The following is a 124516-nucleotide window of genomic DNA, read 5'->3' as shown; positions in this document are numbered from 1 at the left end:
CTGATCACCATCATCCACCTACTACATCATTTCACCTTTATCCAATGCAAGCATTGATTTTAAATGAAATTAATTAATTCATAATTTGTATTGCCGCATAAGTCGTACAAACATCCCAAACCCGTTTGAACTGTACCTCCAAGTTGGAAATATGATTTGCCTTATCACTTATCTTTAAACAACCAGTTGGATATAGCTAATTTTAGGCTTAGATAATCTAATATATATTAAGAGATAATATTATGATTAAAACCACAATATTATCCCTCAATAATAATTGAAAATCATCTCAACCACTTTATCATCCAACGGTCTAAAACTCTACTCATCCAATGGCCAGGATTGCTTAGGCCGATGATGTAAAATCGGATCCAAACATTGCCCCTTAGTTTCCTTGACCTTCAGCTCGTAAGCCGAATGTTCAAGGAAATTAATTTCTCCAACTGATCACGAGCACAACGGCATCGAAAAATATATTGAATTCAAATGACTACCGAAGCCTCCTCACCGAAGACACCCAGGGAAGTCTTGCTCAAGTTTTCACCTGGGGCGAAGAATTTCCAAATTATTAGGATGGCCTACTTTTTCAAGTTTATCGGTCGAGAAATCTGTCATTGACCTCGACATACAACCTTTGGTCATTGAACTGATGTCAAACTCATAACTCTTTTTTCGGCCGAAGTACAATTTCCTTGGACTTGAGAACTGGCCCAGAGCAAAACTATATGTGGTTGCCCATAATGCATGCACCCTTTATGACCGACTTTTAGTTCTAACTCCAAGCATGAATGCACTTATAGTAGAACGAATTTTCCTTGGTAGCCCAACAACACGAGGAACTTTGAATGCGGCTAATACATATAAGCTTTCGGCTAACATCACCGTCGGCTATGTGGCTGACATCACTGTCGACTCTATAGCCGAACACCATCAGCACAATAACCATGGCGAAGAAGTACCTTCAGACGCCCTTAGGCTTTCTTACCATCATTCGGGTACCATCATTTCTATACTAGGCTTGGCAAGCACTTCACCTAAAAGCTTTGTAATAACTCCAACTGTCGACTCCATCCTGTTGAAACATCAATCCTGGGGCATCAATCCTCGGCCATGACGAACGAATATCTTTTTTTTTCGACTTTTCTTTTTTTTCCAAGGAGATTACTTGAATGTGTGTGACAACTGAGTGGAAAAACTGAACCCCCATGGCCGAGCACCATTACCACGTCAATCCCATGACCGAGCACCATGGCCAAAAGGTTTAATGGCTGAATGACCTTTTTGTTTTGACAGGCATTATTTCGGCTTTTAATTCAAACAACTTAGTCGAATTAGATTTCTCTATATCGGTTTTATCACCACCAATAACCATGTTAATTGGCATAGTTTCGGCATCTAAAACCATGTCTCCAATTACCATATCAATTGATGTGGTTTTATGGTCTGAAGTCGTGTATTGGTCTTGTTCGTCATTGGAACACTCTTCTGACGAATCATTTTCTGAGTCAATTTTTGGCTCAGAAACTTGAACATTTTCTTCCAGGCCTACCACACTTTCAGTCTCGACCGAAAAAATAGGTGGCCTTTGTTCTTCAGCCAAATTAACAATTTTCTAAGGCCGATGTCTGATTATGGCCGGAGCAGAAAATTGCCCCTCTATCTTTTCAACCAACCATTCCTCAACTGGAATCGATTTGTAGTCGAAAACGTAAGGAAAATATTCTCCATCTAGCCATGCATTAAATCGAGCCCTATCTTCATTTACCCATTGCTCTTGCAAGGTAACATGAGTTTTTATTCTCAACATGTAAGCAAATGACTTTTGCATCTATCTATGGCCACGAAGAACATTTTCCACTTCCAAAGATCTTTTTCATTTCTCATTGTGTTTTTTCAATTCCTCTAGGTGCTCGTACAATCAGCTACGTTGAGCCAGATTGGAATCTTGATATATCATGTGAACTTCGTAGTTTTAGCAATGTGTCCCACTAGGCGTGCCAAAATGTTGACTCTAAAAATTACAAAACCTACGTGGCGCACAGGCCGAGTAACTAATAAGCTAACTACGTCTTTCGGTTGAATGCGGGGCTTGCCAACTCGTCGGACGAGCTCGGCCGATGAGTAAAATTTGTTGAAGTTGTGTTGAGCGCGTTGCTGACTTCTTTATCTTGCGATTGCGGCTGAGGAAGGAATAAATCTCGGCCTTTGGATTCTTGAGCCTGAAGACAAGGCTGCTAGTTCTACGAAGTTCAATATCAAATTCGGCTCTCAAGGTGCCGAATGTAGTAACCTCGTAACACCTCACTTCACCGAGAAGGCTAATGAGATGACCTCTGCCAATAAGGATTCGAAAATCCTTCTCGATCGAGACTTGGATAGATAACCAGTCAGCCTTGACGCAGTGCTGTTTATCCAAACTGAAGGTGCTTCGCGGTCGGCTGATTCTACGGCAACAGTGATGTTTATCCAAACTGAAGATGTTCGCCGGTTGCCTTCACATTGTTGTTTATCCAAACTGAAGGTGTGTTGGCGGAAAAAGAAAATAAAAAAAAAAATCTCAAGTTGTTTGAGAGGTTTGCGCAGGGCAATTGTATGTTGAATTGGAGATCCCTCAAATGTCCTCTGCCGTTTTGTATTTATAGGGACGTGCCTTAATGAACACGCTGTGAATTTGTTGCTGTGACTTAGGAGTATCCAATCAGAATAAATAATATTCCTATGAATATTATTCCAAAGGAGCAATACACTTTGATAACTGTCGTCCACCTATGATAACCATGCAATCAGATCAATTTACAAGCACATGGAACTCTTCCATAGCATTTTAAATAACCGTGCAATGTTTAGACCCATATTCACGTCCAAGTGCATGCATTTGGAATTACCATTCCAGATAATTTTCATTAAACTTCCACGTGGAGATCATAAAAAGCTCATTTTTTTCATGCCGTCTCATCCGTGCAAACCATTTGCAAATCAAATGTCACGATGTGATCCTGATCACCATCATCCACCTACTGCATCATTTCACCTTTATCCAATGCAAGCATTGATTTTAAATGAAATTAATTCATTCGTAATTTGTATTGTCGCATGAGTCGTACAAACATCCCAAACCCGTTTGAACTGTACCTCCAAGTTGGAAGTATGATTTGCCTCATCACTTATCTTTAAACAACCAGCTGGATATAGCTAATTTTAGGCTTAGATAATCTAATATATATTAAGAGATAATATTATGATTAAAACCACAATATTATCCCTCAATAATACTTGAAAATCATCTCAACCACTTTATCATCCAACGGTCTAAAACTCTACTCATCCAACGGCCACAATTGCTCAGGCCGATGATGTAAAATCACTCCATGGAAGTGGTGGCAAGTTGTAAGGATAGTATTGGAGATCTCTTGAGTCTTGGATTTATAGCTAAGGATATCCAAGATTTGATGTCTCATACGATTTTGTATATTCTGTATATTCCTCGTAGTTGTAATGGAATAGCTCATTTTTTAGCTAAGTCCAGTTTAATTAGTGATGACTCAAAAGTATGGTTTGAGGAAGCTCCAGATTTCCTTAGGGTTGTACTCATCCATGATTTGGCCCCTTGAGGGTTGTTTTTAATAAAGATATTGTATTACCTTAAAAAAAACAAAAACAAAAACAAAAATATCTTTATCAACTAAAATCGAATGAAAAGATCAAATTAATCCTGTCAACAAGCTAAAGAACAAAACCAAAATAAAAGTTATGGCAATATAGTAAATAAAACACAAAATAATTTTACTTTTTTTTTTCAAAGCCTCATAGGTAAGTAACCTATTAGTTGCTCCTATTTTCTCTTCCATTTTTTTTCAAATAAAATAAACTTTTAGACAAAATAATTATCCAAAAATAGTCGCTAAAGATACGAACAACTTCTTCAACGACAAAAAATTGTTTGAAGGTCGTCAAAAGTTTTAATGAATATTTTATATTTTTTCTTGTTATAAATTTTAATAAACACATGCATAACATGTATACAATTGTTAATATAGATAATGCAAAGTCAACCCTACCCTTAAGAAAGTTACAAACCCTAATCGTGAGACATTGCTCATGCAAGTCATCATCAAAGTTGGCCAATAATTGTAGTAGATGATATTGCCCCCACGACACAACACATCTCATCTCACGTGTGAGGTGACAATCCTATTAATATAGTGTTAGTGAGATGCACAAGGAAGTGTGATATTGCGTATAAACTGTGTCCTTTTTCAAGGGCCCTCCGGCCCCTCCCATTACGGTCGACTCCAACTATATGTGCTACTAGCGAGCCTCCATCGATTGGTCGCTGTAATATCCAGATTTGCACGAGCCACAGTGAAGCTCCACCACATCAAACAATCCCATATTTTTGCTGGTTCATAAAACCGATCTTTTGGAATTGGATCCAACAGCCAAGTTGGTACGATTCCATGCTCCTCCATGGTTCACTCTCAACTATATAGTTATATATTACAATGAGTATATATCTACACATACAGTGGCGAAATTGGGAAGGTCCCAGTGTTAAAGATTCAAGTTTTTTAGATAAAGGTTAAATGAGTAATAAAACCTCTAAAAGTTAAATGAGTAAAAACCTCCCGCCTTCTTTTGCTCATCCTGTAAACCATATAACTTATAATACTCCAAGTAAAGTTATCCATGGAAGAAGATAAAGGAAAATTAAATTGATGTCAAGAACACAGTCATCCATGATGGACACTCATACCTTTCATAGTTAGTGACCAATAGAAGTAGAAGACGGACGGTGGAAGAAAGGGAGGGGTTGCCCTTGAATTGGGTTGGGGAAAAAATGATTTTAGACCAAAAAAAGTGGCAATTACCACTACCAATACCATACCGCGGTGGATACTCATATCGAAAGTTTGGTATGGTAATGGTAATAGATTTTGTCAAACCAAAAATTCGATATGATAATTAGTATGAGGATTTTGGTACAGTAATCATACGAAATCCACCCCTACACAAAACAACAAACTGGCATTACTTTACAAAATTGTAAACAAAGTATCTGGTAGGAAAAGATACTTTTATATGTGATGTAAACGATAAAAATGTTGAATATTGAAAGAGAAAACGGTAGCTAGTTGGGCAAAGTTTATGTAGTGAAAGGGATTTAAACATGAAAAATATTGGAGTCGGAGGTCTGTTTCGTGACCTACGGGGAGCTCATGAAGTCATGTGGGACATTGGGAATTTTTTGACGCATCGTATATATCAAGTGCTTGCCCACACAATAATATTTAGATAACTATATGGTTAATTAAGAAGAATCCAAGTATGTCTAGTTTAACAACTGGTTTAGTTGCACGATATATAACGTGATGAATGTGAATTTTGAACTTGAGGTCCCAAATTTTCTTTCGTTTTCTTTTCTTTTCTATCAGCTCTGCGAAACCACAATCCCAAGCATCAAGATCATACATAGACAATATATATATGGAAAAGGCTAGGCAGATCATATTTTCGTACTACATTGATGTTCCATAAGTTGACGAGTGATGTATACATATTATGTTAATTAATCTATTTATTATTTTGAATGTTAGTTTTATGCATTACTTGTCTTTTGAGATCGTTTATTAAAATAGTATAAAAAATGAGATTTCCCTGACGTTAATCTATATATGTAAATGTACTGTACCAGCTTTAAAGTCACAAAAGGACCACGAGATCTTATCAAATCTTGGATTCATTTATTCATCTGTAAAGGGGACCAAAGAATTGATTTCGTTTAATTAAAAAGCTAAAGATCATAATTCCAACGAACGTTTTTTTTATTTCCTTCAACACATGAAACGATAATTGCACGCCTTTATATGTAAGTGTTTCTTTCTTCTTAGAGAAATGCTAAGGTGATATTCTCATTGTGAGACTTTTTATAAATTTTTTGCTACTTTTTAATTTAAAATCAATTTTCGTATAAATATTATAAAATATTATGTAAAAAAGAATAAAGTTGCAAAAAGCCCATAAACAATCATTCTTTTGAAAGAGTTTCGTTAGCATTTCTCTTCTTCTAATTGACAAAGGTTTTCATTTTCCTTTTATCCTAAGACATCATTTTCAAATCTGAAAATGATATTCACAAGTATAGTATTTCACTAACAATCAAGAGTGTTCAATCATGGACATGGATAGTGAGGGTGGACTAGTATTTCTATGGTCATAATTTGGACGGGATCATACTAAGAAGATAAAATTTTGTAAACAAAAAAATATGGAAGTTGATGATTTTTTTTTTTTTTTTTATCAAAGGAAGTTGATGATTAGATTATTACTTAAGTGTTAATTAACGTGTTTATTTTTTGTTGGTGACACAATATTTAGTTTGCAAATTTAGTCTACACATTTAATCTATGAATAATGCTAGAGAGACTCAATTTGAAGACTAAATTTTGAAGACTAAAGGATATGAAAGTTGATAATTGGTTTATTACTTAAGCGTTGATAAATTTGCTTATTTCTATTGGTGACACATCATTTAATTTGCAATTTTAGTTTTCAAATTTAATTTCCCTAACATTACTCTTTAATCTACTCCACATTACTCATTTGAATTTACACGAGCAAGTATTAATTGGAGGAAAAAACCATTCGTGCTAGGCAATCCTTGGTGAATTCTCATCCACTAATTCGGTGTGTGTCAGGTAGCGGAGGACACAAATTGGATTTTTTTGTGGTTAGTCAAGCAATACCAAACCAATAATGCAAGATTGATGAACTCCAATAATTGTCCAATTGTGACAAATTCTTCACAAACATTCAAAAGAAAAGAAAGCTAGCTTCACTCGTCAATTTCCCAATATGATTACGAATCTTAATTTGCTCAACTTTAGGAGCAAATGCCTCCGCAAGTTGGAAATAGTGTAGAACTTTTTGACGAGAAACGATATAATTTTTTCTTGTTAAGATATACTTTTTGATGAGAATGAATAGAACTTTGAACTTTAGTGATGCACGCTAAAAAGTTAAAACCTTACTAATTCCGAATACATTACTAATTTGTATGTATTTCGTAAGATAGGAAATATGTATGGTTGTTGAGTCTCATATATAAGTAGATTGTCCTCTCTATGTTATGTTAAAACTGAAGTATTCAACTTATGTTATGTTAAAACTAAAGTATTCAACTTCAAAGTTGCAAGTTACTCGCATTTAAAGAAAATGAGGATATATATGCAGTCGTTATGTCATCTATACAAGCCGTAGTTATCATTGGTACAATTGATATCGTGAAGTTCCCTTTGTCAAATGCGGTTTTGTGTTAGCAAGTACAATTAACAACGTAATATGATTGTTCGACTTAAAACATAAATAAAAGTAAATTAAAAATGACCGATGAGCCTATAGGTATATAGCTCGTTGCATATATAGTTCCATAGTATGTATCATCTAGAAAAATGTTGGTTTATAAGAGGTGTTTTACCACCCATTGATGATAGAATAATTTATCTCTTCATATAATTTTGATATGCATGAGGCGGAAACATAATTTTGATCCCCGAATCAAAATGTACACCAAAGTAGAGCTGATAGTTCCAAAAAGATGAAAGTGATTAATAACACAAGAAGATGAAAGTGTCCGGTTCCAAAGCTACTCATTTAAGAAGGGAAGGGGTGGAGGGTGAAACATAATCCTATTTAGATGCTTTTTGTAAGGATCTTTGAGGTCAATTTATTTTATTCATTAATTAGTTATTCGGTCAGTAAAATTTTTTATTTAAAATTAAACATAAATAATATTTTAAAAAATTTATTACATAACATACAATAAACGATTAAAGTAAATTGATTTTCAAGATCCTCATAATTACGGAGATCCTCATCCGTGGTGGGAGGATAAACTGGCATAGTGACAAGTGAGCTCAAAGTCAAACTAGGGTTATAGAGTGGTGAGCCACTAGACACGAGGCCTGCGGCCACACGTGTGGGGCGACTCGTTGAATATAAGGAATTCGGATGCCGGATCCTCTTTGTGAGTATATCAAGAATCCATTAATTATATTCATTTATCATACATTGTATAATTAAAAATTATTTTAAATTAAATAAAAACATGATTTAATAAAAATTAACCGTATAATATATGATAAACAGACACGATTCATAAATTTTCAAAATCCTCATCTAAAAGATCAGAAGAGATCCTATTGGGAATACAAGATCCCTCTGTGTCTGTGCTTTCGTGCAAGTGTGTACACTTTTCAACGTCTCTGCAAATAACTTGATCAGATCATCAGTCTGACTTGATACGAATTGGGTGTCTGTCAGAAATGCACGTGTGGGGTTCTAGTCTTTATAGTGACAAGCACCGACTCATACAAAGACGCATTCATGAGAGAGAGATGGAAGAGACTGGGATTTGAGAAAGCGCACTGGCGATATTTACGTACTTCCGGAACAAGGTTCACATGCACTCCCATGGCATTTGTCACCTCTCTCTCTCTCTCTCTCTCTCTCTGCGTTCGTTCTTGGCTTGTAGCTTCCAATTGATTCACAACTAGCTAGTTTGTTTGTGGCTTGTTTCACAAACTTAGTTACATTCAAACCTTGGTCTTTAACCTTCGATTCAGTACAAAATAGTTTTCTTTGTGCCTTCTTTGATCTAGTAAGTAGTACGTACTTTTGTATTGGATATAGAATCTCTCCCCCATTCATTATGATTAATTATTTTAGACTAAATTAGCTTTACGAGATTGACTAGTATAAACAACGTAGTATAAAAATAATAAAGCGTTTAGCGCATTGTCGATGTTGGATAATAAAAACAACACAATTGCTATCAAATGCCACGAACAACATTTTCAAAAGGTCACCATTATTCGAGCAACTTTCAAGCTCTGCAACTGTATCCAAAAGAAATCAAGCATTGCAACTACAAATTCATTAAATTCCCAACTCCTCATTCCCTCCACCAAATTGCACAAAGCCACCGTACTTGAGAAACTAATATCAAGTGATTAATCTTAACTGATAGCATGCACTTCAATTTCCACAAGATTTCCAACTCCCAATTTTTAAAAATGTTCATTTCGATAGTTGTTTATACCTTGAACTAAATTATGGTAAAAGCCAAAATAAAAGATCCTAATTTTCTATTTAAATTTGGATTGAGTAAGTAACTGAAAAAAAAAAACATATACATATATATATATATATATATATCTCATAACTATTTGACTGATTGGTTGGTTGGTGTCCCACTCTCCCACATCTGGATCGAGCACTAGTTTATATATATCTTAGCTACTATAACTTGTCTTGGCTACCTAGCCAGGAGTGGAAAAAAAGGGTATGGAATTATGCGAGTTGCACAGTAGGATTCTTTTTCTGTCTTGTCCATTTGCCAAATGGAGGAGAATAATTACAATTTACAAAAAGTTTTGTTGAAAAAAAAAAAAGAAAGAATAATAAAATAAAAAAGATGTTATATGTCAAAAACACGAAATAATACGTTATATGTATTAGAGCAATACTAGAGAGACTAAATTTGTAAACAAAATTTACAAATTAAATGATGTGTCAATAATAGATAATGAGCATGTTTATCGACGTTTAAGTAATAATCCAATAAACAATTGTCAAGTCATTTAGTTTACAAATTTTATCTGCAAATTTAGTCTTCTCTAGCATTACTCTATGTTATTATACAAGTGGAAGAAAGATTTTTTTTTTTTTTTTTCAAGTATCCCTACTCGTATAATGACATATGATGTATGTGCTAGTAGCCTGGACACATGAAAAATCTCTCCAACTTTGGGGTAATGGGGTTTACACAATTTTATTTATTTTTTATTTTTATCAAGGGGTATAATACAATTTTACGTAGTATACTTAGTTAGGGAAAAGGAAAAATTATTTGGACCAGTACAAAATTGCACAAACCTTTAAATTAAATAATTCAACAATGTTCATGGTTACCAAATCCATTGGAGTCAATTATCATTGGAGATTTTGACAAAAAAGAAAAAAAAATCTCATTGGAGATAATGGATCTTTAGAAAATCTCACCAAAAACCTCATTAAAATATTAATTACTGATCAACTTGATTTACATTGTCTGCCAATTTCCCTTTAAATCTTTAGGGTTTGGTTGCTTTGTCTCTAATCAAGTGGTATTACTGTTAATCCTAAACCCCCCCTCATAATTCAAAACCATGTCCTTTAATTCCTTGTCATTTGGTTCACTACTGCAGCATTTAAGACTTTCAACACCTCCCCCAATCATTTTATAATCCACTAATTTTATCTCGTAATTAAGATTATAATATTTCTACAATCTTTTTTTACTTGCAGGAAAAAGGTTGAAACAGCAAAATAAAACAGGATTAGGGTTAGGATTTATCCTTCGAATTCGAGATGCTTGCCATCTTGGCTGTTGCTTGAAAAATGGGGGACAAAGCTGCCTACTATATACTACTAGGAGTCTAGGACTTGCTGCTAGCATAGATTCATTATGATATATCTACTGTCGGCATTCCACTTTTGTTTACTTGCTATATATTTGAACTCCAATCATAAAAATATTTGGTTCTTGAGCTAAAAATTTGTTACTAACATTTGAAAAATATAAACAAATTTAGTTGATTTGTTAGCAACAATTCGAATTGTTAGAGATCGTTCGCCAAACAAATAAATAGAAGAAGGGACAAGTCACGACCTCAGTCGAAAGAAAGTCATTAAATAATGTGTTGCGACGTATATACGTTTTTTTATCTTACAATCATTTGATTGTATCTTCAACTTGTCATGATGATGATGAGCAGAGCCGAGTCCAGGAGTAGGCCACGGAGGTGACCGCCATGAGCCCCAAATCGATAGAGGGGCCTAAAAAAATTATCTTAGTTAGAGTTCTTACAAATACATATTAAGAAAACAAGGATTGTTACCATTAATGTAGTGGTAAAGTGTTACTAATTTGTGCCAAGCGGTTTTTTTTCTTTTCTTTGAAAATGGGACATGTTGGTGGTTTCGTTACGACAATACATTTTTTTCGGGGTCAAAAAGCTTACAAAGGCATTTCAGCCTTTATCTGGCCACCATCGTGTGACCTACCAATGTTAGGAATCAAACCCAAAACGTGTTGTGTGGAAGATGGACCTGAAATTCGCCCCCAACCACTGGACCACCTTGTGGTGGTTGTGTTGAGTGGTTTTGGGTTCAAGTTCTTGCGGAGTACTGGTTGATATTTTCTCCTTCTTCTTTTTTATTTTCAAATTTTACCTTATCGTCCAGCTCTATTCTTTCTTTTCTTTTCTCAGTCTGATGCCATTTCTTTTCAACTAAAAGTTTTTTTTCCTCAAACCATAGTAAATTAAATTGTGTGCAAAGTGTGAATTGGATTAATTGCTCTAAAGCTTTTTAGTGCTACTTCTTCTTCTTCTTCTTCTTTTTTTTTTTTTTATAATTTTTATGCCATAAATTAACATATAAAATATCCACGAGTTTATTTCTCAACCCCAAAACAAAACCTCTCAGCACATCTATACTATTTCTAGCAAATAATGGTGAAAATTTTACCAATAGGCTCTTTTTTTCTTCTATTGCATGATTGCGCACCAGATTTGTCAAAAAATAACCATATTCAGGTGTGAAGGTGAGATGGAACACAAAAAGAAAAGACAGATCGGAGATGGTTGCTGCATCACATTTGAATATTATGGAAATTATATATATATATATATATATATATATATATTATATATAGTACAACTATATATACATTAGGAAGGGGGAGTTCAGTTAAGTTATAAAAAATTTATATTGGTAATGGCCTAATTTAGTTTTTTCCCTAGGGCCTCTAATTAGCCAGGGCCGACCTGATTATGAGTGGTTAGTGAAAAAATGCAAAACCCTCCTATAAATTTTGCTACAATACAAAAAACAAAGTTATTAGATTGACAAACGTGCGCCCGTTAATCACTGCGACAAAGTTTCGATACAAACAAGTGTACGTTTAAAAATTGAAACAAGACCCCTACCAAGTAAAGCAACTAGCTAGTAAGTTGGTTTTGGGGTGGGAAATGACATTGAAGCTGATTAGTGTTGAGGATTATGCATGGAATGTAATCATATATTAATAATCATGATGAAAGCACTTGTAGTCCACTAGGGAAAGCATGCTGCATTTTGTTACTTGCGACCCTGTGACCATCACATTTCTCACTTTCTCACAACAAGTTTCCGACATCGACACGTGTCAAATCATGGAAATTCCGTGATTAATTTCTCCCACGATGTCTACTCTATTTTCTTTACAGCATATCCTATCTGTTTCATCTGACTAGTAAAGCTCATACTGTAGACAAAGATAATTGCTTGGAAAGTGGTTAGCTTTTTCATAATTTCATATAAACCCTAATCCCAAAATACTGACAATAGATTTGCCTCCATGGAACTTCCTGGTCTCGAAATTGTAAACTGCTGTGACGAATTCACCTGCTCTTCTCCTTTTAGTGAGGAGGAGAAAATACTGACCATGGATTTGTTTTGTTTTTCTTTGGGTGGTAACAATTTGTATTTGGGAGTATTTTCGTTTTGCCTAATTGGGTTGGGCCCTCTCTTTGAAAATGTTTCCATATCATGTCATCCTTCATTTCCCCGGGGCTAGAGACATATCCTCTAAGAAGATAAGGTCATCCGTACCCCCCAACGCGGACCCCGTCTGTTAGGTGCACCACGAACCCACTTTCATCAACCCAATAGGGGGGATCCACTTGGTTGTGTATGAGCGGACGGATGGTCACGTCCTCTAGCCAGACACAAGAATTTCTTCCGTACTACGGTGGCAGTAGGACGCAGGGTCAGATTTTTCCCCTTCCTATCCCCCTCCCACAGAATTGAATGTTCACAACGTCGATCAAACTGAAAAGTAATAAAATTTCCCGGCTTAACATACATCCCCGATTCCCCGGCAAACCCGCCCAGTGTATAGCCCGGCAAGAGTCGGGTTTGTTGGGCAGCATTGTCATCCCCTACACTCCATACATGACTTGGAAACTGAAACCAAGTCATTTCAGGAAAGTGAGCTGGAGAAGAGAATTGCTGATAGATAAGGAATCAGAAGATAAACTTGTAGAACGATTCATAACTTTTTCCACCTTCCAAATTAAAGACCTACCCATTCATCTCTAATTTAGTAAATAGAAGAACATAGATATCATATCACGCACGGCCAATGAACACGGTGTAAGCACGATATATACAACGATGATGTAACCTAGCAAGGCTACCTGGAAGATGCGAGGGCTCGGCATGCTTGATGCATCCCTCTCAAATAAACAAGCATATTTAACATAAGTTAAAGGTGTCATAGCACAAGTCCCGTCCCGTGGGAGGTGATATTATGGATCAACATGGAATGCCAGATCAGTCTTCATCTTCGTCGTCATCGTCATCTTCTTCATCATCTTCCTGCAATTTGAAAATTCCAGTTTAAGTTAGGATGAGCAGAGAAACCCCCGTAAAAGTAATCCTAATTAGTCAAGTATGAACAAGAAGAAATGGCACTAGGGAAAAATTGATTTATAATTTCTCGACTTGCCAGGGATTGGACGGTAATGCGAAATATAGGATGAACATTAGAAATCCAATTTTGGCAATACAGTAGTGTAGAGTATATAGTAGGACCGTATGAGCAATCAATGTTTCTCCCGATTAGAAGTAGGAGCAATTCATTTTGTTCAGATAAAAACTGTATCTAACAATCTAACTGACTCACAACAACATGAACTATGTTTTCACAACACAACTTGCAGTTGATTTTACGAGTCATTTTTATAAGCAAGCGCAGCTCATATGTTTGAACTTTCCGCTATTATAAGATCTTGATAACATGAGATGAAAGATCAGAATGCATGCAAGATATGAGAAATATCAGAATCGACAAAGCAAGCAATAGTACAGCGCACCTGCGCAAGGATTCATATATAGTTTTGAAGGTTACCTCAGCACTCTCTTCTTCTTCCACAATCTTTGCAATGGGTTTTGACCTTTCAGCAACTTCTTCCTCGTCATCCTCCGTGTCATCCTGATAGAAGACGTGACAGTCAGAAACTAAACATAGAGAAAGGATGAAGGGTTGGTTTCTATTAAAGTGCAAGTCCATTTATACCTCTTTGTTGTTGTAAGCTTTCATAAGTTTTTCATACTCCGTTTTCCTTTTTGCTGCTTTAGCTTCATATGGAGCTTTCTCCTACCAATCCCGGCCCAGTAAAAAAAATTAGACAATAAAAGCAAGGGACCAATCAATTGTGACCTGGACTGAATCTACAAAAGAGAATTGAGCTTACAGAAACTAAGAACTTATATATCCTTTCTGCACCGACTATTTTAATATTGTGCTATATTCCCAACTTGGTACACAATCGAAGATGAAAATTCACATTCGACTCTTCTGTCCTTTAAAGTCATCAGGCAGGCAACAACTACGAAGCCATTTACCCGAATGGCAATGGCTATGTCACATGACAAATTTCCAAAGTCATCAAATTGCTTTGTGTATAGCTACGTCCACTGAGAGCACTTTATATCATCCTCCATACATCCCAATACTGTTACTTTCAGAAGATACTATAGAGTACAGACTTACCGCAGGTGACATAGATTTCCACTTTTCTCCGCCAGCTTTCCCCACCTTCATTCAAAGCATCCAGTAATCTCATCAATATCCAACTGAAGATGAGATACCTACCAAACTTAAAAACCAACATTTCTACCAAATAAAACATAAACTATGGTAAGATGCTTACAGCTGACACAGCTTTCACATTCGGATGCTCTTTCTTGTAAACCGTCCTGAACTCTTCTCTACATTAAATGATTAAAAAATAACTTATTATAAGATTCATTAAAAAGTCTACGATGTTTCCCTTGCCATCTCATATAAAGAGAGTACTTACAGAAAAACAAAGAAAGCACTCGCTGGTCTCTTTGGTTTATTGGGGTCCTTCTTGCCCAATTTTGCATTCTTAGCAAGTTTTCGGCGACTCTTGTCAGCCTCAATTGCGGCCTTCCGTTTTCCGACCTTTCTGAATTGATGAAAAGTAAACATGATTTTACGTTTCAAGGAAAGCTATTTAAGACTCACATTTGACACTGCCTCACTAACTTTTAACCAAAAGTTTCACCCAAGAAAGTCGTTCATAGAGTTAATATCAATTAAAGAAATTTACATCTCCTCGACAGGCTTTAATACTTCTTTCTTGTCCTTCCTCACAGGTCCTTTGCCTTTGGAAGCCTTCATTCTCAACAGACTGCTTTCTGGAAACATACAATTAGATTAAAACATCTCTGGGAAGTCCAACAGAAAGAAAACAGATTTTGTAGTAACAACGGATGAAACCTGTGCACATGAGATTTTGGACGTAATAGTAGATGACATCCAGAAAAGTTGTCGTAGGCCCTACATTGGCCCATTTTAAAAAGGGAAATGATTTTCACAATCCATTTTCTCACCATACACACCCTTCTTTTGGCCATTGGATATGTGAAAATCATTTCCCTTGTAAGAAGCACGCAGCCCAAATTGGCCAAAAAGAAGTTCAAGCCCTAATTTAACACTCGGGTGAAAATTCAGTCTGCATAACGGGCATATTACCCTTAGAAAATATACTAATTATCAATAATAATCAGGGGGGTGCATTTTTGCTCACCACTCTAAACCTATTTATCACCGTTGAATAAGTTTAAATTTTTGAGATTTGTGTCTATCTACTACACAGATCTCAAAATTCAAACTCATTCAACGGTGATAAATAGGTTGATGAGCATCACCATCACTTGAGGGTGGTGAGCAAAAATATTCCCAATAACCAGGGAGCTGCTATTTGTCCTCGTAAAAAGTCATTAAGCACTCCAAGCTAATGTACAGAAAAATACAGAGGGAGGGAGTGCAAATGACATTTTTGAAGTGCTGAAAACACTTTCCCTCTAATCAAACTATTAATCTTTTCCTTAATTATGACTTTTCATCAAGTTATTAATCTCTTCCTTCTTCTTTTGAGGATGCTCTTCGAGTTATCAAAAGTTACGATACCATGCTATATTTACATTAAATCCAAACCCTAATAAAACCATTGCTAAATCTGTGAGCAGAGAAATAAAAAATAAGTCAAACCATTCAGTTTCAACTTTCCAGGAAATTTAAGCAAGTTATACTACTGACATAAGAGTAAAACTTTCTACTTTTTTTTTCTCAGCAGCCAAGCAGAACTATCAATACCAGATCAAAGAAATAAAACAACTAGAAGAAAAAATAGAACCATCACCAATCCAGATGGTTAAAATTGTCAACAGGCAAGTGAATTATGCAAACAAATGATCAGGATACTGAAAATACGAACAAAAGTGATAAAATTTATAAATTGATCTGAGAGAAAAGTAAAAACAGATGGAAGAATCGCATACCTCTTGGTTTTGCAGAAAAGGGAACGCAACAGGGGAAAGGAGAGAGAGAGAGAGAGAGAGAGAGTAAAGCAAGCTAAGTTAAGAAACCAAAAACCCAAAAAGTAGAGATATGTATGTGAGAAGTCATCAGGTCCATAATTTCTCGAGAGAGGGAGAGATATGCCAAGAAGATATGTCCGTGGAAAGTCTAGCAGCTGACACGCGTAAACTTTTTTGGAACCATTGATGCGGTTGACCATTTTTTTTTGCTGGCCTCTGGGCATGCTACATGTATATAGGAAAGGGATCATCTACAGATTTCTTTCATCAAATTCTATCAATCAACAAATTTAAATCCTTAAAATTTGATCAAACGATTAAAGTTATTATAATTTTTAAAGATGACCCCCTGTTTTAGCCATTAGATTAAATTTCAAGAGTTTGGATTTGTTGATTTGTAGGATTTGGTAGAAGATGTAAAGAGGATCCCCTTCCTTGTATACATACACAGAAGATACTCGATGGGTTTTGATCGGATGGCAGCAAAAGCAGTCAAAGTTTTATCTACCAAACATAGGGGAAATATAGTCAAGGTGTTGAGACTGTAATATTATGCTAAAAACATAAAGTGACATAAAGTTTATGAAAAATTTCATTTTTAAGAATCGTTTTAGCATTTTTTGTTATTCAACCTATTCAATGAAATTGGCTTTGATAGGGTACCAATTCGTCTCGTGTAAGTACAAACTCTAATACACATTTATGAGTGAGTTGAAAAGTTCACTTTGTAAGTCGATTGTCGTACACTACACACCAATAATCATACGATGGGAGTCAGTATGTTATGTTTAGTAGTTTTGGTTTTATGCAAAGTTTCACAAACAATTTTCCTTCTATATTATATGTATAAGATAAGATGAAATATCCGATTTTACCATCATGATTCATGAGTTATAGGCTTTTAGAATTTCTCTTTTATCTTTTATTTTTATACAACAATAATAAAAAAATACGAGAATCAAGCTTAAATCTCAATACATCGATAAATATTTTTAATCATTTCAACTACAGTACCTTACATATTTTATTTCCCTTCAAATTAGAAGAATGCATGGAAAGTTTTTAGCGTCTGCCATTGGACTTTCATGGCCTAAACTCGGGTTGGGACCTCAGGTATCGTTTGGTACGTGGGACAGGACGGAACAGAGTGGGACAAGGCGTTCCGTCCCATGTTTGGTGCGCCTAAAACGGGTGGAACGAGCTGTTCCACGGGACTAGTTTTGGGTGAATTTTCGTTCCACCTCACTTCCCTGGAACGACTCGTTCCACATCCGTGGAACACAAAATTATAACCTCTCAGTCTCCTTCTTCTTCCTCCTTGTTTCCATCCGAGGGCATCTTTGCTCCTGCTCCGTTCCGTTCCGTCCTGTCCCATTCCGTCCCATCCCATCCCGTTCCGTCCCGTCCCGTCTGCATACCAAACGATACCTCAATGAACTTTGGAATATTGGGGTGGGGATCATACATGGGTGTTTCCAACTTTCAAGGCCTTTGTTTACTGGGCTTTGGCTTCAGTTTAACTATTTGAGAAAGTGACAATTACAATGGATTTAAGAAGCACAATGCTCCCATATATTGAGAAAATATATTGCCATGGCGACAGTGTTCCGTGACGTTATTAATTTATGTAAATTGTAATATACGTGAATGACATAATTGATATGTTTTTAACTTAAACTTAATATTAGTAAAAGATTTGCGTGTTATAATGTGAGTAGATTGATAATTTTACGTGATAGTATGACAGTTACACTAAAAATCTTCCCCACTTATTGAGCTGCTATGAAGAGATCGTACTCTAACTAGCTATGTGAAGAAGGAATATCCCACACCTACATACATTACATAGTACACGCATACATACCCAAGAGATAAGGCTTTGCCAAAAGGTAAGGCCTAAAATTAAACATTCACATTTCACACACATCCTTCACAAACCCACTATTTTTACATTTATATAAGTCTCCACTTACAGTCCCACCCCCACCACCCCATTCTCCTCCATATTTAGACAATGGCCGCCATCACAGCCGCCGTTACCTCCCACTTCTTTGGATCCCAACTCTGAAACCAAGAGCCCAGTTTTGGACTCTTCCAAGCCCATCTTGGTGGCTTCGGAGGCTTGAGGTCATCTCCAACCGAAGGGTTCAGAGGGCCGAAAATAGCGCCAGAGGGCTCGTGGGTCCCACGGAATCTGAAATGGCCAAAGGCTAGTCAGCTAGCCGTTGTATTCATTTTTTTTTTTTTTTTAATTCTTAAAAATTCTAATTTTTTTGGTTTTTTGGGCCAGTTACCATTGTAGTTTTTAAATTTAAGTTGTTGTAGTTTTTAAGTTTAAATAATAAATTATGTTTGGCCCTATGACCATTTGGCCATCGGTTAGAGACGGTTTTTTGTGACAGGGCTAAAACGAGCCATTTGGCCCTCAGTTGGAGACAGAGGCATGGCCCTGTACTATTCATTAAAATATTAATATCTTAGAGGGCCAAAGGGCTAAAACGAGCCCTCTGGCCAGCCCTCGGTTAGAGATGGTCTCAGTTTCGGCAATAAGAAGTCACCACCACCTGCACGATTGGAAATTATATATTATAATATTTAATTTTTGTATGAATGAAAAATAAGAGTCATGTGTCATAGTTGAATTCAAATTCATGAGTTCTATCTGTTCGTTGGAACTTTAGACAACAATTATATTGTTTCAAAAATGGTGGCTTGAGTTCTATATAAACTCAAGCATCCCACCTGTCTAAGAGAATTAAAAATAGAGAAGAGTTTTCTCCAATGTCTTAGTAGAAATCCGAGTCATGTCTTAAGAGTACAAAATATATGAAGTTTGCCAGAGTCCGAAGATTGAAGTATTAGAATCTAGAGAGAGATTTAGTGAGAGAAAGATGTAGAGAGAGAAAGTAAAATAAGATTGTGTATTTCATATATTGAATAAGATTACACTTAGGTATATATATGTATACCAACATTTACATATAAGAGTAACCACCTATCTTAATGACTATGTAAGGTATAACCAACTCTTATAACAAACTCTAACAATACCACTCATTGTTAGTTTACAGTACTACCCTTAATATGAAGTGCTTTGATTTCGGATTATAGTTGAATCCTGGGAGATGGACATTTACCGAACTACAAGCATGAGTAGGGGTGAAATTTTGTCTTTAGGATATTGCATTTATGCAAGCCTCAATCTTTAAGTTTGTTAGTTTTTCTAACCTTCTCTCTAGTTATTTATATTAATCTCATACATAATTGATGTTGTAAATTTCTTTTTAATTATTATTCTTGGAATTATATTGTTATTTTTCATATTTTCTAATATTACTCCAACATGCGCCACCAAAGCAAAAGCAACAATAAGGCACAAGAAGCTGCTAGAGTGGCTTGATGGGTCGCTTCCCTGGGACCGCGGGTTCGACCCCTTTGGGTTGGGGAAGCCCGCCGAGTACTTGCAGTTTGATTACGACGGACTCGACCAGAACCTTGCCAAAAATGTGGCGGGTGACAGCATCGGGACAAGGACTGAAACCGCGGAGGTGAATCCGACGCCGCTTCAGCCGCACACGGAGGTTTTTGGGCTGCTTAGGTTCAGGGAGTGCGAGCTAATTCACGGGAGGTGGGCCATGCTGGGAGCGCTTGGTGCTCTTGCTATTGAGGGACTCACTGGTGTTGCATGGCAAAGACGCTGGAAAGGTCAATTAAGTTACATTGTATGTGTGTAACAGATAAAATAGTCTATTGTAATTTATATGACTTTTCCATCAACTATAGAGTCTAGATTTCAGTAATTCAAAATGTTGTTTTAAGAAAATAAAATTCGATATAAATGTATGGTTCTATTTGTAGTAAACACCAAGCAACAAGTAGTTAAACGAAAAAATATCGATATAATTAGAAGTGGGTTAGTGACAGAAGATGTGCATGTGGTCATTGAAGTTTTTCTTCTTATTTTTTTGGTGACATGAAAAAATATATATATTTTCATTTGTATTTATGACATATAGGCCGTATCTCGTATTTTGTAAGTATTTTATAAGGAGCTGAGTGTGTGTATCTGGCACGAGCTTTTTGGCCATCGTGCCTTCTTATAATCCATGCAAAAAAACATGATGGTCCTAACTCCTAAGGTAAGGTACTCCTTACTGACGATGAATATGATGATAGAGATGATGAAAATTATAGCTACGCCATACCAAATCCCAATTTTGTTATGTACATCTCACATTAATTTACTTAAACTTATTAAGCAGACACAAATCCTCTATATCTCACTGTCTGGAGTTAAAAGACTAGACAACAGTAGCTTCTAGGATGAAGCCAAGCCAATATGATAGTTGGGCGAAGGGAGCGAGACCAAGCTAAGCCACTAGTGGAGTGGTGAAGGAGGCCTACTATACATATACTGGATTAGTAACTGGTAAAAAAAAAAATTCAGTGAACTATTGAAGCTATTAGTGTGATTGATCAAACAAGTACCAAGGGCTTTCGATAGACTTCTTTCATTTCCGAATTTGCTTGCGAAAAGTCCTAGCATTAGTATGAGTTCATTGACCGCGTAAGGGCGATCCATCTTGATGACGAATTCCACGATAACGAAAAATAGAAATTATGAAACACTTAAATTAAATCCGACGATCTCTATTAACTCATTTCGCTGACTAATTTTACACAAACCAAGAACTCCGATTCTCACAAACCAAGGACCCGAATTTCCTGGTTCTTAGGCTTCAGATACTAAGGACCGGAGAGGATCCAAATTCCTATTAAGGCTCATATTATGAGAAAAGTTTGCCCTACAACTCGAGATTTATCTTCTTATATCGATAACACTCATCACGTGTGACTCGACATTACTGTTAACTTGGTCACTAATTTCTTTTGATGGACTCAATAGGTTGAGTTGATCGAGGGATCGTCCTACCTAGGTCTTCCACTCCCTTCTCCATCACCACATTGATATGGATAGAGGTATTGGTGATTGGCTACATTGAGTTCCAGAGAAATGCCGAGCTTGACCCGGAGAAGAGGCTGTACCCGGGTGGCAAGTTCTTTGACCCGTTGGGTTTGGCGCCGACCCGGATGAGTTTGAAAGGCTTCAACTGGCTGAGATCAAGCATGCCCGTCTTGCCATGGTCGTCTTCCTCCTTTTTGGAATCCAAGCTGCTGTCACAGGAAAGGGTCCTATCAGTTTTCTGCTTACGTTTAACAAATAAGATAATTAAATAAATCCCACTTCAACAGAAAGTCAAGCTTAATTTCATTCATTATCTTCCTCTCTAGTCATGCAAGACCTCAAGACTAAGACTGAGAGTACACTTATATTATATATGTTCGCTATATTTATGTGTATTGTGCTATGATTTTGTACACTTGTAAATCATAATGCTTTGATGTGTTAAATGTGTTTACAAATGTATAATTATGGAACAAAAACAGATAACTGGATCGTTATTTTTTACAAACAATCTTATGAATAATTTATCAATAGAAAAAAATGGAAGACGAAGAAAACGTCTTACATGTAGGTTGTAACCAACTTGGATCTTTGTATCAATGTTCGGATTTGAATTTTCCTTCCAACAATTTGGATTAGTTTAGAATACCTTTCAAATAAAAAAAAGAGTGACATGTGTGGTAAAACTTTGTAACATATGTGAAGCTATCTACGTAAAACTTTTTAACATGTGTGAAACTATCTACTTATTATCAAGTAACTTTTCAGTAAGATATTAGTGTCGCATTTTTACTCTAAAATAAGGGCCAAACAAATCGATGAGCATAGTTTGGACAATGTGTTCAAGAGTTGTGGACTTTTGTTAGGTCCAAGAACTAGTGGATTTATTTTAGAGGTATTCATCAATTTCCCCCCTAAACTTGTGATAATTGGCCAATTTCCCCCCTCAACTTTAATTTTGGCCAATTTCCCCTTTCAACTCTCATAATTAGTCAATTTTCCCCCTCAACTTTAATTTAGCCAATTTCCCCCCTCAACTCTTAAAATTAGTCAATTTGCACCCTACTGTTATTTATTTTTTTTTTTAATTTTCCATCTATTCTTTTCTTAATTTTCAATTTTTCTAATAACTTCCAACAAAGTACTAAAATTAACATAAACTCACCTGCATAATATGGGGTAAAATGTACAAAAACATATTACAATTAGTATGTGATATGGGTTGATTATAAGAAAAAGTTATGAATCGGGTTTAAAGCATGTAGAAGAAGAAATAATAACAAAAAGAAATAATAATCCTAAACTCATGGATCATGCCTATTTCAATAAAATGGGTTATTCTTAATAAGGAGTCGAAAATTATGAATAGACTAGCTATTTTTTCACTAAAGCTCGATTCTCCGCAATTTACTTGAACTTAGCTTTCACTTTTATAAAGAAAATTGTATTCACATACAAAAATTTACACATCAATCCTTTTCCTTATCAATTACGTATAGCCAAAAATCAAATAAAATTACTCCATACTGATTTATTATGACTAATAATACTATCTATGCTAAATTGTAAAATTCTAAATTTTAATCTATTTGTAATAGGATAGAGATATAGGAACATGATTAACATACATCTTATTTAGTTTCTTACACACACTTGTTTAATTATGATCAAATTAAAAAATTAACAGTAGGGTGCAAATTGACTAATTATAAGAGTTGAGGGGGGAAATTGGCTAAATTAAAGTTGAGGGGGGACATTGACTAATTATGAGAGTTGAGGGGGGAAATTGGCCAAAATTAAAGTTGAGGGGGGAAATTGGCGAATGGTCACAAGTTTAAGGGGGAAATTGATGAATACCTCTTTATTTTATGTTCAATGAAGTTGTGGAGTTGTAGGGAATTGGGATCCTCTCCAGATTTCTTTTTCGAAGCCCATTTTACTGCCTTTATTAGCTTATGTTATTGACCTACCTCACACAAATTAAAATTTTCGATGTCTCTATCTTACTTTTCAACGACTTGAATATCTAAATTCTTGGGCTCCAAACATAAAAATTCGGAAAGGATATGGGTTCAACTTCAAGGACTTATTTTAGCCTCCCTTGTATCACCTGAACTTCAATCATTGGCACAGTGTATTCACATATATGATATAAACAAAGCAATTTCAGTGGGCACTAGCTGCCTGAAACATCTTATCAGCACAGCGTATAATAAAATGTCCAATTAATGGGGTCGACTTTATTGTATTGAAACTTAAGCGTGTCTCACATCCTCACATCCCACCCACCCCCTCTAGATCTCCAATAATAGCAGATAAATTGAAGAAAAAGAAAAACAGTGCTATTCACACGTATTTTTTAACTTTCACATATTTTTTTCTTAATTTTTTATCATTGAATCAAATGAATTGAAAAAAAATAAAAAACATAAATGAACTGATAATGTGTGAAAGATAAAAAAGAGTGTGTGGAGAATACCATCCAAAAGGAAAAATGATAAAATGGTCGTCCAAGATTGATTCCATAACCTTTGGAATTTTGCAACCCTCACTCAACATATTCGCATCTTAACCCATCAACTTATTCTTTATTCCGACTAGCTAAATAAAACTACCCAAGATCTATTTTGATAAATATATCTTGAGTCAAATCTTTGGTAGGTAATAGGTATAGCGTACCAATTTGAAAATGTCGAGTTCTAGATGGCCTTTGAGAGCTTGCAAAACGTTTCTATCTAAGAAAGCTGGATGCACCTGGCCTTCATAATGTGTAAGTACATAGAAATTCAAATTTCATAAACAATAACCGTTCATATAAAAAATCGTAAAAAGTCAAAACTTTGCCATTAAAATTTAGCGCAACTTAGCAAAATTTAGTGAATAGTCTAACTTTATAGAATTTTATTTTTTAAAGGTTAGGATCAGATTGACTTTAAATTCTGTCCTAAAACGTTCCCAACAAAAACCATATGAAAATGGTGTATTCTCTTTTGCACTTAAACTCGAATTTTCCGTCTTTCTTTGGAAAGAAAACCATACATACTAGCTGCGTAGATTTAAATTTGAATAAGTATAGAACAGAGGTTTGCAAAAACAAACAATAACTATGAAAATATGAAAATATTTTTAAGATTAAACAAAAATAATTGAATATTTTGTGTTGTAAGGGGCAAAAACCGTAGATTTCACGTCTTGTCAGGTTCCACTTTAACATAAAAAGTGATTTAAATGTGGGAAGGTGAAATGTGATAGCTTCGGTTCTCCGTCCGCATTTCTTGCAAGAACAGAGACTTCACCAGGCAAAGGTAAAATATAATCATCCAGAAATTCTTTCTCTCTTTCTTTTCTTGCATCTGCCGTTTTCTTCCTCAATTGGGTTTCCTTTTTTCCATTTTTTTCTCTCTCAGTTGATTCATTTCTTGAAAAATCAATCTTGTTCTGGGTTTTCTTCGATATTAACGACGACCCATTTCCCTGAATCTTCATCTTGTTTTGGGATTTTGGCGGTTAGAGGATTTTTCTGGGCGTGCGGTGGAGGCATGGGGAGGCTGTTTGTGGTGAGTCTAGAGGGGAAGATCTACAGCTGCAAGCACTGCCGCACCCATCTTGCTCTTTGTGAGGACGTAGTTTCCAAGGTGGTTAATTTGATCTTTTACAATCTTTAATCCGTAGCAATTTATTCTCTATTTTTGTGATTTTCTGCTGAATTTTTCATCCGGGTTTTGATTAATTGGTTTTTTTTTTTTTTTTTTTAAATTTTAGTTTTTAAATTTTTTTTTAATCTTGTGAGATGATGTGCATGTTCTTTGACGGTGTGATTGGTCAACTGTATTACTTGGTCTGCTTTTGTGATTTTTGTTTATTTACTTTGGGAAGTTTTGTTTTTGTTGGACTTGAAATGTAAAGCAATATTTATCATCTATGTAAAGTAACTTGTAAGGAGGGTAAATTTTGGTGCTTGATGATATTATTAGCAGAAGATCTGATTAAGGATCTCGTAGTTTCTTAGGGTGTCGGTTGAAGTAGATGGATTGATGATAAGGGATGTTATTGAAGGCGTTTGGTTCAACATGATGCTTCATTTTATTTTTTCTCTTGCGGCCGGAAGTGCCGGAAGAACTTGGCTCTAGTTTTTAGTGAATAGGACAGCTAGAACCCAATTGAAGCCTTGTTCCTCTTTTCAACTGAGAGAGGACATGGTGGTGTATGCTTTCATAGTTTTCATTGTTCATTGCTTTCAAATGCGTCTTTACGTCCATGTACACAACTAGTTTTCGAAGCATTTGGCCGTGAATGAGTGGATCTGTATTGTCTCAAGTAATGTAATGTAAGAGAACATAGCGTTGTAATTAGAATGAACTGACAGATGGTTATAGTCTGTGCCGTCTTTAAAGTTTTGACGACAACGTATATAAAACGATGATGATTATTAGAATACATGTTGGTAATAGTTTGGTATAACTAAGACTTGTTCTGTTCTTCTTTGTTGTAATTGCCACTTATTTTCCCAATTCATTTGGCGTCAAGTAACTCTTGATTGGTAATTTCAAATTTGAATACAATCGCATTTTCTGACCACATGTTTTGCCTGTGTTTCGTTCAGTCTTTTTACTGCAGGCATGGGAAGGCTTATCTCTTCAGTAAGGTGTAAGTTTTTCTTAATATTTGGACACCTTTACCATGTCTGATATGGAAGTTACAGGCGAGATGTTGAAATAGCGAAAGAGTATTCTGTTTGTTTTTACTCGTGATCAAGAAACATTTATTGATTGCATGTGCGATTTATTGATCACATGATACTGTTCTATATCCGTTTCAATGAAAATCTGCTTTCTTTTCTTGTATTTATATACAACGAGAGGATTGCTGCCAATAGCTTCCAGCACTCAGTCTCTGAGTCTTATTTTTCATTTGTAGTCTGTTAAATTACGTCTTAACATAGCTGAAAGTATGGAAGTTGGGGGGATAATGCAGTCTGAAATAGGATAATAAGGGCTCGTTTGCAAGCTCATTCAACGAAATTTGTCATTGAGCAGTATATGCTTGCAATTAGTTGGTTTTTGATATATGATTCATGTCTCCAATCATATTACAGAGTGAACGTGTTTTCCGGAGAGTGTGAAGATAGAGCGATGATGACTGGACTGCACACAGTTGCTGACATTTTCTGCGTTGGGTGTGGATCGATAGTGGGGTGGAAATATGTAGGATCACTTGGCCATGATTAGAACTATCATGATTTATACATTTCTTTCTCTGCTGTTATTCGTTTTGATGGTTTCTTTCAGGAAACTGCCCACGAAAAGAGCCAGAAGTACAAGGAAGGAAAATCCGTACTTGAGCGGTCAGTAGACATGCGTAGAAAGAAAATTTAACATTCTAATCTAATCTAAGTTTTGTGAAAATAACGTTGTGAGTTTCATTCTTGAGCAGGGTTAAGGTGTCGGGTCCGGAAGGAAGAACTTATTGGGCCAGTCATGAAGCACAAGTCGGTAGCAGCGATGCAGACGAAGGTTGATCGGTTCCCCGTTCGTACCCAATTGTACATTCTTCAAATCTCATTGTTCTTCTTCCACTCATGTGAATTACTAAGCTCTTGATTCCTCAATTTAGGCAACTATCTGCACTTGCCTGCAATAACAAAATTGTAAAAACATTTGATTGTTTTCAAATTTGATCATGTTGTATGTAACCTCTCTTCAAATGCAATCTCTAGTTCAATTAAATTTGACAGAGGCTTTCTTAGTCAAGGGTATTCTCATTTGATCTGTTTCTCTCATCAAGTTAAGAGACAGATTTTCTCGTGTGATGAGTACGGGCTATATGAATCACGATTATGGTTGATTCTGTTTGATTTCCTAATTTGGGAATTTTCTCATCTTATTCTCTCAGATTTTTTTTTTTTTAGTTAATTGTACCAATACCGTGCACGTCAAGAAACAGTAGCAAAAATGAACTGACTCGAGCATCTTCATGCGCCGAAATTAATCCGTTCAATTTGGCCGGAAAAAAAACAGTTTTGCTGACGTTGAAATACGCTTTCAATCATACAAAGGGGCCCGCAAGTAATTAAGCACCGACCTTTTTCTTTTTCTTTTATTTATTTAAGTTTTGTTTATGGTAGGAAAATGGAAATTTCTGGGAAACAGCTACCAATAATTCCAAAAAAACAGCCACCAATGATTCGGTGAGTACTTGCCTCCTTAAAGAACAAGGAAGAGTTCTTGCTCAAAATTATTCATTGTTGTTTCATAGAATTTTGTGTTTATGATTAGATCGGTTCATATTATAAATTATTCTAGAAAAATCGCATTTTAAAAAAATAAATTAAAACTAAAATTGTTTAATCATCTAACTGTATAAAAACAGAAGAACAAATTTGATAAAAAAAAGTACTTACCATCTACGTAATTGGTAAAATAGATTGACTGAATGACCTTAGTTTTAATTCATTTTTTACAGAAATAACTTTATAGAGTAAATTATAATATGAACGATTCTAATCATAAACACAAAACTCAATGATTTGAACACGAAGAGATTTGAGTACGAGTTCACAGACATCCTCGAGTAGCAACTGTTCTAATTTAATAGCCAAGGTAATGGTGGCGATAAAATTAGTCTGATATTACGTAAAATATAAAATGGGTAAATCCAAGCTTAATTGTGCATTTGGGCAACTCTGATAAATTTACTTCATATAGATATGACTTGACATAAAAAAAAAACATGCAAACTGCAAGATGAATCCGGGGAAGGAGTCTGTCGGATATTGAACACAGGCGATTCGAACAGCAAACAAGCGTCCGAACCAAATTATTCGACATTGGCTCTCGGGTTTAGCCCCGGCTAAAATGACCAGGCGTCGTTGATTCAGGCAGAAAAGTCGGCTCCAACTGCAATGTATAAATCTTTCCCTTGTGATGAAATCCATATAAGAGTCGTGAGAACGGCCAAATTACTCGAGTGAATAAACCATTCGCTCAGCCAGCTCTTTGCCTACAACTCTCATATATCTATGCAGCTGTAGCTCCAAGTAACTCCGTTCTGAGGCGCCAAAAGCGAACATTATATCCTTCAAGAGAAACTAGTGTAGTAAGTAAATGAATGCACAATAAGGGGTTGGATTTTGGGCGGGGAGGTTTCAGTAGTTTTAAATTAGGTATCTGAAAATTCTATGAAGCTTGAGTATACATACCTTGAATCTCACACGAGATCCCTTCAACCCGATTAAAACGTTACCAACATCTCCATATTCTACATCAGCAGATAACAGATTTTGTTCGTTGTCTGAGCTTTCATATTCACAGTCAAACGCTCCTTCATCGTCGTACATAGGAAAATCATTAGTGTCTTCTTTCCCACTGTCATCATGTTGCACTTTCATGACTTCTTCAGAAACATGAGGTTGCAAGCTATCTTGTGGGATGGAAACATCAGATAGAACAGCATACTGCTTTTTATCAAGCAAAGGTTTGGCGATATCAAAAGGAACCCACCTGGTGGTGAAATCTCAGTTTGTCAGCCACCGAAATTTGAATATCAGGGCACTAGAAAATTTTCTCGATTAACATGAAAAGTAATGATTTCCATTCATTATGTAGAAAAAGTAGATAAATTGGTCTCATATGAAAACTTCAGTTTGCATGTGATATAATTATCAAGAGAAGGGAAACTTACTGGAAACCTAAAGGACAGATGTATAAAGGAACAATTTTCAACCTAATTAGTAAACTGAAACTGTTAACAGCTTTCCATGGTCAGCTGGTGCAAGCAAAGGGGAACTTACTGGTAACGTAAAGGACAGAGTAGCTCAGACGGGCAATATGCTGCTTTGTATCTCATCTTACTGCAAGAGTGAATGTAATAACCGAGATAATAATACTGAAGCGTGGAGCAATGGGCTTGATTTTCTTTGACCCAATTTATTTCTTGTAGTGCTGAATACTTTCCAGGTGATAGGAAGGCAAAATCTGGGTCCCAAAATAAGTATTTACTTGACAAACATCTAGGGAGGATATCTATAACACCGACTGCAACAAGCTTGCCATCAATCACATATTGCTGATGGAAAGAACCAAAGCCACAAGGTGGAACGGTACCATCACCTTTTGGAGGAACATAATTTAAGGGAGTATCAACCAGGAACCTCCTGTATGAGCTTTCTGTAACATGTTCAGGGGTATCATTATGCACCGCTATTTGATACCGTCTATACAAAGCGTACTCTTCTGAATCAAAACTGGACCTTTTCAGATGAATCTCAAGCCTCCGCCTCTTTACCGGATTATATTGAGAGATATTTTTCACACTGCACCCTTTACTTTCAGAACTGGTAGCAGATCCTTTAGCAACGCTAACAGTTTGAGCACTTTGATATGAGGAAGCTTGTTTTGTGGCAGAATAAAAATTTAAATGTCCATTGCAAGCCCTGACTAACAGACCAGATGTTTTTGCCAACTGATTCAAGGAACTCTCTAGCTTTTCAGCAATAAGTTTCGGAGATGGCCCCTTTTCATCTGTAATATTCGTCAACAATCTTCCCTGGTGGGCATCCTTCTCACCTGGTAACGACTTCCTTATAGTAGCCGCTATTTGGAATGCAATATTGCTCGAATATAAGAGATCTTCTGATTCTTCAACCAATAGCTTTCTTTTGGCTTGTAAAACCTTTTTAACAGAAGCTTTTGGAAATTGAATGTCAGGAAATTCCCCACTTTCAGAGCAACCACGAACAGAATTATCAACTTGATCTGATAAGAAATGCAAAATCTTTTCTTCCCCACCCTTCTCTTCATTGTTATTGGAACATGATTCTTTCGTGGCTGAGCTTGAAACTCCAAGATGTGTATGGCTGCATGTGTCCTTAGAAGCATTTGGATTCTCTAAAGACTCCCCTGGTTTCTTACATTCCAAGGTACCTTCTAAGAACCTAGGCATAGATTTTTTTCATTGATCAGGATAAAGTATAAATTGAATTAAACATATGTTTTGCTAGAACTTAATAGTGATACAGAAGAAATCATAGTAAAACTACACAACTGATAACTGAAGGTAATCGACATCAATTAGCCCATGACCCACTCAGAAACCCTGGAAAATTGCATAACAGTTGTCCGACATTAGAATTTTCTTTAGAGCAGATTTTGTGCCATAATAAATTTCCAACCTTGAAAGTGTCGTGATACATCATCTTTGGTGGGGTTCTATATTGTAAATGAACTGATGAACTATACTAAATGTGCCATAATAAATTTCCAACTTGAAAGTGTCATGATACATCATCTTTGGTGGGGTTCTATTTTGTAAATGAACTGATGAACTATACTAAATGTACCAAAAGAAAAGTAATTCTCAATCTACAGACAACAATACTGTAAACTTTGTTTTTTAGGGAGAGGTGGAGGAATAAAAGGCAACATAACTATACCTTTGCATTCGTCCAGACACCCGTATTTGCTCTTTAGAAGGAACAAAATCACCTACTCTCAGACGAATAGTATAAGCAGGGCAGCATGTTCTTTCCATCTCAGGTTTGTAAAGAAAACAACCAGATCGTCTCCAACCGCGGTCAAGAAGATCTGAAAAAAGACTCGTTTAAATACATACACAAAATGGAAATCAAGACACCATTGTAAGCAGTAAAATGGTATAACAAATTTGTCAAGAGAGTTCTTTATCATTTTTTTTCTGGGTCAAACGAGAACTGTTTTCTTATCGTGGTTACCGCTACAATAACATTAGTATTGTTCACAAGATATAAAGGGAAGCAAATAAAAAGCAAACCTTGGTAGTCATTGATCGTAATGCTATGTGCCCACAAACCTGAAAAAATCGAAGACAAGTTAAGAATATAATCAGACATTGAATTCATCCCCAAAAGGGCAAAAGAACTTTTAACACGGGTGACGGCAAACGGAGCTATAGTTAGCAACTTCGAATTGGCCTAACATCCCAACTCTCAAACCCAAAAATTTGCATACAACAAATGCTTGTGATAAAAATTCTGTCCAAATTCGAATCGCTTAGAAACCTCATAACTAACTTGCAAATTGATCACAGTAACTTTTATTCATGGAATTAAACACAAGAATTGCAACCTACAAATTTTTCGATAATTAGCAACGATTTGGGAACAAACAAACAACTATATGGAGAAAACCATTTTCAAAGGCTCAAGTTTTCCAAAGGCTGCATCAATCACACAATCAAATTACTAAACTTGTTCTAAATCTAATTAGCAAGACAAATCAACCAAATTATGAGCTTAAAACCACACAAATTATAGAGAGAGAGGGAGTTGATGAGAGAAACGGACCGTGAGAGATACTGGTGCGAGCACCGGATTTGCAATAACCGCAGGAGCTTTTGTTTTTGCCGTAATCCACCACCACGCTTTCTCCTCTGTGGTTACTACTGCCGCCGCCGCTGCTACTGCCCGCCTCGCCCTTCTTCGTCTTCCCCGACATTTTCCGATTCGATCCTCTCTCTCCGCTCAGCTCCGCCTCTGCATCGGACGTTCTGGACCGCGTTTTAGCTTCCAAACGACGTCGTGGCGCGCAATAACCAGCCGTACGACGACCCTCCCTCGTTCTCTATTGATCTCCTCGGCCGATTTTCAGTTCGACTTAATTGCTTAATTCATTTGTGTATCTGACTCTTTTTTTTATTCATATATGGTTGAGAAAAATGAATAACCAGCAAAAATAAATAAATGGAGTATTATATGGTTATACATACAAATTAGAAGTTTAAAATGTACGTTATTAGCTTCTTGATACACGCTCAAACGTGATAATTGTCAATACAAAATTTTGAGATTTCGCCACTTATATTACGATTTAGTGGTATTCATCTTTGCGTGAGAGGTTTTCGGTCCGATTCTCGTCAAATGTGAATTTGAATTACATTATTGCTAGCCCATTGTGAAACTAAGTCTACCCCATTCCGTATATAATATCGTTTGTTCAAAAATAAAATTTTGAGATTTCAAACTTCGTCGTCTTATTTGTCATATTTTTCGTAAATGATCTGAAATATAATCGATTTTTTTTTATTCAACTGACCTTCACTGAACATTTTATATGAGAGAAACTAGGCAAAATTAAGACGGCTAATTACACCTCTTATATAATCTCAATTTGAATTTGAAGACTTTACTAATTAATTAGTCCTTGGTCAACCCTAACCTCTTATACAATCTCAGTTTTGAGAAAAATAACTTAAAAAGAAAGACATTATTTCTAAAACTCTAATTGAGAAATAACATAATTAAAACTCATATTTATATGTAATTTAATTTAAAGATTGGAAATTCGAATACGTGACTCACATGTTATCTAACGATAACCTAATATAATGTATAGCACATTTTATAAAGGGAAAAAAAACACTCCCATTGCACATTAGTGAACAAAGAAAACCTCTCAATTTAATTAATGTGAGTATTGAGATTTCTATAATTACAATAGGGCATTAACCCTAATCAAGGAGGAATTCTTACATTCAAAACAATTAGGTCATCGATACGACCACATACTCAAAGCTACAATATAGTGTGTTGGGCGAAAACTTAAATTGACTTGGTAGATCGCTATAGTGACATCTCAATTTAATAACAGAATATATGTGAATGAAAACTAATACGTGACATTGTATTATTAAGTCGAAGTTACCCTCGTACGATTCACAGGACAGGAAAACAAAACAATATACATCTTCACAAAACCAAGTAAATCTTCGAAACCATACATCAGAATTACACAAAAATACAAGGCCTTAAACTGCAAATACAATACTTCAAAATTCAAAAACAAAAAAATAAATAAATTAAAAAGAAGGGCATTATCGTGATTATCTCCGCACCAAAACCCACGACCTGAAAACGTAGGCTTTAAGTGAGAGAAACAACAAAACCTGCACAGTACGCACCTCCGTTCATTTTCCCAATTTCGGACTCCAAATTTCCCCTAAATTACCATTCAATGCCACTCCTCCTCTTCCCCCTCGCTCTCTCTCCATCTCCACTGTGAAATCTCTGATCTTCCGAGCTTTCTCACTGCAACTCCCGCTCGCTTCCTCCGCCTTTAGAGCTCAGCTCCGCAACAATGGCGGTTCCTCCGAGCTCAATCTCTCTTCTCGTCTAGTTTTCAACGCACTTGGGAGCTCAGTTCCTTAACAATGGCGGTTCCATACCTCCGAGGACTCTCCAAGCTTTCATCTTTCTCAGTGCTCTCACACTCCTACGCAGCACTTCTCACGATTGGAAGAAAACGGAGCCGAAATGCCGACTCGTAGCCGTCGAATTTGTGCACTGATTGGCCGTCGGTTTCAGATCTAACGGTAGCTGAGCTTCGTTTCGGCGACGACTGCGACGCAAGCGGTGGTTGGAAATTCGGTTTTAGATATTTTATTTCATTTACTATCGGTGGACTTAGCGTTTATGGCGATGAATCGGAGTTTTAGGGCTCAGGACTCGCAAATGCAAGCGATGATTAGGCAAAGTCAGCAGCTCAGAGCCTCGGTGAGGAAGGAGAAGGAAGAAGAGCTCGCTTTGTTCCTAGAGATGAAGAAGCGCGAGAAGGAACGGAACGATCTTCTTCTTAACAGCTCTGAAGATTTCGATGCACCATTAGGTATACTTTTTGTGCCTAAATTTATTAGGTTTTCGAGTGCAATGTAGAGGCTTTCACATTTCGATTTTGTAAATCAGTAATGTGCTTTTTTGCTTGCATTGCTGCTAAAATAGTCTGTACTGATTGTAGGTTAAATTTGTGTGGAAATGTTTCGCATTTTCGGCTTTGATATTGGTTACTAAGGTTGCTTCTGATATGGTAACCTCGACATTGCAGGGACGAAACCCGGAACTTCTCCCATTTTCAATATTTCCTCATCAACGCCGGCACCTCCACGCAAGACCGGTGCTGATGATTTTCTCAATTCTGAGAATGACAAGAATGATTATGATTGGTAATGCCATAATCTGTTTTCCTTTTCTAGAACATAGAAGTTATTTGTTAGCTGAGTTCTGATGGGATAATAAAGAAGCAGAATAGGGCGTACCTTTTTTTAACTTCTATGGTTTGTATGCTTTTGATTCTGAAACTTTTCCCACTGTTATGGAACTTTTATATCAGGTTCACCATATCCTTTATAGGATGTTTGAAGATTCTGTTTCAATTACGTGTATCATATGAAATATTTTGGATTGCAAAGTTTCTGGATAGAGTCCAGCAGTATAATAATACACTAGTGATATAGTTCGTTGATGCATTTCTGCCGATTACATGCCTAATGTGAGGTCCGTTGGGGTGGCCTAAACGTGCTGTGTTCCTGTAGTGGGAATAAATTTTTGACAAAGGAAAGCATGGCCATTGAAGTGCTTAACTAGAATAATAAGTCTGTACAGCTTCCGTTCTTCAAATGCATATTAAATTTCAGTTTAGCAGTGTTACTATTAGGTACAGATAAATGTTATCTAAGTTGGTATTATTATTTTATTCTTCTTTCAGGCTTTTAACTCCACCCGGGACTCCTCTTTTTCCTTCGTTGGAGATGGAATCGCATAAAACCATAATGAGTCAACTTGGAACCCCAAAGGCTCGTCCCACTGCACTCAAATCTAGAGTAAGAATTTCCTTATCAACTGGGCTGCAGTTCTACATCTGAAGTGGTTGTAATTTATTTATAGTGTGTGAAAGGGAGTTTAAGACTTTGGAAGTTAGCATCCATCTTTAGTCCTTTTTAAAGCAGAAAAGTTGCAAAAGATATCCTTGGTATATGGCGCTTAATTGGTAGTTATATGAACATCTGAACTATTGACATTCATTCTCATCTCTCAAACTTTACGTTGCTTAACTTAGAATGTGCATTTAAGAGAAAATTACATATCGAGCATCTAACTACTAGATTCAACAACTATTGAGTTTAGAATGTTGTAATTCATAGAAGATGCTGCTTCTCTCGTTTATCAGTCTTTATAAAAGGGTAAATTTCGTGATGGTTTTCAGTTTCTCACTTTTGAGTTCTAAATTCTAATTGTGCTTGAGTTTCATGTAGTATTACTTAGCCATTTCTTTATTGTGATCATAGTTAGCTAACTCCCAGCCGGAGCCTGCTGCTAGGACCAGCTTAGTGTCTAGACAATCAACTTCTTCCCCTGGGCTGAGTTCTTCAAATTCTGGGACCCGGAGGCCTTCATCGTCTGGGGGTCCAGGATCAAGACCTGCAACACCAACTGGACGCCCCACATTGCCTTCAGCACCTAGACCTTCAAGATCGTCAACCCCTACTTCTCGATCAACCTTGCCATTAAACAAGTCCATAAATTCTGCCCCTAAGTCTACGGTTCCCACAACTCGATCCACACTTCCTGCAAATAGATCGACAACTCCTGCAAAGAAATCTACAATTCCCTCAAGATCCTCTACACCATCAAGGTCTACGGCAAGATCTTCAACACCAACTTCCAGACCCACTGTACCCCCACCCAAGCCTGCATCAAGAGCATCAACACCAACTCGTCGACCGTCCGTGCCATCCCCTACACCTAGTATATCAGCTCCTCCATCAAAGTCCTCACCTTCAATGTCCAAGCCAGCTCCTACAACAGCAAGAAATCCAGTGCCATCACGTGGTGCGTCCCCAACAGTAAAATCTAGACCATGGAAGCCCTCAGAAATGCCTGGTTTCTCACTCGAGGCCCCACCAAATTTAAGGACAACACTTCCTGACAGACCACTTTCAGCCACTAGAGGTAGGCCTGGAGCACCCAGTTCTCGATCATCTTCCGTTGAGCCTGGTCCCAATGTAAGACCAAGACGGCAATCATGCTCTCCTTCAAGAGGACGGGCTCCCAATGGCATTAGTCATACAAGTGGGAGCTCTGTTCCTGCATTCAGTCGTGGACATTCTAAAGTTAATGACAATGTGAGCCCTGTTTTAATGGGAACAAAAATGGTCGAGAGGGTAATAAATATGCGGAAACTGGCACCACCGAAGCAAGAGGACAAACATTCTCCTCATGGTAACCACTCCGGGAAGTCAGCTTCATCCCCAGACAGCTCAGGCTTTGGTAGATCACTCTCAAAGAAATCCCTTGATATGGCTATACGCCACATGGTAAGCATATCTTTCCATTTTACGAGTCGGTGTATATTCCCATGCGAATTGAGACTAGAATGCCTGTTCGTTGCAAAGTTGTGCATGCTATTTCTGTGGAAGTATCTCATATTCTCTGTTGTAGAAGATAGCTTTCCCTCATTCCCTCCCAGTGTTCTTGATAAGCAGTCAAAATTTACTTTTAATCTAGAGAAAGTATTTGATACAAGTTTGTTGTACATAATTTTTTCTTGATTTGGTGTTGGTTGCAGGATATAAGGCGATCCATTCCAGGTAATTTAAGACCGTTGATGACAAATATTCCTGCATCCTCAATGTACAGTGTGAGATCAGGGCCTGCACGAAGCAGAACAATTAGTGTGTCAGATTCTCCTCTTGCCACTAGCAGTAATGCAAGCTCCGAAGTTAGTGTAAACAACAATTGCCTTTGTTTAGACGGGAGTGAAGTAGAAGATAATGGCAGTGAGAGAGGTGGTCGATCTCCTGCCAGTGTGCGCGGTAGGTAATGTTTTGGGGGAGCTGCCATCATTCCACATAAACTGCATCTCTAATCTACCACCTGATTTTTTCATCTTCGGTTTCAACCATCTTGACAGTCAAAAGAAAACCAATTTTCTGATAGACCTGACAGGAATTGTGCCTCTGTGCTTCACGTAAAGTGCACCGATATGCTGGTGGTGTTGTAATTCATGATATTTGTAACGTTAAGAAATCTGGTTATGTACCGAACAGCCTTTCGTGGCTCGCTTTCGACGGATACTTTGTTGAAAAACCAGAGATCATATTAGCCTCTCATCTTGGTAAGTTGAATGTGTACTTCTGGGAGCGCAGTGAAAGCTGCTGTACTCATACCATGGGCTGTGTTGCAGGTGTTTTCAAGAGCTTTGCTCACCTGCACATGTTTTTTTTTTTTTAATGAGTCAACGGTTGAGATTTTGATTAGTTAAATCTTCTCCGTTCACTAATGAAAAAGGAGATTGCATTTAGAACCAAATTATAAGACTGTTTTAGAAAGAGAGTTTTCTCCATCCTCCACTGAACCTTATTCATATATTTTATTTTTATTTTTATAATCAACCTATATTACAGGTTAATTTATTTATTTATCTATATGATAAGATTCTGTTTTTATAATCATCATGTATCACAAATTAATATGTTTTTGTACCTTTTAGTTAGGTTTCTCGTGTAGCCATGAAGACATTCATACCATCTTTATAACATGTCATGCGTCTGTCTTTTGCATGTTAACATCTCCAACAATAAGATTCCGAGGCTATATGATGACCAGTGGCAAACTCTATCAGTGACAATTGGAGTTCGCCGTCGCTAATCTCGGTGGATTGTTGTCTGGCTAGTGGGAGAGGGACGATTGGAGTTTCTGCATCATTTGGAAAAACACGACTTTCACGTTTTGAACGTGCAATGTCGTTTGATCCCCCAGTGAGTATCATCCTTTAAAGCTGCTAACACCTAAAGGTCCTGAAGGTTCGTCGTTCCAAAAGTCAAATCCATTTCATAGTATCATGTTTGAGGTAGGTGGATAAAACATACGACTTAAAATGATTATTTCAACCATTAGATGAAAATTTAAACTAATTTAAATGATTACTTCAACCATTAGATGAAAATTTAACCTAAAATATAAAGTTTACTATGTATTTTCTGAAACACAGAAAAAAAAAAAATATTTATAATAAAATTTGGAGAGGTCCTAGTTCCCTTCCGACTCACATTTGTACATATGAAACACAAAATCTAAGAACCAAATATACCCATCACGAAATGTTCAACTAAACAAGAAAAAACTCCACAATGTTGTAATGGAAATGCATGGTTTCTACAAAATAAACCTAACAAAGCACGCCAGGCAAATTACGAAGCAGCTACTACAGCCTCGGGGGTAGCCGCCACAACTGCAGCCTTCGGGGGAGCAGAAGTACTCGGTTTTGCATCCTTGCTGGGAGCTGGGGCAGGAGGTGAAGGCTTCAGGTGGGGAGGTGTATTATGCTTCAATTTTAAAAGTATCTGCCTCATCCTTGAAAGCTCGGTTGGCTTTCCAGGCTTTGGACCTTGGACAACGAGAATGGATGGCTTCTTTTCCGTATCCTTCTTCCCTCTCTTCTTCTCTATAGCTGGCACCTCATTGGGAATGAGGTCCGCAATTGCCTTCCAGTAGTTCTTGTCTACCTCAGCATGAAACTTCTCTTGATTAGCCAGGAACAGCTGAGAAAAGCCAAAATACAAATTCAAAACAATATACCAGAGAGATTGATATGGATATTAAAGGCGAAGAAACTGTAAAGTTGTGACAAAGTTCAATTCCAAAATTGTTAGCTAAAAAGACATTCAGAAAACCATTAACACGACCAATATTAGTAGAATTTGTTTTACGAAGAAGCCTAATAGGGACACATTGTAGCTAAGATTTACGTAGAGAATCCTAAACAGTTGTGACCATCACTTAGTTGAATTCACAAAAGTTAAATCCCAGCAAAGAGAATAAAAGTTACGAGCTTGTAAATATTTATGAATAACCAAGCTGAGTGTATGTGGAGGAGATACGCGACAACAATTTGTGGCTCTTCTTCAACACTTTTTTCGATCAGCTATTCAATTATTGAATGAATCAGCAATCCAAGAACGAAACTATAAGCATCAGCCCAAAGAATCATCATATGCATTCCAACCAAAAACTTAAAATTGAGGCAGTAAAGTCTGAAATCGCCATTATTACTAGAAGAGCTCAATGAAACAAAATATTGTGCCGATAATATTTATTGGAAAGCTAAATTGATCAAACCTTCTCCCTTTCCCTGTTAGCAGCCTTGTTATTTTCAGTAGTGATCTTCCTCTTCTGGTAGAATCCCACCTTGAATTCATCTGCTTCCTCAATTATTTGAACCAACAACTCCTTTTCTCTCTTCTCCTTCTCCTCGAGATGAATCGCATTCTGCCTGAATGTCACAAAAGCTCGGATTATTATAACTCCCTTACAACCTCACAGAATTCAACCATTTATTTCTAACACCACCTTCAATGCAAACATAAAATCACTTTCTGATAGTCAATAACCACAATTTGACAACAATCATCAATCTTTTTTTTTTTTTTTTACAACAATCATGAAATTCATAAAGGTTTTAACAAGTTTTAGTTTTTTAGATAAACAATCAATTTAACAATTTGTTATCAGAAAGACGATTACTGATCACTAAGCATGCAACTCTTGAAAACTACCGAAATCAAAACAACAACTTCCACTCAGTTTCTCAGCCAACAGAAAGATCAAGCCAAATCAAAACCAACAACTTTCAACTAAATTGCACAAAAGAATCAAATTTTAATGGCTATACAGAACTATAGGTTCAATCGCAAACAATCAGAATTCAAATCCCTACCTCCTCCATTCTCCGAGAGCAAAGCCCTCCTCAGGCAGCATCTCCAACGGAGGCGGCAAAATCGGATCATCGGACCCGCCAAACCCCCCATCAAAGCCCTGGCCGTTCGATTCGGCGTAGATCGACGGAGGAGAGAAGGCCTCCGACGCCGGCTGAGTGGCGAAAGCGTCGTCTACGGCGGAGCCCTGGAAGATTGGGGAATCGGTGGCAGAGTCCTTGAGCGACTCGGAGTCGACGAAGGAGTCGAATCGCTGGGAGGAGAGTCGGGGGTCGTAGCCCAGGTAACCGTCGTCGTCGAACGGGCGAGTTGAGCCGGTGGTCGGGACGGAGTCGTCTTCGGGCTGGGTGAACGAGGCCATGATCAAGTCAAGTGCACCGATGAGCGAAATGCCGAGCGAAATGCTCCCAAAGGCAAAACTCACGCAGAAAAAATATCGGCACGCTTTATGTTGGGCTAGCCCGACTCAGTGGGCCTTCATTGGGTTCGTAAGTTTAATTCACTTCCCTCAAGCCCGTTTCTGCTCCTCAACTTCTTCCTTCCTGCTCGATTTGGATGGATTGGAACGAAAAAGCTCCAACATGGGATCAATTTCTTCCCCCTCACTGATTATTTATTTCGGTATTTCATGCATATTGATTTTTTCATCATTATTAATTTTGGTCATGTGATTAGTGATTTTTGTTCTTCATTTTATTTTGGGTTTTCCTTTCTGTTGTTTTTAGGGTTTTTTGCTCTGCAAATCGATCAAATTGCCTCCATTTGAATTATTTTGTAATTATCTTAATCTATATTGGGTGGAATTGGGCCTTTCCATTCTCCAAAATCTTTGTTAGGGATTACATTTTGCTTAAATTTTGTGAGATTAAAAAAAGATTGGGACTTTTTCTGATTTTAAATTATTTACACAGTTCCAAAGCACTGTATGTTAAACACTGGAATTTTGATTCGGATTGTAGTAATTGCCGTACAAGTTTAAACTTTTGTGTGGAATTGGTGCAACTTTTGGGGTTTGTGTGATGTTATTTTGATTAGTTGTTGACTAAAATTTGGTTCTTTTGATTTGGGTTTGGTTAATTGAATAAAATTGTGGTTTATGATATTCAATCAATGGAAAATGTGACTTTCACAAGCTCCAAACCTGTGTCAACCATAGAGATCTCAATATGTATCTAAAATTTGCTTCAGACACCGGTGGAAAAATGTATTTAACATTTTACGTTCATATGCATAGGCTCGACTTCTAAAAACGTGCAAAGCTGTGCTTCACAAGTTTACAATGCCTGTCAAGTGCAGCACATACATTTGTGTTGTATAATTGTATTTGATAAGGATAATACTATCACTGCACCTTATTCCTTGAAACCTTGGCCTTCTTGAGTCTTCGTCGGAGCATTGCAAATCAGTTTTCCGACTCGATATCATGGTGTTCAGTAATTCGGCTGGTAATTTTTGGCATAATCTATTTGAAAAATTTAGTTGTTTTTGTTGTTGGTTATAAGTAATGATTTTGGTTTCACGGTCAGCTCATTATGAGTATGATCATGATCCGTCAAAAGCTAGGGAGCTTGAAGTGGCAATTAGTTGTTCTTAAAGTTATTCATCCACTGCTTCTTTGTTGATTCATGTTTGTTTCTCTCAACCAAAAACTAGAACCTTGCTTCTCCAACTCTCTCTTGCAGTTGAACTACATCTGCCATCAAGCAGGCTCTTCGAGCTTCAGTCCGGGGGTAAGCTTCTCTCTTTTGATTGGATTCAACCATCGATCTGGTTTTCTGGTGGAAGTCATAATTTTCATCCCAATTTTTGTCCAAAAATCTTAAATTTTCTCTGTTTGTTTTTGTCTGTTGTGGAGATCCAATCTGAATTGTGTGTTCTTGTCGATCTTGGCTTTCGAAAATATAAGAATTTGTGCGTTTGTTTGTGGATGTGAAAACTGCAGACCCTCATCCTTCGCATTTTAGTTTCTCTTTTTGCTTCTCCCTTTTGGGATTTAGGGGAACCAAATTTGTAATTTTTGTGTATTATTAAAGTTGAATATGTGGGAATCAATCAGTTCTTCACTTTTGGGATTTATGGTTTTTATTTTTATTTTTTTAGTTTTTATAACAAAACTGAACTCTAAGGGTTAAAATATTCAGAGTTTTGGTACTTTCCTTGGTGAGAGTTTGGTTTCGAATTTCTGGGTTCAAAGCGGATTGATTTTTATATTTAGTTTTTTAATATCGGGAAGAAATGAAAACGAATTTTGCCTTTTTCGAGTATTTCATCAGTACTAGCTTGCTGTATTTATTATTCTGTAGGTGCAAATATAGTTCCCTAAGCAAGCTTGCTTATTTTTCAACTCTTTAACTGATGTGTGACTTCTAACTGTAATTTTTCATATTTCTTCTTTTATGTTCCGATTATTGAATTTGAAATCATTTAATGAAATGAAATTGCCAAACCATGTTAGATTGTAATTTTGCGCGTTCCATTTGAGTTTACAAACAACATTTACTGTCATATGTATCTTTTGTTAAGTGCCTATCACCTGTTTGATAAAATATACCACAGAAACACGCATGCCCGCACACACGGTTTTCTCGGTTCTTTGTTATCTGTTTTTAGATGTTTCTGGATTTAGAATTTCATGGGTGAAATGCCTCTGCGCATTTGGTCTAAATTGCAGGTGAGAAAAGAAAGCCAGCAAAGCTTCATAGAGAGGAGGCGTGAGTTTCCTATGATGGTAAGTCTATTCCTTCATTTGGTTAAAGCATGTTCATTGTGGTGTATTTGGCAAAACTCGAGACCCTTTTATGCATCTTTTGTTTCGATTGGTTTGTTGGATGTCAGCATGTGGGACACTTGAGTTTGAGTACCTTTGTCTTTTCCGATATGATAATGCGATGGTAATTTAGGCTATAATGATGAATCTTTGTGTTTAAGATTTTTTTTATGACAGATGTGTGAGGCAATTACGAAATATCAAAAAGTACCCTCTCTACTATGATATGGATAACACACTCCTGCGGGAACTAGACATCCCAATATTTTGCAATTTGATTACAAATTATCTACCAAAAGTACATACCGCTATCAATTATGCGATATTATATGGTCCACTAAAATTTATTAAACGTGTTATGAATAGAAACCCGTTCTAACGTGGATTTATTTTTACAGTGGAATTATCTACAGAAAAGTTCTCAAAGGTGGTTACAGTGGAGACCAATATTCAGAACAGAGTGGACAAGTCTTTACAAGCTAATCCTACTGGTAATAGAAACCACCTCCTCTGTCTCTCTGCTTACATGCTTTTTAACATGGAGAGAAATTTAATCTGTGTTTCAGAATTAGTGGTCTTCTTGATGTTCAACTGTAGGGAAATGGTTCTTGAAATTGTATTTTGGAATTAGTGATCTTGATTCAGAACAAAAGGACTAATTTCCTTCTTACATTTCACATGCATGTAAATAGTATCGCTATTATATATATATATATATGTATTTACAAATCTTACATGTTCTATACAACTTTGAAACTCACAGCATAAGATACCTCTGTTTTCTTTATATATATTTCCTAAATATTTTAAAGACCCGCGGCAATGCCTGGTCACTTTTTCTAGTCTTACCTACTTTGCACTTTTTCTGGTCTTACCTACTTTGTATGAACCTTCCAATACGGTAGAAAACTAGCTAGTGGGTCTCTACGTTTTACTTTCTGCTTTTTATGATAATTCTAATGTAAAACGTCAATCTTTTTTTTTTCGTCAAGAACCAACGTGTAAGTTACTCGAGGAGTACAACACTTATCACATATTTGTATTATTATTTCTACCACTTTTTTAATAGAAGTTGGTCCATCAACACATGTAGGTCTCATCTCTATTAAAGAGATAATACAAATGTGGTAAGATAAGCATTTTTGACAGAGTTTATTGAAACAAAATTGTATGAAAAATTTGATAAGAGTAGCATTTTTGAATTAAGAATTATAGCGAGTACAAAAGCTATTTGTTGTGTTCCCCAACCCGTCAACCACGGCATGCACGCAGAAACCCCAATTTGGACGCTAAAATTGACTCCTTTCTTTGCGTCAACTTACTATTACCTAAGGTTAAATATCCAGAGTTTCCTTTTGCAGCATAGCTAAATGGAGTTCTCAAGTATTCATATTAGCATTTGGTTTATTTTCATCCAACCGCTCTTTCTTCTCTTTCTTTTTAGCTCTGCCTCGTCCTCCCATTTAGCGGGAAATGAGGTGGATAGGCTTTCCTTGCTTGCCTTCAAAGCTGAAATTGTGACCGATACCCTCGGCATCCTTAGCTCTTGGAATGAATCCCTCCACTTCTGTCATTGGCCAGGCATTACTTGTGGCCGTAGACACCAGAGGGTTACAGTGCTCGACCTCCGATCAAGCGGGCTGGCAGGCCACCTATCTCCCCACATTGGAAACTTGAGCTTTCTGAGGATTTTACGCCTCCAAGACAATAGCTTCAGCCACACCATCCCGACAGAAATTGGCCGTTTGTTCCGCTTGGAAAGACTACGCCTTGATAACAACTCCTTCAGTGGTCATATTCCATTCAACATATCATGTTGCTATAACCTCCAATACCTTGGCTTATATGGCAACACTCTTAGTGGCGAACTTCCAACTGAAATTGCCTCACTGTCCAAGCTTCAGCTACTTAATTTTGGCGCAAACAATTTTCATGGGAAAACCCCACCTTCTTTTGGGAATCTTTCTTCTCTTTGGTGGCTATCTGCATATGGAAATAATCTGCATGGGGGTATTCCAAATAGCCTTGGCCAGTTGAAAAGCTTAATGATTTTTTCACTAGGTACAAATTATTTGAATGGTACCATCCCTCCCTCCATATACAACCTCTCGTCAATTGAAGCCATTTATATGGCTCAAAACAACCTTCAAGGAACCCTTCCTTCTGGCTTGGGCCACACTATATTTCCAAACCTCGAAACCTTTGTTTTCCATACCAACCAATTCACTGGACCAATACCAGCTTCAATCTCCAATGCCTCAAACCTTTCAAAATTTTCTATCCAATCCAATAAGTTTATTGGGAAAGTGCCTAGTTTGGCACGCCTGTCAAATTTGCATTGGTTTCAACTTGATGATAACAATCTTGGAAATAATGAGGAAGGTGACTTGGATTTCATCTCTTCTCTAGTTAATTGCACCAATTTAGAAGTTTTATCTCTCGGCCACAATTATTTTGGAGGACTGCTGCCCAAATCTATCAGCAATCTCTCAACAAAGCTCAGGAAAATAAGTTTTCATGACAATCAAATACACGGAAACATTCCCGTCGGGGTTGGAAATCTCATCAACTTGGAGAGACTGGGCTTTTTTGCAAATTTATTGGCAGGCACTATACCGAATTCAATAGGTAAACTGAATAAGCTTTATGACCTATATCTAGATTCGAATGAATTGTCAGGTAATGTTCCATCATCTCTAGGAAATCTCACTTCATTAAGCAGCTTGATTCTCAGCTCAAACAAGTTAAATGGAAGCATACCACAAAGTCTCGGAGACTGCAGGTTTATGTTAAATTTGGATCTTTACCACAACAATCTTAGCGGTCCAATTCCAAAACAAGTCATCAATTTACCTGTTTACTTGGATCTATCTGGAAACCAACTTACTGAATCCATTCCCATGGAAGTAGGCAACTCACAGCATCTTGTTTTCTTGGATGTTTCTGAAAACAAGTTATCTGGTGAGATTCCACAAAGCTTAGGGAGTTGCACAAGTCTGACGACTCTGTCTCTGAGAGAAAATTTATTGCAGGGGACAATTCCTAAATCCTTGAGCTCCTTGAGAGGAATTGACTGTTTTGACCTCTCTCGCAACAACTTGTCTGGCATAATTCCCAACTACTTGGGGAGTTTCCCCTTCTTGCGGAATTTGAACCTTTCATTTAACGATTTTGAAGGTGCAGTACCAATCCAAGGAGTTTTTAAGAATGCAAGTGCAGTATCTGTTGTGGGAAACACACGGCTTTGTGGAGGTATACCTCACTTAAGATTGCCTAAATGCATCTCCAAGCAATCTACGCATGGGTTATCTCCTAAGCTGAACTTAATTATCTCAGTTTCTTGTGGGGTTGTCGGCTTGGTCTTGGTGTTGTTACTTGCGCTTCTTTATCGATCAAGAAAGGCTAGAGCGCTTAAGTCAACTTCAGGATCATCACTGGGGGTTTCACTCTTGAAATTGTCCTATGGAAATCTCCTCAAAGCAACTGATGGGTTCTCTGCTTTGAATCTGATTGGTTCTGGAAGCTTCGGGTCCGTGTACAAGGGAGTTCTCAATGAGCATGAAGAAAGAATTGTTGCGGTGAAAGTACTCAATCTTCAAACTTCAAGAGCTTCTAAAAGTTTCATGTCTGAATGTGAAGCCTTGAAAAGCATTAGGCATCGAAATCTTGTCAAGCTACTAACTGCTTGTTCAAGCATTGATTTTCAAGGAAACGATTTCAAAGCCTTGGTGTATGAGTTCATGGTGAATGGAAGCCTAGATGAGTGGCTGCACATATCAGCTCAAGGAGTAGATAGGCCAGCCAATCTGCTAAAGAATCTGAATCTCACTCAAAGAGTTAACATTGCCATCGATGTAGCATGTGCTCTGGATTATTTGCACAATCGCTGCCACATGCCAATAGTTCATTGTGATATAAAGCCCAGCAACATTTTGTTAGACAGTGACATGACTGCTTGTGTTGGTGATTTCGGTTTAGCAAGGTACATCCGGGATGCTTCTTGCCCATCTCCTTTGCACGATAGCAGTTCCAATGTCATAAACGGCACCATAGGCTATACTCCCCCAGGTAAATTTTCTTTTGTATATATTTTTATTTGTGCTTGCACTATGGTTTTGTATATAGCATGAGTTTTTTTGAAGTCACACATAAGAACAAAGCTATGTTTTTGTGCATATAACTTAAGAGTATGGAATGGGAGGCGAGGTGTCAACATATGGCGACGTGTATAGCTACGGAATGCTGTTGTTGGAGATGTTAACTGGCAAGAGGCCAATAGATAACATGTTTAAAGGTGGTATGGACATGCATAATTTTGTTATGATGGCTCTACCAGAACATGTGGGAGAAATATGTGATCCAAGACTTGTTCAAATGGAAGAAAGCAGCAGCAGTACTAATCCCAATCATGACCCAAATGATCAAAGACAAAGGGTTGTGGAGTGCTTGACTTCCATTGCAAGAATAGGAGTTTCTTGTTCCGTAGCAATGCCGAGAGAGCGAAAGGACATGAGCAATGTGGTCGCTGAACTGAGTCTAATGAGGGACGTGCTAACTGGAATCAGAATGCCGAGTGAGCCTGTCATCATCATTTCAACTCCCATGGAACTTGAACCGTAGTTTGCGTGGAGTGGAACGAGTGAAGTGGATTTAATCTTTTTGCAGTTGGTTTTATTGTATGATTTGTGAATGATCTTTGTAAGATCATCTTTGTGCTTGCTTGGATGTCTATTTAAGTTTGGTGTTCTGTCGGTTTTAATATTCTGCATTACTAAAGTTTGTTCGGTCTCCAAATTTGTCATTCTTTCTTACTTTTTTTGTTGTTTATATTTATTGTTTACACACTGTTATTGTAGAATATATTTGGTTGTGACTTCATGATCCTTATTATCATTAGAATTTAATAGTATTTTTATATTTTCTTAAATTGCTCCCACACTTTCTTCTGTAAAATATTCAATTGTCTTTCAAACTACCCAATCGTAACACTAATCAGTTGTGTCTTTCAGCTAATGCAGCTTCCATCATGCAGAAATTCTCTCTTGCAAGTTCTAACCACTACATAGTTTTAGTGACATCACAATTTCATTAAATGTTTGTATGTGTTTAAAAATTATTCCAACCATTCCATAAATGTGCGTCATGTAACGTCACCTGGTTGTATGAGTGTCTGAGTGCCTCTCGAAATAATGGACACCAAAAATTATTCATGATTTCTTTTTGAGTCTTTGCATCAACTTAATTGCCAAACGCACCAAGTAGTGGTAAATGCATTAAGGGACCTGGGTGGTCACAGGACCACCCATAAGCCCAGATAAGTAGTTGTGAGGACCTCTGAGGATCATCCAAATTTGGACATATGGTGGAGGAGAAGAGTGTAGCGACGGATTTTGAAGTATGAAACAATATTATAGGCGAAAATTATCAATTAGTTTGGACAACTCTATTCCAAATAGTTTAACTTTAATTTGGATAGTTCCAACCATATTCAGATAGATCAACTATAATTTAAGGACCACTGAATGTTAGAATCCTAAATTCGCCTGGCATCAAGTCCAATTGAGTAGGCTGACACTTGCCACTCTCTTTTGTTTTTCTTCTTCCACGCATGCAGCACGAACAAATGGCTGTCAGTGTCAACACTTAGAAATTACCTACCACCAATAATTGTAAATACCTTACTTCTAGTTCCCTTAATTAATGTCAAGAGCTACAAATATTGCATGCATTTATATAGCTTTGCCTAAATGGAGTTCCCAATCCCAAGCATCCAGATTATTATTAGAATTTGGTTTATTTTCATGCAACTGCTCTTCCGTTTTAGCTTTGCCTTCTCCTCCTCGCGTCTAGTAGGAACTGAGGTGGATAGGTTGTCCTTGCTTGCCTTCAAATCTGAAATCGCCAACGACACACTCGGTATCCTTAGCTCCTGGAATGGTTCCCTCCACTACTGCCAGTGGCAAGGCATTACTTGCAGCTGAAGACATGACAGAGACATGAAATAGTATGTAATACACATCAAAGTATTATCCTTTGTATATAAATAGTACTATATACAAATCTTCATACGGTTTTCAATCCCGCAACATCGCACGGGACATTCCTTGCTAGTTTGTATCTAATCCACAGAGAACTTACAAACTTGATTGTTTCACGAATTACAGAGTACACAATTGGCGGTGAAGCATCAAGACAAGGGACATAAACAGTTATGGGATCCTAGTGTTAGGAATGTTCACGGAAAGAAGACCAACCAAAGAAATGTTCAAAGACAGTTTCAATCTCCATAAAAGAACAATGCAGATTGTGGATCCTGCTCTCCTCGCCGTTGTTGAAGAGAATGTGCCTGCAGCAAAAGGAAAGGAAGCAAACTACATCAATGGCGAAACTGAGGCGGCAGATAAAAACATGAACGACGCGAACACAAGTGAAACGAATCCATTTGTGAGGAAGTGCATACTTCCAGTCCGGGAGATTGGACTCGCATGCTCAGAAGAATAACCAAAAGATAGAATGAAAATGCAGGATGCCACCAGGGATCTGCATTCACATACAAAATGCGTTTATCGGTGTAGAAATTCGTCAAGAGAGACCGCGAAAATCAGAAGCTTAATGATAGTTGCTGCTACGCAGTTTTACTGTTAAGAAAATGTGATACGTTAATTATAAGCTTAAGACAATTAAGCTGATGAATGTTGAGAATCAGATAAATATCTCCGTGTTCAAGTTTGTGAAGTCATACAAGAGTTTATTCTTACAATTGGTATCTCGCTCGTTAACGTGCGGATTTACTCTAGTTACACACAAAAATTCAGGGACACGTGATGACTAAATGCTAATATGACACACTCATTGGTTTCAGTGTACCAAGATCAAGTGTCATAATATAATTTGTTGATTTTTTTTAAAGTTTCCAATCAATTGTATTATGAGATTTAATGTATCACCAAACCATATTACCAGCATTCCGAAAAATTTCTCCTCATCTACCAGACTACCTCTAAGGGTGGGCACAGTTCGGTTTAGCCCTGTTCCACCCTCAAATTGGAACCAGAACCTGAAAATATCAACGGTTCGATTCGGTGCTGTTCCACCTAAATTTATTTTTAAAACCGTATTGTTTGGTTCACAACAATTCCACTTCTGTTCATGTAGGTCGACGGTTACGAATAATAAATCGTTTGAATCTTGCAAACATATATTTAGAGCACACAAAAAAGGCAAAGAATTTTTATAGTAAAAATAGTAATTAGATCACACAATGAAAAACATGCATGATCAATCATACAAAATGATGAACCATAATAAAAGAAGATTTAAAAATTTAAGGATTAATCTCAGTTTACCACCTTGAAGTTTTTTGGTTTTCAATATTAATACATAAAGTTTTTTTCATCCAAAGTGGTACATAAAGTCATAAAAATTTTGAACACTTTCATATATTCGTTAAGTTTGCTGTTAAATCAGCTGTTAAGTTGTGAAGTGGCGTTCACGTAAACAATGACCAGGCATCTCGTGTCGTAGGGACCCACATAAATATTAAAAATATAAATAAAATAAAATAAAAAAGGGTTTCTGGGCTCAACCCCCGACCCCGTCCCTCCCTTCTCTCCTCTCCCAAACCCTCAATTCCATCTCCGCCGTTATCGCCAGCTTCCCCTTCCGCCCGCTCTCCTGCCCCTCCAGCTTCGAAATCACGTTGCTCGTGGCCATGTACCGGAAGATTTACAGAGGAGATTTCAAATGCCCACCGTGGTTCTCGTCTGAGGCCCGGAGACTCGTGACGAAGCTTCTCGACCCGAACTCGAGTACTGACGAAACAGGAGCAGGAGTTCGACGAGCCGAGCGAGAAGATCACGTCAAAGCAGACGGAGACGCTGAACGCAACCCACCCACACACACACAAATCTAATTTCCCAACAAACCAATCAGCAAAGAAAAGAACCTGAAAACATTATTGTACAGTCGACAATTTGCAATGAGGAAACAATGCACAAACCCGTAAACCCAAACATTGAAGCCATAAAACCCAAAAATTTACCTGAACTTGATGGTCAATTTGAATACCCAATTCACCAAATCACCAAAAAAAAAAAAAAAAAACCTATCTGAATTTAGAAAATTCAATTTACCCAGAAAAAATTATAAGAATTTTACCTCAGACCCACATCCTGATTTCACCTCTCCTCCTCAAAGCATCATCCCCAGCAGATTGAATCATTCAGCAGAAGGAAAATTCACGCTATGAAAAAACAAAGCAGCTGAAAACTAAAAATGTATATCTAAAATTATACAAAGAAACAACAGAGTGGGTGCTTTTGCAAACACCATTCAGGAAGCTTAGATCGTCATCAGGTTGAAAAAAAGGAGATTTCGATCTGAGAGCATTTGCAAAGAAAATGTTAAAATTGCCATCTAAGCATACAACAGTAAAAAATGATAGCAAACTCTCTTCAACCGAACATTCAATTTCTTAAGTGACGCTTCATTTGAAGGCAAAGCCTTTTACTGTTAAATTTGATAGCATATGTCAAATTTATTAAATGATATTTTAATAGATTAAAATAATATATAATAAATATTGTTATATTTTTTGAAATATTTGATTGGTTACTTAATCATTGAACTTCACAAAAAAATAAAAAATTTAATACAAAATATCAAATTGGTCCATAAGTTATCAACTATCATTTTAATGTTTAAAATTTGATATCTCATTTGAAGATGCTTTGGATCACTTTCTCTTCGTCCCCCTCTCCCTTTCCCTCTAAAAAAAAAAAAAAAAAAAAAGCACAGAACTTTAGAGAGAGAAGAAGCGGGAGGAGAATGAGGAGCTGCAATTCGCAACAAAGCGGTCGGCGAGCAGCGTGATTTCGAAGCTGGAGGAGGTGGCGGCAACAGGGAAGTTCAAGGGTGAGGCTGCAGGGGCAGGAGAGCGAGCGGAAAGGGAAGCTGGCGATAACGGCGGAGATGGAATTGAGGGTTTGGGAGAGGAGGGAAGGGAGGGAGGGGGTTCGGGGGTTGAGCCCAGAAACCCTTTTTTTTTTTTAATTTTTAAATATTTATGTGGGCCTCTATGACACATGACACCTATTCACTGTCCACGTGAGCGTTACATCACCATTTAACGACTGATTTAACAGCAAACTTAACAGATGTATGAAAGTGTCAAAAAATTATGACTTTATGTACCACTCTAGGATAAAAAACTTTATGTATTAAATGTTGAAAATCAAGAAACTTCATAATAGTAAACTGAGATTAACCCAAAATTTAATAACACCAAAACTTTACAAAGTTAATGAATATAATTCGTTTAGTCCTCTGACAATTTAAACCATTTAGTCTTGCTTCGCTCCGATTCATAAATAAAAGGCAGAGAATATGATTTTCTCCCCTCTTATTTGAATGGTCACAGTTAAGTCACGCCAATATCTTGTATTAATTTTTTATAAAAAAAAATATAAAATATAAAAGAAGAAGATAAAAAGAGATGGAAAGATGAAGGAAGAGAATCTTAATCTAAAAAACATATAGTGCAAGAAAAAGTCATAAGTACATGGACAGGAGGAGTAGAAAAGGAAAGTCATATTCCATTTTTCTTCTATTTGTTATCTTAATGGCCATGGAATACATGATGCTGTTTTTAGGTGTCACATCATACTCATGGGAACGTATACAAGGTCATGACTGGAATTACAACGACCCTCTCCTTTGTATGGAATGAGAATCCTTTCCGAATTTTCTTTGTTAAGATAGACATAATTAGTTAATTATGTTTATTTATCGTATATTGTGCGATCAGTTTTCATTAAATACTGTTTATATTTAATTTTAAATAAAAAATTTTAAATAATTTTTGACCACACGATGTACGATGAACGGACACAATTAATTAATTCTCTGAATTCTAGGATCCTAATCTCTCTTTTTGGGCATGTAAACTTAATTATGATTAATTAAAGGGAAGTGTTATTGGCACTCAAAAAATCTTATTCTACACTTCTCACAAATGTATTTTTCTTTCTAAATATAGAAAGTTTGAAGTGTAGAATGAGAAATTTTGAGTGCTAATAACAATTCCCTTAATTAAATTCTAATCTTACACCTAATTACCTAACAGTCCAATTCCATCAACTTGTAAACCAACTTATCAAACACAATAAAATTAAAGGAGTTTTAACGAAAAGCCCGTGGTACTGTTCATTTTAACGAAAAACCACATTTTTACACTAAAAAGTCAATTCTAGTACTATTCACTTTACCCTTTATTTTGTCCTTATCATTAAAACTCAAAGTTTTCAAGCCTTTTTAATTAGTTTTCCTTAAAATTAATGTCTACTGGGTCCATTAAGAAATATAAAAATATTTATGTGGAAGTTATCAATTAAATTAATGTCTACGTGGTTCATTTCAAAATATAAATTAATGGGATAAATTAGAAAAAAACTACCTCAATTATAAATCAAAACACAATCTCATATCTCATGTTTTTAAAATCATAATGTCATATCTCATCTAACAAATTTGTTGTAATGTCAGACATTCGTCAGTTTTTATATTAATTTTTTTGTTAAATACTAATGTAACTTAACGCGAGGATAAATTTCCTAACACAACTGGATTAAAAAATTAGTTAAAAATAGTTAAAAAAATTTAATATTTAAAATTAGTTAAAAAATTTATTGGGTAAATTACATAAAACTACCTCAACTATTGGTGTCACGACACTTTCATATCTCATCTTTTAAAATTGACAATGTCATACCTCATCTTACGAATTTGTGCCAATGTCATACTTTCGTCAGTTTTTCTATTACTTTATCTGTTAAGTGCTTACGTGGCTCGAAACGGAGCCACTCACCAACTGGATTAAAATAGAATTAAATATATTTTTAATAATTAAATATTCAAAAATTAAAAATAAATTATTATTTTTATATAAAATTGTGTGATTCACGTCTACAATCCTTCCCCACCCGTCCCCCTAACCTACCTCCACCACCCTCTCTCTCATCTTTATCTCTCTCTCTCTCTTCTCTTTTCCTGTAACCTGCATCCCTAAAATCCCAAAACCCATAAACCCTTCCCTCCCGTCCCCCCCCCCCCAAACCTTCCTCCACCACCCACCCTCTCTTTCTCCTCTCACTCTCTCGCCTCTCTTGTCTTTCTTCGGGCAACATGCATCTCCAAAATCCCAAAACCGATTACAAATCTCAAAACCCAAAATCTCATCAAACCTCCCAAATCTCGAGAAGGCGGGCCATGTTTGACTTTGACCTCACCCTTCCTATCCAGATGGTGCAGGGATTAGAAAGAGATTGAGTGTCTCTGATTTGGGGCTAGGGATTAGAGAGAGAAGGAGTTTCTCTGATTTGGGGGTGGGCTCGGGTGGGGAGAAGGGGTGTGTCTAATTTGGGAGTGGGCTCTGGTGGGGAAGATGAATTGGTTTTTTTTTTTTTTTTTTTTTTTTTTTTTTGTACATGAACAGGGACCAGCTCGAAGAGCTGCGGGTGAAGCCATCGTTGGCCTCCTTGGCATCGAAGAGGGTGGGTGGTGGAGAAAGGTTGGGGGGGGGGTGGGGGATGGGTGGGAAGGGTTTCTGGGTTTTGGGATTTTAGGGATGTAGGTTGCAGGGAGAGAGAAGAGAGAGGAGAGAGAGAGAAAGGGTGGTGGAGGTAGGTTGGGGGGGACGGGTGGGGAAGGATTTGTAGAGGTGGAAGCTTGCCAGAGCTCCACACCAGAAGCTGAGTTGGAGTTCGAGAGAGCTCAATCCCTCGGCATTAATGGCAAAGCACACGGGGTGCCTCGATGCAATGTGCAACGCCACATGTGAGTTCCCTATGTCCCAAAAGTTCAACGTTCAGACTTTTGGAAGTTGGTTTGGTCGAATTAGAGAGGAAATGAGGTGGTTTACTTCTTGGAGCTTAGAGAGATAGAGAAAGAGAGTTGAGAGCTTAGAGAGAGAGAAAGGTTGCAGAAAATGAAAGAAGAGAGAGAGTTCTAGAGTGTTCACGGGGGAAGAGGAAAAGAAGAAAGAAAAAGGGGAAGAAAATAGAATTGGCTGGGTTACAACACAACATAGTGGGTCCCACACTTGTCCCACAATTTTATATAAAAAAATAATTTATTTTTAATTTTTGAATATTTAATTATTAAAAATATATTTAACTATATTTTAATCCAGTTGGATTAGTGAGTGGTTCCCGTCTCTAGCCATGTCAGCACTTAACAAATAAAGTAACATAAAAACTACGGAGGTCTGACATTGGTACAAATTCATAAGATGAAGTATGACATTGTCAATTTTAAAAGATGAGGTAAGAAAGTGTCGTGACACCAATAGTTGAGGTAGTTTTTTGTCATTTAGCCAAATTTATTTGTAGCGTGTGAAGGGGAGTTTAAGACTTTGGAAGTTAGCATCCATCTTTAGTCCTTTTTAAAGCAGAAAAGTTGCAAAAGATATCCTTGGTATATAACGCTTAATTGGTAGTTATATGGACATCTGAACTATTGACATTCATTCTCATGTCTCAAACTTTACGTTGCTTAACTTAGAAAATGCATTTAAGAGAAATTTACATATCTAGCATCTAACTACTAGATTCAACAACTATTGAGTTTAGAATGTTGTAATTCGTAGAAGATGCTGCTTCTCTCGTTTATCAGTCTTTATAAAAGGGTAAATTTCGTGGTGGTTTCAGTTTCTCACTTTTGAGTTCTAAATTCTAATTGTGCTTGAGTTTCATGTAGTATTACTTAGCCATTTCTTCATTGTGATCATAGTTAGCAAACCCCCAGCCGGAGCCTGCTGCTAGGACCAGCTTAGTGTCTAGACAATCAACTTCTTCCCCTGGGCTGAGTTCTTCAAATTCTGCAACCCGGAGGCCTTCATCGTCTGGGGGTCCAGGATCTAGACCTTCAAGATCCTCAACCCCATACTTCCTGACAGACCACTTTCAGCCACTAGAGATAGGCCTGGAGCACCCAGTTCTCGATCATCTTCCGTTGAGCCTGGTCCCAATGTAAGACCAAGACGGCTATCATGCTCTCCTTCAAGAGGACGGGCTCCCAATGGCATTAGTCATACAAGTGGGAGCTCTGTTCCTGCATTCAGTCGTGGACATTCTAAAGTTAATGACAATGTGAGCCCTGTTTTAATGGGAACAAAAATGGTCGAGAGGGTAATAAATATGCGGAAACTGGCACCACCGACGCAAGAGGACAAACATTCTCCTCATGGTAACCACTCCGGGAAGTCAGCTTCATCCCCAGACAGCTCAGGCTTTGGTAGATCACTCTCAAAGAAATCCCTTGGTATGGCTATACGCCACATGGTAAGCATATCTTTCCATCTTACAAGTCGGTGTACATTCCCATGCGAATTGAGACTAGAATGCCTGTTCGTTGCAAAGTTGCGCATGCTATTTCTGTGGAAGTATCTCATATTCTCTGTTGTAGAAGATAGCTTTCCCTCATTCCCTCCCAGTGTGCTTGATAAGCAGTCAAAATTTACTTTTAATCTAGAGAAAATATTTGATACAAGTTTGTTGAACATAATTTTTTCTTGATTCGGTGTTGGTTGCAGGATATAAGGCGATCTATTCCAGGTAATTTAAGACCGTTGATGACAAATATTCCTGCATCCTCCATGTACAGTGTGAGATCGGGGCCTGCACGAAGCAGAACAATTAGTGTTTCAGATTCTCCTCTTGCCACTAGCAGTAATGCTAGCTCCGAAGTTAGTGTAAACAACAATGGCCTTTGTTTAGACGGGAGTGAAGTAGAAGATAATGTAGAAAAAGGTATGTAGGCTAAAAAATATATTTGTTATTGATACGTGAATGTGGAAAAATGGAAGAGAATGCAAATGGAAGAGAATGTTTATGGAAGAGAATGCAAATGGAAGAAAATGCTTATTTTTTCATTATGTTTCTCTACAAGATTACAAGGATATATATACATGATACAAATGTGTAGGTAGGACAAGGTAGCCGTCCTAGTGTGTAGGTAGGACAAGGTAGGACGGCTGTAGAGGACAAGGTAGCCGTCCTAGTGTGTAGGTAGGACAAGGTAGGACGGCTGTAGGACGGCTTGACGGCTGTAGGACGGCTAGTGTGTAGGTAGGACAAGGTAGGACGGCTTGACGGCTGTAGGACGGCTTATTCTTCCAATAATAATATTATATACAATTACACAAGGACTCCAACCATATTCCTTATTTGTCTAACACTCCCCCTCAAGTTGGAGAGTGGATGTCAAGAACTCCCAACTTGCGTAACATACCCGAAAACTTTTCTTTCCCAAGAGGTTTGGTAAACAAGTCTGCCAACTGTTGTGCCGTACCCACATGCTTGGTCTCTATTGTGCCATCTACAATCTTATCTCGTATAAAGTGACAATCCATCTCAATGTGATGAGTTCGTTCATGAAAAACAGGATTGGCAGCTATATGTAACGCTGCTTGATTATCACAAAATAAAATGGAAGGACCATCCAAAGGAATGTTCAAATCCTTCAACAAAAAACGAAGCCAAACTATCTCGCAACAAGCACCTGCCATGGCCCTATATTCCGCCTCTGCTGAAGAGAGCGAAACGGTTTTCTGTCGTTTCGTCCGCCAAGAAATCAAAGAACCGCCCAAGAATACACAATACCCAGTAGTCGAACGGCGAGTGATAGGGCAACCTGCCCAATCAGAATCACAAAACGCAGTTAACTTGGTCTGGTTGTCAGAACGAAATAATAAACCTTGACCTGGAGTAGCCTTCAAATAACGAACAATACGAAGCGCAGCATCCATATGAGATATCCTTGGCTCGTGCATAAAACGGCTTAGAACATGCACAGAATAGGTGATATCCGGCCGAGTGATAGTGAGATATATTAACCGACCTACTAATCGTCGATACTTTTCAGGATCCTTGAGAAGTTCTCCTTTATCAGATAATTTTGTGTCATCCATAGGAAAAGCAATGGGTCGTGCTCCCAAAAAACCATAGTCCTTGAGAATCTCTAATGCATACTTGCGTTGAGAAATATAAATCCCTTGTTTGGAACGAGAAACCTCAATACCCAAAAAATATTTTAAATCACCAAGGTCTTTTATCCGAAAATGATCACGGAGAAAAGACTTCAGAGAATTAATGGCACTAGCATCATTGCCTGTAATCACAATATCATCCACATAAATGAGCAAAGCTGTGAAAGAAATACCAGACTTTTTAGTGAACAATGAATAGTCAGCTTTGGATTGTTGAAAACCGGCAGAAATGATGGCACTAGTGAATTTGGCAAACCATTGGCGAGAAGCCTGCTTAAGACCATAAAGTGACTTGTGAAGGCGACACACAAGATTCTCCCCCTGTCGCCGAAGACCAGGAGGAGGAGACATATAGATTTCTTCATGTAAGTCACCATGTAAGAAAGCATTATTAACATCAAGTTGATGAAGAGACCAAGACTGACTAGCAGCAAGAGCAAGAAGACAACGCACCGTAATCATCTTAGCAGTAGGAGAAAAAGTGTCATGATAATCAATACCTTCAGCCTGAGTGAAGCCTTTAGCAACCAAACGAGCTTTGTAGCGGTCAATAGAGCCATCAGAATTGTGCTTGAGTTTGTACACCCACTTACAACCAATGGGAATTTTGCCAGGGGGCAAGGAAGTTAAAGTCCAAGTATCATTAGCATGTAAAGCTTGAAGCTCCTCAGTCATAGCACGTTGCCAATTGGGGTCAGTGGCAGCCTCGGCAAAGGAGGAAGGCTCCACAGTCCGACTGACAGAGTTAATGTAAGAAAAATGCCTGGGAGAGTAACGGTGATAAGAGAGAAAATTACAAAGTGGATATCGCGTACCTTGTGTAGAACTGGGTTGCGAAGTCGAAGATGGGTGGGATGGCAGAATCACCTGCGAGCAAACGTAGTCTTTTAAATAGGATGGAGGTTTATGGGCACGGGAAGAGGTGCGGGGAAGGGGAGGATTGGTAGGTAGTGGGGGGGTAGGGATGTCCGTGGGTAAAAGGGTGAAAGGTAAGGAAGTAGCGGGGGGGGGGGGGGGGGGAAGGAGGGGATACCGAGAGGGCAGGGGCATGGGGAAGAACGGGTAATGGGGCAGCAAGGGAATCTGTGGGAGGCGTGGAAGGGGAGGAAGGTGGAGGAGGGTGAGGCGTCGGGGCAGGAAGGGGTGGGTTATATGTAAAGTCCAGAGGGGGTGGAATGGGTAGGGTAGGCGAAGAGGATGGGATAGGAGGGTGAGAAACGGCATAAGGGAAAGTAGTTTCGTGAAAGATGACGTCTCGACTAGTGAAAATGCGGTGATTGTCGAGATCGTAAAGGGTATAGGCCTTTTGTCTATGAGGATAACCGAGAAAAATGCAACGATGAGCCCGAGGGGAAAATTTGGTGGTGGGAGTGACAGAGGTGGCATATGCCAGACAACCAAAGACGCGGAAGTGGTCATAAGATGGGGTTTTCGAAAAGAGAACCTCAAATGGGGATTTATGATGGAGAAGACGGGTAGGGAGACGATTGATGAGATAAGTAGCGGTAAGAACACATTCCCCCCAAAACTTGATAGGAAGATGGGATTGAAAACGAAGGGCGCGAGCGGTTTCAAGAAGATGACGATGTTTTCTTTCAACAACGCCATTTTGTTGGGGGGTATAAACACAAGAAGTTTGTAAAAGCACCCCATGATCAGAGAAAAAACTACGAAGAGATAAAAATTCACCACCATTGTCAGTACGAATGCATTGGATGGTAGTGCGGAATTGGGTAGTGACATAAGCAAAAAAATCCTTAATTAATTGTTGAGTGTCGGATTTATATTTCATGAGGAAGACCCACGTAAAGCGAGAAAAATCATCCACAATGGTTAAGAAATAATGAGCACCAGAAAGAGAAGAGGATTGACGATTCGGGCCCCAAATATCACAATGAATTAAAGCAAAAGGGAAAGTGGATGAAATTGAACTCAAAGGAAAAGGTTGACGAGTTTGTTTTGCCAACGGACAAACATCACAAATATGACTAGAATCAAAAGTGCAATTAAGAGAGTTAGATGCTAAAGCTTGCAAACGAGTAGAGGAGGGGTGACCAAGACACCTATGCCAGAGGGAGGAGGGGATGGTAATGATGTTGCAGAGAGGTTGACGGGTGGGGAGAGAAGAGGTAAGGGCCACAAGGTAATACAGATCGCCACGTCGCTTACCCACACCAATCATCGCCTTCGAAACCAAGTCCTGCAAAACACACCAAGAAGGAAATAAGGTTATGGAGCACGATAATCCATCTGTAAGTTTACCAACCGATAAAAGGTCCACTCGGAAATTAGGGACACATAAAACATCCTTCAAAGTAACTGATGAATTTAAAGGAAGAGTGCCGGTAAAAGTAATGGGAGCGGAAGCACCACTAGGCAAAGAAACAGGCGGCAAATGTGAAGGAGAGCGATTAACCAAACATGAAGCGGAAGAAGTAATATGATCCGTAGCACCACTGTCAAGAATCCATTGACCATGACGAGAGGTGACAGGTAACAAACCTTGGGCAAAATCAGTAGTGAGCACGGCATTGGCCTGAGGAGGGGTGGTGGTGTCACGTAGAGCAGCTAGAACACGGGAGTGCTGCTCGGCAGAGAGGTCAGGCATGGCAAGCTGCAAGTCATGCAAAGTGGGCTGGGCCCCGTGCACTTGGTGGGTCGCTGGAGTAGAAGAGGAGGCGGGGGCCTGGGTGCCTTGCACGTGATGGGCCTGGGTGAAATTATGGGGCTGGGAAGCAGAAAACCGTGGCTGCCGGGGAGGACTGGAAGGTGCATGGTTGCGGGAAGAACTGGAAGCAGTGGCACGGCGCGGTGGTCGCCACGGTTGGCCATGGAGGGGATTGCCAACGGGATAGCCATGAAGTTTATGGCAGGTGTCTCGGGTATGATAATCAAAATTGCAGTAGGTGCAGTGGAGGGGAGGACGAGCAGAGGAGGGACGGGACGGGCCACGAACAGCCATGGGAACGGCAGAGAAAGCTGCCAAAAAAAAAATTAGGGCTAGGGTTATAAACCTGCTCTGTATACCATGTAGAAAAAGGTATGTAGGCTAAAAAATATATTTGTTATTGATACGTGAATGTGGAAAAATGGAAGAGAATGCAAATGGAAGAGAATGTTTATGGAAGAGAATGCAAATGGAAGAAAATGCTTATTTTTTCATTATGTTTCTCTACAAGATTACAAGGATATATATACATGATACAAATGTGTAGGTAGGACAAGGTAGCCGTCCTAGTGTGTAGGTAGGACAAGGTAGGACGGCTGTAGAGGACAAGGTAGCCGTCCTAGTGTGTAGGTAGGACAAGGTAGGACGGCTGTAGGACGGCTTGACGGCTGTAGGACGGCTAGTGTGTAGGTAGGACAAGGTAGGACGGCTTGACGGCTGTAGGACGGCTTATTCTTCCAATAATAATATTATATACAATTACACAAGGACTCCAACCATATTCCTTATTTGTCTAACAGATAATGGCAGTGAGAGAGGTGGTTGATCTCCTGCCAGTGTGCGCGGTAGGTAATGTTTTGGGGGAGCTGCCATCATTCCACATAAACTGCATCTCTAATCTACCACATGATTTTTTCATCTTCGGTTTCAACCATCTTGATAGTAAAAAAAAAAACCAATTTTCTGAGAGACCTGACCGGAATTGTGCCTCTGTGCTTCACGTAAAGTGTACCGAAATGCTGATGGTGTTGTAATTCATGATATTTGTAATGTTAAGAAATCTGGTTATGTACCGAACAGTTTTGGTGGCTCGCTTTCTACGGATACTTTGTTGAAAAACCAGAGATCATATTAGCCTCTCATCTTTGGCAAGTTGAATGTGTGTACTTCTGGGAGCGCAGTGAAAGCTGCTGTACTCATACCATGGGCTGTGTTGAAGGTGTTTTCAAGAGCTTTGCTAACCTGCACATGGTTTTTTTTTTTCTTTTTTTTCTTTTTTTTTTAATGAGTCAACGGTTGAGATTTTGATTAGTTAAATCTTCTCCGTTCACTAATGAAAAAGGATATTGCATTTAGAACCGAATTATAAGGCTGTTTTAGAAAGGGAGTTTTCTTTATCCTCCACTAAACCTTATTCATATATTTTATTTTTATTTTTTATAATCAACCTATATCACAGGTTAATTTATTTATTTAGCTATATGATAAGATTCTTTTTTATAATCATGTATCACAAATTAATATGTTTTTGTACCCTTTTAATTAGGTTTCATATGTTTTGGTAGAGCCATCAAGACAAAGTTGTGGAGGTTCATATCATCTTTAAATATGTTATCCGTTGGCCTCTTGCATGTTAACATCTCTAACAATAGGATTCCAAGGCTATACGATGACCAGTGGCAAAATCAATCAATGACAATTGGAGTTTGCCGTTGCCGATCTAGGTGGGTTGTAGTCTGAGCTAGAGGGAGAGGGACGATTGGAGTTTCAGCGTCAGTTGGAGAAACACGACTTTTACGTTCAGGTTCTAACTTCTAAGGTTGTTTGAACATGCAACGACGTTCGATCCTCCAGTAAGTACTCAAGTACTATCCCTTAAGGCTGTTATGACACCTAAAGGTCTTGAAGGTTCGTCATTCGAAAAGTTCAAAGCCATTTCATAGTATCATGCTTGAGGTAGGTGGATAAAAAAAAAATATGACTTAAGATGATTATTTCAACCATTAGATGAAAATTTAACCCAATTTAAATGATTACTTCAACCATTAGATGAAAATTTAACGTAAAATATAGAGTTTACTATGTATTTTCTGAAACACTAAAAAAAAAAAAAACAATAATTACAATAAAATTTGAAGAGGTCCTAGTTCCCTTCCGACTCACATTTGTACATATGAAACACAAAATCCAAGAACCGATTATACCCATCAGGAAATGTTCAACTAAACAAGAAAAACTCCACAATGTTGTAATGGAAGTACATGGTTTCTACAAAATAAGCCTAACAAAGAACGCCAGGCATATTACGAAGCAGCTACTACAGCCTCGGGGGTAGCCGCCACAACTACAGCCTTGGGTGGAGTAGAAGTACTCGGTTTTGCATCCTTGGTGGGAGCTGGGGCTGGAGGTGAAGACTTAAGGTGGGGAGGTGTATTATGCTTCAATTTTAAAAGTATCTGCCTCATCCTTGAAAGCTCGGTTGGCTTTCTAGGCTTTGGACCTTGGACAACGAGAATGGATGACTTCTTTTCCGTATCCTTCTTCCCTCTTCTTCTTTATAGCTGGCACCTCATTGGGAATGAGGTCCACAATTGCCTTCCCGTAGTTCTTGTCTACCTTAGCATGAAACTTCTCTTGATTAGCCAGGAACAGCTGAGAAACGCCAAAATACAAGTTCAAAACAATATGCCAGAGAGATTGATATGGATATTAAAGGCGAAGAAACTGTAAAGTTGTGACAAAGTTCAACTCCAAAATCATTAGCTAAAGAGACAATCAGAAAACCATCAACACGACCAACATTAGTAGTATTTGTTTTACGAAGAAGCCTAATAGGGAGACATTGTAGCTAAGATTTACGTAGAGAATCCTAAACAGTTGTCACCATCACTTAGTTGAATTCACAAGAGTTCAATCCCAGCAAAGAGAATAAAAGTTACGATCTTGTAAATATTAATGAATAACCAAGCTGAGTGGATGTGGGGAGATATGTGACAACAATTTGTGGCTCTTCTTCAAAGCTTATTTCGATCAACTATTCTATTATTGAATGAATCAGCAATCCCAGAACCAAACTATAAGCATCAGCCCAAAGAATCAGCATATGCATTCCAACCAAAAACTTAAAATTGAGGCAGTAAAGTCTGAAATCGACATTACTAGAAGAGCTCATTTGAAACAAAATATTGTGCCGTGTCGATCATATTTTTTGGAAAGCTAAATTGATCAAACCTTCTCCCTTTCCTTGTTAGCAGCCTTGTTATTTTCAGTAGTGATCTTCCTCTTCACCTTGAATTCATCTACTTCCTCAATTGTCAGAACCAACAACTCCTTTTCTCTCTTCTTCTTCTCCTCGAGATGAATCGCATTCTGCCTGAATGTCACAAAAGCTCGGATTATTATAACTCCCTTACAACCTCACAAAATTCAACCATTTATTTCTCCCACGACCTTCAATGCAAACATAAAATTACTTTCTGATAGTCTAACTACAATTTGACAACAATCACCAATCTCTTTTTCGATTCGAATTCAGCTCCACAATCTTATACGAACAATCGGCACGTCAAATTCATAAAGATTTGATATCAGAAAGACGATTACTGATCACTAAGCATACAACTCTTGAAAACTATCGAAATCAAAACAACAACTTCCACTCAATTTCTCAGCAACAGAAAGATCAAGCCAAATTCAAAACCAACAACTTTCAACTAAATTGCACAAAAGAGTCAAAATTAAATTGCTATACAGAACTATCAGTTCAATAAAAAACAACCAGAATTCGAGACCCTACCTTCTCCATTCTCTGAGAGCGAAGCCTTCCTCAGGCAGCATCTCCGACGGAGGCGGCAAAATCGGATCGTCGGACCCGCCAAACCCTCCATCAAAGCCCTGGCCATTCGATTCGGCGTAGATCGACGGAAGAGAGAAGGCCTCCGACGCCGGCTGAGTGTTGAAAGCGTCGTTTACGGCGGAGCCATGGAAGATTGGGGAATCGATGGCGGAATCCTTGAACGACTCGGAGTCGACGAAGTTATCAAATCGCTGGGATTAGGGATGGGCAAATATCATTGGTTATGGGTAGTCGTGGTTAGTGTCCATTTAAATTTGACGGTTAAAGTTATGGTAACCGTTTAGATTAATCAACGGTTATGAGTATAACCGTTTACTTGTGAAATTTAAAATGAGAGATTATGGGTATTACTTGCGGTTATAAACGGGTACCCATTTAATCATTTATTTTAATATATGTAAAACTAAAAAAAAAAAAAAAAAAAATTAGTTTCTAACTAGGGTTAGTATCCTGAGATATATTTGGTTATAAAGGATATGTACATGCCTCACTTGAGAGAAAAATATAGTTGATAGAACGGGCTAATGTTTAATATATATGATTGAATGTGCTAAAGAATTAGAGTGTTTGACAGTTTTGTTTTAGAGTCTTTTGGAGCTTTGACCAATTCAAGATAATGGTTACCTTGAGCATTTAAAAACATATTATTAACAGATGATGCGTACCTATATATATTATTAGAGTTGTTAGAGATTGAAGTGAAACATGAGCCATATATTATTTTGTTTATTTTTCTCCACTAGTATCAGATAAGAAAAATGAACGTAGAGAGAGACAAATGAGAAATGAATGTAGAGAAATTCGAAGTTTCATAAAACAATACACCAGTAAAAATTTGGAGTTCTTGTAGGTGATTTGTTAGGATTACATGTGGATGATGCTTTTAAAAACAACTGTAAAATTTAGTTTGCGCAAATTACTTTATTGTCCATAATTTTATTTTGTGATAGAAGACAAAAATGTTTTTTCACCCTCTTATAGTTGACAAAAAGAGTTTCATTCATATGTGGTTTAAATTAACTTCTTCCTTACAAATCTATTATGTGTAAATAAACTAACTTGAAATAGGTCCAATTTTATGGAAAGAGATCCTCTTCGGATCCATTCCTACACAAATCCACCCAATTAATCAATACAGGCCCTTGAAATTTGATCCAACGGCTACAAACATGAGGCTCCTTTAAAAGTTATAACTACTTTAGTAGTTGGACTAAATTTCAAGGGTCTGAATTAGGTGATTGGATGGATTTGATGGAAGAGATTTAGAAATAATCCCCTTCCCAATTTTATAGCCTAACAATTAGATTAGTTCAATTTTTAGTTATTTTTTTATTTAGGTCCATGAATAGGACTCCATGTGCCAGCACTTTTTGTTGTTAGGTTGATACTTTGCATTGTGATTACTATTTTACTCTACTATAGCTATTCAATGGAAAAAGAAAAAAAGAAAAAAAGAGAAAAAAGAAAAAAGAAAATGATACGATCGGTACTTTGCTAGCTATTCTCTTTTAGCATAATCGCTATAAAGCTAGCGACTAGTCCCCAAAAAAGTCGCTATCTTCATACCAATGGGCTTGGTCAGGAAGATCCTCAATAGGGATGGGCAAATACCCATTGGTTATGAGTAACCGCGATTATCTGCCAATTTAAATTTGACGGTTACGGTTATGGGTAACCATTTAGATAAATAAATCGTTATGGGTATAACTATTTACCTGTGAAATTTAAATGGACGGTTATGAGTATTACTTGTAGTTATAAACGGGCACCCATTTAACCGTTTATTTTAATATATGTAAAACTAAAAAAAAAAAAAATAATAATAATAAAAAAAAACTAGTTTCTAACTAAGTTTAGTATCCCGAGATATATTTGGTTATAAAGGGCCATAATATATATATATATATATATATATATATTTATGCCTCACTTGAGAGAAAAAAATATAGTTGATAGAATGGGTTAATGTTTAATATATGTGATTGAATATGCTAAAGCATTAGTGTTCGACATTTTTGTTTTGGAGTCTTTTAGAGCTTTGACCAATTCAAGATAATGATTACCTTGAGCATTTAGAAACATATTATTATTAGATGATGCGTACTTATATATATATATATATATATATATATTTAATTGGCCTCGAGTTGTCAATAAATATTTGACCCCAAAATTAGAAATCGATTAAATGGCTTGGATCGATGAACATATGTTTCTAAATAAAAATCCAAATATTTATCAAATTAGCCTATTAGCAAACTGATGCATACTTACACATATATATATATATATATATATGTATATAAGAATATTAATTAACCTACAACCATGCATGATTCTTGTAATAGATTGACCGTCAAATAATTGGGAGACATCGTATATATTCATAAATAATATTGCCGTTAATATAAAAATACATGTTAAATGTACTTATAACGTTATTTAATAGTTAGAAAAAAGAAAATTATGATAAATTTATTTTGAATTTCCAAGTTGTTAAAAAAATAGGTAGAAGGGTAAAAAAAAAAAAAAAAAAAAAAAGTAAACGGGTAAATGAATATGCGGTTATGAATATGCGGTAAATGAATATGCGGTTATGAATATGCGGTTATGAATATGCGGTAAATGAATATGCGGTTATGGGTAAATGAATATGCGGTTATGAGTATAGTTAACCGTTTATAAACGGTCATGGCAATGTGTATACCCATTTATGTAAATACCCAACGGGTAAATGGTTATATGGGTAAAAGTTTAAATGGTTATGGATAAATAACTGTGGTTACCCGCTCATCATAATCATTGCCCATCCCTAGCTGGGAGGAGAGTCGGGAGTTGTAGCCCAGGTAACTGTCGTCATCGAACGGGCGAGTTGACCCGGTGGTCCGGACCGAGTTGTCTTCGGGCTGAGCAAACAAGGCCATGAGCAAGTCAAGTGCACTGATGAGCGAAATGCCGAGCGAAATGCTCCCAAAGGCAAAACTCATGCAGGAAAAATATCGGCAGGCTTTATGTTGGGCTGGGCCGACTCACTGGCCGTCATTTGGTGGCTGACAATATCTGGTCCTATGTTTTTAATTTGGATGTTTTTGTGATTGTGGGTTCGTCCCTTAAGCCCGATTCTGCTCCTCGATTCGGTACCCAGAATATGAGGTTCACAAGGTTCGATGTTTCCTCCTCAACTTCTTCCTTCCTGCTCGATTTGGATTTGCCTAGAGACCATACGATCAAGGCCTAATACTGTCGAGAACGTCCTTTTCTATTTTCACCTATCAATTCTGCAAATTCATTTGGAAATGAAACTGGTCGATTCACTTCGTTCGAATTTAAAGAATCTACAGCTACAGGTAACTCATCTGGTACCGTTTTCAGGTTTCTTCTGAGTTGCCCGACTACGTTGAAGATTATGTTTGATAAAATGTCAGAATACAATTTTGGAAAGGCTCCATCTCAGCTGCAATAATCTTAAACCTCTTGGAAAGGTTTCTCTTGTTAATGCATTTGATAATTCTAACTTCTTTTTGTAACTTATTTGGAGAAGTTCCATGAGATCGACATTTTTTTTACATGTTCAATTTATTTATTTTGTCTTAAACCTATAGTGGTAATACATTTTTCAGTCGTGGCTTTTCGAACGAGAAATTTTATTATCAAGATTTAATTTAGATTTCGAATCCATTTTGCAAAATTTTTTGCTAGATTAGTCTCCAATGTGTGGGAGCAGGCATATCCAGATTTGTCTGTAGGAAAATATGAATCAAATTCTTGGTGAAATTATGTGGATATCGGTATAGTTTGACAAATCAAAGCTAAAAACCGCGTTGATCCAATTTTCTTTCTATTGATTAACAAGGCTATGATGTCTATTAATTCCCTAGTCTTAATCTAACATTGACGGGCATTTATTGGTGTCATGGTGCCTTATTTTTCTTTTTGAGCTTAACCTAGTGAAGACGATGATGACTTTTTTTCTTTAGTTTTGGTTTTTAGTTTCTTATTTTACTTTTAGCTTTAAATCTTAAAAAATATAGTTTCTTATAGTTAATCCACGTGGCGTCTTATGATTGGATAAGTAGGACAAAAAATATTGACAAAACTTTAACGGAATGATTAAATTGACGTGTGGTATTGAAAGTTAGAGACCAAATTTATTGATTTTTGAAACCCATGGACCAAAATGAGGAGTTGGATTAATGTCAGGGACCATTTGCGATAAAAACCCTTATTTTGTACAATCCACTTGTCACAATTTCATTAGATTTGTGGGTCTATCATACAAACTAACAGAATAATTGACGGAATCTTAACAGAATGACCAAATTGATGTGTGATAATGAATGTCAGGGACGACATTGATTGATTTTGAAAATAAGGGACCAAAATGATGAGTTTGATTCATTTCAGAGATCATTTGTGATAAAATCCTATTTTAATTTGGTGTTCTTACGCCTCGCCTTATGAGACATAAAACGCTTGTTTGTAAGATCGGCTTTATGTTTGTTTGGAAATTTGAAATTATGTGTGATAAAATGTCAGAATACAATTTTGGAGAGGCTCATTCTCAGCTGCAATAATCTTGATTTAGAACAAAAGGACTAATTTTCTTCCCACATTTGACATGTATGTAAATAGTATCGCTATTATATACATATATATATATGTATATATTTACAAATCGTACATGTTCTATATAGTTTTGAAACTCAAAGCATAAGAGACGCGGCAATGCCCGGGCACTTTTTCTAGTCTTACATACTTACGGGCACTTTTTCTAGTCTTACCTACTTTGCATTTCCATATTGTGGAAAACTAGCTAGCTACTTTGCATGAACCTTCCAATACGGTGGAAAACTAGCTAGTGGGTCTCTACGTTTTACTTTCGGAGGTAGATTGTCTGCCCTCCTGTTTGGTGCCCTTCCCATCCCCTCCTATTTTGTACGGTTACGGTTAAGCCACGTCAACATTTTATATTGATCTTTTTTTATAGAGATAATAAGACAAAAAGTAATATGAATATAAATGTTGACGTGGCTTAACTGTGACTGCACAAATAGGAGGGGATGGGAAGGGGGAAGGGCACCCAAACAAGAGGGCAGACAATCTGCCTCCTTTACTTTCTGCTTTTTATGATAATTCTTACGTAAAACGTCAAAGTCATTTTTTTTGGTCAAGAACCAACGTGTATGTTACTCGAGTAGTGCAACACTTATCGCATATTTGTATTATTATTTCTACCGCTTTTTTAATAGAGGTTGGTCCACAAACACATGTAGGTCTCATCTCTATTAGAGAGATAATACAAATATAGTAAGATTAGCATTTTTGACAGAGTTAAGCCCTTTATTGATACAAATATTATATGAAAATTTTGATAAGAGTAGCATTTTTGAATTAAGAATTATTGTGAGTGCAAAAGCTATGTTGTGTTCCCCAACCCGTCAACGACGGCATGCATGCAGAAACCAGCTGTGCAACCCAATTCGGACCCTGAAATTGACTCCATTCTTTGCGTCTAACAGTTACATAAATATCCAGAGCTACATTTTGCAGCCTAGCTAAAATGGAGTTCTCAAGTATTCATATTAGCATTTGGTTTATTTTCATGCAACCACTCTTTCTTCTCTTTCTCTTTAGCTCTGCCTCCTCCTCGCGTTTAGCGGGAAATAAGGTGGATAGGCTTTCCTTGCTTGCCTTCAAAGCTGAAATCGTGACTGATACCCTCGGCATCCTTACCTCTTGGAATGAATCCCTCCACTTCTGCCATTGGCCAGGCGTTACTTGTGGCCGCAGACACCAGAGAGTTACAGTGCTCGACCTCCAATCAAGCGGCCTGGCAGGCCACCTATCTCCCCACGTTGGAAACTTGAGCTTTCTGAGGATTTTATACCTTCAAAACAATAGCTTCAGTCACACCATCCCTCCAGAAATTGGACGTTTGTTCCGCTTGGAAAGACTACACCTTGATAACAACACCTTTGGTGGTCATATTCCATTCAACATATCACGTTGCTCTAACCTCCAATACCTTGGCTTATATGGCAACACTCTTAGTGGCGAACTTCCAACTGAAATTGCCTCATTGTCCAAGCTTCAGGTACTTTTATTAGGCAAGAATCATTTTTATGGGAAAATCCCACCTTCTTTTGGGAATCTTTCTTCTCTTTGGATGCTATCTGCGCTAAAAAATAATCTGCATGGAGGTATTCCAAATAGCCTTGGCCAGTTGAAAAGCTTGACTACTTTTTCACTAGCTGTAAATTATTTGAATGGTACCATCCCTCCCTCCATATACAACCTCTCGTCAATTACAATCATTATTTTGTTTCAAAACAACCTTCATGGAACTCTTCCTCCTGGCTTGGGCCACACTATATTTCCACACATCCAAATCTTTGTTTTCCATACAAACCAATTCACTGGACCAGTACCAGCTTCAATCTCCAATGCCTCAAACCTTTCACTATTTTCTATCACATCCAATAAGTTTATTGGGAAAGTGCCTAGTCTGGCACGCCTGTCAAATTTGTATTGGTTTGAACTTGATCAAAACAATCTTGGAAATAATGAGGAAGGTGACTTAGATTTCATCTCTTCTCTAGTTAATTGCACTAATTTAGAAGTTTTAGCTGCCGGCCTCAATAATTTTGGAGGAGTGCTTCCTGAATCTATGAGCAACCTCTCAACAAAGCTCACAGAACTATATTTTAAAGGGAATCAGATACGCGGAAACATTCCCATCGGGATTGGAAATTTTATCAACTTGGAGAGACTAAGCTTTTCTTCAAATTTATTGGCAGGCACTATACCGAGTTCAATATGTAAACTGAATAAGCTTTATGGCCTATATCTAGCTTTCAATGAACTGTCAGGTAATGTTCCGTCATCTCTAGGAAATCTAACTTCATTAAGTAGTTTGTATCTCCAGTCAAACCAGTTACAAGGCTGTTGGTATTTGACAGTTTACTAACTCAATACCAAAATATGTGGGTGATAAGTTTACAAACTCTATCACACCTCTTTCACTTTGCACTCTCAAATAAAATTGGACAAAGAAAGAAATAGAGAAAGGAGGGAAGCAACAAGCTTTGGCAAAACACTTGGACTTTGATATATGAAAAAGGTTTACAAACTGTTGGAATAAGAAAGCTTACAAGCTTCTTCACAATTGGAAGTGGGATTCGGATGGGATGATTTACAATGCTTGAGAGCTTGGGTATTTATAGCAAACCAAATGATTAAACTAAGATTATTTATTACCACACAAAACACATTAATTGCACCTAATAATTTTTATTCAACCATACCTAACATTGCCTAACTTTCCATGCCTAACTTTGACATTGATTTTCAACAATAGCAACCTGTTTTGATTTGAATTTCCAACACACCTCCTCAAATCAAAACGCCTTCATTCCTAGCATTTCACGCAGTAGCCGGAATGTTTCAATTGGCAATGGCTTTGTGAAGATGTCTGCCACTTGTTCCTTGGTGTGACAGTTGATGCGAGATTTATACGCGCATAAATTAAACCCTCTTTTTATTGATTGTAGTAAGTATGTAAGTAGGGATCGTTCTTAACCGGGGATTAGGAGGGATTGCAAAATGACTTGGATTTGACTCAAAAACGTAAAAACACAATATAAAACACTATACTAGACTCAAAGAATGCAAAACTAAACTTTAAAACACTAAAATAAACCAAAAGACTCAAACATCACCCAAAACACTCAAAACTGCCTTAAAATCACTTTCTGGGCAGTTTTGAGCACTTTGGTGAATTTGGACGAAATTGGGAAATAAAATTGAATCAAAACACTTTAAAACATAAACTAAACAGATTTTAAGCACCAAGGAACAAGAAAGTAAAGGGGGGTTTTGATTTGACGAAATTTGAATTAACAAAACAAGTTAATAAACTAGGCAGGTTGTATAAACAGATTTGAGAAATAAGATGATGGATGGATTAGTTAGAGGTCCATTCTCCACACATGATACATTTATATATATGAATCGATTCTCCAATTGTTTTTCATTAACTATGATGCTCAACACCCCAAGTTAACCGTGATGCACTAATTAACTCTCAAATTTTCCTTATGTTATTGAATTGGATGATGCATGCGACAATTCAAATCATTCTCCAATGGTTCTCAACATGAATGCATAGAAGAGATACAATGAGAGATCATTATGCTCTATGAAAATTATAAGTGTTGACGAGGCAATTGTAACTATGAATGCATGATACTTTTGCCAAGAATTCAATTAACGCGGTTGTGACTAGCAACCTTCACTACTCATGTTTATAAACTTGTGACGATTAGGTGAAACTCGTTTATAAACTAGCATCGAGTTTATGCATGAAGACTAAGTATGCATCCCTAATCAACATACAAAAACAAGTTTTTAATAAACATGATAATTGAATTACAATCACAACTTAACAAATCACAATTGGAAGAAATCAATTCATATTTCAAACATGTTCATGGCTTCAAACTTTCCCCTAACTAATTAGGGGTTTAGCCACTCATGATTACAACAAACTTAGAGAGTAATAACAAAGTAAATATTGAAAACAAGAATCGAAGTACACCTAAAAATTCCAACAACTCAATCTTGAATTGTATGAACGTTTAGGCCTCTTCTCCTCTAGTTGCTGCGACACAAGGGGTTTTGGTGAGTTTTGGTGGTTATGGATGATGTAGAATGATGTGTTTAGGGTAGGGATGGATGTAGGGGAAGGCAAGGAGTGTTTTTGGGCAGAAAATATGAAGAATGGTGAAGTATGGTAGTGCTAGAGAGAGGGGAGGAATTTCTGGCGTGAATGAATGTGTATGAGAGATGGTTTTCTGAAATGGAAGAGTGTGTATTTTGTGGCTGCAATGCATGTTTATTTATAGGTGAAATGGGGGGAACATGATGACTAGGAATTAGGTGGAAAGCTGAAATGGTGATGGGAGATGCATGTGGCAGAAATGCATGTGATTAAAGGGTGGGAATGCATGTGTTTTGACAGAAAATAAAAGGGAATGTTGGAAATCTGGAATGGGAACCCACGGCATGGTTGTTTTCTGGTGGTGAATGGGTTTATGTTTGAATGGTGCATGTGGGTTGATTATTTAAAGGGAGTGCATGTGGAATAAAGGTTGGAATGAACATGAAATGCACGGTTTTGAGAGATGATTATGGATGCATGTGTTGAATGATTATGGGTGTATGTGGGTGGAAATGCATGTGGGAATGCATGTGATTTGGCTGAAATGAAAGGTAGTGGGAAGTGCATGTAAGCCACGGCAAGGAATGCATTTTCTGAATGAATGAAGGCAGGTTATGTGGAAGGGCTTGAACAAAGGTAGAAGCATGGCACAAAGGTGAATGGGTGATGTGTGAATGTGGTTGAATGATTAAAGTGTAAATGATTAATGAATGGTTCTTTGTTGATGGTGGAAATCTGAAATGATTAAGTGGAATGTGCATGTGGCTGCAATGATGGTGTTTTGCACGGCAATGATGGAGAAAGAATGTGTGGATGTATGGTTGTGTTGGTGATGAATGTGAACTCTTTGTTCTTCATTTTCATTCCTTTGGTCTTCAATTTCGTCCATCTACTTGGCTTTAAGCATATGCAATCCATTCCAATCTCTAATTTGCTCCAAAAGGCTCCGAAAGGCATCCTTTTGCATCCTTAGCCATATGAACCTATAAACACACGAAAATGACTTTAAACACTAAATTAAGTAAGAAAACACAACATAAATGCATAAGAACTAGCTAACAAAGGCGCATAAATATGCTTCTATCAAATTCCCCCACACTTAGCTTTTGCTAGTCCTCGAGCAAAACAAATAAACAAAACATAACCTAAACCTTCCAACGTTCACCTCAGGGATTTCCAATGGTACATGACAAGTTAAAAATCATCATCCCCACAGATTTGAGTCATCTTTACAATTGAAAACATACTTAATCATAGTCACCACTTACTAGTTCACAATTAATCGATTAAAAGAATGTTTTGAATGTAGTAACATGCCTTAGAGAATTTGCTCAATCCTTACAAGATATGCACTCAATTTTCACTCAGATTTTCTAACTACACACCCTATACTAGTTATATGTGAGAAGATTGATGTAAATATGAAAACGAATGCTCACATATACGTATAACAAAGAACGCAATTTATGGAGTTAATAAGCATGTTTAGAAATGATCTCATGAATGGAATGCTACTACTTAGATGCGAGAACTAATGACCATATGCTCATACCAAATTCAAACTCCACAAATTGAAACACATAACACTCAAGAATGAAGTCAAGGGTTGTAACGGGGCTTGGGGTAGTGGTTAACAAAGAAAAGATAAGGAGAACAAGCGTTCTTCAAGTAATAGTAAGCAAAGTAGTGTACTTAAGACTTAGAATTCATTTAGATTGCAGAAATTAACTTTAAAACACAAGGGGAAGACTTAGACAACTCCTTAGGGCCGAATTCATTGTTTTGGACCCTTACTTCAACAAACAATACTTTGGAATTCTTTTCAACTCTTTTTCATACTTTTCACGCCTTTTTTTTTTTTTTTTTTTTTTTTTTTTTTTTTTCTTTTTCTTTTCTTTCATGCCGTGCCTATGGCACACAAATTCTCACACAAGAACACTTCCCCCACACTTGTTTTCTGCCAACATAAATCGAAAGAAATTCAATTTGAATCATGCTTTACTAAGCTTTAAGAACAAGGGTGTGGATGGTCCTAATCTAGGCTAGGTGAGGATAATGTGGGTTAACTTAAACATAAAATGACATGGGATACACGGCAATATGGCTAAGGTGGTGGTCACTACACAACTTCATCTTGAATCTGTGTTATGCAAATCAATAACATGCTTTGAATGAAATGGGCATGAGTTCTAGCATTTGGAACTAAATGATGAAACGCCTCTAAGTAGTAACCAAGCAAAGAATAATGAGATCATGCAACGACTTAGAAAACAAAAATGCACAGATTCTAACTCTCCAAATAAACGTTTAGGCTCAAGTCTCACAAGGTTGTAGCGTTAATTTGAGTTCCTTCCTTCAAGCATGTTACAAAAACTGATTTTTTTTTTTTTCTTTATGATTGCATGTGAAGTCATAAGTTATAACCACAACCAAGCATACACAAAGAGTAAATCAACTTTCATCTATGTTAATCACTCTCTTTAACAGCCATGTAATTACAAACCGAATCCTCATCATTGTGTTGGAAGGTACCCTAAAACAAAAACAAACATACAAAAACACTTTGAAAACAACTCTTTTTGGGTTTTTAAAACAAATTTTTCAAATTTTTATGTGATTTTCGGATTTTTACTTCAAAACACACTAAAACACACCAAAACTGCTTAAAAACACTTAAAAACAGCAAGGAACAAGTCTATAAGTAAAGGGTGATAAAATCCCATGAATTTGCAACAAAAACACTTAGTTACCCCCCCCCCCCCCCACACTTAAATCAAACATTGTCCTCAATGTTTCAAGCATAAAATCACACAAAACACAAAGAAACACACAAACAGCAAGTAAAACAACTAAATAGGCAGATTCGAAATAAACAACAAAGTGAAGGGTTTAGGAACGCAAATCTGGAATTGGAGTGATTCCTTGAGCTTCCTTTGTTGAATTGCATGGGTTGCCTCCCAAGTAGTGCTTTCTTTAACGTCTTGCAGCCGGACGAAGACACGTTCATGCTCCATTGGAGCCCACGGCATGGAGTGGGATCTCCTCCACGACATGCTCCACAAAGTTCTCATAGTATGGCTTCAATCTATGTCCGTTCACCTTGAACTCTTGGCCACTTTTTAAGCTTTGGACTTGGACTGCACCATGAGGAAAAACATTAGTAACAACAAGAGGTCCAATCCATTTAGAACGTAACTTACCAGGGAATAACCGAAGTCTTGAATCAAAAAGCAACACTTTCTGCCCCTTGGAGAACGTTTTGGTACGAAGCATCTTATCATGATAAGCCTTCGTCTTGTCCTTGTAGATGCGAGCATTCTCGTAAGCCTCGTTCCTAATCTCCTCAAGTTCATCTAATTGGAGCTTCCTATGAACTCCAGCAGCGTCTATGTCCAAATTGAAGGTTTTCACAGCCCAATGTGCCTTGTGCTCTAACTCAACGGGCAAATGACATGGCTTACCATATATAAGCCGAAAAGGTGACATGCCAAGGGGAGTTTTGTAAGCCGTACGATAGGCCCACAATGCATCGTCCAAGCGCAAACTCCAATCTCTTCTTGAGGGTCCCACGGTTTTCTCTAGGACTTGTTTGATCTCCCTATTTGAAACCTCCGCTTGCCCATTGGTTTGAGGGTGATAAGGTGTGGAAACCTTATGAGTAACGTTGTACTTCTTGAGCAAAGCTTCAATGGTGCGGTTACGAAAGTGAGAACCCCCATCACTAATTAAAACTCGTGGCATCCCAAACCTAGCAAAAATATTAGATTTCACAAAATCTGCAACAACCTTAGAATCGTTAGTACGGGTGGCTTTGGCTTCCACCCATTTGGAAACATAATCAACAGCTAGCAAGATATAAGTGAAACCAAAAGATGGAGGGAAGGGTCCCATGAAATCAATACCCCAAACATCAAAAATTTCCACAAAAGAGAGAGATTGTTGCGGCATTTGGTCCTTAGGCCCTATGTTACCTGTTCTTTGACACTTATCGCATGTTACACAAAACATTTTAGCATCTTTAAAGAGATTAGGCCAATAAAATCCAGATTGTAACACCTTTAGGGCTGTCCTTTGGGTGCCAAAATGTCCCCCACATGCATAAGTATGGCAGAATGTAAGAATGGAATTAAATTCAGATTCGGGCACACATCTACGCACAATCTGATCTGGGCAGAATTTCCATAAATATGGATCATCCCAAACATAAAAACGTGCATCATGAACAAGTTTATCACGTTGGAACTTGTTTAGGGTACTAGGAACTTGCTTAGACACCAAGAAATTGACCAAATCGGCATACCAAGGGGTTCTTACCTCAATGGACAGAAGTTGCTCATCCGGAAATGTTTCTAAAATGGGGGTGGACTCTTCCTCACGCACCATTCTACTTAGGTGGTCAGCCACCACGTTTTCACACCCTTTCTTGTCTCGGATTTCAAGATCGAACTCTTGAAGTAGGAGCATCCAATGAATGAGTCTTGGCTTAGCCTCCTTTTTGGTGAGAAGATATTTCAAGGCTGCATGGTCAGTGAAAACAATTACTTTAGTACCAAGAAGATATGATCTAAACTTATCTAAAGCAAATACAACCGCCAAAAGTTCTTTTTCGGTTGTAGAATAATTCAATTGAGCATCATTTAAAGTGCGTGAAGCATAATAAATAACATGTGGCTGTTTATTTTTCCTTTGACCCAAAACAGCCCCAAGTGCATAATCCGATGCATCACACATCAATTCAAAGGGAATGGACCAATCCGGGGGAGTTATGATGGGTGCCGTGGTGAGTAAGTCCTTTAGATGCTTGAATGCCTTCTCACACGCCTCGTTGAACTCAAAAGACACATCCTTTTGGAGTAGGCGGCATAGGGGTTGTGCAATCTTGGAAAAGTCCTTGATAAATCGTCGATAGAATCCTGCATGGCCAAGAAAAGAACGGACCTCTCTAACCGACGTAGGAGAGGGTAAGTGACGTACAAGATCTATTTTAGACTTATCAACTTCAATTCCTTTTTCAGAGATGATATGACCCAAAACTATACCTTGTTTAACCATAAAATGACATTTTTCCCAATTCAAAACAAGGTTAGTTTCCATGCATCTTTTCAAGATTAAAGTGAGATTATGCAAACAAGCATCAAATGAGTCTCCAAACACACTAAAATCGTCCATAAATACTTCAATTATCTTTTCAACATAATCAGAGAAGATACTTACCATGCATCGTTGGAAAGTGGCCGGTGCATTGCATAAACCAAATGGCATACGACGATATGCAAAAGTACCAAATGGACAAGTAAAGGTGGTCTTTTCTTGATCATCCGGCGTTATGACAATTTGATTATAACCCGAATAACCATCAAGAAAGCAATAAAAAGAATGACCGGCTAACCTTTCAAGCATTTGATCAATGAATGGCAAAGGGAAGTGATCTTTCCTTGTTGCGGCATTTAGCTTTCTATAGTCAATGCACACCCTCCAACCGGTTTGAATGCGTGTAGGCACAAGTTCATCTTCTTCATTCTTCACCACAGTCACTCCGGATTTCTTTGGCACAACTTGAACCGGTGAAACCCAACGGCTATCCGAGATAGGATAGATCACCCCACAATCTAGAAGCTTGATAATCTCCTTTTTCACAACTTCCATCATTGGAGGGTTGAGCCGGCGTTGAGCCTCTCTGGTTGGTTTAGCTCCCTCCTCTAAAAGTATGCGATGCATGCAAGTTGTAGGACTAATACCCTTTATGTCGGCCAAGGTCCATCCTATGGCCGTCTTGTGCTCTTTCAACACCCGAATCAATTTCTCCTCCTCCATTGCTGTGAGGGATAAGGAAACTATGACAGGCAACGTCTCATCGTCTCCCAAATAGACATACTTCAAATGATCCGGCAATGGTTTAAGCTCAAGAATGGGTGCCTGAATCACTGAAGGTAACAACTTGTTAGTCGAAACAGGAATTGGACTCGGTTTTGGAGGCTTACCAAAGTGTTGTGGCAATGACTCAAGTGCAGCAACCATCTCGGCCTCATCTTCACTTCTAGGCATGGCCAAACCAGATTTTTGCCCAATTCCTTGTGCAATTGTTGTTTCAAGTGTATCCCTCTCCAAAGAATCGAGAAATTCCTGCGCCAAATCATCAATTATATCAATAGAAAAGCAAGAATGATCGTCCTTAGGAAATTTAATACTTTCAGAAAGATTGAAATCAATGACTTCCCCATCAAATTCCATCGTTAAAGTTCCTTTAAACACATCTATCTTGGTGCGGGCTGTTTTCATGAAGGGCCTCCCTAATAGAATCGGTAATGGGGTGGAATGGGGTGAATCCTCCATGTCAAGCACGTAGAAATCCGCTGGAAAAATCAAGTTATCAACCTGTACCAAAACATCTTCCAAAACACCCTTTGGATATGCATTAGAACGATCGGCTAATTGAATTATCACACCATCATTTTTGAGCTCACCTAAGTTCATAGATGCATAAATAGAGTATGGCATAACATTAATCGAAGCCCCTAAGTCTAACATGCATTGTTCAAACTTAGTATTACCAATAACGCACGGAATTGTAAAACTACCCGGATCTTTGCATTTAGGGGGTAATTTCCTTTGTAACACAGCAGAGACATTTTCACTTACCTGGACCACCTCCCTGTTTGAAATCCTCTTCCTCGTTGTGCAAAGCTCTTTTAAGAACTTGGCATACTTAGGGACTTGCTTGATTGCATCAAGGAGCGGAATGTTGACTTGAACTTTCCTAAAGGTTTCCAAAATGTCCTTTTCACTCTCCTCTTTTTTTGATTGCCTAAACCTGCTAGGAAAGGGCACGTTTAGTGGAATAGAACTTGATAAAGTCGAATTTGGACTTACCTTAGGCATATTGGACGGTTTTGGCACAATAGGGGGCTGCGGCAAAGATTCTTTCACCCTTGCCGTGGCTTTTATTCCTTGTTCCTCCTTTTCTTGCAGCAACACGTCCTCTTCTTGACTTGTTTTGGACGTGCTTGGGGTGGTTTCGACCTCCTTACCACTTCTCAACATGATTGCCTTGGCAGATTCGAATCCTCCCCTTGGATTGACAATGGTTGAGCTAGGGAGCTTGCCTTTGTCTCGGAATTGTCCTACAAACTCCGCAATCTGCCCAATTTGTTTCTCCAAGTGATCCACCCTTTTGTCTTGGTTTTGCATGGCTTTGGTTTGATCTTCTTGCCCCTGAGACAAATTGGTAAGTAATTTAAGAAGTGTTTCATTTCCCAACGACGTACCTTGATTGTTTTGGGCAGGTTGTGCTTGGTTTGGATTGGGGCCGAATGGCTTGGTGTAGAACCCCGGGGGTTGTTGTCTAAAGCCTCCTTGTTGTTGAGGTTGTTGAGGTTCCTTCCACTTGAAGTTTGGATGGTCTCTCCAACCCGGATTGTAAGTGTTGGAATATGGATCATTCCTTGGTTGATTGTGGCTCGGAAATCCAATGGCATTTGCACTCTCCCATCCCCCATTCTCAATCAATTGTGGGCATTTTTCCGAAGGGTGTCCTTGGATAGAACATACACCACATACAATCGATCCTTGTATCTTCATTCCTTCGGCCATCTGAGACACAATAGAAGTAAGATTAGCTATCTGAGATTGAATATCGGATTGAGAACTTACCTCATTCAAGTGTTGCCGTGGGGGGTCCCTTTGCCCAAGTCCTTCTTATTGTTGTGCATTTAGAGCACGGTTTGCGATTAGGGTCTTGGCTGCCATAGGAGTTTTGTCTACCAATGCACCTCCCGCCGAAGCATCGAGCATTTGCCTTTCAATGGGAAGAAGGCCCTCATAGAAATATTGAAGGAGAAGCTCCTCCTTCATTTGATGTTGAGGACATGATGCAACAAGGGCTTTAAAACGCTCGTAGTATGCCGGAAAAGATTCTCCTTGACTTTGTTGGATTCCGCTAATTTTCTTCCTCAAGAGAATGACTCTTGAAGTAGGGAAGAACTTCTCCAAGAACGCTCTCTTCATGCTCTCCCAAGAAGTAACGGTCCCGGGTGCCAATTCATAAAGCCAATCCTTAGCTTTTTCCACAAGAGAGAATGGAAAAGCTTTCATCATTAGAATGTTCCCATCGACATTTATGGGTGTCATGCTCGAACAAACAACCTCGAACTCCTTGAGATGCTTGTTGGGATCTTCCATGGAAAGCCCATGGTATTTTGGAATGTGGTGCAACAAGCTTGACTTCAACTCGAATTCATCGGTCTTGCCTTGGGCAGCCGCGGGGTATTGAATGCATAATGGTGCGGCATTGGCCAACCCCGAGGCCGAAAGCTCTTTAATGGTCCGATTGTCCGCTGCCATAACTTCTTCTTCCACACTTTCAAACTCAGATTCGGCCTCTGAACTTGAACTAGGTTCACTAGGTTCACTAGGTTCGCTAGGTTCGGGATGCCTCCTCTTTCTTCTCAAATCACGTTCAAAATCGTCGTTAAAGTCCAAGATATGTGCATGCACAGTTTGAGAACTCCGCGTCATGCACTAGTACCTAAACCAAGAAAACAAAACAAAATAAGAAAACTAGGTAAATTACACTAAAAACATACGGCAAAAACACAAGAGATTAGCAATTTTGCTAATCCCCGGCAACGGCGCCAAAATTTGATGCGAGATTTATACGCGCATAAATTAAACCCTCTTTTTATTGATTGTAGTAAGTATGTAAGTAGGGATCGTTCTTAACCGGGGATTAGGAGGGATTGCAAAATGACTTGGATTTGACTCAAAAACGTAAAAACACAATATAAAACACTATACTAGACTCAAAGAATGCAAAACTAAACTTTAAAACACTAAAATAAACCAAAAGACTCAAACATCACCCAAAACACTCAAAACTGCCTTAAAATCACTTTCTGGGCAGTTTTGAGCACTTTGGTGAATTTGGACGAAATTGGGAAATAAAATTGAATCAAAACACTTTAAAACATAAACTAAACAGATTTTAAGCACCAAGGAACAAGAAAGTAAAGGGGGGTTTTGATTTGACGAAATTTGAATTAACAAAACAAGTTAATAAACTAGGCAGGTTGTATAAACAGATTTGAGAAATAAGATGATGGATGGATTAGTTAGAGGTCCATTCTCCACACATGATACATTTATATATATGAATCGATTCTCCAATTGTTTTTCATTAACTATGATGCTCAACACCCCAAGTTAACCGTGATGCACTAATTAACTCTCAAATTTTCCTTATGTTATTGAATTGGATGATGCATGCGACAATTCAAATCATTCTCCAATGGTTCTCAACATGAATGCATAGAAGAGATACAATGAGAGATCATTATGCTCTATGAAAATTATAAGTGTTGACGAGGCAATTGTAACTATGAATGCATGATACTTTTGCCAAGAATTCAATTAACGCGGTTGTGACTAGCAACCTTCACTACTCATGTTTATAAACTTGTGACGATTAGGTGAAACTCGTTTATAAACTAGCATCGAGTTTATGCATGAAGACTAAGTATGCATCCCTAATCAACATACAAAAACAAGTTTTTAATAAACATGATAATTGAATTACAATCACAACTTAACAAATCACAATTGGAAGAAATCAATTCATATTTCAAACATGTTCATGGCTTCAAACTTTCCCCTAACTAATTAGGGGTTTAGCCACTCATGATTACAACAAACTTAGAGAGTAATAACAAAGTAAATATTGAAAACAAGAATCGAAGTACACCTAAAAATTCCAACAACTCAATCTTGAATTGTATGAACGTTTAGGCCTCTTCTCCTCTAGTTGCTGCGACACAAGGGGTTTTGGTGAGTTTTGGTGGTTATGGATGATGTAGAATGATGTGTTTAGGGTAGGGATGGATGTAGGGGAAGGCAAGGAGTGTTTTTGGGCAGAAAATATGAAGAATGGTGAAGTATGGTAGTGCTAGAGAGAGGGGAGGAATTTCTGGCGTGAATGAATGTGTATGAGAGATGGTTTTCTGAAATGGAAGAGTGTGTATTTTGTGGCTGCAATGCATGTTTATTTATAGGTGAAATGGGGGGAACATGATGACTAGGAATTAGGTGGAAAGCTGAAATGGTGATGGGAGATGCATGTGGCAGAAATGCATGTGATTAAAGGGTGGGAATGCATGTGTTTTGACAGAAAATAAAAGGGAATGTTGGAAATCTGGAATGGGAACCCACGGCATGGTTGTTTTCTGGTGGTGAATGGGTTTATGTTTGAATGGTGCATGTGGGTTGATTATTTAAAGGGAGTGCATGTGGAATAAAGGTTGGAATGAACATGAAATGCACGGTTTTGAGAGATGATTATGGATGCATGTGTTGAATGATTATGGGTGTATGTGGGTGGAAATGCATGTGGGAATGCATGTGATTTGGCTGAAATGAAAGGTAGTGGGAAATGCATGTAAGCCACGGCAAGGAATGCATTTTCTGAATGAATGAAGGCAGGTTATGTGGAAGGGCTTGAATAAAGGTAGAAGCATGGCACAAAGGTGAATGGGTGATGTGTGAATGTGGTTGAATGATTAAAGTGTAAATGATTAATGAATGGTTCTTTGTTGATGGTGGAAATCTGAAATGATTAAGTGGAATGTGCATGTGGCTGCAATGATGGTGTTTTGCACGGCAATGATGGAGAAAGAATGTGTGGATGTATGGTTGTGTTGGTGATGAATGTGAACTCTTTGTTCTTCATTTTCATTCCTTTGGTCTTCAATTTCGTCCATCTACTTGGCTTTAAGCATATGCAATCCATTCCAATCTCTAATTTGCTCCAAAAGGCTCCGAAAGGCATCCTTTTGCATCCTTAGCCATATGAACCTATAAACACACGAAAATGACTTTAAACACTAAATTAAGTAAGAAAACACAACATAAATGCATAAGAACTAGCTAACAAAGGCGCATAAATATGCTTCTATCAACAGTAGACAAGTTCAATTGTCTTTTGCTTCACATGGTCCCTTAGAAAATGGAACCTGGTATCAATGTGCTTGCTCCTTCCATGTTGAACAGGATTCTTTGCAAGTTTGATTGCAGACACGTTATCTATGTGAATCACAGTCGATTCCACTTGTGGATGACACACTGACTTCAACAGATTTCTTAACCAAATTGCCTCACACACGGTTGAGGCTACAGCAACATACTCGGCTTCACATGATGACAAAGCAACAATTGATTGCTTCTTTGAAGTCCATGAGAAAGCTGTTGATCCTAGAAAAAACACATAGCCAGTTGTGCTTTTCCTTTCATCTTGGTCACCTCCCCAATCACTATCTGAATAACCAAATAATTTTGCATCTTCACCAAAATTATAAAATAGACCATAGTTTAGAGTACCTCTTATGTACCTCAAAATTCTCTTGGCGGCCAGCCAATGAGACTCCCTTGGTGTTTCCATGTATCGACTCACGAGTCCAACACCATAAACTATATCAGGTCTTGTGATTGTAAGGTACCTTAGGCTTCCAACGAGGCTTTTGTACACTGTTGAGTTTACAAACTCACCCTCTCCTCCTTTGGACAGCTTCAATCCAGTTGCGACTGGGGTATTGACAGTGTTGCACTTGTCCATATTGAACTTCTTCAATATGTCTCTCATGTACCTTTGTTGAGAGATGTAGATACCATCACTTTCTTGCTTCACTTCTATGCCAAGAAAGTATGACATTAATCCATTGTCAGTCATCTCGAATTCACTGAACATGGATTGCTTGAACTCATGGAACATTGCCTCATTGTTTCCTGTAAACAATAAATCATCTACATAGAGACAAATAATTAAGAACTCCCCTTTTTCACCATTCTTCATGTAAACTGAATGCTCGTATGGACATTTCTGAAATCCATTTTGGTGAAGGTAGTTGTCGATCCTTGAGTTCCAAGCTCGTGGTGCTTGCTTGAGGCCGTACAAAGCCTTCTTCAAACGATACACCTTATCTTCTTCTCCTTGTACTTGGAAGCCTTCCGGTTGTTCCACGTACACTTCTTCCTCAAGTACTCCATTAAGGAAGGCTGACTTGACATCTAGTTGATAAATTTTCCATTTATGATGTGCGGCAAGAGAGATTAGCAATCTTACCGTGTCAAGTTTCGCAACTGGAGCATAGACTTCATCATAGTCCACTCCATACTTCTGTTTGTAGCCCTTTGCTACAAGCCTTGATTTGTATCGATCCACACTCCCATCTGCAGTGCGTTTGATCTTGTAAACCCACTTGACACCAATAGCCTTCTGATTTGGTGGGAGCTTTGTCAGCTCCCAAGTGTCATTCTTCTCGATGGCATGGATCTCTTCTTCCATGGCTTTCTTCCAACAATCTTCTTCCACAGCTTCATTGAATGAGAAAGGCTCGTGGTCTGCATACAAGCAGAAAAGGTTGGTTTCTTCTTCTTCTTCTTGTCCATAAATCTCTGTGAGACTCCTTAACCTCACTGGAGTTGAGGAGCTGCTTTCCTCACTAGATGTAGGACCACTCCTTGCAATTCTGTGCACTGGAGTTGTTGTGATTGTTTGAGCAGGCTGTTGCTCAATCGGTGGTACAACTTCTGGTTCTTCAAAATTAGTGGAGACGATCTTCTCTTTACTGACTTCTTTGTTGTTCCACGTCCATGTCTCTTCCTCACTGAAGATGACATCTCTACTAACCACTAGTTTGCCAGTTAGTGGGTTGTAGAGCTTGTATGCCTTGGACTCTTCACTATAGCCCACAAACACACACTTCTCACCTCTATCATCAAGTTTCCTCCTCTTGGCTTCTGGAACTTGAGCATATGCAACACACCCAAAAATTCTTAGGTGTGTAACATTCGGCTTGTATCCACTCCAAGCCTCTTGTGGTGTCATCCTCTTGACACTTTTTGTTGGACATCGATTCAACAAATAAATCGAACAAGCTACAGCTTCTGCCCATAACTCTTTTGGCAAATTCTTCTCCTTAAGAAAATAGACCCAAGTCTTTCTACTGAAATCATCAATGAAGGTAATAAAATACCTATTACCTCCATAAGACATGGGATCCAATGGACCACATATATCTGTGTGCACCAACTGCAGTGGTGCCTTTGCTCTCCATGTATCACCAACAGGGAACGATAGTCGTGCTTGCTTGCCAAGCACACAACCTTCACATACTTGGCGTGTGGCTTCAATCTGGGGTAGACCACGAACCATTCCTCCACTTGACAGCAACTTTAGGCCATTGAAATTAAGATGGCCAAATCGAAGATGCCATTTCCATGACTCATCTTCCATTACACCGATGTTGCAGCTTCCAATCTTTGTGTTCAAATTCAACGGAAACATCCGGTTCTTTGACATTCGAACACGTGCAATAAGCTTTCTCCTTGCATTCCTGAGAGTGAGAAGCATGTTCTCCATATGTATAATGTACCCTTTCTGGAGCAGTTGACCAATGCTCAGAATGTTGCTCTTCATACCTGGTATGTAGTAGGTATCGGAGATGTATTCTTCTCTTCCATCCTTCTGGATGATCTTGATCTTCCCTTTGCCTTCAACTGGCAACTTTGAGGAGTCACCAAGACTTACAGATCCATAGGCCCCTTCTTTGAGTTCGGCAAAAAACTCCTTCTTTCCACACATGTGATTGCTTGCACCAGAGTCCAAATACCAAACATCTTGTTGGCTACTGGAATCATGGTGTGCTAGTAAGACTGTAAGTTCTTCATCAGTATTTCCACTTGATTCTGCCATGTTGACATGCTCACCATTTTTATGTGAACATTCATTGGCATAATGTCCATATTGCTTACAGTTGTGACACTGGATATGCGCCTTTCCTCGAGTAGATCTCCACTCCTGAGACTGACCTTGATTTTGTGCATAGCCTCGACCTCTTCCTCGGGCTCGTCCTCGGCTACGGTTGGATGAGCTCCCACGACGTGAGTTCCACTGCCCACGACCTTTATTTGGTTTGTCAATATTCAACTTTGACTCCAAGGCTTGCTCTAGCGTTGTGGGGCTTGCATTCTTCTGAATGCGTTGCTCGTGAACTAGGAGGGATCCTAGTAGCTCTTCTGCGCTCATCACCTCCAAATCCTTGGATTCCTCAATGGCAGTCACCACATGCTCAAACTTAGATGTGAGTGACTGGAGTATCTTCTCCACAACTCGTACTTCATCGAGTCTCTCGCCATTTCTCCTCATCTGATTTACTATCACAATGAGCCTTGAGTGATAGTCGGAGATGCTCTCCCCTTCATTCATATGAGCAGTTTCAAAATCTGCTCGAAGTGATTGTAACCTCACTTTCTTGACTCGATCTACTCCTTTGTAGATTGTACTGAGTGTATCCCATACTTGCTTGCTCGTTGTTGCTTCTGCAACCTTCTCGAACGTTGAATCTTCCAAACCCTGGTATAGAAGATACAGCGCCTTTTGGTCCTTCTTTCGTAAGTCCTTGAGAGTGTTCCTTTGATCCGCAGTATATACGGCTTCTTGCTCGGCAGTGGGTACAACATACCCACTACTGACAACTTCCCATAGCTCCTGTGATCCAAACAATGCTTTGAATTGGATGCACCATCTTTCATAATTTTCTTTCTTCAATGTGGGAACTTGGAGTTGCACTAAGTTGGACGCCATAACTGCTGCACCTACCAGAATGGTATTCTGGCTCTGATACCAATTGTTGGTATTTGACAGTTTACTAACTCAATACCAAAATATGTGGGTGATAAGTTTACAAACTCTATCACACCTCTTTCACTTTGCACTCTCAAATAAAATTGGACAAAGAAAGAAATAGAGAAAGGAGGGAAGCAACAAGCTTTGGCAAAACACTTGGACTTTGATATATGAAAAAGGTTTACAAACTGTTGGAATAAGAAAGCTTACAAGCTTCTTCACAATTGGAAGTGGGATTCGGATGGGATGATTTACAATGCTTGAGAGCTTGGGTATTTATAGCAAACCAAATGATTAAACTAAGATTATTTATTACCACACAAAACACATTAATTGCACCTAATAATTTTTATTCAACCATACCTAACATTGCCTAACTTTCCATGCCTAACTTTGACATTGATTTTCAACAATAGCAACCTGTTTTGATTTGAATTTCCAACAAAGGCAGCATACCACAAAGTCTCAGAGACTGCAGGTTTATGTTAGAATTGAATCTTTCCCACAACAATCTTAGCGGTCCAATTCCAAAACAAGTCATCAATTTACCTGTTTACTTGGATCTATCTGTAAACCAACTTACTGAATCCATTCCCATGGAAGTAGGTAACTTACAGCATCTTGTTTTCTTGGATGTTTCTGAAAACAAGTTATCTGGTGAGATTCCACAAAGCTTAGGGAGTTGCACAAGTTTGAGGGCTCTGTCTCTGAGAGAGAATTTATTGCAGGGGACAATTCCTAAATCCTTGGTCTCTTTGAGAGGAATTGAATATATTGACCTCTCTCGCAACAACTTGTCTGGCATAATTCCCAACTACTTGGAGAGTTTCCCATTCTTGCAGAATTTGAACCTTTCATTTAACGATTTTGAAGGTGCAGTACCAATCCAAGGAGTTTTCAAGAATGCAAGTTCGGTATCTGTTGTGGGAAACACACGGCTTTGTGGAGGTATACCTCACTTAAGATTGCCCAAGTGCATCTCTGCGCAATCCAAGCGAAGGTTATCTCCTAAGCTGAACTTAATTATCTCAGTTTCATGTGGGGTTGTTGGCTTGGTCTTGGTGTTGTTACTTGCGCTTCTTTATCGATCAAGAAAAGCTAGAGCATTTGAGTCAACTTCAGGATCATCACCGGGGGTTTCACTCTTGAAACTGTCCTATGGAGATCTCCTCAAATCAACTAATGGGTTCTCTGCTTCAAATTTGATCGGTGCTGGTAGTTTTGGATCCGTGTACAAGGGAATTATCAATCAGCTTGAAGAAAGACTTGTTGCGGTGAAAGTACTCAATCTTCAAACTTCAAGAGCTTTTAGAAGTTTCATAACTGAATGTGAAGCCTTGAAAAGCATTAGGCATCGAAATCTTGTCAAGCTACTGACTGCTTGTTCAAGCATTGATTTTCAAGGAAACGATTTCAAAGCCCTGGTGTATGAGTTCATGGTGAATGGAAGCCTAGATGAGTGGTTGCACATATCAGCTCAAGGAGTGGATAGGCCAGCCAATCTGCCAAAGAATCTGAATCTCACTCAAAGAGTTAACATTGCCATCGATGTAGCGTGTGCTCTGGATTATTTGCACAACCGCTCCCACATGCCAATAGTTCATCGTGATATAAAGCCCAGCAACATTTTGTTAGACAGTGACATGACTGCTTGTGTTGGTGATTTCGGTTTAGCAAGGTGCCTCCGGGATGCTTCTTGCCCATCTCCTTTGCACGATAGCAGTTCCAATGTCATAAAAGGCACCATAGGCTATACTCCCCCAGGTAAATTTTCTTTTGTATATATTTATTTGTGCTTGCACTATGGTTTTGTATATAGCATGAGTTTTTTGAAGTCACACATAAGAACAAAGCTATGTTTTTGTGCATATAACTTAAGAGTATGGAATGGGAGGCGAGGTGTCAACATATGGCGACGTATATAGCTATGGTATATTGTTGTTAGAGATGTTAACTGGCAAGAGGCCGATAGATGACATGTTTAAAGGTGGTATGGATCTGCACAATTTTGTTATGATGGCTCTACCAGAACGTGTGGGAGAAATATGTGATCCACTACTTGTTCAAATAGAAGAAAGCAACAGCAGTACTAATCCCAGAAGTAATAGGGGGAATCATGCCCTAAATGATCGAAGAAAAAGGGTTGTAGAGTGCTTGACTTCCATTGCAAGAGTAGGAGTTGCTTGTTCTGTAGCGATGCCGAAAGAGAGAAAAGACATGAGCAATGTGGTAGCTGAATTGAGTCTAATAAGGGATATGCTAACTGGAACTAGGATGCCTAGAGAGTATCCGTGATGACGATCCAAGTAGTGAGTAATAATACCCTGTTATCGTTAAATAAAATCCCATGATAGTGCTTGAACTTTGCATGGTGATCTTCTGAATGATGACGAGGTGGATTTCCTGTTTTGCAATTTCATTTTGTATGTTTTGTAAATGATCTTAATTTGTAAGATCATCTTTATATTTGCTTGGAAATTTGGAATTTGTCAATCTAAGTTTGGTTCTTGTTCTTATTAATCATGCAATTTTAAATTGATTTTTATTACAAATAGTCCCTGAGATTGATCAAATTCATCATTTTGGTCCCTCACTTTCAAAATCAATCAATGACATCCCTGACATTCACTATCCCACATCAATTTCGTCATTCCGTTAAAATTCCGTCAACTATTCTATTAGTTTGTATGTGGGACCCACACATCCAATGAAATGATGACATGTGGATTGCACATGGTCCTTGACATTGATCTAACTCCTCATTTTGGTCTCTGAGTTTCAAAAATCAATAAATTTGGTCATTGACTTTCACTATCGCACATCAACTTAGTCATTCCGTTAAAATCTCATCAATATCTTTCGTTTGTGTGCTGATGTGGTCCCACTAAAGCAATCATATGGCTCCACGTGAATTAACTATAAGGAATTATTTTTTTAAGAGTGAACCATCAGACGAATATTCTACGCTGACATTTTTCTCGCATCCCACAACCCCAACTAGAAAAAATTCAATCTAGATTCAATAAAATCAAATCCAAATATAATTTAAATTTGAAGAAAATAACTGACTAGAGAGAATGAAGAGTGAGTTCAAGAGGCCAAGTACTTTAATGATGTCATGGTGCCTTCCTTTTCTTTTTGAGCTTACCAAGGTGTGGGAGCAGTGAGAAATTTTGCTAGATTAGTCTCCAAGGTGTGGGAGCAGGCATATCCAGATTTGTATGTAGGAAAATACGAATCAAATTCTTTGAGAAATTATGTGGATATCGGTATAGTTTGACAAATCAAAGCTAAAAACCGCATTGATCCAATTTTCTTTCTATTGACACAAGGTTGTGATGTCTATTAATTCCCAAGTCCTTGCGTCATCTAGCAGTGACGGGCGTTTGTTTGCCCTCACAGACTATCACTGGACTAGACTGGACTAACTATTAGTCTAGTCCCATGTTTGTTATCATGCCATACTAATATTAAAGAGATTAGCCGAAAACATTTCCGGGGTACTTCTCGGTACCTCCGGGATGCTTCTTGCCCATCTCCTTTGCATGAAAACAATTCCAGTGTCATAAAACGCTCCACAGGCTATACTACCCCAGGTAGATTTATTTATCCACCTCCTCAGTGTAAATGTATCATTTTGTAAAAAAAAAACATCCAGAAAAAAAAGTTATCAAATAGCACTTTAATATTATAGTTGTGAAGTTATCAAATATCACTTTTATAGTAGTGATGTTCTCAAATAGCACTATTCCAATAACAAATCAACAATATCAATTAGGAAAGTGATTTTCGTACACCTATATCAGCTTCCCCCACATTTCTCTTTATTATGATCAACAAATTGAAAACAAGAAACATGATTAAATAGGAGTGTGCGTGAAACTAGAAAATGTGTGCATCCTTATCAACAATAACATCATGATTATTAACTATTTATTTATTCTTGTTAATGTCATGAGGCGACATGGAGTCATAGACGGGGCAATCTAGTCAACAACATGCTGACGTACCGAGATAACATCGATTTAACAAGCGTATTTGCAACCTCGCATAATGCATTGCAATTTGCAAGAGTACTAACTATGAGCGTACTCATATGAAGGCAACTGCTGGCTTTCCAATGTACCATTTGCATGAACCTTCCTCTACGCTAGAAAAAACTAGCTAGCGAGTCTTTACGTTTTACTTTTTTTCCTGGATGATGCTACACTTGCACGTTTTTCATATCGTATTTGTTCTTCCCAATACGAACATTTACTAAATAACGTCCAAGTCATATTCTGCTATCTATGATAACTCTATTTGTTTTTCAATTTTCTTTCACTACATCTGCAAGCTCGACATGGCTTTTTAAAGAGCTAATTTAGAAGAGTAATGATATACTTACTACATTTTTCATACTACATTTGTACCACCTTATTAATAGAAGTACGACCCACCAATACCTGTGGTCTCTTCCTATTAAAGTGGTGAAACAAATGTAATATGAAAAATGTAGTAAGAGTATATAGCATTTTTGAAGAATTATTGCAAGTGCCAAAGTTGTTTGTTGTGTTCCCCAAACCGTCAACCACGGCATGCATGCAGAAACCAGCTGTGGAATCTAATTCGGACGCTAAAATTGGCTCCTTTCATTGCGTCAACTTATTGTTGTTAGATACCTAATTGGACTTGACTAACATTATAAGTATATAAAGTCTATGTTGCCACTGAGTAAAGAGTTGTAAGCGTGTAAAACTACTTCCTTAAAGTGGCTGGAAGTTGCATCCTTGCTGTCTATGAGTCATCTGTCAGTATACACATGCAGTGGCCTTGCTGTCCACTATGCATAATCATACATCCTTAACGTGGGAACCATATTCCAATCTGTAAAGCACAGTGCACTGCATGTGGATCATCATGATATGGAGTGGATGAAACAGCAGATTGACTTGGGTTAACACTAACAACTTGCAGTAACTGATTTCTACGATAGATGGAAATCAGATGAAATCTGTGTATATATATAATCCAATTCCCTACTTGTGAAGCATCGTTCTGAGATTAAGGGTTCTATCACCTTTGGAACATAAGGTCTTAAACAAGTAGAAGAATTGCATTTCAACAAAGAAAGGATGACTGCTCCAGGTATCATATATAAACTGCATGAATGTAATTTGGGATACTTGTTATACATCAAAGTTTATATTTATATCAGTTTCCAACATTTGGTATCAGAGCCAAATAACAAGTCCTAGATTCGTTTTACTGCTTTATTATTATGATAAATGTATGATGATATATTTGAAATGTATTTTATATATCTCTCGAGTAGTGCAGTACTTGATGTACTTCTGATATTCATCAAAGTGAATATTGTTATTGTATTTCGTGGCTATTAAGGGGTCTTAAAAGATTCATAGCATGTTCATATATTTCTCAAAAGGGAAATATATATAAATTGCATGAAGGTTAATAAATTGTATGAATCATTCCCTATAAAAGTTTGCAATTGTCTAGTCCAAAGACTTGATGTATCATTGCGATTGTGGAATATTATGGCCAATATATGCAATATGGAAGGCAGTTTATGATTTTCACTCAAAAGTGCGATGTAAACTTGCAGCAGTAACTGCATACTCTTATTTGTAACTAACATTTCTATGACTGCTCCAGTGGTTAATTGAACACAGGCCATTGGTTGAAGGGCGTTGCTGTCTTGAACTGCACCAGCTGCCTTGTACCCGTGGGCTGCTTCCATGAACTCTGTTTTGATGAAGCCAAAAGTTGATGAGCTTGGTTGACGAGTTTGGCAGTAGGGATATTCAATAATCACGCTGCAAACATGGGTGTGGTTGAATCTTTTGACTCAGCTGCTGTATGAAAGTAAAGGTTGTTCTTTCATTATAATTTGCCTTATGCTTTAAATAAAGCATGGACTTATGTGCTGGTGAATTTTACCATGTTAATGGTTCAGGTTTTATTTCAATTATTGTGTGTATGTACAAATATATGTATGCAGTATATTGAAATATTGTGGACTGATGAAAGATTCAGACCGAATCAGCTTGGTATTATAAGCATTCCATTGCAGCTAAATAAAAGCTTGACAATGGTGGAGCACTCTAATAAGTGGGAGCTTGGAAACAGAGCTTTAAATTTGTTTCGGTATTTGCATAATGCATATTTGACGGTTTGTGTTTCTTGCCCAAAGGTGTAACATAAATCTGTGTTGTTTGATGTTGCACTCTTTGCACACAGTTTGAGCTTGATGTTGTGTATGTATGTTAAAGCAAAGGGGAGTGGAGATTGGGATTTATGTTGAACTTGAATATGGTTGCAAAATGATGTGAATATTGGTCGACTGCAGTAAAGTCTATGTGGTTAATTTAAAACTCATGAAATGTTCACATTCCTTTCCAAAGAAGGGGATGTATAAATTGTTAGAAGTTTTAATCACTGTATAGCCACGTTTGTTGTTGCTGCAATGTTACAACTCAATTTTGAATGGTGGGACTTAAGCTCCTTTTAGTCCTAGTTTGGATTCAACTGCCCTGTTTGAGTCTGTCTATGACTCTCTCCGTGAAATGTGGTGTCGTGCGGATGGAGACCATGGTGAGGATATTGGTCTAGAAGATTACTGGGTTGCCTCTGATATTCCGAATGGTACCAGCTTGGTGGACTAATGTACACGACTTCAATGGTTTTCTGGCTAATACTCTTCTTGGTTGTGATTATAATTGTTTGCAATTATAATTTTTCACATAATGCTTTTCTTTGTAAGTCTTGTACAAGAATGATCCCAACGGAAAACAACTAAGGTTGCAACATCTGGAACAAATAATCATGTTATTTAACCATTGGACAAATGTTTATTAAATCTTCACCAAAGTGAGATTTTATGGAAATTTTGGTCTGGGTGCTGTTCTATGTTTGCCAACATATAGGATGGTGGAAGAGGTGATACTGCATGCTTGTGCCGAAACCATTCATGAAGTAAGTGATGCCTTTATCTGATTATTTGGATGTGGCTTTGTTTATTAGCTTTAGTTGATGTTGTTTGGGATTTCATGGGTCACATACTAAAATCATGCAAGTGTTATATACATTTATGTATGCATGTGTGTAAATATACATGATAATAATTATACGTATCCATTTTGCTTATGTGAAAGATATGATATGTTATTATATAACTGTTGAATATAAACCAAGTTCCCAGAAAAAGTCATTGTTTCCTTGCTCTGCGAAAGTCGTTTCATTTGGTTTGTTTGATAGTAATTTACCAATTCTACACTTCCTTAACAGTGATATAGTGTAAAAGGAGTGCGGACAGGAAACAGTTCATGAGTCAGAGTGATAAATCTATAAATATACATTTGACTTCATTTGGTCTGCATTCAAATCTGAAATTTTGTCTAATATTTTTTGTTTTGGAATGAACTGTCTATGCAAGTGCTCCAGAGTGTTTTCCAGCAATTCGCATTGCTTTATTGGATTTGTTTTCACACAGGTTGATCCTATAACTATGAATACTAGTGATGAAAGTAAATAATCAATGATTGCTTGCCCAAGTGGGAGAATTAGTGAAAGAAAATTGGGCTTCACACTCATTAATTTATTTACAATAAGTGTATAAATTCTAGAAAACTTAATGGGAGTTGTTCTTGGTTATTCTAATCATATTGTTTAAAAAGTTTTGGGCATTAGGTTATTAAAGCATTATTCTATCTTAATCTATTGTGTGATGGTTGTACATTAAAGAGTTAAGGCAGTTTATGTCTCTTGCTCAAAAGTGTGACATAAATATGCATGACCATATGCACTTGTTTTTACGGCCGCTTGAGTTTTGAGGTAATTTTGAGTTAAAGATTGCTTAAGTGGTTTTGACTAAATAATTATTTTGTCATGGATGACTTCTTTACCTAATGTTTCTTGACTTCTTCGGAAGGTTGCAATTATAACAATAAAGTCTTTTATGATAATATTTTCTGCACAAACATTTACTTCTTCACGAGAACTTCTTAGCAAGATTTTATAGTGCATACTTGTGTAAAAGATTTTAGGTACTAGATTATGTAAATTATGGTTTTAAAACTCATAACATGTCAATATTCTTTTCCAAAGAGAGGAATGTATGAATGGTTTGAGATGTTTTCAGGATATAACATTTTTAAGAAAATTAAGTTGACCGTTTTCTTGTCCAAAGACTTGAAATCTTGGTTGTTTTCTTAATCCTTTACATGGTTGTTATACAATAAGGTTACATATCAAATGGTGCAAACTTGTGCTAATGGAGAAGTACCAATGGGAAAGGGAGACAGGTTGAATAAGTCTCAATGTCCGAGGAATGAAATTGAGAGACAAAGCATGGTCAATAAGCCTTATGCGTCTCTAGTAGGTAGCTTGATGTATGCACAGGTCTGCACTAGACCTGATTTGGCATTTGCCATCAGTGTGTTGGGAAGATATCAGTCGAACCCCGGTGAACAACATTGGGTTGCAGCCAAGAAAGTGTTAAGATACTTGCAAAGGACAAAATCCTTTATGTTGGTTTACAAGAAAGTAGAGAACTTGGAACTAGTTGGCTACACAGATGCTGACTTTGCAGGTTGTGTGGATGACAGGAGATCCACGAGTGGCTACTTGTTTTTCTTGGCAGGAGCAGCTGTATCATGGAAAAGTGCTAAACAAAAGGCGTTAGCCACATCAACTATGGAGGCCGAGTTCATAGCATGTTTTGAAGCTACCAAGAGAGGTTTGTGGTTAAGAAATTTAATCAGCTGCATGACTATTGTTGATTCAATTTCGAGACCACTAACCATATACTGCGATAACAAAGCTGCAGTATTTTTCTCTAAGAATAACAAGAAGTCTGAGGCAACAAGGTTGATGGACATCAAATATCTAGTAGTGAAAGAACATGTGAGAAAGGGTGAAATCACGATTGAGCATATTGAAACAAATTCAATGATAGCTGACCCTTTGACTAAGCCATTGGCAGTAGGAGTATTCAAGGATCATGTCTCTAAGATGGGAGTGCTTGAATCTCTAGAATCTGCTGAAGTGTGGGAGTGAGAAAAACTTGATGTAAGTCACATGTATATTTCAAATATGTCTTCGAATGTTATTTATGTTGTTCACTATCAAGACCTACTGAATCATATGCGCTTGTTGAGCCTATTGGTTGTCTGAGTTGCTGACTGTATGCATGTATATGTCTATTCTAGTGTCTTGATGATTGGAGATGAATAATTCGAGGGATGCAATTCGATGAATGCATCAGGATCTTCCAAAGTTGATCCATGAAATGACTGTTTTGAATGAATGAAGGAATATAAATTCATTGAAAAGTCTAAAGTTTCTTTCTACATATTAGTTTTAAGTATTTGTGGTTTCAGGGTGCTTGTGTTGTCTATAAACACATGATTTTCTGAAGTTCAAATATTTAAATTAATTATAGTAGTTGAAAGGAAGTTAGTATGCGTGAAACTTGATGTGATCACATGAGGTATCAGTGTTGTGAAGGGCATGACTTTGATTATAATGTTTAGTCTGTGTCCATGTGGGAGAATGTTAGATACCTAATTGGACTTGACTAACATTATAAGTATATAAAGTCTATGTTGCCACTGAGTAAAGAGTTGTAAGCGTGTAAAACTACTTCCTTAAAGTGGCTGGAAGTTGCATCCTTGCTGTCTATGAGTCATCTGTCAGTATACACATGCAGTGGCCTTGCTGTCCACTATGCATAATCATACATCCTTAACGTGGGAACCATATTCCAATCTGTAAAGCACAGTGCACTGCATGTGGATCATCATGATATGGAGTGGATGAAACAGCAGATTGACTTGGGTTAACACTAACAACTTGCAGTAACTGATTTCTACGATAGATGGAAATCAGATGAAATCTGTGTATATATATAATCCAATTCCCTACTTGTGAAGCATCGTTCTGAGATTAAGGGTTCTATCACCTTTGGAACATAAGGTCTTAAACAAGTAGAAGAATTGCATTTCAACAAAGAAAGGATGACTGCTCCAGGTATCATATATAAACTGCATGAATGTAATCTGGGATACTTGTTATACATCAAAGTTTATATTTATATCAGTTTCCAACAACTGTTACTTATATATACAGAGTTTTATTTTGTAGCCTAGCTACAATGGGGTTCTCAAGCATTCATATTAGCATTTGGTTTATTTTCATGAGATCAACTCTTTTTTTTTTTTCACATGTTTGATTTTTTTTGGCTTAAATCTATATGGTTAGTAGTAATACATTTTTCAGTTATGGCTTTTCAAAAGAAAATTTTTATTTTCGGGATTTTATTTTAGATTTCAAATCCATTGCCAGGAAATTTTGCTAGATTTGTCTCCAAGGTGTGGGAGCAGGCATATCTAGACTTGTTTGTAGAAAATATTTATCAAATTCTTAGAGAAATTTATGAAGATGTCGGTGTAGTTTGACAAATCAAAGCTAAAAACCGCGTTGATCCAATTTTCTTTCTATTGACTAACAAGGCTGTGATGGCTATTAATTCCCAAGTCTTTGCGTCATATAACAGTGACTTTCATCTCTTACTAATCTTTAAGGGGACGTTTGTTTGCCCTCACTAATTATCACTGGACTAGATTGAACTAACTATTAGTCTAGTCCCATGTTTGTTATTATGCGGGATGATGAGTCGATATTATACTATATATTTTACCCTATTCTGAGCTATAATTTAGTGGTTATTTTGTGAGAATTTTGGTACTTTGATTTATATTCTTAATGTAGGACATTCGACTTCTTCTGGAGCAAAACATGATAAAACGGACGAATTTTGTAGTGATTCAAATTGGAGGACGTTGATGTGTCTCTCAACTTGATCGTGTCAAAGTTTCAAATTTTTTGATCAAGCAGTTTATTTATGGCAAAGAAATAAAAGAGTAGCATGCAGTACTATCAAAGTAACGTTTTGGCTTATTTGGGCTTTTTGGTGTCCAAGATGATGTCTTTTGGGTTCGAGGCTTTCTGCAATTATCTTCAGGACATCTCAAGCTTTAATTCAAGTCGTTTGGGCTTGTTTTGAAGCCCTAGAAGTCCAATACGTGGCTAATTTGTGGCTGGGCAGATTTCCCAAAGTTAGAATAGGAATGTATTTCATAGTTATCTTATTCTATTATGTTTTTTAGTTTTTAGAAGACATTTTCTAGTAAGGATTTTAATTATGTAGTAGTATAAATAAGGCTTTTTAGCCATTAGGGTTGAAGGACAAAAAGAGAGGAGAAGAACACATAATATTTTGGAGAACTTTGTTAGGCTTTGACGATTTGTATTTCAAGGTGTTTTCTATTCTTGTTTTTAATAATATTTGTATTTCAAGGTGTTTTCCATTTAATAATATTTGCAGGTTTCAATTATTAATCATCCGTTTAAACTATCTAATTGTCTTAATGCTTAGCTACCATTAGGATCTTTAGAAAGGTAATCTGATGTAATTTTGGTTTGAGGTCGGTCCCTGAAATTGACGAAGGTTTCATGTGGTTAATATGTGCAAGTTCACTTAGAATGAATACCACGTCTAAAAGGTTATATGGTTTTTCAAAAGGTTTCACAAAGCTTAATGAGACATGCATGTTTAGATTTGATCTGAATACCATAGATGGGTTGCATGTTTGATGTACGCTCTATGTTGGGGGTCCAAGTAGGCATATGTTAGGAAAACCTAACCTTCAAAATATGCATGTGTAATTCATAGGTAATTAGAAGAACTACATAAGATTATTAAGGTGACGACGAAATCCTAAGCTTTTACATTTTAATTTTGAAAAACCGTTTTCTTTTAGTTTATTTTATTTTGTCACTTTATTTAATTATTTTCTTTTAAATTCGTGTTTATTATTTGAAATCACAAAATCATATCCTTCCAAAACTTTGTTTTAAGTAATTTATTAATATTTGGTTTGATACAAATTATTCATTCAATCTCTGTGAAGAACAACTTTGCTAGAGCCATATATACAATTACATTGTACTCTTGCAAGTATTTAAAGTGTTTTTATCCTTACTTTTGCAAATGATAAAAATCCTATCACGGGACTAACCTTAATGAGATTAGCCGAAAACAGTTATGGGATGCTTCTTACCCATCTCATTTGCACGAAAGCAGTTCCGGTGCCATAAAAAGGCTCCATAGGCTATACTCCCCCAGCTAATTTTTTTTTTTATCTTTTGTGTATATATATTATATTATTTGTGCCTGCACTATATTTTTGTTTATATCATGATTTTTGTGAAGTCGCACATGAGAACCTAGCTACTTTTTGTGGTTACTAGAAAATAAGCTCATGTGTTGCGGCGTGAACCAACTGTTTCATGCGTAACTGCAAGAATAAGACACATTTCAGGCGTAACTGCACGAATAAGACACAAACTACGACATAGATAGCTTCAGTTTGGCTACATATAAACAAATTCAAAGCTCAAGACCTGAAGTTGAGCTCAAAAACTGGAAATCAGCATCCTTTCTTCACTAATCGGACAGTAATAGAAAAACCCTAATTCATATTATTCAGATTACAAATACACAGGCGACCAAATAGCTAATAAAGCTGGACAATTTGATCCCAATCCAACACAAAAATTGTTCTGGTTATACATGTGATACCCGCCAAAAATACCTACCAATTCCAAATTAAAATGGAAAATGAAATGAAGCAACATAAATTGAATACAATTTGGGGAAAATTTTCTCACCTATGGCTCCGAATCTCCAAGGGGTCCTGATCGGAGTAGGCTCCAAATTGGCCCGACACCATTAGGTTTTTTTTTGGGGGAGGAAGAGAAGAGAGGGAGAGGAGGAAGAGGGGGGGGGGGGGGGGGGGGGGGGGGACACGGATCTACTGTGAGAGAGAGCATGCGTTGTCCTTTTCTTCTATCCAGCCGCTGGATCGCAGTTCCTTCACAAAAAATTATTGGAAAATTTTATTTAAACTCATGTAACCTTTTTTTACATTCAATTTAAATTTTAAATGTTAATTGTCATTTTTATCCTATCGCATAATTACCATCAAGTACAAGATTTAAAAATAAAACTAAAATTTATAAATAAACCCACCCACTTGTTATCCTACATTTATTCTAGCTAAAATCCTAATAGATCTTATAGAGAAAAAAAAAGTTCTTTTATTGATGAATGGTGATTTTGAAGTTTTGATTTCTCCAACTAAGGTATGACTGGATTTGTTGCCATGCTTGTTTGTCAATTTGTTACCGTGCTAGTTTGACAATTTGTTGTCGTGCTGGTTTGGTTGGTCTTATGGCTCTTCTTATACTTGCATCTGTAAACACTTGGCTTTGCAGCTTCTCATTTGAATTTACAATTAACTTCTTCAGCCATTTAAACGATCAATTAACTTGTTGATTATAATCCAACAAATTCTAGAAACAAATTGATCAGAAAGTAAGGAAAAGATGAATTGCTAAATCCCAGATAATTAGTTCCAGAACTAGGAATGCTTCAAATTTTTGAGAAAACAATTGATTAGGCAAACAATGACAACTTACATTAACAGTAGAGTAGTTTTTTTTTTTTTTTTTTTCAAAAGAACAAAAATTTGCAGAGAGGAAAGTTGGTTTGATAAGAGAAGGTGATGGGGGTTATTTATTGTGGTGGTGTTGACAGCAACCCAAGTAACTCGTTTGGTTGAGAGAGAGAGAGAGAGAGCATGTGTCTTGGTTTGGTAAAGAGAGCAAATATCTTGGTTTTGTAGCAGAAAAAAACAGTAGCCATAGGAAATGCAGGGGAGAGAGAGAGGAGGAGAGGGGGGGGGGGGGGGGGGGGGGTGGGGAGCAAAGGATGCGTAATGTTTTTATTTTCGAGCGTCTTTGAAAAAAAATTATTCAATTAGAGATTTTTTATAATTGGGTGTAAAGACAATTTTACATTTGAATTGGGTTTAAGAAGGTAGTTTAGGTAATAAATTTGGGTTTAAAGAGATATTAATTCTTTAATAAAAAATAATATGGGTGTAGAAAGAGGTTACATGGATTCAAATAAAATTTCCCAAAATTATATGCATGTGTTAGTTTTTCAAGTTCTAGTCTTGCAATCGACTAAAGAACACCATAATTTAAGAGTTCGAAGGGGTTTACCTTTGGATTCTTCCGCTTTCAGATGGAGTTGCTTGGCGTATCAGACTTCTGAGCTTCTTCTTCTTCTATAAAAACATAAAACTGGAAAATTTTCCATTCCCATTCAGTCCTATTCTGATGAATGTGCCTGAAACCATGGCTAAAAAGTTAAAAGCCAAGCTCCAATCCATTCTCTTCTAAGATAACTTCTCAACCAATACAAAGAATTGAGTAGGTGGTGATGGATGAAATAATTCATAATTTTTTTTACATTTTTATTATTTTCCAATTTTTTCGTGGAGCCATATTAAATCGAATGCTTAAAAAAATAATTGATACCTGTAAGGCTAAAGACTGCTTTCAAGGCCTCTTGCTTTTCCTTGTTGTCATGTAAATCCAATTTCAGTACCACCTTCTGCAAAAAGAAAACAATTTTCAATTAACAAATTGTTTTGGGAGAGAAAATGGAAAGTCATTAGTACAAATGCCAATGTTAGGAATCTGAGCCACTGAGATTTGTTAATGTACTGATATCGTAATATAGCAAAGCATAGCTGCATGAGAGTATGACTGCTCTCTATTACTTACCAGTTTTAGTGAGACGTAAACAAAACAATTCTCTTCACTATGCAGAAATCCCTACAAAATAAAGACAAAGTTAAAAAATTCGAACATTGAGATATAATAGCTTGTATAAACGATGTTCAAAACATGAAAACTGACAACTAATTAAAGATATTTTACTTGTAGTTTTCTGAAAACAAATTCAATAAAAAACATAAAATTAATAACCACCCAGAAATTAATCGATGATTTATACGAAACTCAGAAAAATTACTAGAATTCATATAAAATTACATAAATTAAATGATGATTCAGAAAAAATGGAATCATATCAAAAGAAAATTTAAATGAACAATACTCCAAAAACTAAAAAAAATTGAAACGAAGAATTCTACAAAAACATGAAAAACTTAATAAAACCCAATTTAAACGAAGAACTCCATCTGAAGCAGATTTTCGCATGCAATAGTTCTAGAAGATGCCTAAGATGATAAGGAGTCATTTGAGACCATCAACTCAACCCCATTCGAATGCAATCACAAAATCAAAAAGGACAAAATGGGCCAAAAAAATGAGGAAGTACCTACCTTGAGCTTGAAAGATAGAGGAGGAAGAACGATGGTGCCCTTCTTCTGCAGAATTTTGCCGAACAACTGGAGTCTGAAATGTTCTTCAAAGCTATAAGAAACTGTTACAGAAGTTATTGTTATTTACATTGAAAGATGTTTGAGCTTTTTGAAAGAATTTTTACATGAAGAGCATAAATTGGGTGAAAGAAGCTCTTTGAATTCTTTGAACCACTCTACAAATGGCATGACCTGTAAATGGTTGATTGTGTAACAAAAATTAGTAATTGAAAAACTTCCAACTCTTTCTAAAAAAGAACATTTGAGACTCCAGCTGATTTAGGCAGGACTGAGGAGATAAAGATGAGTATTTTCTTCCTTGACCAACCAAATAATGGAAGAGAAGGAATTTCGATTTCTCCCCTTCTTTTTCCCCTCCTTGCAGACTACACACACCATTCAGAAAGCAATCACATATTTAATTCCTCTTGTAGCCATATCTTCTAACCCCACCCAAATTATATACAGTTTATTTAATAATGCAGTCATCTTCCAAGAATAAGGTCCAAATCCGCAATCGGTTCCACTCTGCATGTCTATATTTCTATTGAACAGAACAATCTGCAATACACTTACTCCCATTCTAAATCCCTGTAACTTACTGGGGTAAAAAGACAATTCCCTTGCAAGAGCAAAAACACTATGTTTGCTACTACTTAACTTAAATACTTACGCCAACAACAATAACAATAAAAAATTAGCACAGAAAGCATAAGTCCGTAAAACACAAAGTACATACCACATGCAATGAATGACAACCTCAGAAGCTGATGATTCTTCTAGCCCACATATATCACCAAGAAGTGCAGCATCCCTATGAAACATAGCTCCCTGTAATGGTCAAGAAGAAGAATAACACAGAAAATAATGAAAGAACAGAATCAGATGGTGGAAGCCAATACCGAACCGAATATAATTAAAATTACACATTAAAAATAGCCCCCTGTACTTGTTCATTTGCTGCCACCTCTTCCTCCTACATTATACACATTAAAATTACATGGGGTGCTGTAATTTTATTGTTTTCGTTTTAATTAGTTTTCTTATCATAGCCTTGTTGGAATATAATAAGTGTTTCATAGCGCTTTGTGACTTGATCGCATATGATCTTATGCTCCACGACCTTACAAAATTGTGAAAAGAATCTTTCGAACTCATGTGATATTCAAATTGAAAATTCTTAGTGAGAATATAATTATTAATCGGTTATGCAATGAAAGACATAACGAACTCATCCATTGGAGAATACAATTACAACACCTTTCATTAACTATGGATGGAATACCAGCAGCAAAAATTTTCTTTGTTTTGAAGTCATTTTCAAAACAAATCCTGGAATCGCTCACAAAAAAAGATGAATTACATATAAATTTAATCATAAAAAAGAAGAAAGAAAAGGTGAGAAAAGTACCTCAACCGAAACATATAGGCAATAGTTATACTAAAACAACAATTAATTGAAACCATTGAAGGGGGGAAAAAACAAAAATGGATAAAAACTTAGAATTCAACAAAGATTATGTTCCCAATCTAAATACATATAAGCTCCAACACAAAATAAAACCCAGGCTTCATCAAAATATAAAATAAAATAAAACCCAGGTCTGTTCAGCACTAAGGTTCAGTTCATGTGGGCTTCCAAGAGGAAAGAGATGGGTTTTAGAGAAAGAAAGTTTTAGAGAGAGAAAATTGGGAAGGAACTGAAGAAGGGTCGAGGAGTTTTGACTCCTTAATCTTTTCTTGCTGACGATGACGACTCTCCCTCTTTGATAGGATACTGCCACGTGGCTTAATAAGATGATGACATGTGTACATAGTTGTTAGAAGATAAATAGTAGGTTGTAGCAATTGGAAAGGCAGTTAATGAAATTGTATTATTGTTCTCATGTTCTGTTACTATTTCTCTGTGCAATAAGATTGGTATCATAGCTAGTCATTCGTTCCTCTCAATCCTTCTCCGTTGTATATCGCGGCAAACGTTTTGCAAAACCATGGAATCGAGGGGTTCCAATATGAAAACCAAGTTTGAGGAATTCAAGATTTCTGAGGCCAAATTTCGGGACGAATTCAAGACTACCCAGGATTTAATTCTTCGTCAATTGAAGTTGATTTCGACAAAACTTGGTGTGGAAATTTCTGTAGCTAACTGACATATCAACCGTTCATCAAATCGACTTCTCCTCTCTCTCTTGAGAAATCGAGTTAAATTGTTCTCAAGCTTCAATCCTTCCACAAGGAAAAGGTTCGGGACCAAGAGAAAGTAGATGAATTCTGGTCTCAATTTCATCCAAGATACAAGCCAAGACTCATCCTTGTCTACGACCCATATTGAAGAAATTCAAGAAGGTTCGAGACTACGGCAAGCACCACGACGATTATTCTGCGACATTTCGTTCCAACCCCAGATTTCAAGAAAGCTTTGGGTTCTTTCGAAGTGCATTGGCTAGGAAGAATGAAAGGGTTTTCGATTTACTCGATAAGCAAGTTGGCGATTATGTGAAAAGTCCTCCATTTCTTGATTCTGTTTGCAAGACAGGCACTGCTAAGGATTTGGTTTCTGGACTCCCTATTTCAGAATTGTTGGAGAAGAAAGATGAATCGCCTTCTTCTCGGCCTATTCTTGAAAATAAGGTTGGGTTCCAGTTGATTGTTTCTGTTGGGACGATCAGCAAGCTTCAATATCTCAAGAATCTTGATCATGGTAACAAATTTCATCCCTGTTCTGTCTCTGATAAATTTGAAACTCATGATATGATTCAAGGAATTCTTAACATAAACTTTGGAAATTGGGTGCAAGAAAATCTGGGTTACTGAAATTGGAGAAGAAATCTACCTGTTCAGGTCGAAACGAGCGACTATTCTTAAATGTGATTGTAAGGATGGCAAATCCCAAGTTTTCATTTTGAAAATTCATGTTCCTAATGTTGAGTTCAAGAAAGCTAACTTGCGTGGTTCGCGTGCACTCTACCTGTTCGATAAAATGTCAAACTCAGGTTACATTCTTGATATTAAGCTTGGGTACCATATGAGTATTCGTGATAAAGATGGTACCAATTTTCTCGCCAGTTTTGAGTCAATAGATTTATTGGCAAGCTGCAAGAAATCAGGTTTTTGTGTTGTTTTCAATCATTCCATGGGCTACTACTGCAAAGGAATTCATGACAAATGTGAAGGTTTACCAAAAGACAAGATTTGGAAGGATCATTTGAGAATATTCAGGGAAATTGCTCGTATGCTTGCAAATGATTATAAGAAACGTGTGATGATTGTTGACACCTCCAATGAGATTGGTGAGGATGGTGATATACCCCATGGAGGAATAGGCAGTGCTAGACGAATGCAAGTCCCCTTCTCTGATATGCAACATACGGCCTTGATAGAGGTTGTTGAAAATCATATGCCACGAGTGATCGTAATTGATGAAATTGGCACTAAACTTGAAGCATTGGCTGCAAGCACAATTGCGCAACATGCAATTCAGCTAGTTGCCACTGCTCATGGTGTAACTATTGAGAATTTAATAATGCACCCTTCATTAGAGATGCTTGTTGGAGGAATACAGAGCGTGACACTGGGAGATAAAGAGGCCAGCCACAAGGGGGTTCAGAAGACAGTGCAAGAAAGGAAAGGCCTTGCAACATTTATTTGTGTGGTGGAGATAATTTCAAAGGATGAATTGAGAGTTCACTGTAGCTTAGAAACAACAGTGGATGTTATTCTCTATGAATTCGACTCAATGGATTTTCTGGCAATTTGTGAGTTGGGTTTTGTTCTTAATGCTAAAAAGATGAGTTTTTTTGGAGGAAGTTGACCCCTTGATTGTACTTGTTGAGACGACTTTTCTTGCTTTCAATCTATTTGATAAAATGTGGTTCCCCACTACTACAAAAGGGCCTTATAGTGTCAGTAGGTGGTGTCGGTTTAATATAATATAGTGTTAGACTAGACATTTGCGACACTTATTGAATATGACATCGGATTTACTGTCGCTTATAAGCGTCATAAACATTTAATGTCGCTTTTAAACAGACTTAAACATTTAATGTCGCTTAAAACCGACATACATTTTAATAATTTTTAAATACTAGTGTCGCTTTAAATAATATAGTGTCACTTTTAAGCGACGTAAAATATTGGTGTTGCTTCTAACCGACACTAATTATTATTTTTAAAATATTTTAAAGCTTGCGTCGGTTCTTAGGGACATAGATTTTAGTTTTTTAAAATATTTTGAAACCAAATGTCGGTTGTAAGCGACAGATTGATGATACACTCTCCCCCGTATATTCTTCTTCCTCTCTTGCGTTTTTCTCATTCGTTCTTCCCATTTACAAACCCTCCCTGTGTGTTCTCTCTTGCACCTTTCTTATTTGTTCTTCCAACTTCATTTGTTCTTTCTTCACAATAGTAAGTTTTTCTTACTTGTAATATTTTTATTTTCTCCTCTTATGTTTAATTTTTAGTTACAATTTATTTTTGTAGGGAATTTATTTGAGTTGGTTGAGTACATAAAGAATTGATCGACGATGGAATTCTTCCATAATTCAGGTTTTTGTCACTAAGTTCTTTAATTTTTAAATTGTATGATACACAAGTTTATTTGTTTAAAAATTCTAATTTAAGTACTTAGATAAATTTCTACTATTTTTGTTAAATTAATTAATTTTGTCACTTGAATTGTTATAAGAAAATGGAAATGAATAATATTTATAAACATTTATGTTAAATTAACAATATTAAATATAACATGAACTTATAATATTTAGTAATATAAGAATATATTGTGTTAAATTAATAATTAGAATTTATTTATACTTTCATTAAGTATAACATAAGATTTTGTAGTATCCACTAGTGTAAATATTTTAAATTGAAGATCGAGTTCATTCATTGTATTCATATAAGGTCAAAGAGTGTAGCTGTAAAAAAAATCATCAAAATCAGAGTTAAAATTACCATTAAATCGTGATTTTTTGTTGATAAACGTCGACAAGTTTTGTCCCTTTACTTAATTTCTGAATGTTAGTTTTTTGCCATTTTTGGCGTATGCGATCTCGAAGCATATATAAACAAGTTTGATGGTTAGATCGTTGAAATTAGTTTCGTAGAATGCGTATCTCATCAAAACGATGGATTCACTAACACTTACAATTTATTTATACTTTCATTAAGTATAACATAATCCACTAGTGTAAATATTTTAAATTAAAGATCGAATTCTTTCATTGTATTCATATAGGGTCAAGGAGTGTAGCTGTAAAAAATCATCTAAATCGGAGTTAAAAAAACCGTTAAATCGTGATTTTTCGTTTATAACCGTCGAAAAGTTTTGTCTCGTTACTTGATCTCTGAATGTTTGTTTTTTGCCATTTTTGGTCTATGCGATCTCGAAGCATATATAAACAAGTCTCATAGTTGGATCATTAAAATTATTTTTGTAGAATGCGTATTCCATCAAAACGATAGATTCACTAACACTTAGAATTTATTTATACTTTCATTAAATATAATGTCACATCCCGGCAAGGGGGGGACCACTTCCCGAGCCCGCTCCACCACCGTAGCACGATATTGTCCGCTTTGGGCCCCGACCACGCCCTCACGGTTTTGTTTCTGGGAACTCACACGAGAACTTCCCGATGGGTCACTCATCCTAGGAATGCTCTCGCGTGCTACTCACTTAACTTCGGAGTTCCCATAGAACCCGAAGCCAGTGAGCTCCCAAAAGGCCTCATGCTAGGTAGGGATGAGAATATACATATAAGGATCACTTCCCTGGGCGATGTGGGATATCACATATAACATAAGATTTTGTGGTATCCACTAGTGTAAATATTTTAAATTGAAGATCGAATTCATTCATTGTATTCATATAGGGCCAAGGAGTGTAGCTATAAAAAAATCATCAAAATCGGAGTTAAAATAATCGTTAAATCGTGATTTTTTGTTAATAACCGTCGAAAAGTTGTGTCCCGTTAGTTGATCTTTGAATGTTTGTTTTTTTGCCATTTTCAGCGTATGCGATCTCGAACCATATACAAACAAGTTTGACGGTTGGATCGTTGAAATTAGTTTCGAATGATGCGTATGCCACCAAAACGATAAATTCACTAACACTTAGTTTATTTATACTTCCATTAAGTATAACATAAGATTTTGTGGTATCCATTAGTGTAAATTTTTTAAATTGAATATCGAATTTATTCATTGTATTCATATAGGATCAAGGAGTGTAGCTATAAAAAATAATCAAAATCGAAGTTAAAATCACCGTTAAATCGTGATTTTTTGTTTATAACCGTTGAAAAATTTTGTCCCGTTGCTTGATCTCTGAATGTTTGTTTTTTGCGATTTTTGGAGTATGCGATCTCGAAGCATATATAAGCAAGTTTGACGGTTGGGTCGTTGAAATTAGTTTCGAAGGATGCATATCCCATCAAAACGATAGATTCACTAACACTTAGAGTTTTTTATACTTCCATTAAGTATAACATAAGATTTTGTGGTATCCACTAGTGTAAATATTTTAAATTGAAGATTAAATTCATTCATTGTATTCATATAGGATCAAGGAGTGTAGTTATAAAAAAAATTCAAAATCGGAGTTTAAATAACTGTTAAATCGTGATTTTTCGTTTTATAACTGTCGAAAAGTTTTGTCTTCTTACTTGATCTCTGAATGTTTTTTTTTTTGCGATTTTTTGCTGATGTGATCTCGAAGCATATACAAACAAGTTTGACGGTTGGATCGTTGAAATTAGTTTCGTAGAATTCGTATCCCATCAAGTTATATATATATATATATATATATTTATTTATTAAGTAGATATAAATTTATTTATTTTGTACATATTTGGCACGTGGTTGTTCGAACCCAGCCGAGGGATTTGTTTGACGTATTAGAGGATAGTGATGCAATTGATGATTATGCCATACCTAATTTGGATGATCGAATTATTGACAATGAAAATTTCCATAAAAGGGTTGGTGTGGAAGAGACTTCTTTTCATGAATCATTATTGATGCCTACCGAGTTCGTTACTCATGCCAATGCCGACGACGAGCTAATAGATGACGACAGGGAATAAATATATTAATTATTTTATGTATTAGACTATGTTTCAATTCATGTGTGATAATATTTTATCATAAAATTATATTATTGTTTTTTATTATGTATTAAATATTATTTATTAAAATATTATATGAGATAACTTGAAATATTTTAGGCGGGAATGCATGTTCAAAATGTTTTAGGCCGGAACGAATGTTTGACATGTTTTAGGCGGGAAAAATGTTTGAAATGTTTGAAATATTTTAGTGTGTCAAACCTTGCGTCGGTTTTAACTGATGCAACCTCTACTTATTTCGACGCAACCTTTTCTTATTTTGCCGCCACTCAAGTCTATTTTAGTGTGTTAGACCTTGCGTCGATTTTAACCGACGTAACCTCTACTTATTTCGAAGCCACTCAAGTCTGTCACACTCACGTCAGTTTTAATCGACGCAATATGTTACTATTTTGATTCCACTTGCTTTTCAGTCAAGTGTGTCAGACTACTTGCATTTAAGTCGTGTCAGACGTGGTGTCGGTTTCAGCCAATGCGAAGTCCAAATATTTCGACCATATTTATACCCCTTTCTTCCCCATTACTTCCATGCTTTCGTTTCCCTCTCTCGTTTACTTCTTTGGTTTTGCCCCGTGCGTTCTTACTCCTTCTCCTTCTCCCATTTCAGCCTTACTCCTTCTCCTTTCCACTAACTTTTGCTATGGATCAACAAAGTGAAGATAAACGTTCTGAGAAACTTCATTTCGAGAAGGAAAAGTTCGAAGGTGGTTCACTTGTGAATTTTTATTAATCTTTTGTTTTGTGTTTAAACTAGTATTAGGCTTAAACTGAAAATTTACTTTTGTTTCTTGGTTGTTAATTGTTTTTTTGTGTTAATAAGGAACATCTCGACGGATGCGCAGACCCTTAGTTCCCAAATGGACAAAACAACTTTGCTCGTTTGATTCGTCTGGAAAATGCGTTAGTGATAACTCTAGTGCTTTTTCAAGATATGTAGCAGGGGAGGTTAGAGATTATAGAAATCTCTCGTTGACAATTGATTGCGTAAGATTAAGGAAGAAGAAAATGAAGTTTTCTGGAATAGAATAAAGGAATAAGATTAATCGGCTGTTGAAAGCAATGAACCATACAACTGGTTCAAAATCTTTTGCAAGAGTGTGGCAAGAATTTGTATGAGTTGTACATTTTTAAGATATTTGTATATTTTGTATCAGTTTTTGTATATTATGTGGAATGTTGGATATAAAATATTTGTATATTTTGGCACTATTTTTTTTGTTAATAATTTTTATTAAGGTTTGTTTTGGCCTTTACCTGAAATTTATTAATTTGGTTATATAATTTTGTTTTAATACCAACTAATTGAAAACGAATGCAGATTGTCGTATTTTTTATTATTATTAACAAAGATGGTGTCGGTTAAGACCGTTACTAGTTTGAATATTTTATTTATTTAATTGTTATTTGACGTCGGTTTAGGCATATTTCATTTATTTAATTTTATCACAATGTCGTTTAAAACCGACAGCAGGGTGGATATATTATAATTAAATTGCTAATGAACATTGCTTTAAACTGATGTAATGTTCAAGTATACGTCGCTTTAAACCGACATTAATGTCAGTGTCGCTTTTAACCGACGCTGCGTAGTGGCGGATTAAGCGAACAAACCGACACTGAAGGCCTTTCGTGACTCTAGCATTAGTATCGCTATTCTAATCCGACATTACATTGTTTTATGTCGGATTTTTGCCAAATTTCCGACAGAAATTGGGTTTCTTGTCGGTTTTTGCTTCACCAGTGATAGCCTATATTGTAGTAGTGCTCAAGTTGCTGTATTGTTCTCAATCGCGACATGCGCTACTGGAAGGGCATTCGGGATAAGGGTGGAGGCTCCAAATTCAGGGCAGGGAAGAAGAAGTCCCCAAATATTATGGAGGATTATCTGGTTCATTGATTTTACAAGCAGAAGAAACTAACATTTGAAAGAATCTGCACAATTGTCTTTTGCTTATGGACTGGACTATATGGTTCATGGTTAAACTGTCATGACTCTATGCAAACTGAAATTTCTAATGATCAAAATGTGGGTTCAGCTGCTGCTAGAATCGCCAATGTTCCTAATGCTCCATTAAGTCCAAGTTCCATGAAGGGCAGTTTAAGTGGTTCATCATCGAAGTACAATGACAAGACCCGGTTATTTCACTTGGCAGAACTTTCTACTGCCACCAAACATTTCTCAACCGAAAACAAGATCGGTGCTGGGAGCTTTGGCACTGTCTATAAAGGCAAGCTTGCGGATGGTTGTGAAGTGGCCATCAAGTGGGGAGATACAAGTACCAAGACCAAGAAATTTCAGGAGAAAGAGATCGCAATTGACTCCGAATTAGCATTGTTGTCCCAGTTTCACCATGAGCACTTGGTGAAGCTAGTGGGATCTTGTGACGTTAACGATGAAAGGCCTTTGGTTTACAAGTACATGAGCAACGGTTTGCTTCATGATCACTTGCATGGCAAGAACAATGTGGAGGAAAATAGCAGCATTGTGAATTCTTGGAAAATGAGGATAAAAATTGATCTCGATGCAGCCAAGGGAATATAGTATCTTCACAATTATGCAGTGCTAACAATAATTCACAGAGACATCAAATCCTCAAACATTCTTTTGGATGCAAATTGGAATGCAAGGGTATTCGATTTTGGACTGTCATTATTGGAGCCGGAATCAAACCAAGAGATCAAGTCGTCCAAAGCGGTTGGAATAGTTGGGTACATTGATCCTGAGTACTTTGTGCCAAATGTTTTGATAGCAAAGAGTGACGTCTACGGATTTGGGGTGGTACTTTTGGAGCTTTTGATAGGGAAGAGGGCCCTATTTCGAAATAGTAAAGACTGAGGTCCAATAAAGGTTGTGGAATACGCAGGGCAGCGAAAAACATGTTGGATCAAAGGGCGGGGAAGCTGGACCTGAAGGAAGGCAAAGCTGTTGAGCTAGTGGCTTATATTGCTATACATTGTGTGAACTTGGAGGGTAGGAAAGACATCTACAATACAACTTTCATGTCTGGTTTATTATCTGGTGGAAGATTTATGACAATGAGAAATGTTATTCTTTACCATCTTAGTAAAGATGATCCAGAGCAGAGGAAGTTGGATGTAGCTTTCATTAGTGCAAAGTACACGCTAAAGCTGGAAAGTGGGTGTAATGTTTCAATGGCAAATGATTTGGTCAATAACATTGCTCATCTTTTTTGGGAGAGGGTAATGTGGAGTAATTTTTAGGCAGTGAGCTACTCTGCTACTCTAAAGAAGCAATGTTGTTGCTAGTGAAGTGAGTCCAATGGCAGAACCATTCCAAGGTTGATGCAACCTGGGAATTATATCATGAACTGAAGATGAAGTTTCCTAAGATTGAATATCTATGACAATCTTAGTTCAATTGTAATCTTACTTTGTAAGATTAGTTTTAAGGGGGGTGTTGATAGGATACTGCCAAGTGGCTTAATAAGATGATGACATGTGTACATAGTTGTTAGTAGTTAGTAGTTAGAAGATAAATAGCAGGTTGTAACAATTGGAAAGACAGTTAATGAAATTGTATTGTTGTTCTCATGTTATGTTACTATCTCTTTGTGCAATTGTGGAAGATGTAAAGTAGAGTTCTAACCTCTTTCTCTGTCTTTCCCTCTGTACAAGGTCATGCCTCCCTAGAAGATCGATTCTCACATCCCAAGAACCCTAATGTACAAACTCCCAATCAAATGCAAAAAGGATAGAGGAAACCCAAATAAAGGGAAATTCGAGAAATTCAACATACCGTAAGACGCTTTCTAACCGCCAAATTCATCGACAACGGAGGCGGTTGTCGACCGTCACAGTACCACCATTTCGCGCCTGCCATGTTTGAGGCTTCCAACCATCACTACTTGGAAAATGAGATAGAGGAGGGATGAGAGATGACAGGAGAGCGCACGCGTAGGAGAGAAAAGAGGAAGATAGCACGTCTAACCCGATTCCCAACCCGTCTCAAACCCTCTGGACAAAATTGTGGGCATTTTGGTCAACAAATAAAATAGTAGCAGAGTTGTAAATAGAATGAAATTCAGTGCAAAACACTGTTCATTTGAACAATGCAATTGAAAACCCTTTTTCTTTTTTTTTCTTTTTTTTTTTATCACCAACGAGGAACTTTTATTAAAACAAACACACACTTACAAACAAAACAAAGGCCCGATTTATTCCTAGAAACAAACAAAGAATGGGCCTAAAAACAAAGAAACACACAGAAAATGAGCCCAACAACAATGAAGTCCAAACAAAAACGAACATCCGAGAAACATCCACTGTGCTCTCCACCGCCAATCTGAGAAGCAGCCAGCCATCCAATCCTCTGTCCACCGCCCATCATCACCTCCACATGCGCCACCTGCACACAGCCATCAACAAGAGATAGTTGGCGAGAGAGAAGCCAACCATCGGAAAGAAGCTATGGGAAAATCCCAAGTAACACCGCCGCGAACGGCAAACAACAAGGAGAACGTGGTGGTGTGGGAAACACTCGAGCCGGGTACAACACTGGAACTCTACACACGAACTCAACAAAAACCATGGCTAAAAAACAAAGAACGGAAGAACCATGAAAAGGGATACCCACGGGGGTTAAGGGATGGCAAAAGCCAGAGAGGAAAAGGAGAAGAACCATCAGCAGATGGAAAAAGGAGAAGAAAGAAAAAACAAAAGCAAAAAAAACCAGAGGAAAAGGAGAAAGACCATCAGCAGAAGGAAGGGGAGAAGAAAGAAAAAGCAAAAACAAAAAACCACCCACCGATCCCAGCTGCAGCAGGGATAACCATTGTGTTTATTTGGATTGGAAACCGATTTAATCCTAATTTTCCTTGATTTTCATTTCTAAACATCCAAGAAAAAAGCCACTTAATACTATGGTCAAGTGATATTCCTCTTCACTTGTAAGTGAGAGGTCTTAATTTCGATCCTCGCAAAAAAAATATCCAAGAAAAGATACTTAGTACTATGTACTAATAGTGTTACTCTGTATTGATAAGTGAGATATTTCAAATTTGAATATAAAAATGACGAGTTCACAACCAAATTTTTTTCTCTAGCTCCTCAATGTAAATGTATCATTTTTTAAAAAAATACCAGGAAAAAAATGTATCAAATAGCAATTCTATGGTTGTGAAGTTGTCAAATAGTACTTTTATAGTAGTGACTAGCAATAATGCATGCGCTACACATCGGGTTTTGAAACCGTAATAACAATTTAACACTCATTTCTAAATAATTTAGTAACCAATCAAAGCTACTGAATCCACATGCTAAAAATAAGTTTTAGGTTGCGTTCAAATTATATTGAATTTACATTAAGAGCAATACAATAGAAGAAAGAAGGTCCGCCCGGATTTCTAAAACTGTTCATATTCATAATTCTTTCAATTTGCACCTAAATTGTAATAAATTTAGACTGACAGCCTATGTTCAACAAATACTGACCATCTTCAAACACAGAGAGGGAATCGGCATATCCCAAGGTTCATTGATATTTACTATAAACACGGCTGAGCCATTAGGGTGTAGAACATAGTGTGCACCCTCCAATATTTTGGTTGCAATTAGAAGCTGCTGCCCCTCGCACTCTTTGAACACTTAAATCTTACCAAAAGCTGCTAACGATGAGTTGATTGAAAGTGTGGCTTCACAATATAATTTGTACTATTTTTCTTGGCATATATGTTGAGTCGGTCAAATTGGGGATCCAGTAATTGGTACGATTCGATTGTACAATACTATCCCAGCACTAATGACTTTACCATCTGAAAGATTGAAGAAATTATAAATTAGGACTTCACTGTGACCAATAGTTAACCACAGATACTTGACTGAAAGTATATCATAAAAGTGTCCAAATTCATTCGCAACTCACTTAGAAATGAAGGCTAAATATGCTGTGGATGTGGGTAAATGATAGATCAGAAACAAACAAAAGGTAACATGTAAAAGATGGCAATGTAATAAAGTAGTAAAGAGACTAAAAAGAAAAGGCGCGTGGAACAGTACTTGAGAATGCTGGGCACCAACACCAGCAACAGCACCATTTGGTCCTCTTCCAAACAACGGGTACATTTATCTAGCCATCAGACATAATTTGATTTTGCAGTAGAATTGATGATGTGTCTATTGCCTGCAATAAACACCGGAACAGAATCCTTTAATGAAAAATAGACCAACTGATCTAGAAAGATGATCAGAATCTTTCAGTTAGCATTTACATGGAAATAGTTTCTGAGAATCCCAAAGAATCTTTAGCGCCAAGACATCAACCACTGAATATAACATTAAAACTCCAATATAAAAGTTTTCCATAGATTATAACAAAAAGAAAATAATCTCAAACCTGCATTGAGAAGATAAAGGTCATAGCCTCTAGAATAGGTCTCAAACCATAGCAAGCAACACCAACCCCAATTCCAGTAAAACCAGCCTGCAAAACATTTTCCATATAAATGAGGTCAGTCAGCTACTATGAACTTCTTTGTATCTTACTACAAATTCTTACATCTATTCAAATTTTAATATTCACTGAAAAAATTAAAGTTAAAGTCCTTACATAAGAATCTGAACTGAGGTCTAGCTCATTGAATCACCATACAATGCATTAAATTCAAAGTTACAATTGAAACAAATACGAATCGAAAACTCTGTATTGGCAACACAAATAGCTCAAATTGATCATTTACGAACATTGACCATAAACTGACACACTAATTTACAATAAGGTAACCAAATGATTGATGAAAACAAAGAACATTGAATTGAATTACACAAAGAAATGGACAAATCGAAGCAGAGGATACCATCTGAATCTTCGTCGTCATCGGAGAGAGGGAAATCAAGCCAAGCCTCAGGATGCATAAAGATATTCCTGACGAATGGGAGAACTTACTGGGTAACATCGAGATCACTGCGGCTCACCCTGAAAGAAACAAAAAACTGATTGAAAGATGAAATAAAATTACAAAAAATGAAAGCACAAAACTTGATTTCTGAAAACAAAAAACCGGGTCGTGATAAAAAAGATCGAGAGAGTAGGATCATTGCCGGTTCGAATTCCTCTCCCAGTAGTTTTAAGTAATTTAGTGTAATTTTTCGATCTTCTGTCAAAAGCAAAAGAAATTAGCATTAATCCCAAAAAATATTAAGAGTTTTTTAAACACCATAGAAAGCAAAGGTTAGAACTCAACCCACTTCTAGATTAGTAAGAATAAGAAAGGTTAAGCTTAATCTTGAGAGAGAAACACAAAGATCAAAAACATCAAGCATTTATTTTTGAAACAAAAGATTAAAACTTTAGGCATTTACTTCTGAAACAAAATAAATGAACAAAACCTTCAGCATCAAGGAATGATTAGAGTTGATGGGTGCAATATGGAATATAAGTTTCTGGAGAGAGAAACAACCAAACTTCACACTGGATCATATTTTTTAGAGAGAGAGAGTTGGAAGTACTTTTCAACAGCGGAGAGAACAAATTCAGTCTTGGGCATAAAAAGAAAAAATAGAAGCTTCACAGCACAATAACTAACCACAATCCTCTGTTTTTCTAAGTGCAAATAGAAAAACGGAATCAAAGTATTCAACCCAAAATCTTCACATTAGCTCAAGAACTATATTGTTTCAGAGCTTTCCAATTTCCCAGCACGAAACCACAATTGAAAATCACTGAAAGAATGAAAAACCAGAACAACAAAATCTGCAGCAAGATAATCGAAACATTTTAAGGAATTCTTCTTCTGAACCTTATATATTTTCCACAATAAATACGAATGGATCATGCATGTGGAAATCACACTTGCATGGCAATGGCAAGCATGATATAAATGGGCAAAAAAAGAGATGACACTGCCCGCAATGCAGATTGCCTTCGACTTGTTTTAGTAATGATTTTGATCAAGCCGGATGCTTATCTCGGCTAGAAAAATAAAATTTTCAAGATGTAAAATTCGGAACCACCAATAAAAATCATGAACGAAAGCACTTTAATTCTCGAAAACAACGTTAAGCGGCAGTACAAACACAGCGTAGCACCAGTAATGATCTATTTAATGTATCTTGTCCCGTTCATCGTTCATGGATTAGGCACCCCAACAATCATAATTAACCCATACATATATATATATATATATATATATATATATATATATATCATCAAAGATAACTTCTCAACCAATACAAAGAACTCAGCAGGTGCTGATGAATGAAATAACTCAGAATTTTTTGTACATTAAGTTATTCATAGAGCCAAATTAAACCAACATGCTGAAAAAAACAATTGATACCTGTAAGGTCGGAGACTGCTTTCAACACGTTTTTCTTTTCTTTGTCCTGATGTAAATCCAATTTCAGCACCACCTTCAGCAGAATGAAAACAATTTTCAATTAACAAATTGTTTTGAGAGAGAAAATGAAAATTCATTAATTCAAATGCCAATACCGATTTCTGGGTTTAGGGTTCTCTGTTACCCTTGCAACTGAAAGCCTAAAATCCCAGAAAAATGAGCAAGAAGCTTAAGCAGAAAAAAAAATCATATTTTCAACAACCAAAACCCAATATCGATTTAATTACATACAAAAGAAAAACCTAAACACAAAGTCACTAATTAATGAACTAAAAACCCACAAAAAATTCCAAAAAAATAAAGGCAACTGACCTTAAAGCAAAGAACAAATACAGAACAGAGAGAAGAATCCCCAAAATGAGAGAAAATGAAACAAAGAAGAGAATAAATAGAGAAACAACCATCCCCCAAAACCTGACCTAACAGTACTAAAAAATTCGAAAATAATTCATAGCCTTTTAATCACCACAACCATATAAAAAAGGCAGAAATGATGACAATCTCTATTCATGACCCCTACCCCTCAATTCCCGACGGCCCCTATGGTTTTCTCTGACCATCCCCCATCTCCCACTTGTGAAATCCATCTGCAGCAATGGCGCTGAGACCCCTACCCCTCCCCCTCGCTCTTTTTCCATCGCGATCTGTCTCCGTCTTTGTCTATCTCCCTCCCTCCCTCCCTCCCCCTCTCTCTCTCTCTCTCTCTCTCTCCCCGAAACCCTCATCGAATGACAACAAAGGCAGACCTACCCCTAATTCGCTCAAAACTGAGAGGACAAAATTGCCCTTCCCAATTCGCTCAAAACTACTGACCGTGTGCGTAGGTATCGATTTTCAAGGGAATGATTTCACAGCTTTGGTTTATGAATTCATGACGAATGGAAATCTAGAAGAGTGGCTACATTTTTCAACTCATAGACTACCTGGGGTACCCATTGTGCAGGGGCATTTGATTATTCAGAGGGTAAACATTGCCATCGACATAGCTAATGCTCTGAATTATTTGTACCACCACTCTCATATGCCAATAGTTCATTGCGATTTGAAGCCCAGCAACGTTCTCTTGGAAGGCGACATGACTGCCCGTGTTGCTGATTTTGGTTTAGCAAGGTACCTCCCAGATGCTTCGTGTTCACTTCCTTCACACAGAAGCACTGCCAATGTCATAAATGGCTCCATAGGCTATATCGCCCCAGGTAAGATGCATTATTGCTTCAACCTCTTAATGACATGTAAAGAAAATTAATTTTTGTCATTTATTTCAGATTCTTTGTTAGGAATTGCATTTTGCTTAAATTTTGTGAGCTTAAAAAAAGATCGGGACTTTTTCTGATTTTAAATTATTTACACAGTTCCAAAGCACTGTGTGTTAAACAGTGGAATTTTGATTCAGATTGTAGTAATTACCGTAGGAGTTTACACTTTTGTGTGGAATTGGTGCAACTTTTAGGGTTTGTGCGATGTTATTTTGATTAGTTGTTGCCTAAAATTTGGTTCTTTTGATTAGGGTTTGGTTAATTGAATAAAGTTGTGGTTTATGATATTCAATCAATGGAAAATGTGACTTTCACAAGCTGCATGCCCCTGTCAATTATAGAGATCTCAATATGTATCTAAAATTTGCTTAAGACACTGGTGGAAAAATGTATTTAACATTTTATGTTCATATGCATAGGCTCGACTTCTAAAAACGTATCCTGCAAAGCTATGCTTCACAAGTTTACGATGCCTGTCAAGTGGAGTACATACATCTTTGTTGTAGAATTGTATTCGATAAGGATAATACTATCACTGCACCTTATTCCTTGACACCTTGGCCTTCTTGAGTCTTTGTTGGAGCACTGCAAATCAGTTTTCCGACTCGATATCTTGGTGTTCAGTAATTCGGCTGGTAATTTTTGACATAATCCATTTGAAAAATTTAGGGCCTGTTTGGTATGCTATTTGAAAATTTTTATCATTTCTCAAAACATTTCTTAAGAACATTTTTTGAAAACAATTTTCTTTAAGACTCAAAAACTTGATTGGTTTGCAATTTAAAATTTTTAAATCGTACAACTTAAACTAGACAAAGAGATCTAAAAGGAGGGGGTCGCAGGAGAGGGAGAAAGAGGAGAGAGGAGGAAAGAAAGTAAGAGATGATTGAAGGAAAGAGAAAGAAAGGAGAGGATTGGACGAGATAGAAAGGAAGAGGAGTTAGAGAAAGTACTGAGAGAATGAAGAGAGTGGATTGGATGAGAGATGAAAAAGGTAAAAAAAAAAAAAAGAGAAGAGAGAAAGAAGAAAAGAGAGATAGATTTGGAGTAAGGGGGGAGAAGGGAGAGAAAAGAAAGGAGTTAGTTTAAGTTTAAAAACTCACTTTTTATGTTTTTAGAGAATAGATTATATTTTTTATTTAGTCTTGATTCCAGTTTTTAAAAATAGTCTTATCAAACAAGTTTTTAAGGCCTAAAACTTGAAAATTATTTTTGAATTTAAAAAGTTGAATTCAAGTAGAGTACCAAACAGACTCTTAATTGTTTTTGTTGTTGGTTATATTTAATTGTCAAAGTAATTATTTTGGTTTCATGGTCAGGGCTTTATGCGTATAATGATCATGATGCGTCAAAAGCTAGGGAGCTTGAAGTGGCAATTAGAATTAAAGTGATAATACATAGTAAGTGTTTGGTTTTTGTTTTGTTTTTTTTAAATTTCTGCGGCAAAGTTTTTGAATTTCTCATTTTTCAGATACCAAATTCCATTTGAAAAGGTAGGTTGGTTAAATACAGGTTTTTCATAGGAACTATAGAACTTATGTAGTATTGATGTAGGTATTTTTGTCTTACGTAATAGGAGTGAAGAAACCATCTGGATTAATCATCATCTTATTTTGATCAAATTTTGCAGTATAAATCACGATCGCATATTTTTGTTTGTATATTTTGTAATTACTTACTAGATTTTTTTAATTGAAAACTACTCATTAGATTTAGATTAATCATCATGACATTGGAATTCAAGTTTTTGTTTGTATCAGTGTATGCTATTGCTAATCACCAAATTAATTATGTTTGTTCAAATTTTTGGAATAATTATTTTTTAATTACTTAAACCTCACCGAGAGAAAATTTTAGGGTGTTGTGCACACGCAATTGAAGCTACTGCAACGTTTTATCATTGACATGGTTAGAATGTGTAGAAATTTAACGGTGAGGAGTAAATTTCTAATTAAAATAGTTCGAGTGATAGTGATCATAAAGTTCAAAGGTAAATTGATAAAGTAGTCTTGAACTAAATTAACCATCTACTTAGAGATACATTAACAAACATCTGCATGCACATTTATTCCTAATATTGTGGACACTGTATAATGATTGCCTACGATATTGTTGTTTACCAACTTGCATTCCAAATTTGAAAGATCATCTTTTACCATATGCTGCACTTTTACTAAGAATGTAGCGTTTATTGTGATTAATTGTTCAGTTTACATGTTTTTTGTGGTGCACCATATGGTGATGCATAAGCTTGAGAGGTCCTCTGGATTTTGGTAGTTGCAAATTTGCAATGATCAAGAAACATGGGACACGATACTAGAAAATGTGTTTGTAGATTCAAAAGTAAACTGTTGTTAATGTTATTATTAGTGGAATTTCATTTGATTTTGATGTTGGGATTCGATGAATCATGATCGGGTTATGATTAATGCTAATTAATGATATGAATCAAATGCTTGCAATGTGTAATTATGATTGGATTAAAGGAGTTTGGGCTTTTTCTCTAATGAAAGTTATAAAACAAATTGTAATTTTAGGTACTTCACAAGTCAGAGGCCAAGTCTTAAAATATCTTTCGTAATGTTTTCAGATAAATGTTTTCAATTTTTGCAGTGGGATACTGAGATTTGAACCAGTCTAGGGTAAACAAGATCGATAACATTGCACAAGACTGGAACTTGCATAGTAGTTTAATGTTCAGTTCGTGGAGCGAGTAATTTGTTATCGGTACAATTGGTTTCTCTCTACATGCCTATTTCCCAAGAGATAAATTCAGGCAATGCATGTTCGATTTTAGCTGTTTTTAAAGTTAATCGTCCACTGCTTCTTCTTTGATTCATGTTTGTTTCTCTCAACCAAGAACTAGAACCTTACTTCTCCAACTGTCTCTCGCAGTAGAACTACATCTACCACCAAGCAGGCTCTTCGAGCTTCAGTCTGGGGGTAAGCTTCTCTTTGTTGATGGACTCAACCATCGATTTGGTTATCTGGTGGAAGTCAAAATTTTCATCCCAATTTTTGTCCGAAAATCTTAAATTTTCTCTCAGAAATTTGAGAAATGAAGATTCTCTTTTTGTTTTTGTCTGTTGTGGAGACCTAATCTGAATTGTGTGTTCTGATCGATCTTGGATAATTCCCTTAGAATTTAGGGAATTAAATTGTCCCAATTATGGTGGTTTTTTTTTTTTTTTTTTTTTTGGTGTTAGATTTGTTTGAATGTTTTGTTTTATTATTGGGTTTTTGGAATTTTAACTAAACTCAAGTTATGGATCATGCCATGATGATAACAAAAAGGATTAGTAGATTTGTGTATGCCATGAGTTTTAGTAAAAATTATACCATTGCAGTGAGTGGATTTTCGGACTTTGGTTTTCGCACTAAAAGGATTAAAAACTACACTGTCCAATTAAATTATGAGTTTAATAAAGGTTAAGGTGAAAGTTTAATTAAAAGAAATTATCCCTTAAAACCCCCCTATTCTCATCAATTAGTTCTAGATTTTACACATCAATGGCTTTCTTTATCATTTTTTCTTAATGGGTTATCGATTCCTGTTTTCAGCTTTCCCTGTTCGAGTCCTCAGGCAAAATCCATCTTCCATTCTTCCTTGGTTTTTTCTTCTCAGCATTTAACAGTACTATTCTCTTTTTGTTTGGGTGAAATTCTGTAAATTTGTATATTTTATCAAATTTGATTCTTAATTGTGGAAATGGGGTTGAATTTATTTTGGTATTAATTTTGCGCACAAAGATTGAAGGGTTTGTTTTTATGCTTTCAAGCTTGGTTATTGAGAGGTTGTTGGTCAGGGAATTTATTTTAGTTCCTATTCCCTTGGCCGTTTGCAAAGCAAAACACAGACGATTCATGTATTATTTAAGTTTTTATTTAGTTTTTGTGTTGGGTTGCGCATGCTTTCGAAAATATAAGAATTTGTGCGTTTGTGGATATGAAAATCAGGGCTGCAGACCTTGGGATTTTGTGGAACCAAATTTGTAATTTCTGTGTATTATGAAAGTTGAATATATGGGAATCAATCAGTTCTAAAAAAAAAAAATACTTATGCTGTGCTTTAAGAATAATCAGTTATAAAATAAAGCAGATGAGCGTTTAGTTAACTATGTTTTAAAAGTGATGTGAGTAAGAAAAGTAGTGTAAAAGAGTCGGTAAATTTTAATGTAAAAGTAATATAATTATATACAATGACAAAATGGATATAGTAGTAGGAATGGGGAGACAATGGTGGTAATAGAGGTAGTGGTGGTGGTGGTGGTGGTTGCAATGGTGGTGATGGTAGTAGGAATGATGGTGGTGTTAATAGCAGGATGTGGTGATTGGGGTGTAGAGGTAATAATGGTGCTAATGGCGGTGGTGGCAGTTGTGGTTGTGGCGGCAGTGGTTATAGTGGAGGTATGGTGGTGGTGCTAATAGTGGGATGTGGTGGTTGGGGTGTGGAGGTAACAATGGTGCTAGGGACGGTGGTAGTGCTAGTGGTGGCAGTTGTGGTGGCAATGATGGCGGCGGCAGCGGCAGCAATGATGGTAGTGACAATGGCGGTAATGCCGGTTATGGTTGTGGCGGTAGTGGTGGTTGTGGCGGTTATGGTTGTGGTGGTGGTAATGATGTTGATAGTGTAAGGTTAGTGTTTGTAATGGTAGGTCATAACAGTCACTTTATTCTCTAAGGGATAAAATATGTGTGGAAGGCAAATAATGTCATTTTAAAAATATTAATGAAGACATTACAACAATTGAAATATGTATTAAAGGCTTAACTC

At 37.1% G+C, this 124516-nt stretch overlaps 7 protein-coding genes, 1 long non-coding RNA gene and 3 pseudogenes across 10 annotated transcripts; 6 read left to right on the top strand and 5 right to left on the bottom strand.

The window, feature by feature from the left end:
• Window positions 1-13191: 13191 nt before the first annotated feature.
• LOC137733714 (high mobility group B protein 1-like) lies at window positions 13192-16592 on the bottom strand. The gene is made up of 8 exons (XM_068472875.1): window positions 16456-16592; window positions 15222-15309; window positions 14949-15077; window positions 14799-14856; window positions 14639-14683; window positions 14162-14242; window positions 13994-14077; window positions 13192-13461 (listed from the first exon to the last, which is right to left on the bottom strand). Exons 2-8 carry the CDS (start codon window positions 15290-15292, stop codon window positions 13417-13419), a joined length of 513 nt encoding a protein of 170 aa, XP_068328976.1. The 5' UTR covers window positions 15293-15309; window positions 16456-16592; the 3' UTR covers window positions 13192-13416.
• A 3027-nt stretch (window positions 16593-19619) lies between these two features.
• Window positions 19620-21723, top strand: LOC137734460 (chlorophyll a-b binding protein CP29.3, chloroplastic-like; annotated as a pseudogene).
• A 2866-nt stretch (window positions 21724-24589) lies between these two features.
• Window positions 24590-27210, top strand: LOC137733712 (protein yippee-like). Of its 2 annotated transcripts, none has more exons than XM_068472872.1 (6): window positions 24590-24765; window positions 24974-25095; window positions 26064-26107; window positions 26556-26664; window positions 26749-26804; window positions 26894-27210. In XM_068472872.1, exons 2-6 carry the CDS (start codon window positions 25000-25002, stop codon window positions 26976-26978), a joined length of 390 nt encoding a protein of 129 aa, XP_068328973.1. In that variant the 5' UTR covers window positions 24590-24765; window positions 24974-24999; the 3' UTR covers window positions 26979-27210. The 2 variants fall into 2 exon arrangements, with proteins under 2 accessions (XP_068328973.1, XP_068328972.1); XM_068472871.1 differs by having other exon boundaries at window positions 24592-24765; window positions 24868-25095.
• A 775-nt stretch (window positions 27211-27985) lies between these two features.
• Window positions 27986-32131, bottom strand: LOC137734079 (arginyl-tRNA--protein transferase 2-like). Its single transcript, XM_068473350.1, has 6 exons — window positions 31779-32131; window positions 31247-31285; window positions 30891-31041; window positions 29250-30392; window positions 28659-28959; window positions 27986-28535 (listed from the first exon to the last, which is right to left on the bottom strand). The coding sequence occupies exons 1-6, from the start codon at window positions 31927-31929 to the stop codon at window positions 28419-28421; spliced, it is 1902 nt and encodes a 633-aa protein (XP_068329451.1). The 5' UTR covers window positions 31930-32131; the 3' UTR covers window positions 27986-28418.
• Window positions 32132-38259: 6128 nt separating this feature from the next.
• On the bottom strand, window positions 38260-40419 carry LOC137735519 (clathrin light chain 2-like). The gene is made up of 3 exons (XM_068474947.1): window positions 39982-40419; window positions 39384-39537; window positions 38260-38806 (listed from the first exon to the last, which is right to left on the bottom strand). Exons 1-3 carry the CDS (start codon window positions 40338-40340, stop codon window positions 38456-38458), a joined length of 864 nt encoding a protein of 287 aa, XP_068331048.1. The 5' UTR covers window positions 40341-40419; the 3' UTR covers window positions 38260-38455.
• Window positions 40420-40543: 124 nt separating this feature from the next.
• On the top strand, window positions 40544-47597 carry LOC137735518 (probable LRR receptor-like serine/threonine-protein kinase At3g47570). 2 transcript variants are annotated; one of them, XM_068474946.1, is made up of 5 exons: window positions 40544-41424; window positions 41662-41709; window positions 42651-42707; window positions 43145-46814; window positions 46933-47597. In XM_068474946.1, the coding sequence occupies exons 4-5, from the start codon at window positions 44117-44119 to the stop codon at window positions 47364-47366; spliced, it is 3132 nt and encodes a 1043-aa protein (XP_068331047.1). In that variant the 5' UTR covers window positions 40544-41424; window positions 41662-41709; window positions 42651-42707; window positions 43145-44116; the 3' UTR covers window positions 47367-47597. The 2 variants fall into 2 exon arrangements, with proteins under 2 accessions (XP_068331047.1, XP_068331046.1); XM_068474945.1 differs by having other exon boundaries at window positions 41633-41709.
• A 14899-nt stretch (window positions 47598-62496) lies between these two features.
• On the bottom strand, window positions 62497-67300 carry LOC137734459 (clathrin light chain 2-like; annotated as a pseudogene).
• A 2573-nt stretch (window positions 67301-69873) lies between these two features.
• Window positions 69874-90012, top strand: LOC137735046 (putative receptor-like protein kinase At3g47110). Its single transcript, XM_068474405.1, has 3 exons — window positions 69874-71254; window positions 88151-89467; window positions 89583-90012. The coding sequence occupies exons 1-3, from the start codon at window positions 69874-69876 to the stop codon at window positions 89996-89998; spliced, it is 3114 nt and encodes a 1037-aa protein (XP_068330506.1). The 3' UTR covers window positions 89999-90012.
• A 5977-nt stretch (window positions 90013-95989) lies between these two features.
• LOC137734458 (secreted RxLR effector protein 161-like) lies at window positions 95990-96760 on the top strand. The gene has a single exon (XM_068473720.1). The coding sequence runs from the start codon at window positions 95990-95992 to the stop codon at window positions 96758-96760; it is 771 nt and encodes a 256-aa protein (XP_068329821.1).
• A 15368-nt stretch (window positions 96761-112128) lies between these two features.
• Window positions 112129-113354, top strand: LOC137734457 (putative serine/threonine-protein kinase-like protein CCR3; annotated as a pseudogene).
• Window positions 113355-115487: 2133 nt separating this feature from the next.
• Window positions 115488-117057, bottom strand: LOC137733288 (uncharacterized). Its single transcript, XR_011068441.1, has 4 exons — window positions 116945-117057; window positions 116485-116571; window positions 116148-116271; window positions 115488-115903 (listed from the first exon to the last, which is right to left on the bottom strand). It is a non-coding gene; the product is annotated as an uncharacterized lncRNA (long non-coding RNA).
• Between the last annotated feature and the right edge of the window lie 7459 nt (window positions 117058-124516).

Source organism: Pyrus communis, chromosome 5 (genome assembly GCF_963583255.1).
Source record: "Pyrus communis chromosome 5, drPyrComm1.1, whole genome shotgun sequence".
Taxonomy (NCBI): Eukaryota; Viridiplantae; Streptophyta; class Magnoliopsida; order Rosales; family Rosaceae; genus Pyrus; species Pyrus communis.
The sequence above is the reverse complement of the archived record's forward strand: the minus strand, read 5'-3'. Positions and strand labels throughout refer to the sequence as shown.

Excerpts from the sequence above, each read along its gene's own strand:
- LOC137733714 (XM_068472875.1), bottom strand. The coding sequence starts at position 15,292 with ATGAAGGCTTCCAAAGGCAAAGGACCTGTGAGGAAGGACAAGAAAGAA. Across the intron at positions 14,243-14,638 it reads GGAAATCTATGTCACCTGCG|GAGAAAGCTCCATATGAAGC; the intron begins GTAAGTCTGTAC and ends CGGGATTGGTAG. Across the intron at positions 14,078-14,161 it reads AAGCTTACAACAACAAAGAG|GATGACACGGAGGATGACGA; the intron begins GTATAAATGGAC and ends GTCTTCTATCAG.
- LOC137733712 (XM_068472872.1), top strand. The coding sequence starts at position 25,000 with ATGGGGAGGCTGTTTGTGGTGAGTCTAGAGGGGAAGATCTACAGCTGC. Across the intron at positions 26,108-26,555 it reads GCTTATCTCTTCAGTAAGGT|AGTGAACGTGTTTTCCGGAG; the intron begins GTAAGTTTTTCT and ends ATCATATTACAG. Across the intron at positions 26,665-26,748 it reads CGATAGTGGGGTGGAAATAT|GAAACTGCCCACGAAAAGAG; the intron begins GTAGGATCACTT and ends GGTTTCTTTCAG.
- LOC137734079 (XM_068473350.1), bottom strand. The coding sequence starts at position 31,929 with ATGTCGGGGAAGACGAAGAAGGGCGAGGCGGGCAGTAGCAGCGGCGGC. Across the intron at positions 31,286-31,778 it reads TCGCACCAGTATCTCTCACG|GTTTGTGGGCACATAGCATT; the intron begins GTCCGTTTCTCT and ends CGATTTTTTCAG. Across the intron at positions 31,042-31,246 it reads TACGATCAATGACTACCAAG|ATCTTCTTGACCGCGGTTGG; the intron begins GTTTGCTTTTTA and ends GTCTTTTTTCAG.
- LOC137735519 (XM_068474947.1), bottom strand. The coding sequence starts at position 40,340 with ATGGCCTCGTTCACCCAGCCCGAAGACGACTCCGTCCCGACCACCGGC. Across the intron at positions 39,538-39,981 it reads GCTCTCGGAGAATGGAGGAG|GCAGAATGCGATTCATCTCG; the intron begins GTAGGGATTTGA and ends TGTGACATTCAG. Across the intron at positions 38,807-39,383 it reads CTAACAGGGAAAGGGAGAAG|CTGTTCCTGGCTAATCAAGA; the intron begins GTTTGATCAATT and ends GGCTTTTCTCAG.
- LOC137735518 (XM_068474946.1), top strand. The coding sequence starts at position 44,117 with ATGGAGTTCTCAAGTATTCATATTAGCATTTGGTTTATTTTCATCCAA. Across the intron at positions 46,815-46,932 it reads CATAGGCTATACTCCCCCAG|AGTATGGAATGGGAGGCGAG; the intron begins GTAAATTTTCTT and ends ATATAACTTAAG.
- LOC137735046 (XM_068474405.1), top strand. The coding sequence starts at position 69,874 with ATGGAGTTCTCAAGTATTCATATTAGCATTTGGTTTATTTTCATGCAA. Across the intron at positions 71,255-88,150 it reads CCAGTCAAACCAGTTACAAG|GCAGCATACCACAAAGTCTC; the intron begins GCTGTTGGTATT and ends TTTCCAACAAAG. Across the intron at positions 89,468-89,582 it reads CATAGGCTATACTCCCCCAG|AGTATGGAATGGGAGGCGAG; the intron begins GTAAATTTTCTT and ends ATATAACTTAAG.
- LOC137734458 (XM_068473720.1), top strand. The coding sequence starts at position 95,990 with ATGGGAAAGGGAGACAGGTTGAATAAGTCTCAATGTCCGAGGAATGAA.